A 144,179-nucleotide genomic window follows, 5' to 3' on the forward strand; every position below is an offset into this window, starting at 1 on the left:
CGCGGCCGCATTCCAAAAAAAAACTCCCAACCTAACCTCGTATTCAGGGCTACGCTACAGATCAATGTGTAGGTCCCTTACGTCACGGGTCAAAGCCGACGCGTGAGATCGGATACAGCAATGAGCATTAAATTAACCATTAACTCACTAATAGAAATTCCGCTTCAAATCCAACACCTGAGCAACAGAAAACTGACCCCACCACACGAAACAAACGAAACAAACGAAAACCATGAACACACCACCAGAGAGCACGACAAACAAAAACAAGACATCTACAAACACGCCACAATCGCAAATCAAACTCCGCGCCGTAATGACGTCACACACCACAACACAGACGGGTAAGATCGGACGCTTCTGTTGACCCGGCCCGCATTATACGTAACCAGAAACAACAACTTCAAATCGTGTTTCATTCCGTCGATAAGACTCCTATGATTTAAAAAGTAAATTAATATTCTGACAAAGATACAGCTTAATACACAGCTGTCTACAACGCACTATAAATTCTTAGATGTATTACTTCTTGTGATAAGACAGATGTATTGCTTCTTGTGATAACGCGTATGAAAAACTTGTTTCCAGACGCCATGGTGATGTACTCGACTCTCGAGCATTTTCCGTAGGAACAAATGCTGAGAGCACTTGCCGTGGGAGAATGTACAATTTGTAATATTTCGATTTGCTGCAATTACAAGATTTATGAAATACATGCTTCTCCAACACGAACCGTCTCAGAGAAACCCTCCTAAACAATCTAGATGACTGATTCGCAAATCAAATTATCCTGAATATAAATGCAGTGTTGCAGGTCTCCATATTAATTTAATATAAACGCCCCTCCAGAAAGATGCAGTCTATTAGATGCCAGTGCTTTAGATGTAACGTTTGACATAACTTAGAAGTTTGTTAATGCCTTACCTTCTGGCTGCTATCGCTGCTCCGTGCTCTTACTGCAGTGAGATTTTGCTGAATGCGGACGGAAACATTCATCAGGTTACCTTCCATTCAAAAGGCTGTTGCACTCAGCGACTGTTATATTGTAAATAATAGATTTCAGCTATCAGTCGCCCTTTTTAAATTTTATTGGCAGATCTAATTTCAGCTAGAAACTAGCGATTCTCAATGCACTATCATTTTTTATCAATGCAAGTAATGCCTGTTGGTCGGGCTTCATCCACAGTTCATTGAATGCTACTGTTAAAACAGTGCATGTTACATGCATTGGTCAAAAATGATAGTGCATTGAGAATGGCTGCTCTCTAGCTGAAATCTAGATCTGCCATTAAAATTTAAAAAGGGCGACTGATAGCTGAAATCCATTATTTACTAGGAAGCATTCATGTTATTCGCTACTCGACTCATCTCGAACTAATGCCAAGCAACTGCGTCGGCAGCTATTGGGACTCCTTTATTGTTGGGAACTGCGTTTCGCCGTGATTTGTTGTTTACTCTAAGAGAATATGAGAAAGATAATCACCACACAATCAACGAAAATATTCACCAATGGTAACAGTAACATAACAAGGTTGGACCGACCGGTACAGTTCCTCCGAAGATAAGGTACACCAGACACCAGAAAGAAAGATAGGAGAAAAAAAGGCAAAAAATTAAATGTGAAGAAAAAGTGGAATCAGTAGTAACATTGATTACTCATAAACAATCTTTCACCGTTTTCATGCAAATCATTTTCCGTCTTTACCCAGGTCAAAGATGAATCTGCGTTAATGGATAGACGGTGTTTATAAATTAATTGTACAAAAGTAACCTTTAGTCGTGAAAAGGGCAAAATAAGTTATATAAATGTTTGGTAAGCTCTGAATACAGCATATCTGCAAGTTTTATTCCGGCCTAACACTGTTAGTTCACGACGTTCGCGCTATGCGAATTTGGATAATTCAAACAGCCGTCATGCAGTCAATAATGGTGTAGAACGTGTGCAGAGTTGTTTATGTTTTCATGAATCCAGATCCGCTATTACAGTTCAGAGACAATTCAGGACTAAATATCGCAAGCCACCACCCCAAAGACAAACTGTAGTTAACTGATACAATCATTTCATCAAAACCGGCCGCATATCACATGAGACGCCGAGTCATGGTCGGCCAGCAATCTCTGACGCAGCAGTTGCACAAGTTCAGCAGTCTTACATTTGCAGTCAGTGTAAATCAAGGAGACATGCCATCTGACAACAGAATATGCCTGGTGTTACAATTTGGAAGGTATTTTGGGAGCACATGTCATTCATGCACTAGAAGTTGGAACTGTTACAAGCTTTAAGAGAAAGTGACAAAGAAAAACGAGCTGAGTTTTGCACAGTATGTTAACAAAATGCAGACTGAAGATGATTTATTTAATGGAATTGTGTTCAGTGACGAAGCCACCACCCATACTTCTGGTAAAGTGAATAGGCACGATGCTCGCATATGGTGTGAGCAGGAACCACCTCACCTAATCGAACATGTAAGGGACTCGCCTAAATTAAATGTTTTTTGTACTCTGAGTTATAACATAATTTTCGGTCCTTTCTTTCTTTGCCGAGCCAACCGTAACTGACATATCGTGACTGGACATGCCTGAACATTATTATCTAATGCCTCAATTACAACAGGATATAAGTTTGACTGTCACGAAAAAGTTTTCAGCGACCCAAGAAAATATTTGCTTTATTATAAATTCCAGTCCTGGAGTACAATTTTTAGTTGTAATTAGGTTGTTAATTTCGGTCGGTAATGATCATCTTCAGACCTGAGTAAAACCGCGTTACATGACATATGTCAGGCCATTACGTGCGAAGGTGAGGTCAAAAGCATTAACAATTTCGACTTTGTCAAACAAGTTGGGCTGGCAGATACGACACCATGTATACACTGAAAGAATGATGTTCTTAATCCTCTGATAAACATAATTGCGACGAGAAAGAAGTAATAACGGACGAAGTGCACCAATAGATCTAAAAAAAGTTTTATTTCTTCAGTTTTGTTAGCATTTTAAAATCAGTTTAAGTTCTGCAAATGATCAGTATAGCACCTAAGGCCTTGCAGTTTGAGAATATGGACGCTGCAGCTGCATGTGACCTCTTAGGAATGGCACTGTCAGGAATAAAGGAAGGAAGATTGGAGTGTAACATCCCGTTGACAACGTGGCTGTTAGGGACTGAATGCAAACTCTGGTACGGAGATGATGATGAAGGAAATCGGTCGTGATTTCCTCAGAGGAGCCATTCACTCTTAAGTCACTTGGGCGCCAGGAGATATGAAACGCTGTCCTCCCAGATACAGGGGGTGCACAAAAACATAGAAATACCAATACCACAACACATTGCTATGTCTAATGCGCGTAGGAAATATGATATTATTCGAAACAGCTTCCAGTCATTTCGGAATGTATAAATACAGGCCCTGAATGGTTTTTGCAGGAATTTTACACCAGTCTTCCTACTAAATAGTAGTTAGTTCAGAAAAAGTTGATCATCGATAAAGTAGATGCCAGACTGAGACTCATTGGAAGACTCCTAAGGAAATGCAATCCGAAAACAAAGGAAGTAGGTTACAGTACACTTGTTCGCCCACTGCTTGAATATTGCTCACCAGTGTGGTATCCGTACCAGATAGGGTTGATGGAAGAGATAGAGAAGATCCAATGGAGGGCAGTGTGCTTCGTTACAGGATCATTTAGTAACCGCGAAAGCGTTACGGAGATGATAGATAAACTCCAGTGGAAGACTTTGCAGGAGAGTCGCTCAGTAGCTCGGTACGGGCTTTTGTTGAAGTTTCGAGAACATACCTTCACCGAGGAGTCAAGCAGTATATTGCTCCCTCCTACGTATATCTCGCAAAGAGACCATGAGGACAACATCAGAGAGATTAGAGCTCACACAGAGGCATACCGACAATCTTTCTTTCCACGAACAATACGTGACTGGAATAGAAGGGAGAACTGATAGAGGTACTAAAAGTACCCTCCGCCACACACCATCAGGTGGCTTGCGGAGTATGGATGTAGATGTAGATTTAGAAAAAGATAATGGAGGTGGACAAAGATTGTGCACCGTTCGCTCCATAGCAGACCATATAGGTTCAATACTTTTGACATCTGGTGATTATGGTGGCCAGGGAAGGTGCGACAATTGAGGTACGCGAGCAAGGGCCCTGTTGTCTTTCACCACAGCATCACTGTTGGGAAACAAAGATTGTACCGTGGGATGGGCATAATCAGATAAAATGGTCACTTTGTCCTTAGGAGTAATGCGACGTTGCACGATAACCGTGGGGCCCATGGAATACCGCGGTAAGGCTGTCCAAATCATCACCGAACGCTTGCCATTTTTCATCCGTGGGATGTAAACTTAGCCAGAAGTTGGAAACAGTATGCAGCAAGTCTCATCCAACCAAATGACTCTCCTGCAATGCTCTATAGTCCAGATTTTATTACTTTGGCATCACGTTTTCCTGTTACAAGCATTTGCGTCACTGATGAGTGGTTTTGGAATTCCACTTTGTACTTCCCATCTCATGGCACTCCCTTCATGTTGTTTTGGCGCTGACAGGTTTTGCTAGTGCGACATTCAGTCAGGCAGTCACTTTTGCTGCTGTCGTCCTCTTATTTTTCATCACAGTCCTCTTCAATGACCGTCTGTCACGATCACTTAAGACACGCTTTCGTCCGCGTTGTGACTTAGTGTGTGACGTTCTTCCCTTTTCTCTTTATGCGGTATAAATCTTCGATATGGTGCATCTTGAAACATCAAACATTTCAGCTGCCTTCATTACGAAAGCACCCGCCATACGAGCAACAACAATTTTCCGTCGATCAAATCCACTTAGCTCCGACATGAATCACTCACAAGTAAACTGAATACTGTTCTGAACACAAGGGACACTTGCAACGTATTGAGGACACTGCAAAGGTGCCGTCCGTGGTCAAACACAACAGAGAAAACTGAATGCTTGGCTAGCATCAGCCTTCATGGTCACGTATATATTTTTCGCGTTTTTTCTGCATGTTTGTACAACTCCTGTACGTGTCCACTGTCTTGTCAGTTCGTCACATCGGTAAGCTGCCGCCGTAAATAATAAATTACAGTCATTCGAAGAATTACTTGACGACACTTTCAACAACGGCGAAAGATGGCGGCATCCACTGTAAATCATCTAACGCATTAAGTCAGAGAGGAAGCACTTCGACGAGCTTTGCAAGGACGACAGACCGACAGAAACCGTACGGACATAAAGCGATGTCTCGCATACTCAATAATAATAATAATATATTGTGTGACTCAACGGTGTGGTGCAACTCTTCCAATTGGAAACCACTTCGGTGACTTTTGCGTCCCTGAGCCAATGATACCCGGTGTTCCCAGGCGGTTACCCATCCAAGTACAAACCAGGTCCAACTTTACTTAACTTTTGTGATCGGGCGTCAACCGCTGAATGACATGTGCTACCATCTAAAAGTTTGGTTTTCAGTAATGACGCAAGTTACAGATGCAGAAGTAGCAATATAGTGTTTTTCAAACCTGTCACCTGCGATGAAGCGCTTAAAAATGAAGCATCTAAGTGAATCAATGACATTTAAGTTTTCTTGAGACTTCCAGTTTTTAAACAGCAACTCGTCTGTGGAACAGAAGGAGAAATGGTTTTAGATAAGATATAAAATTTGCTTTACTACCTCTCAGACTTTTACGTTACTGAGCAAGTGATCAAAGATTTTTGTTGCTGCATATTGATCTCCTCTCTGATCCGCTGACAGCTTTTACAATGGACAATAAAGGTCATTTTTTTCACCTAATGTGGTAGGTATGGATTTTAGGTTCTTCCCAAATTTTGATAGATTACTGATGACGAATTACATTTGCGAAATGTGTATTGTGAAGGAACAGGTAAAATGCCTAGCTCCTTGAAGAGGTACCTACATGACGTCCGTCAGTGAACACCTCGTATTATTCATATTATCCGCTTTTCTGCAATCGATACTTTCTTTTTAAGTGGAGAGTTACCGCAGGAAATTATTCCGTATGACATTATTTAGTGGAAATATGCAAAATATGTCAGCAGGTTGATAGTTTGTTCCCTAGATTAGCAATTATACGAAGAACAAATGTACCTGAACTTAGTTGTTTGAAAAGCTCAATAATATCCTTTGCCCAGTTCAAGTTTTCATCAGTACGTACATCCAAAAATTTGGAGCATTGTATTCTCCGAATTTTATCCATAGTGGATATTGTGTTTGGTGACTTCTCCTCTAGTACTAGGACGGGGCGTGAGTCGTGCTTGGGTAGCTCAGTTGGTAGAGCACTTGCCCGCGAAAGGCAAAGGTTCCGAGTTCGAGTCTCGGTCCGGCACACAGTTTTAATCTGCCAGGAAGTTTCATATCAGCGCACACTCCGCTGCAGAGTGAAAATCTCATTCTGGAAACATCCCCCAGGCTGTGGCTAAGCCATGCCTCCGCAATATCCTTTCTTTCAGGAGTGCTAGTTCTGCAAGGTTCGCAGAAGAGTTTCTGTAAAGTTTGGAAGGTAGGAGGCGAGGTACTGGCAGAAGTAAAGCTGCGAGGAGGGGGCGTGAGTCGCGCTTGGGTAGCTCAGTTGGTAGAGCACTTGCCCGCGAAAGGCAAAGGTTCCGAGTTCGAGTCTCGGTCCGGCACACAGTTTTAATCTGCCAGGAAATTTCATATCAACGCACACTCCGCTGCAGAGTGAAAATCTCATTCTGACTACATTAATTGTTGGTATGACTATTTGCCCTAACCCCATGAACCATGGGCCTTGCCGTCAGTGGGGAGGCTTGCGTGTCTCAGCGATACAGATGGCCGTACCGTAGGTGCAACCACAACGGAGGGGTATCTGTTGAGAGGCCAGACAAACGTGTGGTTCCTGAAGAGGGGCAGCAGCCTTTTCGGTAGTTGCAGGGACAACAGTCTGGATGATTGACTGATCTGACCTTGTAACACTAACCAAAACGGCCTTGCTGTGCTGGTACTGCGAAGGGCTGAAAGCAAGGGGAAACTACAGCCGTAATTTTTCCCGAGGGCATGCAGCTTTACTGTATGGTTAAATGATGATGGCGTCCTCTTGGGTAAAATATTCCGGAGGTAAAATAGTCCCCCATTCGGATCTCCGGGCGGAGACTACTCAGGAGGACGTCGTTATCAGGAGAAAGAAAACTGGCGTTCTACGGATCGGAGCGTGCAATGTCAATCCCTTAATCGGGCAGGTGGGTTAGAAAATTTGAAAAGGGAAATGGATAGGTTGAAGTTAGATATAGTGGGAATTAGTGAAGTTCGGTGGCAGGAGGAACAAGACTTTTGATCAGGATAAATACAAAATCAAATAGGGGTAATGCAGGGGTAGGTTTAATAATGAATAAAAAAATAGGAGTGCTGGTAAGCTACTACCAACAGCATAGTGAACGCATTATTGTGGACAAGGTAGACACGAAGCCCATGCCTACTACAGTAGTACAAGTTTATATGCCAACTAGCTCTGCAGATGATGAAGAAATTGATGAAATATGTGATGAGATAAGAGAAATTATTCAGGTAGTGAAGGGAGACGAAAATTTAATAGTCATGGGTGACTGGAATTCGAGAGTAGGAAAAGGGAGAGAAGGAAACAAAGTGGGTGAATATGGATTGGGGGAGAGAAATGAAAGAGGAAGCCGTCTGGTAGAATTTTGCACAGAGCATAACTTAATGATAGCAAACACTTGGTTCAAGAATCATAAAAGAAGGTTGTATACATGGAAGAATCCTGGAGATACTAGAAGGTATCAGATAGATTATATAATGGGAAGACGGAGATTTAGGAACCAGGTTTTAAATTGTAAGACATTTCCAGGGGCAGATATGGACTCTGACCACAATCTATTGGTTATGAACTGTAGATTAAAACTGAAGAAAATGCAAAAAGGTGGAAATTTAAGGAGATGGGAGCTGGATAAACTGATTAAACTAGAGGTTGTACAGAGTTTCAGGGAGAGCATAAGGGAACAATTGACAGGAATGGGGGAAAGAAATACAGTAGAAGAAAAATGGGTAGCTCTGAGGGATGAAGTAGTGAAGGCAGCAGAGGATCAAGTAGGTAAAAATACGAGGGCTAGTAGAAATCATTGGGTAACAGAAGAAATATTGAATTTAATTGATGAAAGGAGAAAATATAAAAACGCACTGAATGAAGCAGGCAAAAGGGAATACAAACGTCTCAAAAATGATATCGACAGGAAGTGCAAAATGGCTAAGCAGGGATGGCTAGAGGACAAATGTAAGGATCTAGAGGCTTATCTCACTAGGGGTAAGATAGATACAGCCTACTGGAAAATTAAAGAGACCTTTGGAGAAAAGAGAGCCACTCGTATGAATATCAAGAGCCCAGATGGAAACCCAGTTCTAAGCAAAGAAGGGAAAGCAGAAAGGTGGAAGGAGTATAGAGAGGGTCTATACAAGGGCGATGTACTTGAGGACAATATTATGGAAATGGAAGAGGATGTAGATGAAGATGAAATGGGAGATACGATACTGCGTCAAGAGTTTGACAGAGCTCTGAAAGACCTGAGTCGAAACAAGGCCCCGGGAGTAGAACTCTACCATCTGGTGAGCAAGATGTATGAGACAGGTGAAATATCCTCAGACTTTAAGAAGAATATAATAATTCCAATCCCAAAGAAAGCAGGTGTTGACAGATGTTAAAATTACCGAACTATCAGTTTAATAAGTCACAGCTACAAAATACTAACGCGAATTCTTTACAGACGAATGGAGAAATTGGTAGAAGCCGACCTCGGCGAAGATCAGTTTGGATTCCGTAGAAATGTTAGAACACGTGAGGCAATACTGACCCTACGACTTATCTTAGAAAATAGATTAAGGAAAGGTAAACCTACATTTCTAGCATTTGTACACTTAGAGAAAGCTTTTGACAATGTTGACTGGAATACTCTCTTTCAAATTCTAAAGTTGGCAGGGGTAAAATACAGGGAACGAAAGGCTATTTACAATTTGTACAGAAACCAGATGGCAGTTATAAGAGTCGAGGGGCATGAAAGGGAAGCAGCGGTTGGGAAGCGAGTGAGACAGGGTTGTAGCCTGTCCCCGATGTTATTCAATCTGTATATTGAGCAAGCAGTGAAGGAAACAAAAGAAAAATTCGGAGTAGGCATTAAAGTCCATGGAGAAGAAATAAAAAAGTTGAGGTTCGCCGATGACATTGTAATTCTGTCAGAGACAGCAAAGGACTTGGAAGAGCAGTTGAACGGAATGCCAGTATCTTGAAACGTGGATACAAGATGATCATCAACAAAAGCAAAACGAGGATAATGGAATGTAATCGAATTAAGTCGGGTGATGCTGAGGGAATTAGAGTAGGAAATGATTTAAGTGTCAGGAAATTGTTTGTGAAAGTATTTGTATGGAGTGTAGCCATGTATGGAAATGAAACATGGACGATGAATAGTTTGGACAAGAAGAGAATAGAAGCTTTCGAAATGTGGTGCTACAGAAGAATGCTGAAGATTAGATGGGTAGGTCACATAACTAATGAGAAGGTACTGAACAGAATTGGGGAGAAGAGGAGTTTGTGGCACAACGTGACAAGAAGGAGGGACCGGTTGGTAGGACATGTTCTGAGGCATCAAGGGATCACAAATTTAGCATTGGAGGGCAGCTTGGAGGGTAAAAATCGTAGAGGGAGACCAAGAGATGAATACACTAAGCAAATTCAGAAGGATGTAGGTTGCACAGGATAGGGTAGCATGGAGAGCTGCATCAAACCAGTCTCAGAACTGAAGACAACAACAACGACAACATGACTATTTGTTGTATAGATCTAAATATAGTGTTCTTTCAAAATTTGCGGACAAACCATTTTTTGAGAGCCACTTAATAAATGTTTGTGAAACATAATTTACAACATTCTCTGCTGTTCCTTTCTCTCTCTTCCGTTTCATTGTAACACTAATATCGTCTGCAAAAAGTTACGTTCATTCGTACCGAGTCATTCTGTACCTAAAATGAAAAGAGCACATATAGTATACCTAAATATCTATACAATAAAAAAATGCCTGTCTAAAAATGCAAAAAAAAAAAAAATATTCACAATACAGTAGTGAACCAGAATATCTAAATGCAAGCGATCATCTAACAGGAAACTGTAATTTAGATAAATCAGAATTGCTTGAAAGGCGAGTCATTAGAAAAATATTAAGCCCACAAAAAGCTACGGAAGCTTAGAAATTGCTAACTAATAATAGTATTGACGGAAACGTATCTGAAGTGATGAGAGAAAGAAGGCTAGCATTTATTGGACATTTATATCGGTCGCAAGACAGCAAATTAGCCAAGAACTTTTTCTGGTATTTTTGGGATTTTTGGTCAGTAACGAAGTAAGAAAGAATTTAGAAGAAAGTAATAAAATAGCTGAAGAAACAACTGACATTGGAGTGTTTGGGGAAAAAGTAGTTATGGGCGGAACCCAAGGCAGAAGAGTGAAAAAACTGCTCTGAAGTGATCAGGATAACGAATAAAGAATAGAAACTGGTATGTGGTCCTTAATTGGCCCATCCGAGAAGAAAAAATAGTTTAGAATAATAGTATTGTAAATTCATCATTGAAAAGGTCAATATTCTCAGAATCAAAGACTACGTTTCACTGGCACAACACTTAGAAAATACAACAGGTGTACCAAAACGATTGCCTACACTATGCTTGTCCGTCCTCTTCTAGGGTATTGCAGCACGATATGGGGTCTTTAACAGACAGAATTGGCGGAGTACACTGAAATAGTTCAAAGAAGGGCAGCTCGTTCTGTATAATCGCGAAATAGAGGAGAGAGTGTCACGGATATGATACGAGCACGGATGTGATACGCGCGTTTGGGTGGCAGTGCTTTTCATTGCGGCAGGATCTTTTCACGAACTTACAATTAGCCACTTCCTCTTCCGAATTTGAAAATATTTTGCTGACAGCCACCTACATAGAGAGAAATGGTCATAGTAAGAAAATGAAAGAAATGAAAGCTCGCACGGAAAGACTTAAATGCTCGTTTTTCACAAGTGCAGTTTGAGAATGGAAGGGTCGAGAAATAGTTTGAAGGTGGCTGGGTCATTCTTCTGGCAGGCACTTAAGTGTGAATTTCCGAGTGGTCATGTAGATCCAGATGCGTATGTAGTTCTGTCCACAAAGCACACTTCCTGACCAAAAGAATGAAGCACCGATAAGGCATGGTCGGATGTGAAAATAACTTCGTTCACGTACTCGCCATGCGCGGGTATTGCGACGATCAGAACTGCAGTTCTCAGTTACAGGTAAAATGGCCGCCAGAGTGGGTGAGTGTCGTTCGTGTTTAGTGTTATTACCATGCCTAATATGGTATATAAGGGGCACGAACGGCGTCAGACGTTGAGTGACCACTCTGAAGGACATGGAGATGCTGTGTACTTGTATCAGACAGCATTATCAACAGCTGAGAGAATTTGAAAGGGTCCTGATTGTGGGTCTCCATTTGGTCGGCTGGTCGAATCGTGCAATATCCGTAGTTTTGAGGCATTCGGATCTGACACTGGCTTAACGCTGGACTGTGTGGGAAATTGCGGGCAAGCGTACTCGCCGTCAAGGTTCTGGTTGATCACATATGACCACACCACAAGTGAGGATCACCATATTGTACACTAAGCACATTGTAATCCCTTCACATCTGTGCCTGCCGTCCGAGAACAAGTAATGAACTCGCACCATTGGTTGGGGACTAGCAGCAACCAGACTAGCGAATTACCGTCACACGTGAAGACTGCCGTTAAAGCCACAACACAAACGGCTTCGTTTGGAGAGGTGCCGTGACCAGGAAGCATGTGCGGCTGAAGAATGGCGTCGCACTGTGTCCAGCGACCAATCACGGATCTGCACTGCCCTGGATGACCATTGACGGTGAGTGTGGCGACCATCTCACATGGGAAACTCCCCATCGAACCATCCTCAGATTTAGTGGTAAGAGGGCCCAGCGGATAGCCCACCAAAAACTGAAAACAGATCAAGCATGAAAACAGGAAGAAAGTGTGTGAAAAAAGCAAAATAGAAACAGTGAACAATCCAAGCGTAAGAAGTGCAACACAGAGCAGTGTGGAAGAGCCTCAGCGTCGTGGTTAACCACTTTAACAGATTGTGAGGCAAAATTTTCAGCCCTTATAATGAAAAATCTCATACGTGCCCTCAAATTACCAGCTAGTCAATCGGACTTACTAAAGGCGGGCTTGCGTATCTTGACAGAAAATAGAGATGATAGAAGGATATATAAATCGCTGCCTTGGAAACTGCAACGTATGTTTTAGAGAAAAGACTCAAAAATGTAAGAATCTATACGACAAAGAAAAGAATCGGAACTATTGGGAAAAAATTCCCCATCCCACAGCAAACCAGATGAAACACAAGGATTTAAACAGGAAGATGGACAAATTCCGCGGGCAAAGTCTTAAGTTCAAGGTTGCGCTCAACAGCTTACAAGTTTATAAATGATTTGTTCCCGACAGCTTTGCGACGCCACAGAATAAAACTATAGTCATCCGTACTACCAGTGCTGTGGAATGATTGACGCTGCCATACACTGAACAGTAGGCTGCTCCAGAATTGCAAAATGGTTCAAATGGCTCTGAGCACTATGGGACTTAACATCCATGGTCATCAGTCCCCTAGAACTTAGAACTACTTAAACCTAACGACCTCACACAACACCCAGTCATCACGAGGCAGAGAAAATCCCTGACCTCGCCGGGAATCGAACCCGGGAACCCGAGCGGAGGAAGCGAGAACGCTACCGCACGAGCACGAGCTGTGGTCCCAGAATTGCAGGTTCATGAAAGAAGATAAAGTTTAAATCAGCAATTTTGCTGTTAACCACTGTTGACGAAATAAACACCAAGAAAATAATGTATACGGGCGTTAAGGTGTTTCCAGCACCCAAGCCAAGAACACTCATATCGTTCGTACATTGCTTTATAAACTTTTATAAACTACATCTTTAGCGAGGGGCCGGCCGGTGTGGCCGTGCGGTTCTAATCGCGTCAGTTTGGAACCGCGTGACCGCTACGGTCACAGGTTCGAATCCTGCCTCGGGCATGGATGTGTGTGATGTCCGTAGGTTAGTTAGGTTTAAGTAGTTCTAAGTTCTAGGGGACTGATGACGTCAGTAGTTAAGTCCCATAGTGCTCAGAGCCATCTGAACCATTTTTTTTTTTTTTAGCGAGGGAGGAGAGCCTATATATGACTTGAAACAACACCTGAAGAACGAAAAAACAAGGAATCATGAATAGTAAATGGAAAAGAGAAAAGTTCTTACCATTTTTTAATTTATTTTGTTTATAATATCTCTTGGCCATTATATATGTCAATTCGTTCCGTACTTCACAATACAGCGGTTCCGAAGTTTTCATTGCGCTTCGTCGACCGGAGGCTACAGATCATCGAAATCCCTAACATGCAGTTTCTTATTCACCAAGATTAGTGCCTTGGCAAATGAGAATAATCTGTAGGTAAGTTGAGTTAGGGAATTTATTGTTGTTTTACCCTCTGCAACAGCGAGTGTGCAATCTTCCATATACAAGAAATAATGCAGAAGGGAAACACGAGGACTCTATTGTAAACAAAATTCTCTAAATGACTCTTGCAAAGAAATGGTTCAAATAGCTCTGAGCACTATGTGACTTAACTTCTGAGGTCATCAGTCCCCTAGAACTTAGAACTACTTAAACCTAACTAACCTAAGGACATCACACAAACCCATGTCCGAGGCAGGATTCGAACCTGCGACCGTAGCGGTCGAGCGGTTCCAGACTGTAGCGCCTAGAACCGCTCGGCCACCACCGCCGGCTGACTTGCAGGCCTCTGTGTTACCCGAATCTAGAAAGATACAGGAAAATAATTTCGTGCACTCTTTCCCAAAGCTGAAATATCCTTTATATAGCTGGCAGTTTATTCAGGCTCCAATGGTTTCAATCGACTTTGTTTCAAATCCATCAGTATACAAAGGTCTTAGGTTGATCCGTTGTCTGTCGAAGGATCTTTTATCTATCACCTTTCACTTCTTTGAGCTCTGGAAATGTTTGTTAATGTGAGAAATACAGAGTTGCTCCGTTGTTCGGGACCAACGTTAAACTGTACGTCCCCCTATAACAAGTTATTTCAGAGGCCGCAGAAGGAAAAGGCATTCCCCCATATTAAGGAACTATGGTTTTCAAAACAATCTACAGGAAGACGGCAGATTTATCCTTCCACTATAAACATGTAGCCATTAGTTTTCTGTGTATCGAGAGGCGATGATTTCCAGGAAATCAATGCATTTAATATCAAATCAATTTATTTAATATAATGAAGAAGGGAGCTGACTGCAAATGCCGGTGAACCTTCTCGTCGTTCGGTTCTGTACAGGCCCCCTTTACTGAGAATTTTGTAGAGGATCGTGTACGAGCGATCCACAGCACTATCTTATAACAGGTTTTCTGTATATATCTAATGCCAGTGATCATTCTCGTCAGTTGGATCTCAACAATCCCACTTTATTGGTATTTTGTAGAGGTTCAAGTACGACCGATACACATCAGTATCTCATGACAGGTTTTATTTATATCTTACACGTGGAGTTTAAACTTGATGCTAGTCCCTATTTTATACTTGATGCTAACAATCCACTTCAGGATATGATGTTTCTCACAAGCTCTTCCGTTAATATCCATGCGTTCTTTCCATGTAAACTGTTTGTTTAGGGTAACTACCAAGCTTTATTGATTTATCATACGGCGCTGACCTAATTAGAATCTGTACCTACTAGATGTTAATAGTGCGAATTTTCACTTTCCGTTCTTGTTGTTCTGCACGCCTCATTAAGTATCATTAACTGCTATTGGTTATTTACAGTTCTTTCTGTGATAACTGATTTCCTGGCGCTTTTATCGTAAACAAATCACGACTTTTTTAATGTTTCGTGTTTTTATCTTTACTTGCAATAATGTGTGCTCATGAGCGTAGGCGGCCGGTGTGGAACCGCGCGACCGCTACGGTCGCAGGTTCGAATCCTGCCTCGGGCATGGATGTGTGTGATGTTCTTAGGTTACTTAGGTGTAAGTAGTTCTAAGTTCTAGGAGACTGATGACCTCAGATGCTAAATCCCATAGTGCTCAGAGCCATTTATGAGCGTAAATTTACAAGCTGTTTTTCCCATGTAGAAAGGAAAAGATGCAAGCACTATCGCAGTGTTCAGAATGAATTTGATTTCTCCGTAGTATTCATGCTAAATTAGCTTCTAGTCGTTTGCTTGCCCTTCGTATTCCTTGGTTAAAAATGTCGCTCAAATGCAGTCTCTGGATATCGGAATGTACAAGAATGGAACCGAATTTTGATTAACATCTTTGGCGTTACTATTTACAGTCTGAAGTTCAGAGATCGGTTTAGCCGCGTAGTCCATAGGTAAGTAAATTACAGATTTTATTCTTATTTGATACGTAGTATGTTTCGAAAATTTTCCACGGAATGCTTTTCCATCTTTTATTTGAATTTTGAAAGGAAACATTAAAAATTCGTGCGAATTGCAGTGTAGCTGCAACATGAACTCGGTGTGCAAGAAAAGAATATTTGAAAGGCACAAAATGTAAATTTTACATACCGGTACATCAGCAATTGCCCTTACGTCTTGAGAGCGTATAAGTTTGATGATTACATCTTTCCAGAAAACTCTTACTTTTCTAACTAATTTCGTATCATTTTCGAGATAAACGTTGAAGAATGCGTAGAATAAATCCAAGAATAAAGACACGTAACAGGGGAAATTTATGGTATTGGTCTGAATATTACCAACAAAGATCAACCAGTGTTATGTAATTAGCTGTTCAGTTGATTATATTGGATCCACAGGAAATGCAGAGCGGAGGTGTCGTACACAATGTGAGATACGAAAGAAGTGATCGAATTAAATTTTAGATACAGCTATAGCTGTTCATATGCCCCGTGTATTACTTGCGTTTATTAGGTTAGTAGTTTGAGGCATATTCATAGCATCCATTGTCACGTCCTGTGTTTGTATTTCCCATAGCAGAGATGACAGTGTAAAAATATTATAGACAAAATATTTATACCCATGTCTGCAACCAGCACGTACTACCTTCCCAAATTTGTTAGCACCATCAAGCCGTTCTGCTAAATCTGAAATAGTGCGTCATCATAAAATATTGTTGTGGTCTTCACCGGAAGACTGCTTTGATGCAGTTCTCCATGTTAGCTTATCCTCTTCATCTCTGCATACCTACCGCAACATACATCCATTTGAATCACCTTACTGTATTATAGTATTGGGATATCTCTACAATTTTTACCCCTCCCTAACCTATACACACACACACTTCTTTAATGACTCAGTATATGTCATAACAATTAATTCCTCCTCCTTTTAGACGAGTTGTGCCGTAAATTTCTATTTTTCACAGTTCGATTGAGTACCTCTTCCTTTGTTATTCGATGTACACACCTTCTATCAACCTTCAGCATTCTTCTATAGCACCGCATTTCAAAAGCATTTATTCTGTTCTTTTGTGAACTGCTTATCGTTCACGGTGCACTTCCGGATAATGTTAAACTTTTAACAAATACCTTGAGGAAAGACCTAAGATTTAAATTTATGTTAGGTGTTAACAAATTCCTCTCTTGCAAAAAGATTTCTTGCTAGACAGCTTTTTATATCGTTTATTTGAAAAAAAAAGTAATTTGGAAACGTCTGTCCGAAGGAGGAACAGCGTTGAGTTTTGTTTGAGGTACTTTATATTTGAAAGTACTAAATCGACATTAAAAATTGCAGAGGCTACAGAAGACAAAATTAACTCGATCGATGTATGTTGAGTCATACAATGGAGGAAGCCAAGGGTATTTGCATATGAATGAAATTATTTATGACGATAAGTTCACAAACAATTCAAAATTTAGTTAGTTTGTCTGTGGTTGTCTTTATTCTTTGTAGAGTGTATTGGTTTGGGGTCATTCCATGCCAAGTGGTCTAAACCTTCCCACCATCATGTCTCCAATTTTCTTCAAATTTTATCTGTAGCACTAGTCAAGTGCTAAATTAAGTTTCTCAAGATTTCAAGCCTCTAGCTGCAATACTTGCTGATCTACACCCCCTTGTCTGAAGGGTAGTAAGTTCGCATGCGCGCGACATCAGACAAAATGCCATTTTTGGGGTCTCATAAAATTGAAACCAATTCATAAGAATGGTTAGTAAGATGAGACCCTGTACAGTTTTTTGTGCTGATTCAAACGAAATTAATTATAAGATTACTGATGCAAAATCCGGTCAAACAAGTCGACTCAAAGTGTACCCCTAATTCTGTCGTGACTTAATGCGACAAATTTTGACCAATATTCAGACTGCAATAATTTCCTTGCAGATAAAGATATGGACTTGAACTTTTTACCAAGTCTTATCTTTGTGCTGGACATAATACAGCTGGATTTCCAACTACCCAGGCTTTATAGTCGCCTTGCAAAATCTCTTCAAATTTGGCAGTGTCAGCGCAAATGGCTTTATTTACCAAAGTTCAAAGCCCATTACTACAAAATAGTCAGCCTGGATTTAATTGTGAATAGTATCATCTGAAAGAGAAACTCTTGCTCTACGAGATGGATATATTTTTCTTTTGCAACGCTTCCATTAAGTGCTTATTTACTCAGGTCAAAGTATCTTATATTTTGTGTGCGCAGTGCCCTGCGTTGGTCCATGATGGCTGAGCCATTACTGGTTATCACAATAAAACCAGCATCCCCATCGCCATAGGGGCCACGCCCGATAGCCATGCAGTAACAGCCACGGGTGGGTATCTTTACTGCAGGTTCCCAAGCCTGATTACAGGGTGTCTTTACCACAGGATCCCAAGCCTGATTGTGGGTTTCTTTATGCAGGTTCCCAAGCCTGTCTTCCTCAGTTACTTCATCATTCTGGAAGCATCGTTGATTTGCAAGAGAATGCTTTCAGGAAAACTGTATTGCCGACCAGATGATGTCACTGATGGAGCTGGAATAACACCAATGATAAGTTGTTCTGGAATCCAGCAAGTATCACGTCTTAAGGGCCAATAAAATGAACTTGCAGGACCATGAGGATGCATAAAGCTTATGAAAGCATCTTTCTGTTCGACTGAGATTTCAACGATGTTTCCAATCCACCATTTCTTTTCATAAATGCAAGCAACATACTGCCCAGGCTGAAGATCCATGACTTGAACTACTACTTCAGCAGCACTAATTTTGGCCAAAAAAGATGTCGCATCATTAGAAACTCTACTGACCTTAATTGTCGTCATATCAATGGGCAAAAAATGGTGGTTTTCTCTTGTGCCAGCTAGAGTGTGCCCTTGCAGGAATCTTTCTTCTTGAGAAGCTTTTTCTTCTTCAACTTCCTCTTTGCTGATGAAAAAGAATTTGATTCCATTGATATTATCATTGCAGAAGTTGAAAAGATCTTTGGGTGTTAGAATCTGGTTTTCATATGGACGTTGCAAACTTGCTCTTGCTGCCAACCGTTTTGTTGTGCCTCCAATGCCATCACAAGGCGACTTTCCATGGCTTGTTCCAAAGAAATTCCATTCTGCTGTTATTTCAAAATCTTCTTTGTGATAGCATAAGTTGAGAAAATTCTTGAAATTCTTATATTGTGCAGCTGAACCATCACTGAAGTAGTGGATGTGGCTTATTTTGGAAAATTGCATCTTCAGGTAATTGATTACTTTTCCAATGTAAACATGGACAGTAATCGTATCGTGTCGAAGGCAGTCACTAATAACACAAAGATTCACACATTGCACCTCTTCGTTTTCACAGTAGTAGACTACAAATGGATGAACTGTTGCTTGACTGTTTTCCCAGTGAAAGCCTTGCACTGCATCTTGAACAATAAATGAATAGTTTTCAGCAAAATCCATTAGTATTATGAATTCGCCTTCTTTCAAATCAGTTTTGAGAGCTTTCAGGTGCTGGCTTTGATGCTTGGCAATGTAGTGATGACAAGACAGGTTCCAAATTTTTGCTGCAATATCTTCAACATACTCTTCTGTTGAAAGCTGCTTTGTTTCTAAAGTATCCCTGTCGGTATGAATCCATTGTTTGTACTCAATCAGTTCTTCAGGGTCATTATCTTCAAAATATGTTGCAATAACTGCTTCTACACCTTCTGGACCAGGGCAGTTTTCACAACGATGAAGCATACAATCCTTGTTTTCCAAGCTGCAAACAGCTTTGCTAAGAATTTCCTTGTAGTCTTCATTGATTGATGCACCAGTGAGCATAAGCTTGACATTTTGGTGTATTGTACAGACACAAACTGAGTGCATTCCAGCAGAGCCAACTGTAACACACCATTTTGGTCTAAGCTCGCAAAACTTTGAGAAGCCAATTTCTGGTCCATTTTGCTTCTGATAAGACACGTACATTTCCTTCAAATTGCAAAGCAACAACCGCTTTTGCTTGTACACCTTTGTTCCTGAAATTCTCACAGGCACACAGTCTTTCTTCCCTGGACAAAGTCTGCTGAATTCGTCATCTTGAAAAAAGTCATGTACTTTCTGAACAACTTCATCTGAAAGCTTCCTTCCTTGCCGATTTGCTGGAAAAGCTAGAACACCTTGCTCATTCTTCAGTTTTCTCGCTTGCTTTACCATTCTTTCTGATACATTAAATGCTGTTGTCGTATCTTTAATTGTCCAGCTTCTTGGAACCAAGGTCAATATTTGAACTTTTGTCCTACGATTTGACACTTTACATTTTTCTTTCAACTCTTCTATAAGATTATCAAGATCTGCACAATTATTGCATGGGCGACTTTTACTCGAACTTGGCTGTTCATCGTAATTGATTCCTACAGCAGCAGCAATTTGATTCCCAATTAAACTTTGTGCATCCAAGATCTTTCTTTTTGCATAGCTTTGCTTATCTCTTTTACTTAGTTGTCTTCTTTTCAATGGTGAAGCACCAATAAATGATAAACTTTTGTTGATGGCTGGTTCAGTTTCATCCGTTGTGAAATCTTGTTCAGATTGGGTTGATAGTGATGATGAATCTTCTAGCTTTTGGTTCAGTGCCGACATGCAGCGAGGGCAAAGCTTCTGACCAGGTTTTATATCAATCACTTCTTTTTTCTTTAACAGGCAAAGTTTGGCAGCTGTTTCATTATCAAGCAGTCTAAGTCCAGCTTTTACATTGTGATTCCTCTTCTTGAATGGATTGCAACATTTCTTTTGCATCGCTTGATATTCATGTAGGAAGAGGGCTTCATGGTGGAAGCAAATGATGGAATTTTCGTCAAGTTTGGCTTCTGAACGCGAAACAAGCAATTTCTGGTCACATTCTGTGAAATCACTAAACGCTTTGAATCCAGTCTTCTTAGCATAGAAGATAACATGGCACTTCGATGCAGCAGCATCTTTTCCAATTGAACAGGGGGCCAACGATTCTTCTTCTTCATTAACTTCTGACATCTCTCACTGGCCAATCACTGAATAAAACACGAATGAAATATCCAATTATATCAGTAATTCTAAGCGACTATTAAGATTCAAATTCCTAGAAATGAAGAAAAATTAGTGCATCGCGCATACAAAATATAACAACTTTGATGTGAGTTAATGAGTACTTAATGGTCGCGTTGCAAAAAAAACAAATGTCAGTCTTGTAGAGCAAGAGTTTCTCTTTTAGGTGATACTATTCACAAGCAGATTCAGGCCAACTATTTTTTAGTAATTGGCTTGAAACTTTGGTAAATTTTACCGTTTGTGCTGACACTGCCTAATTTGAAGAGATACTGCAGGGCGACCATATGGCCTGGATCATTGCAAATCCGGCTGCATTATGTCTAGCACAAGCATGAAGCTTGGCCAAAAGTTCAAGTCCATATCTTCAACTGCAAGGAAATCATTGCAGTCTTAATATTGGTCAAAATTTGTCGCGTTGTGTCACGACAAATTTTGAAGTATACTTTGAGTCGAGTTATTTGACCGGGGTTTGCATGAGTAATGTTATACATAATTTCGTTGGAATCAGCAAAAAAAACTGTACAGGGTCGCATCTTACTAACCATTCTTATGAATTAGTTTCGATTTTATTAGACTCCAAATATGACATTTTTTTTATGTTGCATGCACACGGACTAAGTACACTTCAGACAAGGGGGTCTAGATCAGCAGCTATTGCAGCTAGAGGCCTGAAATCTTGGGAAACTTACTTCAACACTTGACTAAAGCTACAGTTAAAATTTGACGAAAATTGGAGACCATGATGGTGGGAACTTTTTTCAGTTTTAGACCACTTGGTGTGGAATGACCCTTTGGTTATTCTTTTTGAAGATAAAAGTAACAGTTCTTATACAAGCATCTACATCTATATCTACGTGATTACTCTGCTATTCACAATAAAGTATCTGGCAGAGGGCTCTTTTATGAAAACTTCAATATCGTCAACAATGCCGACGAAGAAAGCGAGAACGAAAGAAAAGCTTAGAAACGCAAATATACAATTCCTATAAAAATTAAACGGTTACATTACTGCCTTCATGTTTGATAGAAAACTCAGTCACAATACAATGTAATTTGCTGACACTGATGTCATAAAACAACAGCATCATCAATTAGGCGGTATACAGAGGAAAGTTTTATACGAGTCGTCGACACAAACAATGTGGCGACGATAACGTGATGTTGTTGGCGATATTTTCAGATGGGCTAAGCTACAGGTCAGTCCGTCACCACAACTACTAATTTTTAGTATCACATTCATTGATTTCGCCATATAAGAAGCAAACTGACACCTTCCAACCTAACCTACATCTCGGTGTTAATCATAGATTAATCTTTCACCACAACCAGTTTATTTCACATTCGTTGGCTTCACCAACTTACAACAAAACTGAGAATATATGCACGAAAATCTGGCGTGAGAGCAGCCATTAACATTATGTCACTGGCCAAAGCTGACGACTCGTACCGAAACATCGTCTTCACCCAATTTGGCGTGGGTGCAGTTCAACAGCCATGTTCTAATATTACATTTTCCTTGCGGCCTGCAATCGAACACCGTTTCTGGCTAACCATTATTCTTTATAGGTTGCTATAAGGTCATTAATTTCTGTTTGGTTGTAACGTCATCGTCTCTATTCCTCAGATTTTGTTACCCCACTAACTCCTCTTCGAGGGAGCTCCAGAAATCAATACATAGAGTTTCTACCACAGCAAGAAAATCTGACTGAATGATGATGAGTATAAAATATGTTTTACCATGGACACTATTTGTTTCCCTTCTCCAGGCGAAAGCAAATAACCTTTTACGGTATAGTACTACCATAAGACGTTGGTACTTGTCTGATAGTTATTAGTTATTTGTCATATGATGGAAAAATATAGTCACATATTATATATATATATATATATATATATCAGTCAGATTTTCTTGCTGTGATAGAAACTCTATGTACTGATCACTGGAGCTTCCTCGAAGAGGAGTTAGTGGGGTAACAGAATCTGAGGGATACAGACGATGACGTTAGAACCAAACAGAAATTAATGACCTTATAGCAAGTTATAAAGAGTGGTGGTTAGCCAGTAACGGTTTTCAATTTTTTATATATATATATATATATATATATATATATATATATATATATATATAAAAGGTGGTCCATTGATCGTGACCGATACGGCTAATCCGCACATCAGTAGCAGACAATTTGGGCGAGAATGGGGAATCTCAAAAACGTCGGTGTTGAGAATGCTACATCAACATTGTATGCACCCGTACGATATTTCTATGCACCAGGAATCGCATGGTGATGACTTTGAACGTCGTGTACAGTTCTGCCACCGGGCACAAGAGAAATTACGGGACGATCACAGATTTTTTGCACACGTTCTATTTAGTGACGAAGCGTCATTCACCAACAGCGATAACTAAAACCGGCATAATATGTACTATTGGGCAACGGAAAATCCACGATGGCTGCGACAAGTGAAACATCAGCGACCTTGGCAAGTTAACGTAAGGTGCAGCATTATGGGAGGAAGGATAATTGACCCCTCATTTTAAATGATGCAATGAATGCTGATTTCCTACGTAATGTTCTACCGATGTTACTACAAGATGTTTCACTGCATGACAGAATGGCGATGTACTTCTAACATGATGGATGTCCGGCACATAGCTCGCGTGCGGTTGAAGCGGTATTGAATAGCATATTTCATAACAGGTGGATTGGTCGTCGAAGCACCATGCCATGGCCCGCACGTTCCCCAGATATGAAGTCCCCGGATTTCTTTCTGTGGGGAAAGTTGAAGAACATTTGCTATCGTGATCCACCGACAACGCCTGACAACATGCATCAGCGCATTGTCAATGCATGTGCGAACATTACGGAAAGCGAACTACTCGCTGTTGAGAGGAATGTCGTTACACGTATTGCAAAATGCATTGAGGTTGACGGACATAATTCTGAGCATTTATTGCATTAATGTGTTATTTACAGGTAATCACGCTGTAACAGCATGCGTTCTCAGAAATGATAAGTTCATGTATCACATTGGAACAACCGCAATAAAATTTTCAAACCTACCTACGTTCTGTATTTTAATTTAAAAAACCTGTTACCAACTGTTCGTCTTAAATTGTGAGCCATATGCTTGTGACTATTACAGCGCCATCTATCACAAAGCGAAATAACTGGTCCAACTAAAACATTCATATTTATTTACGTACTACCCGAATACGTAATAAAAATGGGGGTTCCTATTTAAAAAAAACGCAGTTGATATCCGTTTGACCTATGGCAGTGCCATCTAGCGAGCAAACCGTAGCGCCATCTGGTTTCCCCCTTCAAGCTAGACAAATTTCGTTCGTTGTAGTTTTTTCGTCTGACGCTTATTTCGTGAGATATTTGGCCCGGTCACGATCAATGCACCACCCTGTATATATAATTGGCCGTTTATTTCTGAACTGTACACTCTTCTGAGAGTAAGGTTAGGTAAGAGCTTCAAATCAGAAGTTAAATTGCTGGGAGTGTAACGTTTAATAATTATAAATATTATCTTGTATCTGACAATTATTGGCTATTTTTATAAATAACAAGCTTTTTCAGGGCGTGATTAGCCAGAAGCCGAAGTGTTTTGTTAATATGTTCGTGAGTGAAGTGAGTTGTAATGGTACTTATAATTTTGTTTTTTTCGCATGTGACATCATTGAGGAGTTGCGAAAATATTAAATCAGTTGTGTACAGTTGCGGGCCCGATATACCGCTTGCAAGTGATCTTATAAATTACCATTTTTTCGTTTACTGTTCTCTTTTTTGGGGTGCGGGAGCGGGAGAGGTTTCCTATTATCGGTGCCTTTGGTTGCGATATATAGGTTTACCGTACATTGCGAGTATCCTTGTGCGGTTGTTTTTATATTTTCATGTGCTTTTGTTTGGAATAATTCGTGTGTGCTATCATTTGATTTTTTCGTTGCTTTGAGGAAGTGTGTCCAGTATCCCTGTCGTCGTTGGAGCTATATAGGTTAAGCGAAAATGGTTCAAATGGCTCTAAGCACTATGGGACTTAACATCTGAGGTCATCAGTCCCATAGATTTAGAACTACTTAACTAACCTAAGGACACCACACACATTCATGCCCGAGGCAGGATTCGAACCTGCGGTCGTAGCAGCAGCGTAGTTCCGGACTGAAGCGCCTAGACCCGCTCGGCCGCAGCATCCGGCTAAGCGAAATTTTCGATTGTAATTGCTGCATTTTTTGCTTATTCTGGAGGAAATGTGTGTGTATTATTTTTCGGTTATGGGATTCCTTTGCGGTGGAGATGTCGTCTTCGTGTGAGCTACATAGCTTCAGCGTATTTTGAGATCCTATTCATGTCGTTTTCGTAAATTTTTGTTCGGTTTCGTGTGTAGGGATTTGTTTTTCTTGTTTCTCGAATATATGAATCTTATATGGCTCTGTGGTCGGTATCGCTTTCATCGTTTGAGCCAAAGGAAAAAATTCGATTCCAATTGTGCCATTTTTGTGTTTTGTTATTGTCGACAAATTAGTGCATGTAATTTCACGGTCTTCTTGTGAGGGGAGGGTCTGGTATCGGTATCTTCGTTTAAGCTATATAGGTCAAGAGAATTGTTTGATTCCAGTTCTGCATTTTCTGTGTATTATGGTTCTGTTTATTCCAGACTAACTGCGCTCCGCGGTGTTTCCGTGTTAAACTATAAAAGTAACCCGGTTATGTGTTTAAACAAGTCCATGTCCTCCTTCCGCCTCTATGTCTATGTTCTCCTCCCCTGTTCTCTGCTCATTTTCTCCTGTCTCTCTCTCTCTGCCCATCTTCCCTCCCCCCTCTCCCTCCCCCCTTCCCCCCTCCTCCTGTCTTTGCCCACCTCCTCCTCTCCCCTCTCGGTCTGTCCGTCTGCCCCTTTGCCTCTGCACTTTACCACTTCCATCCCAATAGGAGGACTAGTATTTCGGTCCAGATCGTAACTAAAATGTGTACGAAATTTGGTTGAAATCCTTCCAGGAATTTAGGATAAGCTTTTGACCCGAGGTTTTCTCCGCGTAGGCACATGTCCAATACATTTCCCATGTATTTGTACAAATATTTCACCTGAAAATGAAGTAAGCGATAAACTGTTTCCCTGACATCATTTTGTGCGTTTGTCAGCGAGGAAACGTATCGGACAGCTTTGAAATTTTGTGAAAAGTTTGTTACAAGCAGCTAAGTGTACTCATTTTCAAATACTGGAAGAATAAAATATGGGTATTCGCGTGTTGGGACTACACTTCTTTTGAGCCCTAATCTTTTGATAGTTAGATATAGCAAGGTAGCCCGAGTGTTAATTCAGGGTATAACCTATCTTCATTCCTAGATTCAACCAAATGAGGTGCAAGTACTGACAAATAAATGTTAGAATTTCAGAGAAACTGGATGATTTATTGAAGAGAAAGAGCTTCACAAACTGGTCAAGTCAATAATGTTTGAGTCCACCTCTGGCCCTTATACAAACAGTTGTTCGTCTTGGTATTTATTGATGGAGTTTCTGAACTGTGGAAAGATTCGGCGACTTTGCTGGCTAAGGTAACTTTGGCAAGCAGGAGGACAAGCAGTAGAAACTCTCGCTGTGTGCAGGCGCGCATTATCTTGCTTAAATATAAGCCCAGGACGGCTTGCCATAAAGGGCAACAAAACGGGGCGTAGAATATCGTCGACGTTCCGCTGTGCTGTGAGGGTCCCATGGATGACAACCGAAGGGCTTCTTCTAAGTAAAGAATTTGCATCTCAGATCATCACTCCCGGTTGTTGGGCCGTACGGATGGTGATAGCCAGATTGGTATTCTACTGCCGTATGTGGCATCTCCAGAAACATTTTCGCAGGTCGTCGGGGCGCTACTCCAAGCGGGGTTCATCACTGAAGAGAATTCTACTCTTGTCAACGAGATTCCAGACCGCAGACGTGCATGGAGACGCCCCGGACAGCAGGTACCCTTTCGATCATCATCAGCGGCACCTTTAGAACACAGCGTTACGTCGACGACATTATACGTGCCTTTCTGTTGCCCTTCATAGCAAACCATCCTGGCCTTGCATTTCAATAAGCGAACGCCCGCCCACACACGGCGAGAATTTCTACTGCTTGTCTTCGTGCTTGTCAAACCCTACCTTCGCCAGGAAGGTCGCCTGATCTCTCCCCAGTTGAGAACATTTAGAGCATTATGGGCAAGGCTCTTTAACTAGCACGAGATTTTGACGATCTAATGCGCCAACTGGACAGAGTCTGGTACCGACATCCCTCAGGAGAACGTCCAGAAACTCTGGAAATCAATGTCATTCCAAATAGCTACTTGCATGAGGACCAGACGCGTTATTGACTTGCTCAAAAAAATGGCTGTGAACTCTATGGGACTTAACATCGGAGGTCAGCAGTCCCCTCGACTTAGAACTACTTAAACCTAAGGACATCACACACATCCATGCCCGAGGCAGGATTCGAACCTGCGACCGTAGCAGCAGCGCGGTTCCGGACTGAAGCTCTTAGAACTGCTCGGCCACAACGGCCGGCTATTGACTTGTTCAATCTGTGAAGTTCTTTCTCTTGAATATATCGTCAGATTATTCCGAAATTGTAATCATTTGTTTGTGTGTACACGTACATCACATGTATTGATATCCGTCCCATTCCCTCGTGGTGCATCGTTTTTGTGGCGATGTGTATAAGATGTAATGGCGTGTCCTATCTTTCCAAGTCTTAGCTCCTCTAGAATGATCTTATCATTATTAACATCTTATAAATCTGTACCCACCCGACCGCCCCCCCCCCCATCCCTCAATTCCCGCGGTTATCCCGTTAATTTCCTGTTTATTGAAATACTTTGCGTGTTTTACGTTAGTTTATGAAATAATGGTCTATCTTGTCGTCTTCGACTTGAAAATGTAAGCAGCTTGCTATTAAACGTTACCTGAGGTTGTTTTAATAAATAAGGTAAACAATCGTCTTCACGCATATTATGACATCAGTGCTCAAAGCAGGCGGGTAGAATCGAACCTTACTGTGTTCAGAAAATGAGTTTATTTGGTCAGTCGCTAGTAGAATACTCGGTGATTCTGATTTTATAAAAGAATTAGCAGCAGTAGACCGTTACAAATAATAATGACGAAGTTATCTATTGCAGATGAATAGCCTAAAACTTGCACCACAAATATTGCGGAAATGGAAAGGGCTATTGATGTGTGGTTTTTAGAGAATGAATTGTTAGTCAAGGGCTCGTGTTGTTTGCCAATAAACAGATTTTAATAATACTTAGAAAGTGTACTTTTTGTGCAAACATACACTTTTTTAAATGGCACAATACACATGGACATGAATTGACTAAAAGTCCGGTAAATTAGAATGTCAGTGCTGTTCGTTGCAGGATTCTAGAGCCAATCATTCATTAGATATAGTATTCTGAAAAGTTTCGACATCGACACTCGTTTGTGCCATTCAACACCCGCAGCTGCTAGGTGCGATGTAATGTTTGCTTTCGGTTGCTTGTGTATGCCTTGACTCGTTAGCTAGTTGGTGCATGGCAGTCCAAACAGCATGTTGTGAGTGGGCTGTGGGATTTACCAATGCAGACAAAGCCTGTATGCTCATGGCGTGTGGAGAGTGTAGAAAGAATGCAGTCCGTTCTTGTATCGCGCATACGGTAAGATATCTCAACAGAAGTCAATCATCTTGGCAATTCTTTATCTACTTCTTCAACCAGTAACGTGAAAGTGGTAGTGTAACACATAGACAATGCATCAGAAGGAGACAACTCAGGGTAGAAGAGGGGGAAATTAATTGTTCTTGCTGCTATGCAGTTTAAACGCGCGTTAGCTCTCGCGCAATCGCACGAGCTAGTGGCATGAGTCTGACAAGTGTCCTAAACAATCTCCATAGACGTAGGTTTCATCTCCATCACACCTCTCTCAATCAAGAGCTGCATGGAAACGTTGATGAGAATCGTGTTAACTTCCATACGTGGGCACTGAGGCAGGCTATTCCAGATGCATCATGGACCTTGTTTAGAGGTGAAGCCACATTTACCAATCATCGCCTTACTAAACTGCCCAAAAATGCGCTATTGTTCTATTGATAATCGCTGTTGACTGAGTCAGGTGGAACGTCAGTGTCCATGGAGTGTAACCGTGTGGTGTTCGTTAGTTAACCGTCAGCTCATAGGCCCATTTTTCTTAGAACACTGAACGCGCACAAGTATCACAGCCTCCTAACAGACCGTCTTCCAAGGATGCTAGACGTTCCTCTGCAGATTAGGAGGAACCTGTAGTACCAATATTATGGGTGTCCCGCCCATAGTGCGCAATGTACTACAGCAAGTCTTCACTAATTAATTCTAAATCGTTGGCTTGGACGCGGAGGTCCTGTACCGTAGTCGGCCCGTTCCCCGGATTTCACGCCTGTAATTTTCTTTCCGTGGGGAAAGTTGAAACACGCTGTTTACAAGGACATACCAACTGCACTCGATGTTGTGCAACGACGTATTACTGCAGCCTGCTCGGACATCTCCGCTAAAATGCTAGCACATGTGCAGCAGTCGTTCCTTACCGGACTAGAAGCATGTACTGCCGCTGCAAGTGGTAATTTTGAACACGGCGTGTCATGGCCATTTGTTTCGTTACTGGTCAGAATCCACAAAAATAGAGGATGCGCTTGCGTTCTTCTTTAGTGTGTGCTACCACAAGTATTGCACAAGCGTCGATGTGGAAACTTTCCAAAATATATCTCGACCGTAATCGATCTGAACTAGAATCCTTCAACAAACCCCCCTGATGTTATAGTTTATCCTACTTCTAGTCCGTTAACGTCAATAGGCATTGTTGCATTTAAAGAAGTGTATGTCTGCACAAAAAATAGACTTTCTGAGTATTATTGTAATATGTTTATTGACTAACAATACGAGCCCCTGACTACCAGTTCATTTTGTGAAAACCTCATATCAATAGCACTTCCCATTTTCGCAATATTCGCGGTACAAATTGTAGGTGATACACCCTATGCATGCGTTGTCGTGTCGATGTTAGGATGAATTACTGCATCGGTGCTTCTGTGAGTCAGGAATAAGATATTAACGGAGGTCTGACGACCAGCTATAAGTAGTCAGGCGAATGGGATGGGATCAATCGTAGGTGGCGACTTGATGCATATGGTGTGGAGATGGAGCACACGTCAGGACCATGTGTAAGCAGACAACGGTATCTAGGTGGGAGAAGATCAAATGGGATTGGTTTTGGGAGTGTGTGGCTGTGACATTTAGGTGAAATAGAGATGGTTCATCAGTATAAGTTCATGAAAAGACGGATATTTTGGAGGACGTTTGTGACAGTACAGATTATGTTTTCTGTGGTAGAGAAAGGATGTAAGAAAATTTTAGGATAGTTTATTATGTGCATGATGCAAATGGCGAAGTCACTGAGGTTTTATGAGAGGGGATTTTGCTTTGAACTTGTATGAATATGGTGAGTGGGATAAGTTAACAAGCGTTGTATTATGGGGTGTGTTCGAGGTTAGGGGACTGTTTTAGGAGGTGACTTGATTTACAATGGAGATAGGCTGGCGAGATATAGGGTTTTAGAGGTTGGATGGTCATTATACCTAAGGCATTTTTTTACAAAAACATACTTGGTCTTGGGACTGGGGAAGATCTTCGTGATGACTACGGTGGTAAAGGGATATTCTAACTATTCAGAGGCACTTTCACCAGGAAACCCAGTACCAATCGACCGCTGTCTGATGTTTCTGCAGCTGTAATTGTTTACTTTGCTAGCAGTTGTAAAATGTGTACGCGGGCCGCTGTGGCCAAGCGGTTCTAGGCGCTTCAGTCCGGAACCGCGCTGCTGCTGCGGTCGCAGGTTCGAATCCTGCCTCGGCCATGGATGTGTCTGATGTCCTTAGGTTAGTTAGGTTCAAAATAGTTTTAAGTCGGGGCGACTGACGACCCCCGATGAAAAGTCCCATAGTGCTTAGAGCCATTTGAACCATTTTTTATAGAAACTGTAGCACAGAGAAAGAGTAGCCCTAATGAATACATCTTAAGAGAAGTATACCCGGAGTAAGTAATTAAGACTGAAGAGGGATGACGTACGAATAGACTCAGCAGTTTCTTGAGTGGCTGGAGAAATTAGTGAGTGAATACTTGTCAGATGATGTGAATGGATGAAAGCTGGTTCCAGCACGCTTCATCGATAACGAAAGTCGCTTGTTTCGAAGGAGCTGTGTTCGTTAGTAGATTAGGAAAAGAGACACTAAAATTAGTAGATGAGTTTTGCCATTGGACCTGCTAAATAAATGGAGATGGTCGAAGTAGAGATGATATAAAACGCAGGCTGGCAGTAGGAAGAAAAACCTTTCTGGAAAAGAGAAATTTATTAACATCGCATATTAAGTGTTAGGAAGTGTTGTATGAAGCTGTTTGTCTGGAGTGTAGCCTTGTATGGAAATGAAAAAGGACGACAAACAGTTCGGAGAAGAAGAGAACAGAAGCTTTTGAAATTTCCTGCTAGAGAAGAGTGCTGATGAGATTGATAGATGCAATAAATAATTAAGAGGTAGTGAATAGCAATCGCGAAAACAGTAACTTGCGGCACAACTTCACTACAAGATAGGATCGGTTAATATGACTCATCGTGTGGCATCACGAAGTCGTGATGGAAATGGGAGGGGGGTGAGGGGGGTTAAACATTGTAGAGGAACACGAAGCATTGAGTACATTAAGCGGGTTCAAACAGATCAAAATATGTACGTTGTAGTAGTTATGCAGAGATGAAAAGTCTTGCACAGACTAATGAGGAAAGTTACATCAAACCAATATTCAGACTGAAGATCATAACATAAACAATGTGTTTGGTACCGCTGAGCAACATACTTGTTACAGAGGGTTAATATCACGCTAATTTCATACCTGAACTCACATCAGAGACAGTATACAGAAAGGAATGCAGGGAACGGCTCCTTCGACTTGTATGAAGCCAAACGTTGCGTTCTACGCCATATTGAAACCGTGTACACGCGAAACGATTGCTTCTTCCTTCTACGGCTCGAAATGGGTGCTCTTACGAAACAGAACTAATCTAGCGACTAAATGAGAACTTTTACGAAAGGAAATACTAATGCAACTAGTTGTGATAAATCTTTAGCTAAAAAATTTTCTTTTCTGAAAGTTTGAGCTGATAATCAACTTCACTTCCAACAGGAACGTGCTTATATTAGTGCTGGAATTTTTATTCATTTTTCTACCTGAATTAATACACAGGTATCACTTTAAATTAAGACAGTAGGTTGCATTAAAATTTAATTTATGTTCTGAATTAAATCTGTTATGTAGTGTGAGTCATGTTCGTTTAATAAATGACGATTAATAAATGTAGTAAAGAAACTTTTGTCAACCTTTCTGCAAAATATCGGCTTTTCCGCTTGTAAGTGTTGGTATACGATGGATTCTTTTACATCATATTCTTCCATCATTAAGTACAGCAATAACTCGCGATCAGCAGTTTGAGAAACGTGCATCTACTTCCACAAACTATTCATGGGCAGCGAGGTCAAATACTGGAACTTCTATTTTCTCTATACTGTAATGAGATGTTACTTTCCTTCCAACTGTAAAGACAATTTGAATGTGTTAACTCCATTTAGTACATAGCAACGTATCAGCTAAAATGAATCAAACGCAAATTAGCCAGCGACTACGTTTCTCATTGAAAATATCCCGATTTCGAGTCTCGACCCGGCACACAGTTTTAATCTGCTAGGAAGTTTCGTATCCGTATGCCTTTGGCTTTAAACACAGCTGCTTACTCGGTTTAAATATGGCAGACTGGATAGACTAGACTGGCATGCACACTAGATTTCGGCGCGTTGATTGCAGCCGAGTTTCCATTCTGTACACACTATTCTCTGCCTGAACGTCGTTATACGGGATATATCCGTAAGAGCATGCAAAAATTTAACAGGACATGAAGGGTGCTCCATTGAACAATTTGAGAAGCCAGCTTAAGGAGATAATAGGAAGAAAATCTCACTACTGTGAACTTATTTATTTACATTAGTTACAGTTAACTGCAAGAGCCATCACTCACACAATGAACTTACCGTTTGTACTGTAACTGACAAAATGTGCTGAAACTGACGGTCATCCACCTCAATTGAAGCATGACATCGGTGAACAAGATTTTGACGCCCTTGACAAAAATCTCTGTTGTGTTTCGAATCACATTACAGGCAGCTATAATTCTGGCAGCTAATTCCATCTCCGTACCCACCGGAGTATGAAACAAAATTGACTTTAGATATCCTCATCGGAACTAATCAAGGGGATTCACGTCAGGGGATCCCGTAGTACAGGAAATATGACTTCGCCTTCGAATCCAGCGATCGGGTAATACAACATTGAGATGGCTGCGAACATCCACATTGAAGTGAGGCAATTCAGCCTCGTGTAGCGTCCATATCCTCTCACGAACAGCCAAGGGTCCGTTCCCCAGCAACTCAGGTAGAACTGTTTGCACGAATCTCGAGTACAGGGGGTCATTCAGACGGCCAGGCAGAAGATATGGAGGCTCGTCCACCTTGTTTACTTGCACGAACTAAGAATGTGCATGTAGATAAACAGCATCGTACATGGAAACTTATACGTGTGCTAGTTGTAAATAAGCTGGAAAACAATGATGCTAGGCAAAGCGGTAGTAAGGTTTAGTGTATTTAAACCGGGGACTTAGAAACGACGGAGAGGCTTCGTCCTGCTGTAGCCCTCAGTGGTTCACAACAGGCCACATCAGTCCACCCACCCCACCTCCACCCCACACCGAACCCAGGGTTATTGTGCGGTTCGGCCCCCCGCGCCCCCCCCCCCCCTCCCCGTCACATCCCCGGGAACGTCTCATACCAGACGAGTGTAACCTCAAATGTTTACGTGATAGAGTAATGATGGTGTACGCGCGTATGTGGAGACAGTGTTTGCGCAGCAATCGCCGACAGTGTAACTGAGGCGGAATAAGGGGAAACAGCACGCATTCGCCAAGGTATATGGAAAACCGTTTTAAAAACTATCCACAAGCTAGCCGGCACACCGGACCTCGACACTAATCCGCCGGGCGGATTTGTGCCAGGGACCGGCACGCCTTCCCGCTCGGAAAGCAGCGCGTTTTTTTTTTTTTTTTTTTTTGTGCCACGGACAGGACTTGAAACCAGATCCCCCGTCTACTTTTTTTTTTTTATCTCCTGCTTACATGGCAGACGCTCTATCCATTTTTTTTTCAAGGGAACCACTTTTTTTTTTTTTGAACCAATGTCAGGCTTACCACCTTTACTGACATACATTTTGTTGTACTATCGCATAAATAGTGTCTACAAAGACCATATGTTAACAAATAGTGGCTAATTAGAAAATTAATTAATTAAGGAAATGAATAAAACTGAAAATGTCCAAATGAAAGACATGAAGACATTGCGGATAGTACAAATACAAAAGAAACATGCTCCTGTAGCAATGAAATGAGATTCGTGTCGGGGGCGACACCTGCTCACGACCCGACGTTCGATAGAGCAAGACAGCCATCTATCGACTCGTTCTCCAGACGTTGGTGTAAGACTGGGTCGTCTTCTCGAAATTAACTAAGGGGCCGTAAGTGTGATCGATGTCTATCTCGGCTTCTTCGTCTATCTCATCTCTCAACCCGTCACACCCCATCTGGCCGGCGGGTCGGTAAATGTAAGTCGCAAGTAATTAGCGAAGTCTTGCCTATATTTCTTATGTTTCTTATGCTGTTGCAGCTCCGTGTGTCCATCCAGGAGAAAATGCCAAAAATCAATTTTGTCCTTTTCCGATTCGTTATACACGTAGCCCACCACCATTCCCCGCACCCATGTCACTGCATTGGTTTTTTGGACCGGGAAATAAGACTCTTGGGGGAAAAAAGTGTGTCTGATGAAATTGTGTGAGGGGCGGAGCGTAACAGGAACGCCAATATCTGTTGTGCCAAGTGCCACACTGGAGCCGTCCCACTACATGCTAAACGATGTTCATCGCTGTCCACTGTTGCGCAGCCTAAACATAGTGGAGTGTCTGCCAAATGAATCGCGTGCCACCGTTGATTCGTTGCGAACTTCCTATTTATCACCACATACCATGTTGAGCGTACCGATGTTGGGAGGTAAACGTTCCGTATAACGCGCCATATCTGTCGCCAGTTCTTGTCTGGGTACTTCTTTTCCAGGGTATTCCTGGGGCACCGGCGCAGTAAGAGTTGGTACACGTCTCGCGTCGTCGGTAGTCGTGTTGTTGGGAAGGAATCTCTGACATAGCTAAGCTCCAAAAAAAAGACTTGAAATGTGACAGCTTCGGTGAAATATGGCCCACATTGACTGGGGGCAGCATTGAAGTGGGCGCTAGTACATCGGCCAACGCACCCGAGATATTGCGAAATTGACCGCGCCACTGTCGGAAAATCGTACTGACGAATAACGCCCGTGCCTTTTCATATACGTTCACTAGACCAAGTCCACCCTCTCCAGGTGGTAGCGTAAGCGTTGTGTATCGGATCTTAAACAGGTGTCTCACACTCACGTAGGTTCCGAAAGTTGCTTGTATCCGTGATGCCATTGTGCGCGTTAAAGGCAGGACATGCGCTACGTGAGTGAGTCTCGGTGCTAGGTATACGTTAACATAGGTCACCCTCTGAATCATATCCAACGCTCTTAATTTCTGTAACAGCACCATTGTCCGCATCAGCTTCAATATGCGTCGGTAGTTATCCGCTGCTGTCCGCTGCACATCCGTGTGGAACGTAATACCTAGGCATTTTATGGTCTTAACTAAGATGAGCGGGCCTTCCTCCCCGGGTTTTAATCCTCGACCGACATTCATGCAGCGTGATTTTTGTAGGTTAAGCACGCTTCCTGCCGCCATCCCGTATCGCTGTATCCATGCCAACGCCGTACGTACTTCTTCGCCTGTCCGTGCCACCAGCATCACATCGTCAGCATAAGCGCGGCAATGAAAGGTCAGTTGTGGCAACGGCACTCCCTCCAACCGTCTTCGGAGACCATATAGACAGGGTTCCAAAGCCATTGCATACAAAAATATCGAAAGGGGGCAACCCTGACGAACTGACCTTGAAATAACAATGTAGTCAGTGCCCCGCCCATTCACCGAGACCTTTGATCGTACGCCGTGGAACAGTCGCATTAACACTAGGATGAAGGCCTGTGGGATTCCCAATCTGCCCATCACCGCATGCAAAAAGGTATGATCCACTCTTTCGAACGCATGATCGAAGTCAATAGCGACGAGTGCCCCACGCACTCGGCATGCCGCTGCTAATGCGATGATATCTCGGTAGTCACCGAGCGCCGTATGTACGTTACTCTTACCGCCGAGGCAAGTTTGATCTACGAGGAGTCTATCAGAAAGTGAAGACCGTAGGCGAGCCCCAAGGATGCGCGCGAAAATCTTATAGTCGCAGTTCAAGAGAGTGAGTGGTCTATAATCTCCTGGATTTCTGCCACCGCGTGGTTTGGGTATGGGGATGATGATACCCTCCGTGGATTCGGCAGGTACCGCAGTCTGCGGTAACAGGAGTTCGTTGTACATCTGAATCCAGGTCCGTCCCATGAGGTATGCAAAGGCGCGGTAAAATTCAATTGGGAAACCGTCCTGTCCTGGGGACTTGTTCGGAGCCCCCCTGGCAATTGCGTCTGTCAGCTCGTCCTCTGTTACCGCTGTGATGAAAGTCTCTGCATCCAGTGGTGGTCCTCTATCTGGCATTTCCGAGATGACATCGTGTAGTGTCTCGTGGTTCACATGTACAGGTCCATATAACTGGCGGAAATAGTCGGTAAACACATGGGCAATATCACGCTGGTGCACAACTTGCTGGCCAGTTTCAGAGATTAGTTCCCTGATCAGTGTCCTGCGTCGTCGTTGGCGTTCACGTACCACGTGGTGCATGGAGGGGGTTTCGGCAGCAACTGTGTCCGCCAATCTCGCCCGGACCATTATACCTTCCATTCTTAGTCTCGTCAGCTGTAATAACTTGGCTTTTATCCTGCGCATGGCCGTGTACCTTTCCGGCGATGGTTGTAGGGTCATCAGCTCCCTCAGGGCTGTAAAATAAAAATCAGCCGTCGTGCGGTTCCACTGCGATTTGTCCTGCCCGTATCGTATCAACGTTCTCCGTAACGTTGGTTTTGCGCATTTAATCCACCACTGGAGAACCGAGGTGTATGCTCGTTGGCGGCGAACGCAGGTCTCCCAGGCCGCCTCTATCTACCGGTGACATTCAGTGTCACGTAAAAGTGCACAATTCATTTTCCAGTGACCCTTACTCCGCCATATCTTCTGACGCGTTAGTGAAATCGTACAGACGTACGCCATATGATCCGTAAAAGCCGCTGGCCAGATTTCGGCATCCAGTATCGCCGTCCGTAGAGCTCGTGTCACACACACTCTATCAAGTCTACTTGCCGAGTGTCCCGTGACAAACGTATAACCCGGTCTGTCACCATGCTGCAGTTCCCAGGTATCCAGAAGCGCCATTTCGGTAATCAACGCACGCAGTTCCATGCATGGCACATAATGAGGTACTTGGTCCTTTTTGTCGACGACACAATTAAAGTCGCCGCCCACTATATAGTTATCATAGCGTCCAGCGAACAACGATGCTATCTCTTCGGTGTAAAAAGTCGCCCCTTCTCTTCGTTTTGTGGAGCCAGATGGTGCGTATAAATTGATGAAACGAACGCCGTCGACAGTGATCGCTATGCCACGTGCCGAAGGGAGAGACACGACGTCCTCCAGTCCTATTCCTTCCCTGGTGAGAAACGCCACACCGCATCCACTTTCATCGTGCACTGAATAATGTGCCTCGTAACCGTAGAACTCTGGCGGCGATGTGAAACGCACTTCTTGTAGGAGTACAATATCCACGTCCGCAGCGCGTAACATATCTTTCAGCATTTGAATTTTAAGCGGTGTCCGTATTCCATTAATGTTTATCGTGGCAATGCGGTACGCCTGGCTTGTGTTCATCAGGCGTAGGGCGGTGTCATTAAGCGTCTATCTGCACCCCCGGCGCTCCTCAACACACTAAGTTGTTCAACATTTCCCGACCCCTCCCGGCCTCTGGCCAGGACTATCCTCAATCGTCGCGTTCGTATTTTCATCCTGTTCCTGTTGGTCCATTTCTTGCGCCCAGTCCCCCAGCATATTTCCAGAACCGGTCGAAGGATGGGAGGCAACGTTGTCATCGCTCTGGTGTTGGACAGTTGTCATCTCCACTTCCGCCTTCCGGTCACCAGAAGGAGAGTTCAAGTTATCGTCGCTGTGTAGTTCCTGCATCGTCATCTCGGTATCTGTTGAATCCACTGGTCTCAGGTCGATACTGTCGTTGTCGTCCACTGTCCCCTCGGGACTATGGCTATCGTCAGCAGAAGTCAGTCGACGCTTCTTTCTTCTCTTCGGCGAACGCTGTTTCCGTTGCCTTGCTTCCGCATCGGCTGTTTGGGTTGCGTATCCTCCGTCTTGGGCCTGGCCTATCACGCTCTCGGTGGAAGCACTGGCAGCCACCACGGATGAGCCGGGAGCGGCCGTCAGCTGCATCTCTTGTGTGGTATCCTGTGTCTGCTGTGGTGGAACCGGTGGTCGGAGTTCCAGTCCGTTGGTGGCCATGTTCTCTATAGGGGTCAGCTGCTGGTGACCATCGCAAATCTCCCTCACGTCGCCTCTCAGGGCTTCCACAAAGGTCAACGGTAAGACAATCGTCTGTTGTGGCGCCTGAACGTCATCCCGTGGAGTTTGCACTAAACGTCGCTGGAGGCATTCCGAGCGGACGTGACCTTCTTTCCCGCACCCCGAGCAAGTGCGAGGTTTCCCATCATAGATTATAATCGCTCGACAACCTCCTATATACAAATAAGAGGAGACGTGCTTTCGCAGTTCTATCCGTATTTGTCTCACCCCATTTAAAACGGGGTACGTGGTAAAACTCGTCCATTTTTCGGCCACATGGGATAGAACTGTACCGTATGGTCGAAAGGCGTCGGTAACAAGTTCAGACGGGACCTCAAACGGAAGTTCGAAGACTCGTATAGTGCGGATCCCCATTCCCGCGTGATCGACTGTAACCGCACCAACATTCCCGTCGGCATGACAGAAACGATACCCGTTCGGTGATCGTTGTAGAAGTCTTTCGCAAGCAGCCTCGTCAACAAGCTTGACATAGACGACGCTTGAAACGAGCGATAAATTGATTCCCACGATTTCCTGTGGATCGGTTTTTACCTCTTCTCTGAAGAAACGTTCAATCTCGTGTGCCTTAGGTCGTGTATAGTCGTTCGCAAAACTGAACTTCAAAGTCGTTTTTCTGTACGAGTGTGCCATCTCGTTCTAGACTCACAACACCACACACGCGAAGCTGCTCCGGCGTAAACAAACAGGCGCGCGCAACACAGCGCGGCCGGCAGGCAACGCGGTCCGCACTGTGTCACTGCCGAAGGCAGACTGCGCGTTAGCCCGCGCGGCTAGCCGGGGTGGGGGGGGGGGGGGGGGGCTGGTGGACAAGTTTACTTCCATAACTCCTTAAGTTCGCTTCTCCAACGCCAGATCCCTTATCTCTAGTTGTTCAGTTGAGCATTCTCTATGTCCTGTTACACTTTTGCATGCTTTGACGGAAACACACTGTATATCAAACGTCTGAAATGCGGTTGCCGCGGAACAGCAGACCCCGTTCACACGAGAGTCAAAGGCTTGTTTTTTGTTTACTGACGCAGTACCTGCAAGGCGTCAAAATTTCAGTGCCGATTGAGCGAGTATGCGTAATAAACATGCCCAGAAGGAAACAAATTATATCCTTCTGACAGTAGTTTAATGGGAAAATGCCTTGATTAGGTTGTGGTCTATGGCATGTTTCTGTGCTTAACATTTCGTCCCCTACTTCAGGGCTATATCGAGACGTAGTTTATTTCGAAACGTAAACTTGGTTAGCAAGTCGGAACTGCTAGTTTTTCGTAACTGCGCAACGGTCGAGTTGGTGTGATCCGACATCTGCCAAAGATCGTGGGTCGTGCAGGCGTGTACTATGGGGCCTGTACAGCGAAGAATTAGCACTTTTTGCTCTATTTAGTACTATGAGTTCACCAAATTCCATTCTCTCATGCTATGGTCTTGTTATCGTGTAATAAATACTTACCTAACCTAACCCAACGAAAGGACGTTCACAGAGTCAAAAGAAATTAAAAAACGCAAGAAACAACTATAACAGGAAATAAGAATGTCTGAAATTAGACAGATTGTGATACCAGTGTTAAGTGTAGTTAAATAATCTACTGTGAAAGCTCCAAAACACATATGAGCGCAACTCTGCGATCATTCGCAGCTTTCGGGTGACGTCACAGTTCGACCGTCGCGTGGTTGCCAATAAACAGTTTGATAGTTCCAACATGCTAAACAGGTTTACGTTTGAGAAGTAATTATGTCTTTATAGCCTCTGAGGATGTCTCCCGTAAGAGGACGAAACGCTAGTCCAGTGATTCCCAACCCCTGAAAAGTTATCTGAGGGGTAAAAACAAAAGGTTCAATTGTGTTTCAATCAAGGAACTAAATTATGTTTAATAGATCATTACTAGTATCACTTCTTCCTACGATTGTATTAGTAACTACACAAATTACCATTTTCTTAAATTTTTCGAGTACTGGAATAGGCTGTGACACTATATGGTGAAGGTTTCAGCTTGTGAAACAAGTGTATGGACATTTTCCTCACACAGTGTTCGTACTACAACGATGCACCTACGACACTAAAACTGAGACATATGCATCATACCTGCTTAACTATCTCATGGAAACGCCTTCTCTGAGTTGTAAGTAGTTCCCGCAATAGACTAGAAGTTGCTGTCATTATTCATTTCGTAAAAATAAACGAACTAATTGACAGCATAACGCAACAGTAATTGTCTAATTGTCACTGAACTGCTGCAGGTCTCACATTGTATTCAAATCATCATTATTATTATTGTTATTATTATTGGTGGCAATGGCCAGCCACAATGCACTGGTGGCCTGAAGTGTTCAAATTTCCACCAATTCAGAAATAAGGAGTTCAGCAATCAAACGATTTATAAACAACAGGCCTAACTATAGTGCGCACATTGTAATTTGGTTGATTTTAAATGGGAGTAGAGGGCGTGGGTACAGCAAGTGTTGCTTGGGACAGGAGTGCTGCAAAGGAGGCATAATTTGTATCAAGTATCTACCGTCAACGTAGATAGCTTGCTTCTCTGAAGGGTTGTAGGTGACACTCGCGAAGCGCTGACAATCGCTTCTTTTTAAAAAAATTATTAGAAATAAGTAGTACCAGTTGTCTCACTGCTGATGGCCTTGCCGCAATTGCAACATCGGTTCTCGTCAGATCACCGAAGTTTAGCGCTGTCGGCCTTGGATAACTCTGGGATGGGTGACCGTCCGGTCTGCCGCGCGTCATCGGCGAGCGGGATGCGATCCGCTCTTGTGAGGCCAGATGAGGAGCTACTTGACTGACAAGTGGCAGCTCTGGTTGTCATAATTTCTGTCTGACATTTGTCTTAAACTGATAAAAAATGGGCGTGACTTGGGAAGCAGAAAGTAGAACACTTTTCTTAAGTTTAAAAAAGTGGATGAATCAATGGAAATATTTTTCGGCTTTGTGATCACTTTCGTCTGTAGCTATTCCTAAATAATGGACCTTTGAAAAAGCATCACATATTTTTTTGACTGTGTCGCGCACTAAGACTGATTTCACAGTTGATTTTGTTCTGGCCAATATCAGATTTTTTTGCTGCTTCGGTATCATAAAAAAGCTTGGAGCTCAGTTTAGAAGTACAGTCCACTTTTAACAAAGACTTACGTTGTTTAAGGATATGATAGGGCACTGCTAACTTGGCTGCTGTTGGAGCTTAGCTAGAAGTACGGTCCACTGATTTCAAAGACATATGTTGTTTAACGTAGCGCGCTGCTAATTTCGCTGCTGTTGCTCATATTACCCATTTAAATGAATTTGACGCTAAATAACTGTCTTTGCTTTTTTATGCTTGAAAATTACACGATTTATTTATACTTTACGATAGCTAAATGATTCTTAATGCCACGTGGTTGTAATTTAAGTGCAGCTACTCACATAGGTGCGTGTGAGCTGTAATTATCGTACGGGAACGAAACTTAGTACTCTAATGTATCAGTGTGGAACCAATTTACGCTAGAAAATAATTAAGGCACTTTTGGCCACCTGATAAAAATGTGGCGCTGTGAACAACGGCGGGGAGAGCCGTGTGCTGACCATATGGTCCTATATATTCGCATCCAGTGACGCCCTTCGTCCGAGGATGACACGGTGGTCAGTCGATACCGATGGAATTTCCAAGGCCTCTTCGGGTGCAGAAAATTCTCGTTGATTCATTATTAGTTCGTAGTTTGATGAAACACCTACAAAACTAATATTATTTATCTTTCGTCATTTTAAAAATGAACAAAAGAAAATTCTTTTTCATTCTTAAGTTCAAGTAGGCGCTAAAGTTGACGATAGGGGAATGGGGGTACCAGCTAATATTTGATTGCACTCGGCGGTAATGGTCTGAGAAAGGTTGGAAACCACTGGCTCAGCCACATAAACACGCCTTAGACCACCGCGCATACAGCCATTGTCATCAGGGATGTGGTTGTCATAATTTCTGTCTGACATTTGTCTTAAACTGATAAAAAATGGGCGTGACTTGGGAAGCAGAAAGTAGGACACTTTTCTTAAGTTTAAAAAAGTGGATGAATCAATGGAAATATTTTTCGGCTTTGTGATCACTTTCGTCTGTAGCTATTCCTAAATAATGGACCTTTGAAAAAGCATCACATATTTTTTTGACTGTGTCGCGCACTAAGACTGATTTCACAGTTGATTTTGTTCTGGCCAATATCAGATTTTTTTGCTGCTTCGGTATCATAAAAAAGCTTGGAGATCAGTTTAGAAGTACAGTCCACTTTTAACAAAGACTTACGTTGTTTAAGGATATGATAGGGCATTGCTAACTTGGCTGCTGTTGGAGCTTAGCTAGAAGTACGGTCCACTGATTTCAAAGACATATGTTGTTTAACGTAGCGCGCTGCTAATTTCGCTGCTGTTGCTAATATTACCCATTTAAATGAATTTGACGCTAAATAACTGTCTTTGCTTTTTTATGCTTGAAGATTACACGATTTATTTATACTTTACGATAGCTAAATGATTCTTAATGCCACGTGGTTGTAATTTAAGTGCAGCTACTCACATAGGTGCGTGTGAGCTGTAATTATCGTACGGGAACGAAACTTAGTACTCTAATGTATCAGTGTGGAACCAATTTACGCTAGAAAAAAATTAAGGCACTTTTGGCCACCTGATAAAAATGTGGCGCTGTGAACGTAAGAAAGACACATAGAAAAGTCCGAAAGAACAGATACCACATCCATATAAGCATATCGTTCTGGCAACACCGGCCATGACCTTCTTCTCCTGTGTGGATGCACACATATTCTCCGAACTCTTACGGGACTTGGTAAGAATGTCTTCCACGAGTAATGTCTTGGGGTGGGACACTACGAATGTAGTGTATAGACATACAAGGTGAGAACGTGGGTCTCGCGGGAGGAGTGCGCGAGATAGTCCGTGCAGTCGCACTGTCCTCTGTGCCCTCAGTGGCTTAGATGGATAGAGCGTATGCCAGGTAAGCAGGAGATCCCGCGTTCGAGACCCGGTCGCGGTACACATTTCCACCTGTCCCCGTTGATTTATATCAACGCCCGTTGGCAGCTGAAGGTATTAATACAATTCTAATTTCGATATAGAAATGGGTCCATACGTAATGGGTTAGGAACGGGACAGCAAAGGTCAGACAAGTGAGAAAGGCATAATGCCACTTATACTATTTGTTCAATATGAGCAACGGAGACATCCACGAGATGCTTTACAGCGTTAGATTTGTATCTGGTGACCAAAATTGCAACTAATTTTTTTTCCAGTGTAAGTTTTTTCCGCATTAATGCAAGTTTCGCTGCCTCCTCTGTGAGTAGCTGTACTTTAATTATTACCATCCAGTGTTTGCTCTTTCCCCATGTGCAATGGAAACGTAACACAAATTATACAATCTACTTCATGCTCACTTCTCCCTCATTTTCTGTAGAACCGTTTTCCCGAATATTTTTCTTGGAATGAACACTTCCTCTTAGGCACTCTGAGTTCACTTGAAACAATGAAACACTTTAACAACAATTAACCGCGATATGGCTCATGCAGAGAAATGGAGAACCACTTTGGTGCAAAGCTCAAACTGAAGTGAGATAAGGGACGATAATGGAAACTCAGCAGGGCTACCGTGCAATAATATTCTTCAGGCAGTCGGTCCGTTTTATCTTAACAGCTGGAAATACACGCTAGAATTTAGAGAAAAACCAGGTATTATGAGAATATTTCTCTGATATCCGAAGTGTGAGATTCAACACATATAGAACTAGAATAATTAAGAAATCCCAAGTCGTTTTGTTTTTATGTCCATTTATTTACAAAATTCTGTCAAAAAATTGAGTGTTTGAAAAAAAAGATAACATGCCTCACAATACAATTTTAGTAATAATTCTAGTTCAGTGTATCCAAAAAGATGCATTCAATAATTATGGAAAATTGCAAGTTAGTGTCTTAAAAAGTTTCCAAGATAATGGGTCACAAAATTATATAATTTAACATTGGCAGCATAGGACATACAATGTCCCTGTAACTTACAGCTAGCGAGTCTGCAAATAATTCGACAGGATTACGCTGAAATTGGATCAGAGAGAGCGATTCGTTTTCGCCTGTCTTGCACACCTCTTTGTCATGTTAAAATTAGCTCCTTTTCCCAAAACACAGCGGCGTCTACCCAATTTCACCTCACTAACATGCAAATGCAGCTGCAATTGCGACAGAATCCTGAAATAGTCTGCTATTAATCAAAAAACTGAGAACAGGTGAAGTCAGTAGTTTATAAAAAGCTCATGGCTCTGAGCACTATGGGACTCAACATCTGAGGTCATCAGTCCCCTAGAACTTAGAACAACTTAAACCTAACTAACCTAAGGACATCACACACATCCATGCCCGAGGCAGGATTCGAACCTGCGACCATAACAGTCGCGCTGTTCCGGACTGAAGCGCCTAGAACCACTCGGCCACCGCGGCCGGCATAAAAAGCTCATGCTTGGTATAAAAATGAAAGTGTGATTCAATCGTTTTTGGTGTTACAAAATTTATACTAATTCTCAGATCACCAGCTAGAGATCGCCCATGGAAGAATTTTTTATTCAAAAACTCTGTAGTCTCATATTGCGGTAGATAAGAAAGTTACACATGTGCTATGTGGAAGTGCAATAATTGGCCAATAATTCGTTTCGTTGTTTCAAACCTTTGATAAGCTCTGAAGGATGATATCAATATTCACTTCTATCCTTGTTTGCGCAGAAGATCGGAAGTGAGTACAATGCGGTTCGATTCATTTTCACAAGACTGGCGGTAGACACACATCTCGACTCAAGTTCAGAGCAAAATTCAGTACGTTATACTAACACGAATTCTTTACAGACGAATGGGAAAAAAAGCTGGTAGAAGCTGACCTCGAGGAAGATCAGTTTGGATTCCGTAGAAATGTTGGAACACGTGAGGCAATACTGACCCTACGACACATCTTAGAAAATAGATTAAGGGAAGGCAAACCTACGTTTCCAGCATTTGTAGACTTAGAGAAAACATTTGACAATGTTGACTGGAATACTCTCTTTCAAATTCTGAAGGTGGCAGGGGTAAAATGCAGGGAGCGAAAGGCTATTTACAAATTGTACAGAAACCACATGGGAGTTATGAGAGTCCAGGGGTATGAAAGGGAAGCAGTGGTTGGGAAGGGAGTGAGACAGGGTTTTAGCCTATCCCCGATTTATTCAATCTGTATACTGAGGAAGCAGTAAAGGAAAGAAAAGACAAATTTAGAGAAGGAATTAAAATCCATTGAGAAGAAATAAAAACTTTGAGGTTCGCCGATGACGCTATACTTCTGTCACAGACAGCAAAGGACCTGCAAGAGCAGCTGCACGAAATGGACAGCGTCTTGAAAGGAGGATATAAGATGAACATCAACAAAAGCTAAACGAGGATAACGGAATGTAGTCGAATAAAACCGGGTGATGCTGCGGGAATTAGATTAGGAAATGAGACGCTTGAAGTAGTATACGAGTTTTGCTATTTGGGGAGCAAAATAACTGATGATGGTCGAAGTAGAGAGGATATAAAATGTAGACTAGCAATGCCAAGGAAAGCATTTCTGAAGAAGAGAAGTTTGTTAACATGAAGTATAGATTTAAGTGTCAGGAAGTCGTTTCTGAAAGTATTTGTATGGAGCGTAGCTATGTATGGAAGTGAAACATGGACGATAAATAGTTTGGACAAGAAGAGAATAGAAGGTTTGGAAATGTGGTGCTACAGAAGAATGCTGAAGATTAGATGGGTAGATCACATAACTAATGAGGAGGTATTGAATAGAATTGGAGAGAAGAGAAATTTGTGGCACAGCTTGACTAGAAGAAGGGATCGGTTGGTAGGGCATATTCTGGGGCATCAAGGGATCACCAATTTAGTATTGGAGGCCAGCGTGGAGGGTAAAAATCGTAGAGGGAGACCAAGACATGAATATACTAAGCAGATTCAGAAGGATGTAGGTTGCAGTAAGTACTGGGAAATGAAGATGCTTGCACAGGATAGAGTAGCATGGAGAGCTGCTTCAAACCAGTCTCAGGACTGAAGACCACAACAACAAGGTCCATGTCGTACGCAGCAACATGTGGAGTGGTCGACCAACATACACCAAACGAAAACTCATAGCGACCCCAATTTTTCATTCTAAAGTATTCGCATTTAGCACAGTACATCACAGTTACTAAGACCGGTAACGAATGATAGGCAGTTCATCATGAAGCTGACGAATGAGGCTATGAAATGTATGAGAATCAATTATCTTTTACCAAATAGTTTCTTTAAAATCGTTTGAGAAAGGTCGCAGTGCAACCGGCTTGCACACGCCTCCGTTCTCGCAATGTGGCCGAGGCGGGCAGACAATGTTTTACGTTCGAGCGCACGAAGCGCAACAGCTGTGTGGGCGATAGGCAACACATGGCTGAACTGGCCCGGCGGTTAGAGCGAGAATGAGTTTCTGGACACAGGCCAAATAATCCTGCGCGAGCTCTGCTCTTAAGTTCCTGCCTAAGCACATTCTCAGCAAAGAAGAAATGGCCAAATAATTATTACAAGTAAGAATACAAATGACAGGACTGATAGAGGAAATAGAGAAGATCCAAAGAAGAGCAGCACGGTTCATTACACGTTCATAAAGCAAGCGTGAAAGTGTCACAGAGATGCTCAGCAGACTCCGGTGGCAGACGCTGCAAGAGGGGAGTTCTGCATCACGGTGTGGTCTATTGTTAAAGTTCCGAGAGCGTACTTTCTTAGGAGATTCAGCCATTATGTTGCTTCCTCCTAAGTACATATCGTGAAAAGATCATGAAGATCAAATCAGAGAGACTCGTGCCCACACAGAGGCTTATTAGCAATCGTTATCCCGCGAACAGTAGGTGGCTGGAGCAGGAAAAGGATGAAGTGGCAGTGAAATGATAATTAAATGGACACCCTAGCTGCAAATAGGCGTTGATGTGCTTCATTGGGGACATGTTGAAAATGTGTGTCCCGACCGGGACTCGAACCTGGGATCTCCTGCTTACATGACAGACGCTCTATCCATCTTTTTTTTTTCTTTTTTTTTTTAATCTCATTTTGTTCGTTGTATCTGCTCGCGGCGGACGTCGCAAGACACCCGTTTCATTTCGTCGTTGATCCATTAACTCAGTTTTTTTTTATTACAGAGGGCAGCTAACCCTCTGACCGAACATGTTGAGTTACCGTGTCGGCTATCCATCTGAGCCACCGAAGGCACAGAGGATAGTGCGCCTGCAGGGACTTATCCCTTGCACGCTCCCCGTGAGATCCACATTCCCAACATGTCCACACCACTACATTTGTAGTGCGCCTAATAGATGTTTGCCTATCTCACTCATTACTCGTGGCAGATTAATCTACAAAGTCCCATACGAGTTCGGGCATAGCGTGTGCGTTCGCACAAGAAGGTCAACGGCCGGGAAGCCATATTTTTAACTATATATGGCGGTAGTATCTGTTCCCGAAAGAACAGTTACCGTAGATGACCATGCAGCTTTGCTAGAAATGAAATGATAATTAAATGGACACCCTAGCTGCAAACAGGCGTTGATGTATATAGTGAAGTGCCAATGATAAGCATCACTACGATTTGCAAAATCATTGGACAGTTTTCTCCTAAGCTTACAAAATAACTTTTGACGGTTTACCAATTTAACAGTGTGTCCATACGAGGACACTTTCACTTGATGAAAGTCTCGATCAACCGATTCTACAATTTTTTCTCAGTTCTTCTCGTTTTAGGGCAGAGTGAGAGAAATTAGCGTAAATTTTCAAATCTACATTCTGTATGTCACATGAACAAACATCGTGATATGTCTCAGGCAGTAGTGTACTATGTGAGTATAACAATTTCCATTAATCATATCTGTTACAAAATCTCTCGTATTTGTAATTAAGAAACGGCAAACTCCAAAATTAATTATTGTTGTTATTAATCAATTGTGTTCTCAGCACTTAGCACAGACACATTCTTGTTAAATCATCAGTTTGTAAGCAGTAAGTATTGCATTTAGAACAGCATGTGGACCCAAACTTCAGTAAATAGAGCTGCCATTTTGGTGCCATCCAGACGAATAGATGAAGCTGCGCTTGTGTTTATATGAATAATTTTATTCAGTTTTGCAACACTGTTGTAGAGCAGATTATGATTTTCATGCTAGATGAGCTACAGTAACATTTTCTTGAAAACTGCAAAATGAACTTTTATATATGGAAGCAAAAGCATTGTCTAGAAAATTATGAAACAGCCCAGATGTTTCCTTCACTCCTGATTTAGCTCTATGATGTTTTGTTTCCAAGTGTTGCTTAACCTGTAAATGACAAGAATAAACCTTTCACCCCAAACCATCACTAACGACGAATCCTGCCAGCCATCATAATATCAGCAAAACGACCGGCTACATGCGCGAAAGACTTTTCCTTTCTCCTATCGTATTTGAGCCGAAGTGGCTGTAACTTCACAAAACTTGGATTTTCCATCATATTCGCTTCTTAATCACTAGTTAACCACGCACGTTTGATTTTCCATAGGCGTTTATACTTCAGCAATCGTTTTGTCTACTGTACCGTTCCATCAGCTTTTTGGCGAATTTTTTTTGTATAATATATTCACTATCTGTTTCATCCGTTTCACGATTAACATTATGTATTGTAGGTGTACAGGGTGTACTCAATTTACTAAAGTTGCCTTTATCCATGATTCGCTGTTACATAACGCTGTATAACCGAATAATCGAACTTTATGGCACGCAATCCACCTTACACAAAATAAATTAAAACGCTGAACCCAAGGCTTGGATGCGCTATAACAGTTAGTCTGTTCGATTCCTTAGGTTGTCAGCAGTCGTTTGGTAGCACTTCCTGATGTGACGAATGCCGATATGTAACGAGCAGGTCGTCGACTAACATTTCGTGAAATAATTAATCCACAGAAAGACTGTTACTTACTTGACACAGTCTAGTAGACTCACGTTTAGTACTTTTTCAATTTCAGTTAACAGATTCTCGCCCTTCCGCACTTCAGACTTTGATTAGAAAGTTTGACATTTGTACTACTGACATTTACAGTACTGACATTTGAGGTTAGGTTGCGGTAAAAAATGAGTATTCAATGAAGTTATTCAGCCTATCCGTTATAAGGAAAATTACGATCAATTGCTGCGGATTTTTGATGATATACGTGAACTGAATCCTAGAAAATATAAAAGTACGTGAAATAATATATTTTCATTGTTCTCATGAAGTACAGAGAAAAATTGCGCAAAATACATTCTTCAGTCACATTACTGGGACTAGGATCTGCAACGAATTGACGCATGGTGCAGGGAATGGCAACTGAATCTCAATGTAGACAAGTGTAATGTGCTGCGAATACATAGAAAGAAAGATCCTTTATCATTTAGCTACAATATAGCAGGTCAGCAACTGGAAGCAGTTAATTCCATAAATTATCTGGGAGTAGGTATTAGGAGTGATTTAAAATGGAATGATCATAATAAAGTTGATCGTCGGTAAAGCAGATGCCAGACTGAGATTCACTGGAGGAATCCTAAGGAAATGCAATCCGAAAACAAAGGAAGTAGGTTACAGTACACTTGTTCGCCCACTGCTTGAATATTGCTCACCAGTGTGGGATCCGTGCCAGGTAGGATTGATAGAAGAGATAGAGAAGATCCAACGGAGAGCAGCTAGCTTCGTTACAGGATCATTTAGTAATCGCGAAAGCGTAACGGAGATGATACATAAACTCCAGTGGGTGACTCTGCAAGAGATACGCTTAGTAGCTCGGTACGGGCCTTTGTTGAAGTTTCGAGAACATACCTTCACCGACGAGTCAAGCAGTATATTGCTCCCTCCTACGTATATCTCGCGAAGAGACTATGAGGATAAAATCAGAGAGGTTAGAGCCCACACAGAGGCATACCGACAATCTTTCTTTCCACGAACAATGCGAGACTGGAATAGAAGGGAGAACCGATTGAAGTACTCAAAGTACCCTCCGCCACACACCGTCAGGTGGCTTGCGGAGTATGGATGTAGATGTAGATGTAGATGGAGCTGTCAGAACCCTGCGTAATTACCCTCTGCAGCGTGGACCGCCATGGGGCGTGTAGGAAGAAGTTCTGGAAGGTACCGACAGGGATGAGATGCGATGCTGACTCCACTGCCGCTGTCAGCTGCGTTAGTTTTCGCGGTTGAGGATTCATGGCGCGAACAGCCCGATCGAGGTGGTCCCACAGGTCTTCTTCTGGATTTAAATCCGAGGAATACAGCAAACTCATCCTCGTGCTCTTCTAACTACGCACGTGCACTGCTAGTTGTGTGACACGCTGTAGTGTCGTGCTGGTAAAAGCCAACGTGCCGAATAAAAACAAACTGCAAGTAGGGGTGCACATGGTGCCCAAGAATAGATGCATTCTTGTGTTGATCCATTTTGCCTTCTAGTGTGACGATATCACCCAGGAAAGCCAATAAAGTATTCCCCTCACCATAACGTTTCCTCATCTGGCCTGGACCCTTACGACGATTGGTGCTGGTTGCCTGCTTTCAAACATTTCATGCCATTCACGCCAACGACCATCTGTCTGACGAAGCATAACACGTAATTCATCTGAAAAGACCGTTTTCGTCACTCAGGGGCCGTTTCAGTTGCGGTCCTGGTGTGCAAATCCAATTCGGTGCCAATGAACAGTAAAATGGTTCAAATGGCTCTGAGCACTATGGTACTTAACATCTGAGGTCATCAGGCCCCTAGAACTTAGAACTACTTAAACCAAACTAACCTAAGGACATCAAACACATCCAAGCCCGAGGTAGGATTCGAACCTGCGACCGTTGTTGGCGCGCGGTTCCAGACTGAAGCGCCTAGAACAGCTCGGCCACAGCGGCTGGCAGTGAGCATGGGTTCACGAACCAGGCGCTTGCTTCGGAGACCCATACGCAGTAATGGTAGCAGATCGGCCTCAACAGCTGCCCGTCTGTTCGCCCGTACACATTTCTGCAACCGTCGTTCATTCATGCCATCAACGGACCGTGGTGCATCAGTTGCCTCCGGCGCCAGTTGAGGACAGTGCCATTTTACCGTGAACGGTATACTCTATAAGCAAAGCGACACGCAACAGTTTACAAACTTAGCCGCTCCGTAAATGTTTCCACCCTTGGCTTGAAAGTCAGCGATCATGCCCTTTTGGACGATAGATAAATCGCAGCGACAGCGACTTCACTGTTTTCCGCGTCCCTCAGACACGCTTTATATATCGTCAACTTCTACGTCGAACACAATTGGTAGTCACATCAATGTGACTGGATTGTGCAGCTTACAATATTTTATTATAAAGTGCTGATGGCAACGCTATTTAGTATAAAATACGGATAGCAATCCTACTTAGGTTATATAAGACCAACCCGGTTCAGAAGTTTCTCTTCACAATGCAATATGTATGACATCTGTGGCCGCGCGGGGTAGCCGTGCGGTCTGGGGGTTCGCGTCGCTTTCCCCGTCGGAGGTTCGAGTCCACCCTTGGGCTTGGTTGTGTGTGTTGTCCTTAGCGTAAGTTATTTTAAGTTAGATTAAGTAGTGCGTAAGCTTAGGGACTGATGACCTCAGCAGTTTGGTCCCATAAGACCTTACCACAAATTTCCTAATTTATGACATATGTACAATATTTAATTCTTGTACAATAAATAATTGAAAGTGTTCCCGGACTTCATGTATACCTTATATTTTTTTCATGTTATAAAACTACAAATCATCAATTTCCGTAATTTTCCTTTATTTTTAGTGTGAAACCTAGCTTCTTGCCAAGTTTCATGATCCTACGTCTGCGAGAAGTCCCTATATGTTTTGATGAGTGAGTTTTCTAGTATCAAAATACCTGACATAAACGGCGGTATCTTTTGCTTGCATTGACTTAACGGCTTCAGTGTTTTACACCGCTCAGTATGTGACATAAATTTCAATGTTATACTTCTACCTATCCCTGAGAAAAAGGGCTTTTAACAGAGGGACGGACAGAGAGACAGATAGATGGACAAAAACGTGATTCTATAAGGATTCCGTTTTTACCGACTGAGGTACGGAATCTTAAAAATACTGCAAAGTCATGCTATGGAACCCTACATAGTTCTCTACATGATTATCTACTGTGTAAGTTTTTTGCTGTGTATTTGTACACTCGAATGACATACTAATTGTTAAGACAGAGCTTCCTTTATAGGTTGTGCGATAATAAGGGCTATCAGTCACATTAGAATGTGATGTTGTTTAACACACGACCGGTTTCGGGCTTGTACCCATCATCTTGTGGTTTACATTCATGTATACGTTTCCATACTCAGTGTTGGAGATCAATATAGCTGGTGATTATTTCCAACACTGAGTATGGAAACATATACATCAACGTAAACCACTTGAAGATGGGCACGAATCCGAAACCGGTTGTGTGATCAGATGATCAAAACCAACTGCAAAATGATTTTGACATGATATCTGCATGGCGCAGACAGTGGCAATTGACTCCATGAAAAGTGTAAAGCTATCCACAAGAGTACTAAACGAAATCTAAATTTCAGTTATACGATAAATCGCACAAATCTAAAGGCTGTAAATTCAACTCAATACTTAGAGATTACAATTACGAATAACTTCAGTTGGAACGGTCGCATAGATAACGTTGAGGGCAAAGGAAAGCAAAGACTGCGATTTATTGGTAGAACACTTAGAAAATGCAACAGATCGACCCCCCCCCCTCCCCCCCCCCCCCCTATTCTGGAGTTTTGTTGTGCGGTGTGGGATCCGCATCAGATGGGACTGACGGAGGACATCGAAAAAATTCAAAGAAGGGCCACTCGTTTTGTGTTATGGCGAAATAGGGGGGAGAGTGTAACGTACATGATGCGTGAATTAGCGCGGCAGTCAATAAAACAACGTCGTTTTCCGTAGCGTCAGAATCTTCTCGTGAAATTTCAATCATAAACGTTCTCCTCCATAAGCGAAAATACTCTGTTAGCTCCTATCTACACAGCGTGAAATGATCATTATGATAAAATAAGAGACACTAGAGATCGCACAGAAAGATTTTGGTGCTCGTTTTACCGCACGCTGTTAGACGGTGCAACCGTAGAGAAATAGCTTGAAAGTAGTTCAAAATGGTTCAAATGGCTCTGAGCACTATGCGACTTAACTTCTAAGGTCATCAGTCGCCTAGAACTTAGAACTAATTAAACCTAACTAACCTAAGGACATCACCCATACCCATGCTCGAGGCAGGATTCGAACCTGTGACCGTAGCGGTCGCTCGGCTCCAGACTGTAGCGCCTAGAACCGCATAGCCACTCCGGCCGGCCGAAAGTAGTTCGATGAAGCCTCTACCACGCACTTAATTGTGAATTGCAGAGTAATCATGTGCATGTAGATGCAGAGCGTTAAATAAAAGCGCCCACTATTGTGACTGGTAGGGATTATTATTCACCACCTTAGAAAGGAACAGTCACGGAATTCAATTGTATCCATTATGGATAAAATAATTTAGAGCTTCTTTTGTTTTAATTGTTGTTATCAGCCCATTTGCTGGTGTCAAGAAAGAAAATTAACACAGATATGTAATACACTACTGGCCATTAAAGTTGCTACACCACGAAGATGACCTGCTACAGACGCGAAATTTCACCGACAGGAAGAAGATGCTGTGATATGCAAATGATTAGCTTTTCAGAGCATTCATACAAGGCTGGCGCCGGTGACGAAACCTACAACGTGCTCACATGAGGAAAGTTTACAACCAATTTCCCATACACAAACAGCAGTTGACTGGCGTTGCCTGGTGAAATGTTGTTGTGATACCTCGTGTCAGGAGGAGAAATGCGTACCATCACGTTTCCGACTTTGATAAAGATCGGATTGTAGCCTATCGCGATTGCGGTTTATCGTATCGCGATATTGTTACTCGCGTTGGTCGAGATCCAATGACTGTTAGCAGAATATGGAATCGGTGGGTGCAGGAGGGTAATACGGTACGCCGTGCTGGGTCCCAACGGCCTCGTATCACTAGCAGTCGAGATGACAGGGATCTTATCCGCATGGCTGTAACGGATCGTGCAGCAACGTCTCGATCCCTGAGTCCAGAGATGCGGACGTTTGCAAGACAACAACCATCTGCACGGATAGTTCGACGACGTTTACAGCAGTAGGGACTTTCAGCTCGGAGATAATGGCTGCGGTTACCCTTGAAGCTGCATCACAGACAGGAGCACCTGCGATGGTGTACTCGACGACGAACCTGGGTGCACGAATGGCAAAACGTCATTTTTTCGGATGAACCCAGGTTCTGTTTACAGCATCGTGACGGTCGCATCCGTGTTTGGTGACATCGCGTGTATTCGTCATCGCCATACTGACGTATCACCCGGCGTGATGATGTGGGGTGCCATTGGTTACACGTCTCGGTCACCTCTTGTTCGCATTGACGGCACTTTGCACAGTGGACGTTACATTTCAGATGTGTTACGACCCGTGGTTCTGTCCTTCATTCGATCCCTGCGAAACCCTACATTCCAGCAGGATAATGCACGACCGCATGTTCCAGGTCCTGTACGGTCCTTTCTGGATACAGAAAATGTTCGACTGCTGCCCTGGCCAGCACATTCTCCAGTCCTCCCACCAACTGAAAACAACTGGCTCGTCACAATACGTCAGTCTACTCTTAATGAACTGTGGTATCGTGTTGAAGCTGCATGGGCAGCTGTACCCGTACACGCCATTCAAGCTCTGTTTGGCTCAATGTCCAGGCGTATCAAGGCCGTTATTACGGCCAGAGGTGGTTGTTCTGGGTACTGATTTCCTAGGATCTATGCACCCAAACTGCGTGAAAATGTAATCACATGTCAGTTCTAGTCTGTTCAATGAATACCCGTTTATCATCTGCATTTCTTCTTGGTGCAGCAATTTTAATGGCCAGTAGTGTACTATTTTGCAGTGAAGTCAAAAGGAGCGCGAGCCTTACCCACTCGACATGACATTTGTCTGTCCTCCCGTAAGCGTACAAGGGAGAAACGATGTGTGCAGGTTGTGATCAGACCCTGCCGGCTGGCGAGATGCCGTCGAGGCGCAGAGAAGCCTCCCGCAAGCGACGGCGAGAGAGCAGCCCCAGCGGCGACCGCCGCAGGGTCAAGAAGCGCCGCGCCTCCACCGTCGCCTATACAGGTGAGGTCGCCACGTAGCCTACAGCGGAACAGTACGCGCCGCTCTAAAAAGCGTCAACACCGAGTGAGTGGCTTGTTTGTAGTCTTTCATGTATTTGATTCTATGTCGTATCCACCAGTTCACCAACTACATTTTGTTTATATGAAGGAGGATTGGAAAGTAACGCACAGTAATTTTTTCTTCCCTGGTATTGCAGCTGCAGTGTTGAAATTTCATGCCGATATATATTGAAGGGCCAAATAAACTGGCATAGGCACGCGTATTCAAATACAGAAACGTAAGCAGGCAGAATACGGCGTGGCGGTCGGCAACGCCAATATAAGACAAGTGTCTGGCGCAGTTGTTAGACCGGTTATTGCCGCTACTATGGCAGGCTGTCAAGATTTAAGTAAGTTCGAGCGTCGGCGCACGAGCGATAGGGCACAGCATCTCTGAAGTAGCGATGAAGTGGGGAATTTCCCGTACGACCACTTCACGAGTGTACTGTGAATATCAGGAATACGGTAGAACATTAAACCTCCGACACCGCTGCGGCCAGAAAAAGATCCTGCAAGAACGGAACCAACGATGGCTGAAGAGAATCGTTCAACATGACAGAAGTGCAACCCTTCCTCAAATTGCTGCATATTTCAATGCTGAGTCGTCAACAAGTGTCAGCGTGCGAAACATTCGGCGAAACATCATCGACATGGGTTTTCGGAACCGAAGGTCCACTCGTGTACCCTTGATGACAAAGCTATACATCTCGCCTGGGCCCGTCAACACCGACATTGGACTGTTGATGACTGGAAACTTTTTGCCTGGTCAGAAGAGTCCATTTCAAATTGTATCGAGCGGATGGACGTTGTACGGGTATGGAGGCAACGTCATGGATCCATGGACCCTGTATGTCGGCAAGGGACTGTTAAAGCTGGTGGAGGGTCTGCAGTGGTGTGGGGCGTGTTCAGCGGGAGCTATATGGGACCTCTGATACTTCTAGATATGACTCTGACAGGTGGCACGTGCATAAAAATCCTGTCTGATCACCTGCACCCATTCACGTATATTGTGCATTCCGACGGACCTGCGGAATTCCAGCAGGACAATGCGACACCCCACACGTCAATAACGGCTACAGAGTGGCTCCAGGAACACACTTCTCAGACTCCCCAGACATGAAACATTATTGAGCATATGTGGGTAGCCTTGCAACTTGCTGTTCAGACGAAATCTCTTCCCCCCTCGTACTCTTACAGATTTATGGACAGCTCTGCACGATTCATGGTGTCAGTTCCCTCCAGCACTACTTCATACATTAGTTGAGTCCATGCCACGTCCTGTTGCGGCACTTCTTCGTGCTTGCGGGCTCCCTACATGATATTAGGCAGATGAACGAAATTCTTTGGCTGTTCAGTGTTGTGCTACAGAAGGTGTCTTATTTTCATGTGCAAGTCTAGAGAGGGAACCCTGAACTATTAAACAAACATTGCGCGCATTGCTACAGTCGTCAACTTCTGAAGATCAGCGAAGTGTAGTTCGACATTTGTGGGCCAAAGATCATAAATCGAATGAAATGCACAGGGACGTGCGTGGCTTTTATGAGAAAGACTATTTGGACCCTAGCAATGCTTCAAGGTGTCGTGCATTCTTCCAAGAGGGCCGTGTGAACCTTAGTGATTCGCCAAGCTCCGGGCGACTGGTAACAGCTGCAACCCCACAGAAAGTCAGAGCCACTGTGGCAGCAATTTTGAACGACCGGCGTGTGCAACTGCGAACCTTATCGCAGCAGTTCAACATTTCATGTGCTGCTGTGTACTATACTGTTCATGACACGTTGAAATTTCGTAAAATTAGTGCTTTCCGGGTGCCTGACAGACAACCTCAAGGGTCAGCGAATTATGACAGGCTTGGATTCCTTAACGCCTTACGCCGCACAAGTGCATCACTTTCTGAAAGGAATCGTCACTGGTGATGAGTCGTGGGCATACCACTACACGCCGAAAACCAAGCAGGCCTCTATAGAATGAAAAATTATGCTTCCTCAAAACGTAAAAACTTTAAAGTGACTCAGTCTGCTAGGAAAGTGCGACAGTGTTGTGGGATATGCGTGGTATGTTACCGGTGGCCTTTTCTGAACACGGGACCACTGTGAATGTTGCAGGCAACGCTAAATCTTTGGTTAAGTTGCGTCGTGCTCTTCGTGCCAACGCCATAACATTAACACTGATGGTGTCAAGCTTCTTCATGACATTGCTTGCCCCAATGTTGCTGTGTGGGAGGTGCTCCAGCAGCCACCGTACAGTGCGGACCTTGCACCGTCGGACTTTCATCAGTTTGATCTCGTGAAGAAATCCATGGCTGACCGATGCTTTTTGACAGGTGTGGATGTGAAGTAAGGTGTCCACAGAGGGCTATACTCCAACCACACGGACTTCTATGAACAGGGCATACTGAACCTGGTACCACGGTGGGAGAAATGTGTCGAGAACATTAGTGACAATGTAAAAAACTAGATATAAGTTCATATGTGATTTTTTCTTTTGTTGCCTATTAAGCTTTTGGCAATAAAATTACTTTCCGATCTTCCCTTGCAGTTTTAGGCTGCACTCCCAGTTTCAAAGCTCATAATATTTCAAAGCCAGTATTACTAGGGCTGTTCCGTTCGAGAAGATTTCAAGAAAGAATTAAACCATTTACAAAGTTTACTTACTATTTCATCAATTTCTTTTAGCCACTGGGCTTCTCCATTAGTTATTATTCATAAGCCTAATTAGGAGTACGTGGTAATTCTGGAGCAACAATAAATGCACAAGCAGAAGCTGTTCATCTATCCTATTCCCAGGAATAAAGAAATAATCGCACCCCTCTCAGGCGGTTGTCATTTTCCTAAAATCACTTGCATATTTGCAAATTTCCCTTAGTGAAGAATCAAGAACAAAAATGGTGATCAACATGCCAATTGGACTGTACTAATATAACCGCCTACCTTTGGGATTGTCAGTGTTCCAGTAATATTTGGAACAATAATACAGAAGATTCCTCAGTGCATAAATTAACCAGACAATAATATCATAAGAAGATCATCTCATGCATATTATCACATGGCTAACATACAGACATTATTCAGTATACTATAGCAGAACCGTCTTTAATGTAATCCAGAAAAACGTGTACCTTTTTCAGCCAACGTGTACCTTTTTCTGCATCCACTGCCTCCAGCAGTATTACAAGAGCAGCATCTGTACCACACTGTCACCGAAGTTTGGGTCCATATATTTAGGCATACACCCACTTGATGCCGAGCACAGTCACAAATAATGAAGGACACCAGATGTTCTCCGGTGTGGCTCATGGTGCACACCTGACGCAGTTGAGGCTGTGACTTCTGAAGGACTTCACATCGTCATCACTGATGCCCTAGCAAGATCATAGGGGTGCATAAAACAATACAGACCACCTCCACCACGCCCGCAGCAGAGATACGAGCTTTACCCATGAGTCAACACACCATGACTATGGAACGTTCCACATCCCTGGCCAAGCCAGATGACTCAGCGACACAGGTCTAGACACAAATGAAAATGGAGCTGGCCCCTCCCTGCTAGCGTCTTCTGGAACCTTCATTAACTCCGATAGCTTCAGTGCAGAGTCGAATCAACAGGCAGCAGAACCATGCTTGGAGCCACTAGCATCAATGGGCATGCCACAGTATTCTCTGACAGGGACTTGCACAGTTCCTCTCCCTCATCACAGGTCTAGTTCCATTCAGGATATTACAGTCCCTATGGGCTGGTTAAATGGAGGAGGGAGCTTGTATTGTTGCTGAACAATGATGAGAAGACGGCACAAATCAATCCAACATTTAGAGTCTCAACACAGAGAGCAGCACTGGTGTTTTAACTCCAACAGCTGCCACCAGCATTACCAGTGACAAGTACAGTGGACAAAACCTGTGGTGGAATCTAATTATCAAGTCTAAGACTTTATGCCAGGAACCTGCAGAACAGAATATGTGACCTAGTCCTGATACGAGGATTAGGAATGCCTTTCATCCATTTAGCATGACTGCCCTTACCAAAAAAGTTTATTGTTATTCTGATTGGTATCACTGTCATGCTCACTTTCTTCACTTTCTGCATCGTCTTTTTTCTATATAGTATGGAGACCGAGTCTACAGCTTCTTCACATGATTCTTCACTAACCATATTATTTAGCAGTGTATAGTTACACAGATCTTCTCTCTCATCCATTTTAGCTCTATAATAAACAAGGTGATTAAGCGTACTGAATGTGGGCTAAAATCCTATTTATGTTACAAACAGTACGTACCTGCTTGCTACCGGCGGTTCTGGCAGACCCAGATACGTCAAATTCACTCCTAGACAGTGGACTTCAAACGACATTCAACAATCAAATTTCATAACTAACAGTGAAAGATAAGCTACACGAAATACGGCACGAGTATAGTGTTCGAAACCTAACAAAAACTAATCACCAACTTATCTCTAGGTCTGGGAGACCTGGCAGTACAATGGAAGTTTGATGTCTCCCGTCCTTCCCCATATGCAATGTAAACACGCCACTATTTACACATTCTACTTCATAGTCACTTCTCTCTCGTTTTATGAAGAACCATTCTTTTGAATATTTTTCTTGGCATAAACACTTCCTCTTTGGTATTTTGAGTTCACTGGAAACAATCAAACACTTTAATAACAAATTAACCGGTATACGACTCAGACAGAGAAACGCAGAACCACATTGCTGCAAAACTTAAACTGAACTGTGATAAGGGTCAGTAATGGGAGCTCAGAAGCGTTACCGCGCAATAATACTCCTTCAGGAACTGAGTCAACTATGACAATAAAAACTTTCGTTATTTAGCTTAACAGCGGGAGTTGAAATATAAATCCACCCGAGAATTAGGAGAAAAAGTAGTCAGTATGGAATAATTTCCATGAAATCCGAAATACGGGGCAAACTGCCGTCCCAAAAGTATTTTTCGGGACACTGAATTCTGCAGTCTGGAGCCGGGACTGTCACGAAAAACCCGGGCATCTGGCAACCCTAGTTTTATGTGTATACAGATTTAGACGTTGGTTAGCGCGTAACTAAGTGTTGTTACAGCCGGATGTCCAAATTACTTAGTAATTTGTGATAATTTGGCCAGACTGACACGTATTTCACAGACGACCAGCTACTGTATAAATACAACGAACTGTTCCAAGTGGAAACAGTTATTCGCACCTGCAATATGGGAAGCTACAGTAATTTAATTCCACTGGTTAAAGCTTTATTTTTGTATTTCAAATGAAACCAATGTCGCAGAGTATCATTCGTAACTGTTTTAAAATTCTATTCAAAGAATTTCGTCTGAGGAAATAGTTTTTTTTCTTTTTTATCCTAACGTGGTAGATAAGAGTTTCGTTTCAGAAAATTGCCGATGAGAAACTAGTATAAATATATTTCAAGTTAAACAAAGATAAAAAAAAACACTACACAACCATGTAAACGATTTTATGGTCATCGAGAAATATGATAAATAAACCTTTAAAAGAGTGGGTAAAGGATAGACCACTTCAAGGATGTATTTAAGGTAAACAGGAATCAAATACAATTTCTGTATGTTGTTACACTGTTAGGTAATTACTGGTATCAGTGACGAAACAGTCACTTCCGTTATACATAGGCTTCATCATTTTATACTAGAACTACAATACACTTTATTTATTAATATAACTTAAAAATCAATACTAATAATGTTTTTTCAGTATACTTAATAGTTTTAACCATATACACTCCTGGAAATTGAAATAAGAACACCGTGAATTCATTGTCCCAGGAAGGGGAAACTTTATTGACACATTCCTGGGGTCAGATACATCACACTGACAGAACCACAGGCACATAGACACAGGCAACAGAGCATGCACAATGTCGGCACTAGTACAATGTATATCCACCTTTCGCAGCAATGCAGGCTGCTATTCTCCCATGGAGACGATCGTAGACATGCTGGATGTAGTCCTGTGGAACGGCTTACCATGCCATTTCCACCTGGCGCCTCAGTTGGACCAGCGTTCGTGCTGGACGTGCAGACCGCGTGAGACGACGCTTCATCCAGTCCCAAACATGCTCAATGGGGGACAGATCCGGAGATCTTGCTGGCCAGGGTAGTTGACTTACACCTTCTAGAGCACGTTGGGTGGCACGGGATACATGCGGACGTGCATTGTCCTGTTGGAACAGCAAGTTCCCTTGCCGGTCTAGGAATGGTAGAACGATGGGTTCGATGACGGTTTAGATGTACCGTGCACTATTCAGTGTCCCCTCGACGATCACCAGTGGTGTACGGCCAGTGTAGGAGATCGCTCCCCACACCATAATGCCGGGTGTTGGCCCTGTGTGCCTCGGTCGTATGCAGTCCTGATTGTGGCGCTCACCTGCACGGCGCCAAACACGCATACGACCATCATTGGCACCAAGGCAGAAGCGACTCTCATCGCTGAAGACGACACGTCTCCATTCGTCCCTCCATTCACGCCTGTCTCGACACCACTGGAGGCGGGCTGCACGATGTTGGGGCGTGAGCGGAAGACGGCCTAACGGTGTGCGGGACCGTAGCCCAGCTTGATGGAGACGGTTGCGAATGGTCCTCGCCGATACCCCAGGAGCAACAGTGTCCCTAATTTGCTGGGAAGTGGCGGTGCGGTCCCCTACGGCACTGCGTAGGATCCTACGGTCTTGGCGTGCATCCGTGCGTCGCTGCGGTCCGGTCCCAGGTCGACGGGCACGTGCACCTTCCGCCGACCACTGGCGAGAACATCGATGTACTGTGGAGACCTCACGCCCCACGTGTTGAGCTATTCGGCGGTACGTCCACCCGGCCTCCCGCATGCCCACTATACGCCCTCGCTCAAAGTCCGTCAACTGCACATACGGTTCACGTCCACGCTGTCGCGGCATGCTACCAGTGTTAAAGACTGCGATGGAGCTCCGTATGCCACGGCAAACTGGCTGACACTGACGGCGGCGGTGCACAAATGCTGCGCAGCTAGCGCCATTCGACGGCCAACACCGCGGTTCCTGGTGTGTCCGCTGTGCCGTGCGTGTGATCATTGCTTGTACAGCCCCCTCGCAGTGTCCGGAGCAAGTATGGTAGGTCTGACACACCGGTGTCAATGTGTTCTTTTTTCCATTTCCAGGAGTGTAATTTGCGAGGAGCCTTTTAATATATAACTGAGTAGATGATAGTGCGGTTTCTGAATATGGAAAATGGCTGTCAAACAGAACCTAATGTAGCCAATCTCTTCACAATTTTTTACAATCTACTTTATTCTGTCATCCAACTTCAGGTATATCTTCTCCCTCTTCCCAGCTTCCTTCTTCAAGCAGTCCACCAAGTCGTTGACTCTAGGCGATGGTTTCAAGTAACATTTATTTCGCTGTGCTACCCTTCGACAGCATTCGTCGTTCGGTGCCCTTTTCCGTAGCAGTTCCACATTGCGATAGGGATATCATCATTCTGTACCCATGTATCCATAAAGCGGTTAAAAATTGAGAGAGTCTTTCGTTATTAGGGGCTTCCGCATGAATCTCAAGCATTCCTTACTTACGTCCGCTAGTTTTGCCTATGCTGCACACATGTCGACATGAAGTCTTAAATCTTCGTTCTGACGGTACTCGTCAGTTAGACCGGAATCTTGAACTTTTCTCCATAAACTCTTCTTCTTATGGAAATAACGTCCACTTATTTCACTTGAGGGGAAAACTTGGCATAGGGCCGACATCGCAGCTGTCATAAAATAAACATTCACTCTTTTTTAACGCTACTGAGGAATTGCTTGTTAATCAGACAAAACAGGTACACGTAAGTGCCATTCTTCTTGTGAGGGAGCAGGGCAAACACAGTAGGAATGATGTCTGTTTTGTCCCTCTGGCCTCCTAAGTCTGCATGTTTGGTGTAGATTTGTGCAAATTGATTGCTGCGGCTCTTTAAATGTTCCATTCATAAAAAATGGGAAGACGTTTTTAAGCTCTCTTTTCCTTTGCTTTCACTAATAATGATTATCCTCTCCTCTAATTTATCGTATTCTAGAAGAAAACTACTGCCATCATCCACCTTTAAGAGATCTTCATGAAGAACTATTTCAGAACAGTTGATGGGCTCTTGTTGGTTTCCCTTCACTTGACTCCGTAGATAACAGCAAAGCCTTCTCCATATTTACCGTAACAAAATCATAACTTTTATTATAAAGATTCCCCATTTTATCCACGTGTATTTCGGCTAACTGGGTAATTTCTTCTCTAGCCCTCTTCTTCGCCCTCTCCATTTGCTTCTTCGCCTCTAGCCCTACGTCGTTAAGTGATAAAGAGACATGATCCAACACATAGAACATTTCTCCATTCTTCGAACTCTTATTCCCCCTACTATGATCGGATTTTTCGCGCAAGCAGCCTCTCGTAACAACATGATATTTACATCAATAAACTTGTGGTACGTGTAACCTCTATAATGAGTAGAAGGCCTGGCTTGGTCGTTGTAACGACTTCCATGATGAGGGTCACACCTCAAACTTCGAAAGCAAAGCAAGCACAGAACTTGGTATCTTTCGACCAGCGATGTTCACACAGTGCTTCAGAGGCGTGGGATGGGTGTAATAATAAGTAACAAAATGCAGCGCGGTAGCAACTGAAAAAAGTATTCTTTCAACTATACAAAGCAGTGACTTGCAAGTCAGCTCCTGCGTGATTAATACGAGTATGAAAGTGTGAGCTGTTCAGGAGTATCAACGGTTAAAAAAAAAAGGGAAAACGCAGCACAGTAAGTGTTAGTCCATATGATAGACTACTATCTAATTTTTGTTTGCTTTAACTATCTGTGGAAGTTTGTGACGCTACGTAAAAAGTAAATAAAGATGGTTACTAACCAAGGTATTAATATATGTCAGTGGTAACCATCTCAGATTGTAACTGGGGACCGTCTTGAAACCTGATGACAAAGTTCCTTTCAGAACTGCAACATATTAATTATTACACGTGCAACCGTGCCACTCTTGACCATCGCACACATACGTATCCGTGTTAATCACGCAGGAGTGAGCCCACAAATCACTATTGTGTGTAACTTAAACAATTCTATTTGTAGTTGCTACCATGCTACATGTTGCTGCATAACATTACGTGTTGCAAAACTCAGGTATCCCAAGTCTCCATGTCCTCATATCTGCAAACATTGCTCGTCACAAGTAATACCGTAAAAGTGTTTGACGTTATTAGCTCCGTCTCTGTTTGTCGGATGTAAACACGGCGATGTTGCCGCTCTGGTAAGGATTTAAGTTCGCCTTGTAGAGTAACACTTGTTACTCAAGCCACAGAATACGACAAACCATGTTCACAACTTATTTAATGGAAAGAAAATCAGAATAATAAGAACAAGGAAGGGTGAAATTCCAGAATGATGCTCATAATAACAATAAACATTCATTGTAGACATCATGTTTATCTGATACATCTTAATAACGGACATGGAGATGTGAAGGCGCTGGGTGTGACCTTACTAACCCAACCTAACCTAACGTAACCTCTCCTCATCTCATCTCACCTAGCTTACCCCAACTGAATCCAAGCCAAGTGAACCCCGCCCGCGTCTCGTGGTCGTGCGGTAGCGTTCTCGCTTCCCACGCCCGGGTTCCCGGGTTCGATTCCCGGCGGGGTCAGGGATTTTCTCTGCCTCGTGATGGCTGGGTGTTGTGTGCTGTCCTTAGGTTAGTTAGGTTTAAGTAGTTCTAAGTTCTAGGGGACTGATGACCATAGATGTTAAGTCCCATAGTGCTCAGAGCCATTTGAACCATTTTTGAACCCTGCACAACCCAATCCAACCAAATCCAGCAATACCCAAACCAACCCTACACATCCTAACCCAATCCAGCGTAATGTAACTAGCCTAACGAAGCCAATTCCAGCCTAGCTTAGTTAGACTAACCTAAGTTAACATAACACAATGAGCCCTAACGCATATTAACCAAACCCAGACACAGACCTTGACCCTGACCTTCCCTTCATCCTACAGTTGATTCTAACCTATCCGAACATATTCTAACGCTTAACTAACCCTAACAGAGGCCGCAACCTAGCCAAAAAATTAACATTAACGTTAACTTTAGACAACCTAATCCAACCAAACCCAATCCAAGCCAATCTCACCCAGCCTAATTCAAACCCATCCTAAACTCACCTCACCTAACCTAACATAATCCCATGTCAGCTCATATCACCTCACCTCTTCAACACCTCCCCTCATCTCACTTCACTTAACCTAATCTAAACTAACCTAATCCAAATACAAATCCAAACTGTGATCTCAACCAAAACTTTAACCCAAGCCTTAACCAAAACCTTAACTCTAACCTTAACCTTCAACATTACTGAACCTAACCCCAGCATAGCATACACCTTATCTTTAACCCAACTGTACCTAATCCATCTACAGCTAATTTAACCTAACCTAACACAGCCCCACTTAATCCTACCCAAACCCTAACCTAACCCAGTCCACCCAAATCCAACCTAACTTAACCCTACCTCATTGCACCTAACTCAACTAACCTTGCCTAAGATTATTAACAGTATAAGCCGTTCTGGAAGTCGAATAAGATTCAATAAAGATAGATCGTTATAGCAGCAAGGCTTCATTTTACAGGAACAATTTTAATAACTCCAAGTTACGATGATACAATCATGCAGAATAGGTGTCCCATAAACATCGTTGTTTACAGTTCCACTCATTACCCTAAATTACATTCTCATCACTAATTTAAGTCTACTTAAAATACTCCTGCAGAAAACAGAGGGAGTTTTCCAGAGAAAAGTCTTGAACTTCGGTTTGAAAGACTATTGCTTGATTGCTGAAGCTAGTTGAAAATACATGATGCCAAGTACTTCACACGTTTTTAACAATAGTGAGGTGTTGCTGCAACACGAAGTTAGTTTCCGTATCTTGTGTACGCTGATAGGATGCAGCTGTTCAGTCACATGGCAAGCAGTGTAAGAAGTCCCAGCTGTTCCTTCAAAAGCCTACATGAGCTTCGTGGTTTAACACCACATATGGCATGAACTGCTTGGTTTTGAGCTGTAAACTCATTTTTTGCCTTACTTCTGCAGCAGGATTTTAGTTAGTTATGCTGCGACCTTGATGTTATTAGTTTGCGTTACACCCACTACAGCGTGAGGCAGCTAAGACAGGCCACCCAAATGTAGCAAGGAAAAAAAAAAGTATCGAACTGCTGTTTTTGCTACATTATAGTGGACAATAGGATGAATTTTCTGCCGCTCAGTTCCTGCATGTCGTTGAGTAAGGCTCTCCTGAACCCATGGATTTCATATTCACATAACAGTAGTGAGAATCTGGACAATGAGAGGAGCAATATCGTGGAACGAAAAAACCGCAGTCTCGATAGGCCCTGGTGTTGCTGCTGTAAAATTCCGGTAGAAGTTTCTCCGCCTGACATAAGGCATAACATGATCTTCTCGCAGACATTCAACATTCAAATGCGGTTTATGCATGCGAAACCCCTGCGTAATCGTTGCTCGTACTCAGAACGTAGAATCTGCTATCTACCTACAGGGTGACCCAAAAGCCCGTTATCATTTGAAAATACACTTGGAGCTTTACTGTCAGAACGGAAAATCCGCTACTGTAACTTTAAGATCGTTTCGCCATAAGAAGGGTATTCGAACGGGTATAGGTCCCATGACAAGTGTCGCTATGAAGTAAATGATTACGAAGGTCGAGGCCACGGGTTGTTCAGACGATCGCCCCCGTAGTGGGCTGCCACGGAGAGCACTAAAGCGCAACTTGCAATTCTATCTGTACAAAATCAAGCATGATAACGAACAGTTAGCCACCGTTTTTGTGACGCAGTGAGATTTGCGGTGTAGGTACTTAAAAAATAGGGGAAGGTGACGGTTGGTCATCTAGCGTGTTGTGCTCACACTTAGAGAATCCGTCAACAACGCACAACTGCAGAATTTTGGCTACCGAAAATCCTAGAACGGTCGTGGAAACATGTTACAGAATCGCATCATCCCTAGCGTGGCTGTTAAATACCTGCTGAATGGTACTACTTTTGTGCAGGACGCTGTCCATCCCGTATTGCTGCACTTGCGAAAGGTCTCTTGCGCACATCGTTGATGAGGGCCGCGTGCTGAGCCGCCACTTCCGTCGTGTTTGGCTTCCCTGATACCCAGACATCAATCCGTGTGATTTTTGGTTCTGCGGTTACCTGAAGTTGCAGGTCTACCGTGACAGTTCAGCCTCACTACTGCAGTTTGTCACCGTATGTACTGATATGCTGTGCAGTGCTGTTCACAACACTTTCCTTCACCTACATGTGTTGTTGATGAATGACGGCCGACATGATGAGCATTTGTTATGAAAAACGCCGTCGTTGCTAAAGATCAATTGTTGCACTAATTATTGCTTTTGTACCATATGAAGCGCCATCTGATGGTCAATTCGTGTTTTTTCGGTTTCAATAACCCTTCACGTCATTTCAGATGTGTGTCAGTTTTTAGCACTGTACCTACATTATTCATGAAGTGAAGTGCTGAATTTTCAGATGTTAAAGGACTTTTGGGTCACCTTTTATTTTGTGCAGTTGTTCTGAAATGCTGTATCCAAGCATGTTAGTTTGACATCTGTTTGCCGACTTCATGGCACTACAGTTTTATTGGCAATCAGTGTACACCATGCCTGCATAAGACCACCAATGGGAGCGTTGTGCACAAACCCCTTTAATAATTTGCTAACAGAGGCAGGTATCCCAGTAATAACTTTGTCATGCCAGCAGCTACGTCTCAGATAACGCAGGAACAATCCGCCAAATGATTGATTATCCATGCTGATCAATTGCATTCAGCGATGAGCAACATGTACACTCTATGAATGAGTGTAGTGGTAGCAAACCGGCGTAAGTGAAACTACAAAATTTTAACAAATTGTCATTAACTCCCATCACTGTACTGTATAACCGTGTAAAATTATCAGAAATCTTCTGGTAGATAGACCATCCTTCAATAGGGTCCAGCCGTATCCAAGAATACAAAGAAAGATCGGACACTACAAGCTACAGACGGCTGCCCTATAGCAATTATTATCAATAATCGACCTACAACAAGGAAAGAGTTGAAATGCTGAATAATCGCGTCTTCTGCCAGTTGTTCCCGTCGTTCTCGCACGATATTTCGACGGCGTGACTGGCTGTTTTCTTCAGGTGCTTCCCGTGCCTGGTCCTGGGGTTGATCGGATCCAATACTTATGCATGGATGGTGTTAGGCGCTCCGAAAACGGAGCGCCTAGCGACATCCAGGCATAAATATTGAACTCCATTCGCCCAAGGGTCGTTACAGGGAATGCGTGAAGTAGACAGTGAGTCTCGCTGACAACCGGCAAAAGACACTATTATTCAATATATCAACATATCAGCGGGAAACCTGAAAGATTACCAGGAAAGAGCCCAGTTGCATACAATAACCAAACCGAAAAACAATTAAGTAAATTATGCAGCTAAGGCTTGGATTTCGTTCTGTGCTGCAGTTAGGTGAAGGTGGTTCACCTGTAATACTCTCGTAATATTCTGCTCTCAAAAGTCCATGACCTACTGTAAGAATTTCACGGTACCAATACAGAGGTAACTTTCTTTGGGAACTAAATCATGTTGGTATCGCGGGAAATGAACCAGATGGTGGTTACGCCAAGGAATTAGTAGATTATACACTCGAGGAAAAAAATCTCAGCCCTAAAAAATTATTGATGTACAGTAATGAAAATTCTATGATAAATTCGTATAGGTGATATATTTAAGTGCTTAACATTGTAAGATCACAAGTTAATGTAAGCGAGAGGTAAATCATTGTAAATGTGAAATGCTGGTACCTCAATAACCAGTGTAACAGCCACAATGTTGAATGCCAGTACACAAATCTGCGTGCATTGTGTTATACGGGTGAGGGATGCCAGTTTATGTGGAGGAGTTCCATGCCTGTTGCACATGGTCGGTCAATACAGGAACAGTCAACGCTGTTCGTGAATAACGATGGAGTAGTCCAATTGTGTCCCTATGTGCTCGACTGGAGACAGATCTGGTGATCTAGCAGGGCAAGGCAACATGGCGACACTCCGCAGAGCATGTTGTCTTCCAGCAGCGATGCGAGCGAGCGTTATCCTGTTGGACGGCAGCACAGTGGCAGCAGAACAGGTCGAATCACCAGACTGACGTACAGATTTTCAGTCAAGGTGCGTGGGATAACCAAGGGAGTACTCCTTCTGTCATACGAAATCGCACCCCAGACGACGGCTCCAAGTGTAGGGTCCAGTGTGACTACCACACACAGGTTGATTACAGGCCTTCAACTGGTCTCATGGTTCGAATCCTGCCTCGGGCATGGATGTATGTGATGTCCTTAGGTTAGTTAGGTTTAAGTAGTTCTAAGTTCTAGGGGACTGATGACCTCAGATGTTAAGTCCCATAGTGCTCAGAGCCAACTGGTCTCCTTTTAGCCAACATACGACCATCACTGGCACCGGAGCAAAACCGGACTTCATCAGAAAACAAAACAGACTTCCACCCTGCCCTCCAATGAAGTGTCGCTTGACACCACTGAAATCGCAAATGGTGGTGGTTTGGGGTTGTGTTGCGTTGTATGTTAACCGGGTACCTAGAAACGACGGAGAGGCTCCGTCCACGCAGCAACCACAGTGGTCCACAACCCCACGACGACTACCGCAGTCCACTTCACCCCTCCGCCGCTCCACACCGAACCCAGGGTTACTGTGCGGTTCGACCCCCGGTGGACCCCCTCGCCCAGGGAACGTCTCACACCAGACGAGTGTAACCCCTATGTTTGCGTGGTAGAGTAATGGTGGTGTACGCGTACTTGGAGAACTTGTTTGCGCAGCAATCGCCGACATAGTGTAGCTGAGGCGGAATAAGGGGAACAAGCCCGCATTCGCCGAGGCAGATGGAAAACCGCCTAAAACCATCCACAGACTGGCCGGCTCACCGGACCTCGACACAAGTCCCCTCGGCGGATTCGTCCCTGGGACCAGGCGCTCCTACCCGCTCCGGAAGGTTTGGGGTTAGTGGAATGCAAGCTCGAGGGTGTCTGGTTCGGAGCTCTCCTTGGCTTGGAGCTCTCCTTGAAGTAATCGATTTGTAACCGTGCGTTGTATCACTGTGGTGCTAACTGCTGCTCAAATTGCTGCTGCTGCTGCTGCTACGATGCGCCAGAATAATACGCCGAACACGATGGTCTACCCTCTCGAAAATGCCACGTTGTCGCCTGGAGCCCGGTCTTCTTACCTCCGTACTTTCTCATGACTGCCGCTGCTAGCATCATGCACAGTGACTACATACCAGCGAAGTCTTTTTACAGTATCCCAGAATGAACATCGGGCTTCTCTTAGCTCTCTTGCAGAATCATGTTCAAACTCAGTGAGGTGTTAATAATGTCGTCTTTGTCGCCTTAAAGGCATTATTGACTAACATCATCGCGCCACGTCCAATCCAAAAGGCATTAAGCTCAGGACCGTTACAGAGAGTATTTAAATCAAACCTGATTTGCAACCACGCAGTGGCGCTACTAGCGCCACTCTTATACGGCTGGAGCGAAATCTGGATAGGCAACAGCTGTCAGATGTTGAGACACGCCTGCCAACTTTCGTTTACGTCGCACAAATCTTTCTTGGTGTTGCCATTTTCTTCCGTCGTTACAGATATGTGAGCTAATGCGTGTAATCGCAAGAAGACGCCACAATCTGAATTCTAACTTATAGATTGGAAAACTGATATCAGTCATAACAAAGAACTATTTAGAAGACCCTATTTTATGGTAGACATAGTTATGGGCGTCCCAGAAGTGAATAAGTTCCAAAACGCGTTATTTGAGGAATTAAGTTATTCCTTACTTGAGGTTCGACTTTTTCTATTGCGAACCAGTAGGCTGAAAGCAGAACTACAAATTGTTATAGTAATGGTCGCTTGTCTCCTGCATGATTCTGTATTACGAGAAGTGTTTATGCTGTATAGCATACAAACTGTACATACAGTGTTCACCCATAACTACCTTTTGTGTCACGACGTCCCTACCCAGTATGAGTATTGCGCCCAACTACAAGTGGTTCTTATTTTCACGGCTAGTAAACCCTATTATGTGCCCGCCTCCGGTATCTGAGTGGTCAGCGGGACAGACTGTCAATTCTAAGTGCCCGGGTTCGATTTCCGGCTGGGTCGCAGATTTCCTCCGCTCAGGGACTTGCTGTTGTGTTGTCCTAATTATCATCATTTCATCCCCATCGACGCGCAAGTCGCCGAAGTGGCGTCATATGGAAAGACTTCCACCAGGCGAGCGGTCTCCCCGACTGGAGGCCCTCGTCACACGCCATTATTATTATTATTAGCCCTATTATACACACATCAAAAAAAGTTTTGCATCAACCCAGTTCCAAAAATGTTCAAATGTGTGTGAAATCTTATGGGACTTAACTGCTAAGGTCATCAGCCCCTAAGCTTACACACTACTTAACCTAAATTATCCTAAGGACAAACACACACACCAATGCCCAAGGGAGGATTCGAACCTCCGCCGGGACCAGCCGCAACCCAGTTCCCAGAACCCCTAAAGATAGACGTTGACTATGGATATTGTATCACAGACAGAGTCCCTTTGACTGTAAATAACCATGCATGAGCAGCGCCTATTACACAGCCAGGGTCCGACAGTCTATCAGTTCCAGTCATTCCACTAGGAAGGGGGTACACGGTCGGCCAGTGTTTTCTGTAATTCAACCGTGCCTAGACGGTCAATACTGCTGTTCGATCGTGTCCGTATTGTTACTTTGTGCCAGGGAGGGCTCCTAACAAGGGAAGTTCCCAGGCGTCAAGGAGTGAACAGAAGCGATGTTGTTCGGACATGGAGGAGATACAGAGGGACAGGAACTGTCGACGACATGCCTTGCTCAGTCCGCCCAAGTGCTACTACTGCAATGGATGACCACTACCTACGGATTTTGGCTCGGAGGAACCCTGACAGCAACGCCACCATGTTGAATAATGCTTTTCGTGCAGCCACAGGACGTCGTGTTACGACTCAGAACTGTGTACCGTTGGCTGCATGATGCGCTACTTCATTCTCGATGTCCATGGCAAGGGCCATCTTTGCAACAACGATACCATGCAGCGCGGTACAGATGAGCCCAACAATACGCCGAATGGACTACTCAGGATTGGTATCACGTTCTCTTCACCGATGAGTGTCGTATATGCCTTCAACCAGACAATTGTCAGTGACGTGTTTGGAGGCAACCGGGTCAGGCTGAACGCATTAGACACACTGTCCAGCGAGTGCAGCAAGATGGAGATTCCCTGCTGTTTTGGGATGGCATTATACGGGGCCGACGTACGCCGCTGGTGGTCATGGAAGGTGCCCACGGCTGCACGATACGTGAACGCCATTTTCCGACCTGTAGTGCAACCATATCGGTAGCTTAGCGGCTGGGCATTGGCCTTCATGTACGGGAATTTGCGCCCCCATCGTACACATCTTGTGAATGACTTCCTTCAAGATAACGATATCGCACGACTAGAGTGGCCAGCATGTGCTCCAGACTTGAACCCTATCTAACATACCTGGGATAGATTGAAAAGGGCTGTTTATGGACGACGTGACCCACCACCCACTCTGAGGGATTTACGCCGAATCGCCGTTGAGGAGTGGGACAAAATGGTTCAAATGGCTCTGAGCACTAGGGGACTTAGCATCTGAGGTCATCAGTCGCCTTGAACTTTGAACTACTTAAACCTAACTAACCTAAGGACATCACACACATCCATGCCCGAGGCAGGATTCGAACCTGTGTCCGTAGCGGCTGCGCGGTTCCAGACTGAAGCGCCTAGAATCGCTCGGCCACAGTGGCCGGCCAGAGTGGGACAATCTGGACCGACAGTGACTTGATGAAGTTGTGAATAGTATTCCACGACGAATATAGTCATGCATCAATGCAAGAGGACATGCTATTGGCAATTAGAGTTACCGGTGTGTACAGCAATCTGGCCCACCTCCTCTGAAGGATTCGCTCTATGGTGGTACGACATGCAGTATGTGGTTTTCATGAGCGATAAAAAGGGCGAAAATAATGTTTATTTTGATCTCTATTCCAATTTTCTGTACAGGTTCCTGAAATCTCGGAACCAGGGTGATGCAAGACGTTTCCTTTTTTATGTGTGTATTTGCCGGTTTGAGATGAAACTGAACACCTTCCTGTCTCTCATAATAGTGGGTGATAAAACAGTCATCTAAAGAATTCTGCGGTTTATGGTAATAAACAAGCTCTACCGAGAAACTGAAATTGTGTATGATTTGCCATGCTACATGCTGGCCTGAAACTGAAACGAATGTTTGCCCCTGAAGAGAAACCATGAATGGTCAGTTGTCACTGTTAAGTCTCGATTTATCAGTGGGTGCTACTTTTGCATGCTTTAGAATAGTATAGTAGTCCCTTGCCTGGTCGATCTTCATGATAGTCGTATACAGTGTGCGCAAGACATAGATTTAGAAAAAAGCCAGACATAGAAAGACTTTAATAAGGTAGGCTTCCTATGCGGACAATTCATTTCAGTTCAGGTTCTTGAAATAGACAGATTGCTGTAAACCATTTTAAATATCACGCATATGTGTGTCTAGAAGGTGGGTGCACTTGTAGGATGGAAGACAAGTGATACATAGTATTCCGCAGTCAACTGTTGATAAACTGCAAAAAATGGTTCAAATGGCTCTGAGCACTATGGGACTTGACATCTATGGTCATCAGTCCCCTAGAACTTAGAACTACTTAAACCTAACTAACCTAAGGACATAACACAACACCCAGTCATCACGAGGCAGAGAAAGTCCCTGACCTCGCCGGGAATCGAACCCGGGAACCCGGGCGCGGGAAGCGAGAACACTACCGCACGACCACGAGCTGCGGACGATAAACTGCATGTAGTGCGAATTGAGAGGTATACTACAGTAGTATACCCGACTAGAACGGCGTGAGTTTGTGTGATTTTATATGAGCCAACGGACTGTTAACAGAAAACCCCCATCGTGAGATCGGTCCCGTTTATGGGAGCAACGGTATCACGGAAATTTGTTTTCAGTTGGATGCGGAAATTTAGCAAGAACTAGAAAGAATAATAAACAGGGAGCATCGTGATTCGTGAAGATGGTCACGTGACAATCGATGACGTGAGTGAGCCTTAGGTCGTTTTTTACAAACCGCGTATGACAGCATGTCTAAGCGATTGAATTGTCGTAATGTCTTTGACAGTGTGTGCCCCACCGGTTGATTCCACAGCACGTATGTGGCATCCAGAAACGCCTCATGAGCTACAGTGAAGAAGGAAATGATTTTATAACAAATATTGTTACAGGGATCCAAAAAAAATGAAAATGGTTCAAATGGCTCTGAGCACTATGGGACTTAACATCTGTGGTCATCAGTCCCCTAGAACTTAGAACTACTTAAACCTAACTAACCTAAGGACATCACACACATCCATGCCCGAGGCAGGATTCGAACCTGCGACCGTAGCAGTCCCGCGGTTTTACAGGGATCGAGCCATATATTCACCGCTACCAACTCTCGTTAAAGTCATCCTTTATGTAATGGCAGTATTCTTCTTCTCCAGAAAAAAATCGAGATAGTTCCATCAGCACTCACAGTTATGGTGACTTTGACACATGACACAAGTAGGATATTACATTGCTGAAGTTAAAATTTCATCCCGTCGCATCCTGCTTGCTACCTTGCATAAAGTGCAGCGGTTCATACGCCGAAATTGTAGTGGTTCTTCTGGTTTGAAATAGCACCCTCTCCACCCTCATGCACACACACGCGCTGCAGAAAAACACAGAGGTTATAGCAAACATTTCATTGTGAGCACATGAAACAGCAATAATTTGTTTTGAAAAAGTACCTTCTAGATGGGCAGCACTCTGAAGATGATGAGAGGTCAGTCGTAAGATGCGAATATTCCGAAAGAAGTGATACAGGCTTTTAGGGTCTTGCAAACGATGGAATAATTTCAGGGGGATTACTTTGAACAAAATGTGTTTTGTAAGCTTCACTTTTTGGACAATGTGGGTAAGGTGTAGCTCAGAGACATCATATGACGAAATGAATATGGGAAACCTGCCAAAACAACACTCTAATTCGTAAGTACAACAGGAACCGGCGGAGTTTGATAAATTCATCGAGGACAGCTTCTTGACGGTTTGATGCTCTTATAAGTATTGGTGTGAAGTATGGACCGACATGATGATAGAACAGACGCTTATGAAACACGTGAAGAATGTTGGAGGTGTTTCACACGGAAGAGGTTTCACCGGTAGTGTGTTGAACTAATGGATTTCCGTATGCCAATAGCCCATCACATTTTTGAAGCTAAAGAACAGTTTTGCAATTTACATTCGGTTTCGAGTGATCAACATGTTGAACTGAGGAGTGAGAGGATAGAAACTGACGACAAAATTATCAGAAGATTTCAGATATGGCTGCAACAACACACTCAATTTGCTTATAAGGAGCAATTGTATTTATTAGGATCTGGATTAGTAGCTTCTCAGGAAGTAAACTGCTACGAAGCTGTGTCTCTTGGTGAAGAAGCTCTTCAAACATCAGTGACTGTCTCGCCAAAATTTGGTTCTCTGATCCAGCATAGTAAAGACAATGTGCATGTCAACTGTTAGGCTTGAAAAAAATTAACTGAAGTAGATACAATTCAGTTATTTCAGAGAATACTGTGCACGTGTCATTCACCTGATGATTTAAAGGATTGCTTCAGTTACGAATTCTCGAGTGTACCAATGTCTCTATTTGACATCAGTGGATTGATGAGGAAAACAAAAATGTCGTCACTGTACAAAACAGTCAAGTACCTGAAAGGAATATTGACAATAATGAATCGAAGTTCTGCGTTATATGTGGAGGGTTTCTTATCCACCTCGTCGTGTGGCCCGAGAATGAAAGCTTTGGTGACATTTATAAAACCTTAATAGCGTATATTCAGAGACATTATAAAGATGATGTTTCTATTGTATTTGACGGATATTCAGAAAGCTCTCTGATCATAAAAACCGTTGAACCGCAAAGGCGAACGGAAAGGCGGACCTCACGAGAAATTTTCTTTAATGATAAGACGTTGTGCGTTGAGTCACAGTCTGACTTTCTTAGTAACTTTAGAAATAAGGAAATGTTTATTACAGAACATGTGCAAAAACTAGACAATTTCGGTATTAAAACTAGGATTGCAGATGGCGATGCAGACGTTGAAATGGTTGCAAAAGCAATAAGTGCCTCATACTTTTACCAGCAAGTGATTATAGTGGACCAAGATATAGATCTTCTTGTGTTACTTATCGCTGTTGCTCCAGACGACACAGACATAATCCTGATGAAGGAAGGTAAAGGTAGCATCAGAACAAGGTGTTACAGTTATAAAGATATTCGTAACTCCTCGTTCATGACTGCAAGAATTCAATACTGTTTCTTCATGCAGTAAGTGGTTGCGACAGCACTTCAGCCTTGTTTGGGAAAGGAAAGCCCAACTTCAGATTATTCCACTTTTAATTCAACGATCCTGCTTCCTCTCCTGATACCATTGCAAAAGTAGGAGAGAAATTAATGCTATCTCTCTACACAAAAGCAGTAGAGAGTCCTGATGATAACTTAAATGCCATTCGATTTAAATGTTTTAATGTACTTTTGTGTCAGGCAAACAGTGCTGTCATACTCTCGTTTGCCACCCACTAGTGATGCAGGACACCTCCACTCTTTCAGTCCAGCTATGGCTGGGGAACAACTTGGATCCCAGAAACTGGAGCTGGAGGGAATCAAATCATCCCTCTCCCCGATTCACTTGAAATGACTACCTGCTCCAGAGAAAATAGTGCTACTGATTCCATGCGGCTGCACTCAAGGCTGCGGAATAAAGTGCGGATGTGTGTAGACTGACCTACGTTGCACAACAATACGCAAAAACTGTCGTGGACATAGCTGCACTAACGTGCCTCGCAGTGATTTGAAAGAAGACTTAGTTGATGTTTTATGTAAAAAAAATATTTCCAAAAATTTATTTGTTTGATAAATATTGTGGTATTTTGCTTAGTTTTACAGTAATTCTTAATTTTCGTGAAAAATGATTTTCATTCCAATAATTGCATAAATCTAAAGTAAAAGACTATACAGCAAAATTGTTCCATACAAATAAAAGTCTGTTTTAAAAGGAATTTCACTCTTTTTATCTGGAGATTTTAGCACTTATAAGCTAATTACCTTGCTTAAAAATGCATTTGACCTTCTCTGAATAGAATTTCACCAGAAATATTTTCTGTCATATAGATAATTTCGTTAAATGAACCGATTTTTGTAAAATTTGGAAAAAGGAAAATAAATTACATTAAGGGATGGTAGAGGGGGAAGCTCCCCCGATAGGGAAGGGAACTTCTCTGTTTTTTACTTGTTCGTACCCTATGAGTGTTTTCCCAAGGTTTCAAAACTTTATAAATTTTTTCCGCCACTTTTCCTAATTTGCCTGGACTACTAGTTTCACATGTTGTTACGTAGCCATGGCAACTCAACTGCAGTGTAACTCAGTGATTTCATGTTTACAGGGTGATTCAGTTGCCCATACCTACGGGTTTCATGCAACCCACAACATCTTCAAGTACCACGTGCAAGAATTTCGTATTCACTAGCTTGCTATGCACCAACTATTAGTCACACACTAGAAAAAGTGAACAGGACCGTTTTGAATGAAAATTAATGTAGTAAATTTTGTACTCGGATACTTTGTCGCTAGAGGCCGTAGTTTTAGAATTATTCAAGAAAAACGTATAAAAGTGACCTTCAAACGTGGTTTTCTTGATTAACTCGAAAGCTGTGCCCACCAGCGAAAACTTATCCCAGTATGAAATTTAACTGCATTAAATTTCCTACAGTAGCTCTGTTCATTTTTTCTGTAGGGCAAATAATTTGTGCGTAACAGGCGAGAGAATAAGACATGTGGCTTTACATGATGTTGCAGGTTGCATAAAACCCGTAGGTAGGGGCTGCTGGATTTTGCACCTTACGCAATCTGAGAAAGACCCAACTCGTGAATGGAACATCTAGAAATTTCACAATTTTTCCTTCTAATCTAGAGCTCAAAACGGTATTCCTTTTTTATTACTAAGACTTCTGGGTCCGTAGATGAATTATAGAACAACACAACTAAATATAGCATGACCGTCTTGGCTCTGAGCACTATGGGACTCAACTTCTGAGGTCATTAGTCCCCTAGAAAGAACGAGTTAAACCTAACTAACCTAAGGACATCACAAACATCCATGCCCGAGGCAGGATTCGAACCTGCGACCGTAGCGGTCTTGCGGTCCCAGACTGCAGCGCCTTTAACCGCATGGCCACTTCGGCCGGCCATGACCGTCTTCTTCAGGGTCCGCTATTGTAGTTTTGTGACATAAAACTAACAAGTGGTGGAACCGTGTTTTCGAAACCATCTGTTTTGTGATGTAGGTTATGGTCTTGGGTATTACACCCTGCTGCCATTCACCTGGTGGGCTCTTGTTTGGTAGTAACTGTCGAAAACAGCTGTCGGAATTTTGCTTGACGCTCAATAACAATAAAAAAGTAGCTTCATATTAAGGAGTGGTGTAATGGATGGGGTAAGTGCAGACACCCATTCAAGTTCATCATTGATCATCTATTGAGGTTTCTTGTCACAGACAGCAGTCAGCCCTCTTGAGTGCACATGCAGAGATACTTTGACAGCTGCGTCACCATACAACTACTCTGTAAAATAGACAACGTCTTTAACGTTATGAAGCATTACGCATAATTGGGAGATTTTGTCGTCGATTTCATGCTGACGATGGCCCACTAAGGTGAATGGTTGCAGGGTTTGATAGAGTCCGCACAGCATAAGGTGGCTGGTCCGCTGTGACCACTTCTCGTCCAAAGCACTGGGTGAGTTCATTCATTAGTTCGGATGAGGAAGCCGACAGAGTTTTCCACATTTCGGCCGGTCGGCGATGACAGAATCGAGGTGCACGCCCTGAAAACTTTCTCAGTGGAATTTACAGGAACTGTTTGGCAAAAAGATATTATTTCTGCGTTACTTACAGTTTTATGTCAGGCTCATGATGATGTACCCATCATTTCGTTAACGGTCATAGTGATTATGATATTTACAAGAATATAGGACACTGCGCGAAATTCGAAAAAGTTTTTAGTGAGAGTAGGGGTCGCTATGATTTTGGGTTTGGTGCATACTGCAAAATATGTTGCTGCATACGAAATTTAGGTAAGATACTGAATCTTTCATTAGACTTGGGTGGTGGCCTCTGTCACCAATCTCGGGAAGCCGGCCGGAGTGGCCGTGCGTTTCTAGGCGCTACAGTCTGGAGCCGAGCGACCGCTACGGTCGCAGGTTCGAATCCTGCCTCGGGCCTGGATGTGTGTGATGTCCTTAGGTTAGTTAGGTTTAATTAGTTCTAAGTTCTAGGCGACTGATGACCTCAGAAGTTAAGTAGCATAGTGATCAGAGCCATTTGAACCATTTGCGCCAATCTCGGGAAAATTGGTCTGATATAGCACACTCATTTGCGATCGCGCCCCGCCAGCAATAAGGCCAGAGTGAAGTATCCACAACATTCTTTATATTCCATAAATTGTTTGAGATAACGAAATGAGAGTTTGCAAAGGATTGCACACAAAGAGGAGAGTATTTTACCATATCGTCGTTATGCAAAACCTCATTATTTACCGTTTTACAAAGGTACAGACGGTGTTTAGAAAGGATAGATTGCATGCAACCGGTGGTGGAGTGTTCGTCGCTGTTAGTAGTAGTTTATCCTGTAGTGAAGTAGAAGTGGATAGTTCCTGTGAATTATTATGGGTGGAGGTTACACTAAACAACCGAACTAGGTTAATAATTGGCTCCTTTTACCGACCTCCCGACTCAGCAGCATTAGTGGCAGAACAACTGAGAGAAAATTTGGAATACATTTCACATAAATTTTCTCACTATGTTATAGTCTTAGGTGGAGATTTCAATTTACCAGATATAGACTGGGACACTCAGATGTTTAGGACGGGTGGTAGGGACAGAGCATCGAGTGACATTATAGTGAGTGCACTATCCGAAAATTACCTCGAGCAATTAAACAGAGAACCGACTCGTGGAAATAACATCTTGGACCTACTGATAACAAACAGACCCGAACTTTTCGACTCTGTATGTACAGAACAGGGAATCAGTGATCATAAGGCCGTTGCAGCATCCCTGAATATGGAAGTTAATAGGAATATAAAAAAAGGGAGGAAGGTTTATCTGTTTAGCAAGAGTAATAGAAGGCAGATTTCAGACTACCTAACAGATCAAAACGAAAATTTCTGTTCCGACACTGACAATGTTGAGTGTTTATAGAAAAAGTTCAAGGCAATCGTAAAATGCGTTTTAGACAGGTACGTGCCGAGTAAAACTTTGAGGGACGGGAAAAACCCACCGTGGTACAACAACAAAGTTAGGAAACTACTGCGAAAGCAAAGAGAGTTCCACTCCAAGTTTAAACGCAGCCAAAACCTCTCAGACAAACAGAAGCTAAACGATTTCAAAGTTAGCGTAAGGAGGGCTATGCGTGAAGCGTTCATTGAATTCGAAAGTAAAATTCTATGTACCGACTTGACAGAAAATCCTAGGAAGTTCTGGTCTTACGTTAAATCAGTAAGTGGCTCGAAACAGCATATCCAGACACTACGGGATGATGATGGCATTGAAACAGAGGATGACTCGCGTAAAGCTGAAATACTAAACACCTTTTTCCAAAGCTGTTTCACAGAGGAAGACCGCACTGCAGTTCCTTCTCTAAATCCTCGCACAAACGAAAAAATGGCTGACATCGAAATAAGTGTCCAAGGAATAGAAAAGCAACTGGAATCACTCAATAGAGGAAAGTCCACTGGACCTGACGGGATACCAATTCGATTCTACACAGAGTAGCGAAAGAACTTGCCCCCCTTCTAACAGCCGTGTACCGCAAGTCTCTAGAGGAACGGAGGGTTCCAAATGATTGGAAAAGAGCACAGATAGTCCCAGTCTTCAAGAAGGGTCGTCGAGCAGATGCGCAAAACTATAGACCTATATCTCTTACGTCGATCTCTTGTAGAATTTTAGAACATGTTTTTTGCTCGCGTATCATGTCATTTCTGGAAACCCAGAATCTGCTATGTAGGAATCAACATGGATTCCGGAAACAGCGATCGTGTGAGACCCAACTCGCCTTATTTGTTCATGAGACCCAGAAAATATTAGATACAGGCTCCCAGGTAGATGCTATTTTTCTTGACTTCCGGAAGGCGTTCGATACAGTTCCGCACTGTCGCCTGATAAACAAAGTAAGAGCCTACGGAATATCAGACCAGCTGTGTGGCTGGGTTGAAGAGTTTTTAGCAAACAGAACACAGCATGTTGTTATCAATGGAGAGACGTCTACAGACGTTAAAGTAACCTCTGGCGTGCCACAGGGGAGTGTTATGGGACCATTGCTTTTCACAATATATGTAAATGACTTAGTAGATAGTGTCGGAAGTTCCATGCGGCTTTTCGCGGATGATGCTGTAGTATACAGAGAAGTTGCAGCATTAGAAAATTGTAGCGAAATGCAGGAAGATCTGCAGCGGATAGGCACTTGGTGCAGGGAGTGGCAACTGACCCTTAACATAGACAAATGTAATGTATTGCGAATACATAGAAAGAAGGATCCTTTATTGTATGATTATATGATAGCGGAACAAACACTGGTAGCAGTTAGTTCTGTAAAATATCTGGGAGTATGCGTGCGGAACGATTTGAAGTGGAATGATCATATAAAATTAATTGTTGGTAAGGCGGGTACCAGGTTGAGATTCATTGCGAGAGTGCTTAGAAAATGTAGTCCATCAACAAAGGAGGTGGCTTACAAAACACTCGTTCGACCTATACTTGAGTATTGCTCATCAGTGTGGGATCCGTACCAGATCGGTCTGACGGAGGAGATAGAGAAGATCCAAAGAAGAGCGGCGCGTTTCGTCACAGGGTTATTTGGTAACCGTGATAGCGTTACGGAGATGTTTAATAAACTCAAGTGGCAGACTCTGCAAGAGAGGCGCTCTGCATCGCGGTGTAGCTTGCTCGCCAGGTTTCGAAAGGGTGCGTTTCTGGATGAGGTATCGAATATATTGCTTCCCCCTACTTATACCTCCCGAGGAGATCACGAATGTAAAATTAGAGAGATTAGAGCACGCACGGAGGCTTTCAGACAGTCGTTTTTCCCGCGAACCATACGCGACTGGAACAGGAAAGGGAGGTAATGACAGTGGCACGTAAAGTGCCCTCCGCCACACACCGTTGGGTGGCTTGCGGAGTATCAATGTAGATGTAGATGTAGATGTTATTCCACTAGCTACAGACGTTTTTGATAGCTGGTGAAACGAGAAATGCTATGGGTTATGGAACAACATGAGTGAAGACGTTCAAGTATTTTTTACTGACGATGTACTTTTTCATAAGGTACTCTCCGCTGTGTTTTGGCAAAAGAAGCAAATCTTAAGACGGTGACGAGAGAAATGTACAGGTTTTATTCAAAATTCGCCATTCATGACGGTTCGCTGAAAGTTACAAATGGTTAACAAGCCAAGCGAAAATTAATCGCTTTTTAGACACTAACCAAAACGCAGGTAACAATATACCTTTCTGCATGGTCACCAACGGCCACCAGGCAAATGTCGCTTGGAAGGGCTTCATTTGACATTTACAAAAAACATGAGTATAGGCTTCAGTTTGGTTCCTTTCAGGCGCTCGGCAATTCCCCTAAAACGTTTGCCCATAACCGCCACCACTACCAATCTCCTCACGAGTACCCTGCCTACTGTGCATTTACCGGGAACGGTGTTTTGCGCGGTCTCAACCTGGGATCGTAACCTACAGCAGCGTACACAAGTTTTAGAAAGTCTGTCCCACCGCTGGGGACCCCTCCTTCTGATGGTGGTCTCTGTCGAACTCATTTCAGCAACGTTTTTTAAAAGTTTACATCAGCCGTGAGTACATAACAACACTAAAACCGCATTCGCACCAGGGAAACGGTACAGTATACCATGAACAGCAGACCAAACAAACCAATGATATATACAGGGTGGCGACTTGCCTGGGAAACACGGAAAACCGGGAATTCTCAGGGAAAGTGAATTTACTGGAAAAATAGGGGAAATTTCAGCGATTTGTTAAACGCTAACGGGAGACAGGGAGAATTTAGGGGGAGATGAACTGTTCGTAGAAGGACAGAGGTATTCTGTTCATTTTCATACAATTTGCTGTAAGGTTCTGCTTTATAAAGAACGGGTTATAGAGTCGCGTACGGAAAGGTGAAGGTGAAGGAGGGCGTTGAATTGTTATAAAGTTTGTTGATTGATCGCACGCATGACGACCTTGGAGACCTTCGTTATTGTTCACGGACTCTTGATCTCCAACTTCGTTTACCAGTCCATGACTGAGTGCAACGCTTTTTCTACGGAGTTTGAGTGTGACAGAGTGCAACGTGCACGAGAGGATGTATTACGTAGCTGTGAATTCGTCATTCACGCAAAAGCCATGGCGGTTTTTTTTTTTTAATTTTATAGAAAAACTGGCTGAAAAACCTGGAGTCGCCTGGGTACTTACTTCTTCCAGTCTTCCGTTAATCCATCTCCTCTTTCCTCTTCTCTTTGTCCATCTCCTCCTTCCTCTTTTCTCTACCCATCCCCTTTCTCTTTATCCACCTCTCCTTCCTCCTCTCTCTATGCTTTCACACTGTTCCTGTCCATCACCTCCATCTCTTTCTCTCTCCGTATATCTCCAGCACCCCCTCTCTCTGTTTACCTCCTAGAACCGCCACTCTGTCTGTCTCCTCCTGTCCCTCCCTCTCTCCATCTCCTCCTTCTCCCTCTGTCAATATACTCCCCCCCCTCTCTCTCCATCTCCTCCTCTCTCATCTCTCTGGCCATCTCTTCCTCAACCCTACTAACATCTCCTCTTCCTCCTCTATTTCAATCTCCTCCTGCCACCGCTCTGTTCATCTACTCTTCCCTCCTCTCTGTCTATCTCCTCCCCCCCGTTCCCCGTTCATCTCCTCCTCCATATCGCTGCCTGCCTCTTCCTCCCCTGTCTTTGTCCATCTCTCTGTCCATTTCTCCATTCCCTATCTCTATCCATTTGTTCTTCTCCTCCTCATCGTCCTGTCTGGGCCTGTTGCCTCTTCCCCCCCCCCCCCCACCAGTTGCCTGTCCATGTCCTGTGTTCCCATCTCTCTCCTCGTTATCACACTCACATCAATAGGCTAGTGGCTCTTTCACCTATGTGTTTCTTCACACATTGTAATCAGTATGTATACCAAATCTGGCATTTGTAATTCTTCATTGATATCTTTCACTACTTTGTCAGACCTCGTTTCCCTTCTGACTGTGACAGAGCAAGGTGGCGCAGTGGTTAGCACACTGAACTCGCATTGGGGATGACCACGGTTCAATCTCGCTTCCGGCCATCCTGATTTAGATTTTCCGTGATTTCCCTAAATCGCTCCAGGCAAATGCCGGGATGGTTCCTCTGAAAGGGCACGGCCGACTTCCTTCCCCGTCCTTCCCTAATCGAATGAGACCGACGACCTCGCTGTTTGGTCTCTTCCCTCAACCAACCCAACCTTGTGGCTGTTGGTTGATTGCCGAAAGTTTCTGTCTAGGTTCCCACAGTTCCTTTTAGTTATTCAGACTACCGAAAATTCAACCAGACGGTTTTATGGGTGGCTGACATAGAGCTTTGGTAGTCGGTGCAATGAATGATATTTGACAGTTTTACATCAGTGTTGTTTGCGGTTTTAATTAAATTTTTGGCACAGCTTAAAAAATGGTTCAAATGGCTCTGAGCACTATGGGACTTAACATCTATGGTCATCAGTCCCCTAGAACTTAGAACTACTTAAACCTAACTAACCTAAGGACATCACACAACATCCAGCCATCACGAGGCAGAGAAAATCCCTGACCCCGCCAGGAATCGAACCCGGGCGTGGGAAGCGAGAACGCTACTGCACGACCACGAGATGCGGGCTGGCACAGCTTAGAACCATGCCTTATGATGTTATAGGATAGCTATTTAGTTGACCTCTTTTTCCTTTTAGATAATTTGATGATGGCTAAACACAGCGAAACGCGTCATTTTTGTATAAAAATAACTTGACAACCGTGACTGTTCTATTTTTATTGTAATCCTTTGTCATATTGTTGTGTACATAGTTCTGCGTAGTCAGCACGTACACAACTTTCTCACTAGAGCGATCCCAGCTAAGCACAACAGCGCAGGCACAGCGCTCGTCCATCTCCGCACTACGAGATGGCGCTGCCATAGATAGGGACCAAATTCTGCTTCCACCGATCCGCATATTAATATGTAACGCAGCCAATGAGATTGCTGCTAACATAGAACCTTTTCTCCTCCCGGATCACACTCGCGCAGTGATATATCAGCGCGCGAGGTACAGACCTCCGATTAGTCAGTCTACATTTGTCTGCACCAGTCTGTACGAGTTCTACATTTGTCTGTACCAGTCTATAGTCAAGTTTCAATCTGCGCCCTAATAAGATTACCATATTCCTGTACATAGCCATGAAGGTAAATGTATAGACACTTTGTCAAGTATCAGAGATATGTGAGAATAAGATTAACGTACCAAGACCAAAGGAACTTCAGATTGCCAATTGTAAATAGCATGCAGAACCAAGTTAAGTAATTTTTATGCTTGTTATTATTTTAATAAATGTGTGTGAAAATGAATCAATTTCTGTTTAAAGTTGGTCACCGTCAATCTGCTACTCTAAGTGTGCAAGTGGTATTTCTATCGTCTGACCTAATGGCAGAAGGTAAACACGCCACGATAAGACCACGAGACATATTGCTGACACTCGCCTACTTCGTTAGAGCGACAAGTCAAATAATCTGATGGTGTATGTACTGAAGGTCTTACAGCACGCTCGCCACACATATGTTATCCGATTTCGGACACTCTCGACAGTTTTGGAATCTCTGGGAACGATATCTTTCCAATATCAATGTCGATAAGAGACAAAAATTGCCAATACCGTCGATTTTAGGAATGTATAAACTGTTTATGTACTAACTGTTTATGTACTAACCTGCTCACACCTGGAAAATTTTTTAGACATCTTTTTTTGATGAGTTTGAATTTAATGTGACAAACTGATTTGCTCACGTGTTAATGTCGTGTGCTATTAGCCCAAGTAGCAAGATTAACGTACATTTGAATGCAAACTTTTGGTAAATGCGCAGGGTCGCGAACGAGTAGGAGGAGGAGGGCTGCTCGAGCGACCACCACCCGACGTCGCGGCGAGCGTCGGCACTCGGGCTCTAGGAGGCGCAGGTACGAAGGCCACAGCGAGGAGACGTCGCGACGCCGGGGCCACCGGAGCAGCAGCCGGGCGAGGTCCCGCCACAGCAGGTCCAGGGAGTACAGGGAGGACAGGCACTTCTCTCGCGAGGGCAGGCGCAGGTCCAGGGAGAGGGCCAGTCCCCGGGAGAGCAGGTCCAGGGAGCCGCGAGGCGAGCGGCCCGGCGAGGGCCGGCCATCCAGCCAGCAGCAGCCGCAGCAACAGCAGCAGCCGCCCCCGCAGCAGCAGCAGCAGCAGCAGCAACAGCAGCCCAGCAGCGGCCGTCAGAGGTCCTCAGGGGCCTACGGCTACACCGACTCTGACTGACTTGTCTTGTCGCTCTAAATTATTCGCTTCGTGCTGCTGAAGCGAAACAAAATTCTAGAAGTGTTTTGCTACTGCGTTTTGGATGTATTTTAAACGTGGAAATGTCCTGTTTAGTGCCAATTATTACTCTCGTGCCTTTTCACCATTTTAAAGCGACCCTCTTCCTTAGCTCTACTTGTTAATAAATTTTTTTAAATATTTAAGAATATTATTGCGCATAATACGGTGACACCCCTCACCGTTATCATAACCAGCTATGTTACCGACAAAAGTGGATAAATGTAACGTAATGTACACTACTGGCCATTAAAATTGCTACACCACGAAGTTGACGAGCTACAGACGCGAAATTTAACCGACAGGAAGAAGATGCTGTGATATGCCAATGATTAGCTTTTGCCGGCCGGAGTGACCGTGCGTTTCTAGGTGCTGCAGTCTGGAGCCGAGCGACCGCTACGGTCGCCGGTTCTAATCCTGCCTCGGGCATGGATGTGTGTGCTGTCCTTAGGTTAGTGAGGTTTAATTAGTTCTAAGTTCTAGGCGACTGATGACCTTAGAAGTTCAGTCGCATAGTGCTCAGAGCCATTTGAACCATTTGATTAGCTTTTCAGAGCATTCACACAAGGTTGGCGCCGGTGGCGACACCTACAACGTGCTGACATGAGGAAAGTTTCCAATCGATTTCTAATACACGAACAGCAGTTGACAGGCGTTGCCTGGTGAAACGTTGTTGTGATGCCTCGTGTAAGGAGGAGAAATGCGCACCATCACGTTTCCAACTTTGATAAAGGTCGGATTGTAGCCTATCGCGATTGCGGTTTATTGTATCGCGACATTGTTGCTCGCGTTGATCGAGATACAATGACTGTTAGCAGAATATGGAATCAGTGGGTTCAGGAGGGTAATACGGAACACCGTGCTGGATCCCAACGGCCTCGTATCACTAGCAGTCGAGATGACAGGCATCTTATCTGCATGCCCACGTCTCGATCCCTGAGTCAACAGATGGGGACGTTTGGAAGTTAACAACCATCTGCACGAACAGTTCGACGACGTTTGCAGCAGCATGGACTATCAGCTCGGAGACCATGGCTGCAGTTACCCTTGACGCTGCATCACAGACAGGAGCGCCTGCGATGGTGTACTCAACGACGAACCTGGGTGCACGAATGGCAAAACGTCTTTTTTTCGGATGAACCCAGGTTCTGTTTACAGCATCATGATGGTCGCCTCCGTCTTTGGCGACATCGCGGTGAACGCACATTGGGACCGTGTATTCGTCATCGCCACACTGGCGCATCACCCGGCGTGATGGTATGGGGTGTCATTGATTACACGACTCGGTCTCCTCCAATTCGCATTGACGGCACTTTGAACAGTAGACGTTGCATTTCAGATGTGTTACGACCCGTGGCTCTACCTTCATTCGATCCCTGCGAAACCCTACATTTCAGCAGGATAATACACCACCACATGTTGCAGGTCCCTACAGGCCTTTCTGTATACAGAATATGTTCGACTGTTGCCTTGACCAGCAGATTCTCCAGATCTCTTACCAATTGAAAACGTCTGGTCAATGGTGGCCGAGCATCTGGCTCGTCACAATACGCCAGTCACTATTCTTGATGAACTGTGGTATCGTGTTGAAGCTGAATAGGCAGCTGTACCTGTCAACGTCATCCAAGCTCTGTTTGACTCAATGCCGAGGCGTATCAAGGCCGTTATTACGGCCTGAGGTGGTTCTTCTGGGTACTGATTTCTCGGGATCTATGCACCCAAATTGCGTGAAAATGTAATCACATGTCAGTTCTAGTATAATATATTTGTCCAATGAATATCCGTTTATCATCTGCATTTCTTCTTGGTGTAGCAATTTTAATGGCGTGTATAAAAAAGAGAGAAAGAACCCGATAGTACGTAATTATACTATTAGCGTTAAACCTATTGAGAACGTGACACTGTGTAAGAGTTTTGGCGTATCATTAAGAATCTATATGATACGGGATATCCACGGAAAGTGAAGAAGGCGAGTGGAAGATTTAGACTGGCAGGAAGATTTCTGAAAAAATGAAATACATCTGCAAAGGAAATCACATACAAGACCCTAATGTGACCAGTTCTACAGCATCGTTTCAATGTTTACATTTCTTGTGAAACAGGAACGACAATAGACTTCTGGTGTACGCTGGCACCATTACATATATCACATACGACTGCTGAGAATAAGATAAGGGAGATTAGTGTGTGTTCAGAGGCGTCTAGACAACCATTCTTGCCTCAATCTTTACAGAAATGGAACAGAAAAGAGAATCGACAATGTTTGGAATGATGCACCCACTCCATGCAGTGTATAGTAACTTACGGAGTTTATGTGTGGATGTAGAAGTATCACAGTAGTTCACGCAATACGCAGGTACTTCACTGTGGTTGACAATAACGCTCTACGATCTGTTGGGAGGGCGTTCCGAATGTAAGCTTCGTTACTGAATTTGAAAGAGAAGGTAGTACACCAGGTGCCATAAAATAACACCTTATGTATCCACACCTTCCACACCTGTTGCTGGTACGACGAGTAAGGGACACCAGCAGATGAATGACGTACAGGTTAAGCGCCGAAGAAAATAGAGCAATAGTAGACGGGGTGCCCGAGGTTATACGAGTATATCAATCACGATGACAGACGGACCTGCAGACAGCGTGGTCGCCAATGAAATTGCATGCGCTATCATCTACTACGAATGGGCATGTGAGACTAGGGTGTTCCCCATCAATGAAAGCCTACAGACTGTGTATGGTGAAGAGGTCATGTCTCGTCAAATGGTTGCTCTGTGATATCGTGTGTTCAGAGAAGGGAAGGTAGAGTGTGGAGGATGAAGGTTGAAGTGAGTGTAAGTCCACGTCCACTAATGAAAGAACTTTGCTAGAGTACAGGTCCTGGTATTAGCAGACAGCGCGTAACGGTGTCAGGCGTGGTGTCTACATTGCGTAGTGGCCGTCCTCAGGCCCATCACATGCTCCATAGTGTTGGGTTACCGAAACTTGTTCGCAAGATGGGTGCCCAGAAACCTGACTCTGTATCAGCGGAGTGCCAGAATGGCAGTCAATCACTTGATGCGGTTTAGGTGAGAAGGAACTGAGTTCCTGTGCAGAAACATCACGGGCGATGAGACATAGGGGTACCACTTTACCTCAGAATCCAAGGTCACCTCATTAACGTGGAAGCATTCCACTCCACCAGTAGCAGGATTTGCGACAGTTTCTTGTATCGCAGGGCACCGAGTTTTAGCAGAGTGGTTTCTTCAGACTGATAGCACGTTATGACAAATGTCTCAGTGGCTTTGGCGACTATGTTGAGAAATAGTTCGGGGTGTTTAGTCCATGATGCTATGACGTACTTGTTTGAGGCAATGAAGTTTCCGTGCGAAGAACAATGAGGAAACGTACTTTCGGAACGTCCCTCGTACAAGGGGCCGGGAGAACAATCAGTTCTAACTCATATGAGGTTGAAACTGATTCTAGTGTTCGTTTACTAATGGCGGCAGTTGTTAATCAAAGTAACTGCACATTCTTTGCACAAAGTATTTCGATGCGCAAAACACCAATGAAGCGAGCTTGTTGTGACTGGAAGCTCTATCCTTCACTTTCAGGAGTTGTGAGTGGTCCATACCTGCCTGCTTTAGATTAAAACTGGAAGCTGAGGTGATAATGCTAGGGACAAATGTATTGGACTTGGCTACTCGAGAATATCGGGAGGTTATAATTAAACTTTACCTATTTAACACGTTATAACACAGGAACTAATTACTGTACAAGACCAAACTTGATAGTATTAATGTTTGGAGTATGATTTCCCATGCGTCCCAGAGCCACCGTCCAGATCCAAATATGGCAGCCAGGAGCCATGATCAGTCATCGTGATTCATAGTCTCACTTACCTCACCAGTCGCAGTGCACTTGTTGACATGTCAAAATGAGCTTGGACAAAAGGAGCAGGAGGTGAAGCTGTATTATCAAAACGACAGTGATGGGGCAGATACACTTCGAGTACAGCGCCGGCTGAAAAATTAGGAAGGGTGTAACCTCCCCACAAAAATTTAAAAAGGACAGAGATAATAAATGGGAGCCAAGTGTAACCTCCCCACAAAAATTTAAAAAGATGACAACATTTAATAGAAATGGGAGCCAAGCGTAACCTCCCTAGCAATTAAATGTACTGACAAAGGCAATAAAAACGTGAAATTCGCAATCTGACTCGGGTGTAAGCTCCCACAAAAAAAATAATAAAAGATAATTCAATGCTAATGAGACTTCAGTGACAATATAAACTCAATTAAACCGAAATATCGGTCTTTGGCCCTGTGCAAAAAATCATAATTAATTTCTTACCTCATTGAAACTGCATGTCAAATTTCTGCTCTTATTGTTGGCCACGGCTTGGAGGAAATGCATTGCAAATAATATATATATATATTTTTTTTTTGAAATTTAACTGAAACTTTCTTTAAAGGAAATGGAAGGAGATCGTTGGTTCAATTAAAAGGTTCTTTTGTAGAAAATTGCTTTGAAATCAAAATTATTATTGGGGCGATTATTGCACAAATTAGTTACAGTTAATTTACATTATTAGCTGAGCGCATTTAAAAATAATATACCTCATCCTGAATCTTGACCAGAATGCCATGTCGACGCTCGCCGACTCCTCACACACAACTGCACTGCGCTGCTACTACCGACATACTGCACTGCTCACAGACTGCCCACTGACAGACTGCTCGCCACTGTACTGCACGACTACTACCGACCGACTACTAGACGCAACTGAACTGAGCTACTGCTACCGACAGAGTGCACTGCACGACGACTCCTAGAGTACTGCTCGTAACACTCGCGCGGTCAAGCGCAGACTAACCACGATAAAAGGCTCTCTGGTCAAAGATTTTATCATGCCTCACCATCGCTGCTACGTTACATACGTGTTTCATAACCCTCCACTGGGGGGGCAAAAATTTGGCAGCGATGGTGAGTCATTTGGACTTGCCATCGCAAGAAATTTTTACAATGTACAGAATATTCAAAAGTAGTACATAAATTAAATGTGGTGCACACGCACCAAGTACAAAACACATCTGACAAAGACAAAATGTCATTACAAAACATAGTAGCAAATCAGAAAAATGTATATACAAATTATTTGACAGATAACAGAGTGCATACGCACTGAAAAAATTCTGTAGTATTTTCAGAACAAATAAACAGAATGGCAGAAAATCATGTTGACAAGTGACATGAGTGCACATGCACTGCAGTTGAGGACATATCAGCAAATGACGAAATGTATATAAAATGAATAACAAATGACATAAGTGCATAATGAACATATCAGGAAATCATAAAAGGTATACAGAATGAGTACAAATCATATTGAAAAATGAGAAAAGTGCACAGGCACTGAAGTTCAGTAGAAAACATATTAACACATGATATAAGTGCACATGCACTGTAGTTCAGAACATATCATCAAAATAAAAATGTATATACAATATAAAAGACAAGAGTGCACATATACTGTACTTCAGAACAAATCGAAAAAATGTCTTTAGCATTTTCACAACAAATAAACATAAGGGCAAAAAATCATGTCGACAAGTGACATAAGTGTACTCGCACTGGAGTTCAGCGAATCGAAAAAATGTATAACCCATGAACATAAATGATGTTAGCAAAAAAAAAATGATTTTCACTATTAGGATAGGAAAGGGAAGGATTGCATCATGGTTGTAGCACTTTAGATTGCACACAGCTGTTCTGAAAGTCCACATCTTTCCACAGAAGTACAACACCAAGTGACACAATTTGAAGTTCTTTTCCCATCAGAATTTATCAGCGTACCCAAGACACTGAACTGTCGTAGTAATGTTCCATGTTTTCATTTTGGCAGTACACTAGGTACACCAAACAGTGGGACCATAATAACGTCTTCATCACTCACGGTGGTGGACAGCATATCGTGTCAACACCACGCTCTTACAAGGCACACCAACTTAGAATTAGTGCAAAAACCAAATATAGTGCTCCATGATCATGAGGATGGACAGGACAAATGGACATTGCAGTAATTCAGGGTAGTTAGCTCATAAGGTGAAGGACATTAAGTCACATAATATTGAGAATTACAGTAGTAGTTTGCGGCATTCATAGCCTAGTTATTGAACATTTCTGTACCATGTATTTAGTATTACAGAATAATGTTCATAAAATTAAATTATTGGCATCATGGGTAATCGTATTACAATAAACAGTGGCAGTCCTTGGCCAGTTACAAAGCATATTTAGTATGACAGAATAATGTTCATCAGAAGTCTTAATTGAAAAGGTGAGTCAATTATTGGCCTAGCATTAACATAATACATTGAGTGATACAAATTATTGGCACTCATTGGCCAGTGACCAAAACATGAAATGTCATAATTGAAAACAAGAGCTAATTCGTTTAGTTACATTAATTATCGGCCCTCAGTGGCCAGTTATTAAAAACATGAAAAGTAATAATTGAAAACAGGAACTAATTGATGACATAATTAATATATAATTCATTAAGTGACGCTAATTATTGGCACTCAGTGGCCAGTTATTATAACATGAAAAGTCATAATCGAAAACAGGAGTTAATTAATGTCATAATTAATAACATAATTCATTTAGTGACATTAATTATTGGCACTCAGTGGCCAGTTGTAGAACATGAAAAATCATCATTAAAAACAGAAGCTAATTAATGGCATAATTAATAACATAATTTATTTAGTGACATTAATTATTGGCACTCAGTGGCCAGTTATAGAACATGAAAAATCATCATTGAAAACAGGAGCTAATTAATGGCATAATTAATAACGTAATTCATTTAGTGACATTAATTATTGGCACTCAGTGGCCAGCAAGTATTGAATAGTATAAGACATTGTTCATCGTTCAGTGTTATTCAGATCATTAAAAAGTCATTATTAAAAATCAGTTAATTACAGTCATAGCATTAATAATCATGGGCATTATAAGTAGTCTCATTACAATAAAACATTGTTTCTCATTCAGTATTATTCAGAATTATCATAAACTAGTGACATTATGTGGGACTGGTAACACATTTTTTTTTTTTTTGTTAGCAATGCATTGCGTTGGGACCGATAATTAATTGCTGAGGCATAACACTATTTGCTTTTGACCTATTGCTGCAAATGAGGATAGGTAACGTCATTCGTCATGAGTCAGCTGTAGCAATGTTATGTAACAAGGCAGTATATGTGATCACATTTATAAATGATAGACACAAATGGGTAAAAAAAATAAAAATGCAAGTACTAGAACAGGTATAATAAGTAACAGGTTTAGTAAGTATCATGAAAGGCTTCTCCTGGAAAAAAATACAAAATGGATTATTGACCTGAAAGAAGAAACACATACTATGCTGAAAAGTAGTGAACTTCGAACTAACAGGTAGTGAAATGTGTATAAAAATGTGTTCCATAGCTGTCCTTTCCAAAACTTTCCGTCATCCTACTATGCAATATAACACCTGCTGTCAAAGCAAACTGCAACAAATACTTAAATAACTACATAGCATAAATACATAACTTCAACATTATCCTCATCTGTAAAGAAAAAAACTTAATTATCAATCACTTCATTATCCATATTATTATAACTTCATTATTATCATCACCTATAAAGAAAAACTTCATTATTCATAACAGCATATCCTTCATCATTATTCATCAGTATTCATTATCATCTGCAAAAAAAATCACTTCATTACTCATTATACAACTATTCCTTATCTCTAGCATATTTCATCACTAAAACTAAGATGTGTAGTTCTGTCTGACAGCCTGCATCAATCGCCATGTATTCTGAATGAAAAATTAGTTAAGACTGCTATTCTACGATGAGTATAGTATAATCTTGTTAATGCTTGTTAATCCTGATCCATTTACTCTTCCTAATAAAGTTATTGCATCTTCTTTCGTTTATTCCGTAGGTGAAATTCCATTTCTGTTGAATTTATTTCTTACACGCATCATTTCTTTCTGAAATTGATTAACAAAAATTAATGTCTTGCATTTAAATCATATACCCACTAAATAATGACTGGTTTATGGTGACATAATTAACCATGCAGCATAACATGACAGAAAACTTAATATGTCAAAGACATTGACAGTGTGCAGAGGCAAAATGTACAGAGAATATCACAATGCAGCGGCAAAAAATGTAAAACAGTCACGATGTTGAGATATCATAGGGCAAAAAAAAAATGTCAAAGTCAACTGGTGTGTGTTATATCTTAACTATTTCACAGTGCATATAAACAAAACTGGAATACAATCATATACACAAAAAAAATGGAAAATGTGCACGGTCTGATGTGTAACGACAAGAAAAGCGACCTGCTAACCTTACCTTGCCGGGCACTTGCCAAGAAAAAATACGATAATCATCAGTAATTAGTCATGTGAATATAATTGCATTAGTAAATGGCATCATAGTGTGTTGAATCATACAGTGTCTTCATTCAATAAAGGGTTTAATATTTCACCAATGGTGGTTACCTTTCGATTTTCTGGTTCTCAAAGTTTCGACGTGTACAACATTGGGGTGAGGGATGCTGCGAATCCGATATGGACCTGCGTATAGAAGTTCAAATTTACTGCACTTACCTTTTAATTTGCTGGATAAATAGTGTGTACGTACTAATATCTTCTGTCCAACGTGAAAGTCGCGGCGTGTACAAACCTGTTTTTGCTGTCTTCTCCGGCGCTCTGCGGCACGTTTGATGTTGTTCAGCGCAATCTCAATTATTTCGTGGTGTCTTAGTCGACGACATTTAGGGAAGTTTACTAATTCTTTAATTTTGTTTGGTGGTTCAACGTTTTTCAGTATAACGGACGGAGTTAGCATAGTGGATTCATTTGGAATGGAATTAATTACATCTTGGAATGAGAGTATGTGTGTATCCCAATCAATATGTCTTTTGTGGCAGTATATTCGACACAGCTTACCAATTTCTTTCATTAATCTTTCACAAGGGTTCGAAGAAGCATGGTACTTGGATATATAAATCGGAGAAATGTTTCTAGCTCGTAACATGCGTGTCCATATGGCACAACGAAATTGTGATCCATTGTCAGAAATTACTTTCATCACATGCCCTACATGAAATAGAAAATGTTTTACAAATGCTTTCGAAACAGTTTTAGCAGTAGCTTTGCGCAACGGAGTGAAAGTAACAAATTTTGAAGTGAGCTCAACAGCGACAAAGATCTAGCAAAAACCTCTGTTAGTTCTCGGAATAGGACCAAAAATGTCTACTGCGGCCATATGTCTTAATTTAACAGGTACAATGGGATATAATGGAGGAATATGTGAAGCGGTGTCTGATTTAGCTTTCTGGCAAATTTTACAAGACACTAAAACTCGTCGTATACGTTTCTCCATGTTGGTAAAATAACAGTTCTGTCTCAGTATAAGAAAACATTTTCGTGCTCCGTAATGTGCGTAACTTAAATGAGTGTACCAGATTAATTTGTTAACCAGTTCGTCAGGAATGCACAATAACCAATTGTTGCTGTCAGGATGAGAGTGGCGAAACAGAATGTCATTGCGTACAGTGTAATGGTTTCTAATCGTAACATTATTCCTATCTTGCCAAAGGTGTTTAATTTCTTTCCACACATTGTCTTTATTTTGTTCTTGCGCTATGTCCTGTAATGACGATGAAATAAAGTTTTCAAATGCAACTTGCTGAATGTACATGACACTGAAATTTGCTTTGCATAAGTTGGTTGCGACGTCTTGCTGATTGTTGCTGAGAGAACGCGACAGTGCGTCTGCTATAACATTTTGTGTGCCGGGAATGTGAACTATTGTAAAATTAAATTCCTGTAAATAAAGTTTCCATCTGCTTAATCTGTCGTGAGTGAATTTAGCCGAAAGTAAAAATTGTATTGCTCTGTGGTCTGTGTAAACGGTGGTATGTCTGCCATAAAGAAAATGCCGAAATCTTGTGAAAGCCCATACAACACATAATGTTTCAAGTTCTGTAACAGAATAATTTCGTTCAGCAGGTGACAAAATGCGACTTGCAAATGCGATGTTTTTAATTACTGTAGAGCCATCTTCTTCAATTTCCTGGAAAATGTGTACGCCTAAAGCCGTGTTAGAACTGTCGGTGGCAATGGAAAAATTTCTAGTAAGATCTGGGTGCGATAAAAGTGGTGCATTCAACAAAGCATGTTTCAAATAACATTCTCGTGAACAAGATTCTGCGTGTGAAAATTATTGCTTACGTTACTGGAATATGCAACCTGTACTGTGTCTGGTCAAATTCTGTCGTACGTGCTATTATTTACGGGAGGATGCTGTGGCATTTCGACTATTTGAACTGCTCTGTTATTTTTTTACTGACGTGTTACGCTATAGATGACACCTATTGTCTGGTTCATTCATCATAATATGTTGTTGCTGATGTTGTTGCTGCTCATAAGATCGACTGTTATTAAATATACGCTGAAAATTGTCCTCATCATTTTTACGTCTGTCATGATAGTAATTTCTATACGGCGTATTGCGATACGAGTTGAAATATTGTGTTGTCTGTACGTAGTTATTTCTTTGCTCCCATGCGTTGCTATTTGTTAGACCTGGGACAATACGTGCACGCGGCGAAACATTAAAGTTAGGTTGACCTTGTAGACTGCATTGTTGGTTAGGTATGCTAAGCGGTTGACTTTCATGCTATTGTAGTGAAAAACATCTATTGTTACAAAAATATGGTTCCTGTTACTAATAATTTTACACATACTAATGATTACAATTTTATCTGTTATTAAAATTCCCGTGATTCTGGAGTGCCTAATGAAAATTGTCACATTCGGTAAAAATTTGTCATAGCGTGTTTTCATTACAACGTTTCTTAATTCTACATAGAGCAATAGTTAAAGAGCAGTTTTGATAGATATAAAGGATAGTAGAAGAGAAAGCAGCAGTGCAGAAAACTAAAGATGAAACAGCACTGCTACAGCTCGGGGCCCTATGCTCGCTACGGCACATATTCATTAAAGCGTAATGAATCCCCTGAGGTCATTTACACACTGCAAATAAATTTTAACCTTTGCGTTGCAGGCAATGGCGGTAAAATTCCAAAGGCAAATTGTTGTATTCTTGCTAATTCAAGTTTCTGCATTACAGGCGATACTGATGAAAGTACAATAGCAAATTGTCGTAACAGGTTCAAAGCTCGTTTCCGCATTACAGGCAATAGCGGTGAAGGTACAAAAATAAATTGTCGTATACAGCTCAAAGCGTGTACCTGTGTTCTGTCATTATTAAATTCTTTACATTTTCTTGCGGATAAAAATTGCTCGTAATCTACGTTCTCGTCATTCAATTTGAAAACACGTTCGGGTTTGTGAGTGAATCTGTTCGTCTGCGTCATTTCGTACTTCAAGTCGCGTAGCTTTTCAGATTTTAAGTCGCGTAGCTTTTCGGATTTTAATTCGCGTAGTCTCTGTAAATTGTTCACATTATACACGCTGCGTGACTCTGACAAATGTTCGCAACGTGGTGGATTCTGTGACGTGTTGGTGACTGAAATAGTTTTTAATTCTGTTACTTTAAAACTTTCGACATTTTGGTTGTTCTGTCGTTCACTTTTATTATTGACTTCCGTATTCGGAGTGTGTGAAACTTCCACTGACTTTAAATTAATTTCGTCGCGAATCTGTACTGCGTTTTTAGGGCATTGTTCTGTGACTGCATTAATTTTGTGTATCTGTGTTTCGTTCGTTGAACATTGTTCAGTGACTGCATTAATCTTGTCTTTATGTGATTCTGTTGTGCCTACACGTGTTCTACTTAATTCTTGTGCAACAGTGCCAACTTTTTCATTACTGTTATTAGCACAAGTCCTAGTATTCACACGTAATTGTTCTTTAGTGTCCTGACATTGAACGGTAACAGCTGTAATCTCTTCCCTAACTTGTTTGTTCTGTTCACTAAGTTGTTGTTTGAGATATTCTTTAAATTGTTTGTTATCTTCGCTATTTTGTAGCAATATTGCCATAATTTGATCAAATCGAAAATGAATATCTCTATTCTCTTTACTGTGTGATGGAGTGTCTGCAATTGTCATATTTTGTGTATCCATTTGGACATTCTGTAATCTACCAGAGGGTTTGCCCGTCGGATGTACACTGTCAGTCACTATTTCGGAATTAAATGAATCCGTCGTACTTTGTGTATCCTGTTCATTTTCATTAGACAAATTTGTCTGTACGTTACTTGAATTTTCCAAACCGGGTGTGTTACGCTGGGCAGCGCTCATTACAATAGTGCACCCCGCGTCATCAATTGTCGTCAAATCAACACAAGACACAATATAGTTCGCTTGTTCATCATTAAGGTCTACATCATTATTAATGATTGGAACGCACTGATTGTCAGTGAACGCAGGATTGTCATCATTATACTGCGTGTCACAATTACTATCGGTCACGTTGTTTAAGTCGGTAATTTCCTCATAATACCTCGCGATGCACTATTCACAGTCTTTCGCGGCATTTTTTTACAATAGTCAAAATTATTCACAAAACAATAATAAGCACAATGCAAAAGCAACACACAAATACAACAGAGCAACGCATTGCCGTTGACCTGTAGAAAGAAAGTCACAATATTAGTAAAAGCGTTGCGCCAAATCCTAATCATATCTAAGCAAATAAGAGCAGATATCTGACTGTTTTTCGAAAGACTCTCAACGAAATTCGATCCTGGACTGGGTGTCGCCAAGTGTAACCTCCCCACAAAAATTTAAAAAGGACAGAAATAATAAATGGGAGCCAAGTGTAACCTCCCCACAAAAATTTAAAAAGATGACAACATTTAATAGAAATGGGAGCCAAGCGTAACCTCCCTAGCAATTAAATGTACTGACAAAGGCAATAAAAACGTGAAATTCGCAATCTGACTCGGGTGTAAGCTCCCACAAAAAAAAATAATAAAAGATAATTCAATGCTAATGAGACTTCAGTGACAATATAAACTCAATTAAACCGAAATATCGGTCTTTGGCCCTGTGCAAAAAATCATAATTAATTTCTTACCTCATTGAAACTGCATGTCAAATTTCTGCTCTTATTGTTGGCCACGGCTTGGGGGAAATGCATTGCAAATAATATTTTCTTTTTTTTTTTTTTTGAAATTTAACTGAAACTTTTCTTTAAAGGAAATGGAAGGAGATCGTTGGTTCAATTAAAAGGTTCTTTTGTTGAAAATTGCTTTGAAATCAAAATTATTATTGGGGCGATTATTGCACAAATTAGTTACAGTTAATTTACTTTATTAGCTGAGCGCATTTAAAAATAATATACCTCATCCTGAATCTTGACCAGAATTCCATGTCGACGCTCGCCGACTCCTCACACACAACTGCACTGCGCTGCTACTACCGACATACTGCACTGCTCACAGACTGCCCACTGACAGACTGCTCGCCACTGTACTGCACGACTACTACCAGCACCTCCTATAGAGGAAAGCCTGCGCGCCCGCTCAGTGACGTCACGCACGTAGTCTGGTGCCGGTGCTCGCAGTCCGTTTGGCCACAGCAATAGACTGTTACGGGAACCGTACAAGGAAAATTCGTAAAGAAATCTGACATACCTCTCTCATGAATTACAAGATTTCCTTTCTCAAATGACCCAGTTCTTTTGTCTGTAACTTATTTCTGCATACCTTTTAGCCCCGACGTAAAAAGTGGCTGTAATAACTTTCATTATCTGAGGCATCAAAACTCCCAAATGAATGGACCCATTTCATTGTAGTTCATTTTAAAGGTACTTTAATGGGGATTGTCACGACTTGTTTGATGGCAGTCTGGTTAGCCGTTCAAAGATCGTCAGCTACACAAAGTGCAAGTATTTGCCACCAGTGTGCTCTTTCCCAATACCATTCCTAAACTGTAAGTGCTGTAGTATAAATTGTAAATCTCGAAAAGGCCAATCTAAACGTCTGCAACGGTATACATTTATCTTTTATGGCTGACCACCATTCACCATTCTTCCGTTTTGCAGTTCCTGTGTAAGACGATTTTTAATGACAAAATTTTTGATTGAAAGCCATCCGCGAAAGATTCTCGTATGCTCTCGCGGACTTTCTTTTAGGGGTTTTGTTCTGTTTTTTAAGTTAAATATTGCATCACTTTGACGCAGGTCTAATAATGTGGACGGCACTTTGCAAAGTAGCACACTGGCAGCTAACATTTTACGGACACTGTTATTGCCGCTGTTTATTCCTTATGTAGCAAAATCCATTTTAAAACCTGATTGGATGATATACCTGTTAATTAAAAAAAGAAACACGAAAATTGGGCAAATAGTGTTCAAATTATAACGCCCCCTATAGAGAGGCACTGGTAATAAGCAATAGTATGAGTCGTTTCAAAAACTAACACTGCCCTGAAAGACATGTTCTACATATGTTTTAGTCCACCATTTCAGCAACCTTGTATTCATGCTTTTTTTTAAAAAATTTAAAGAAATTTCTCCTGTTAATATTTTTTAAGTGAAATGCAGTTCTAATGAATGATATGATATCTCTTCTCAGTTTGTGCACCTTTCCCTAAGAAAGTTTCTTTCCATTAAGAAAATCTCACTGACCTGAGATGAGTATGTAATGGTATTGCCATAAAGTTTTGGTATGCCAATACAAATTTCAATGAATTCTCTTTTCCCAGCAAGTTAACTAAATTTCCATTATGTATTGAAATTACAAGAGGTCTCAAAATACAGATTACCAGGTTAGAATTTCGCTGCTCTAAACTGAATACCTTTGAAGAAAGAATGTTTCTGTACTAAGAAGTATATACTTTGAAACAAACTATTTGCATGAATTGCACATAAATAAATTTCAACTACAAAGTAAACTTTCATTTCATCTGTTGAGAAGTTTTATGACGTGATGTGACCTGTGATGAAATAATTGTGAAAAATGAACACTTACCTTCATTTGGCATCACATTTGGGCTGCACTCACCAGTGGCTTAGATACTTCATCCTTCCGTAAGTTTGGGGAAAGGGGTGGGGGTGGTGGTTCAGCTCTATTTAGTTGCAATACATTAACAGATCATCATTCCAAAATATATATACTGGTAATTGTTTAAAAGTGGAAAACAAGTTTCATCTACTGACCATGCTGATATGAATGAATGCAAATTAAGTAAAAAAATTCTGTGTATGAATGAATTTATTTATTTCTTTTGTTCATCTTCCATACACTCTTGTCAATAATCACTAACACATGGAATGAGAAAAATTTTAGATTATAGTGGTTCACAATAGAAAATTATAGATGTACAGCATGAATACTATGTAGTGACAAAATAATTAAGACTTATGGACACCAAGGCCAAACATTAACAATAACCACATTCTTGAGACTTAAGTTTCATAATTTTAGGAATAATAATGATAAATTTTGAACAACATTAATGATTAAATTGCTATTTTATAATCTCCAGGGTAGTAATGGAAGGTCTTTAAGTGGGACACTAAAAGAATGCAAATAAAACACTGCACCATAAAGTTTTGTGTAGGAAGAATGCATATGAAAGCACTGTAGTAGAAAAATGGCGATGCATATAGACATTATATTAGGTCACCCTGTAAATTACAAGTAATTACCAACTGTAAGTGTATGTTATGTGGCAAAAATGTGTCAAGTGGTGTTGGAATATGATCTGGTTACATTAATTAGATTAGGTGAGTGAAAAGCAATTGTGACAGGCTTAAGCTTTTTTAATATTCTTTTATAAACAAATATATTCAAAAAGCCAACAGAAGGGCATACCTGAGAGTCCACCTCAGATATTTTTCTCCTCGGCAAAGATGAGCTAACAAGAAGGCACTTTATGGCACAGAGCAAGCATCTATTTAAAGAGCTCAGTAATTAGTCAACCTGAGAATTAGTGGCATTCAATAGTGCTTGTAACAGAAGTGAGAGCTGTTCCACAATTACATTACTATTAGATGAGGAGACCTGCCAATCATTATACACAAAGAAGGCCATGAAAGTACTGCAAAGCCCTCCCCTAACGGCTTCTCCATTTGTATTAGTAGTAAAATATATGCGAACATGATCTACATGAGAAAATGTTGAGAAAACAACAGTTATAACAACTGCAGAGAAAGTAGTAAACTCAGAAAAAGAGAGGCAATTGTCACAGCATGCACATCTGCACTCATAACAGTGACAGTAGTAGAAGACAGAGGAACACCACAAACACTACGTGAAATCGAAATTTATCTACCTAAAGAATCCATAAATACTATAGTAGCTTTTTCAACAGTAACAATTAATGAATCATTACAAATTGGCAGATTTCTCACATGTATCACAAGCTAAAGTAATAACTTCAGTATACAAAGAAAAGTGTTGCAGAGAATGTAGAGAACTATAGAGCAATTTTGCTCTTGTCTCCCATTTATCACCAAAACAAAGTAACCTTGTTTGCAAAAAAAGTGGAGTCTGCTATAGCACAGTTTGTGTAAGTTTTTCTCAAAATAATAAAGGAAGGTGATCAAAATGGCATTGTTTTGTCATTGTCAAAGGCATGTGCCATGTTGGGCCACATAACTTTATTACACAAATTAGAAATACTATGAATAAGGCATGCAGCAAAGAAGTGGTTTAAGTCATACTCGGAAAAGCAAGCGAATTGATTTTTAGGTTTCACATACTATAAAAAGATTACTATTGGTCCTCTCTGCCTGCCACACCCCCTCCCCTCCCTCCTGTATGTATCATTCACCACCCAACTTCAACTGAGAAAAAATTAGTGTAAGATTCTTTATATTAAAGATTAATTTCTTTGATAAAAATTTCACGTTAGGCTATTAGTGTTGATAGCTGTTAGCAGCTGTATATTAAAATATTTATACAAACTCTCAGCCATAAGTTACAATTTGGTAAGTTTGACTAGTTTCAGATTAACCTGACTAGTTCAGCTTAAGAGGCATTTGTTGATGTGGCAATATTACTGATGACAGGTTTTGTATTAATGATTTAAAAAGAATCTAAGATAAAGATTTCAAAGTTATGTTGTAAGAGTTTGCAGTTTTCGCTGAGTGTTTTTTGAAATTTTTTTTCCATTAACCTTTTTACAGTAGTTGTTTAAAAATATATTGACACCAACCCAAACAACACTTTTCATTATTGCCTGGGATGAATGTCCATTGCAGCATACCCCATCAAATAATAAAAAGTCATTTTCGTGAAGAGTAGCAAGTGCTACTGCACAGGCAATAGCACGTTGATTCGTACAGGCAAGAAAATCTCTTTCATGTTCTTTGAGAAGTTTGCTGATGACAATATAAGTGTAGACAATCATATTTAAAATAGTGTCTGATGGGTATTTTAGTCCTCCATGATCAAGTCTCTGTATCAAACTAAAATGTTCGTTTATTGGCAACTCCTTTTCAATCACAATTTCATTAAGGCAACTCCCACATTTCAGCTTCTTAATCACTGCATGAGCACAGTAGCCTGCAATGAAAGTTAAAGACGTTGCAATATCTTTCACTGAAAGAACATCGTCTTGAGTTACACTGACTTCTATGTCTAATGTGTCTGTTTCTTCAACTTCAGAAAACATAAAATTTTTTATGGCCCCTACTGTGATATTGCCATAGGAAGGAGAACATAAAACTAAAGGCATTACACTTTGAATTCGAAGCTTCTTTTCTGCTTCATAGACTTGTGTCACTGAAACATTGTATTGGGAACCTGCAAGCTGTCTATACTTTCGAAAACGCTGCTCAAGCACATCTGTTTGTAGCTTGGCTGTCAGTAAATAGCTCATACCTAGCACTTCAGTACAGTATCGAGCAATCTCTACAACGGCATATGTTGTATGCTGAATAGCAAAAAATGTTTCTTTTGTGTGAAACCCACTTGACAAACCTTTTGCTTTCCACACATCAAGCCAGTCTAGAAAATCTAGCAAAAATTGCATAGAAACGCTATCAGTTGTCAATGGATCCATATAAGGATTCTGTTTGTGTTTCCCTTTAAACACTGATTTCACATTCATGACACCAAACCATTTTGTTATTATTCGAATGTATTCTGCTGTTGATGGTGCATGTCTCAAATCAAATTTATCACTAGCTACCTCAAGGCCCTCTGACACATGTCGATTGAATATCTGCAGCACTAATTTCATGCTCTGTTTTTCTAATGATGTAGGGCAAAGTGATTTGAGAGACAATGTGTGACAATATTTTACTAAAGAACTGGAATCTATGTCATAAATCTGTTTCAGTGTTTTAAAAGAAGCTACAGAAAACTTATTTTCTTCCACTTCTTTTCTAACTGGAAACTGAGGATAAAACATATCTTTACCATCATTTTTTTGGTTCAGCCACACATTTCTTATGCATTTAACAATGTGTATGGCATCAATTAAAAAGAAAAGTGGGCGATTAGGATCAGATGGATGTTTAAAAACTATATTAACAGCTTTATCCAGAGAAAACATTGACATGGTTTTGCTATTGATTTTGTTGTTGTCAGTTACCACACAAAAAACCCTATAGCCTATTAGTTCAAGGCCATTTATTATGGCCAGTAGCACATCGTATAATGCATTAGATGAAATGGTTTTCACCGGTAAAATGTGAACAACATCCCTGTACAAAGACTTGACACTCTGCAACATAAATACAAATGCTGAATTTGCAGCACATTCAGAGTTATATGACATGCCCAAAACACTACCTCCTTTATATTCCAAATAAGAATTTAGATGAATTTCATCTACACTCAAAACAACATTGACATCATCGCTGTTCAAGTATTGAAATTTCTGTCTTGCATAGGACAGGAAATTACTTCCCCCAAGCCTTTCGTGAGATGGATTCACATTAAATTTGCTGCAGATCCTACGCAGAGTGCTTGGATGTGGCATTTTCATTAATGAGCTGCTACGTAAAAAATTGTAAGCATGAGAAGAAATTGAAAATAGCAAACAACACAGTATCATAAATGTAGAACTAAACCTATGATTAAATTTCTTTACATTTATGAGACTAACTTGTTCATATATAAAGTCTACCATCTCCTTTTCACTCTCCTGTAAACTGTCTTTCAGCACTCCTAGACTGTCTTTCACTATCTCTACAATACTATCTATAGAAGTTTCTGAGTGCCCACAATCTGTGTCTGAAAACTCCTGCAGTACACTGACAATTTCATGGATATTGGTTACAATTACAGGAAAAGATCTTTTTCCTAATGTCTTAATTTGTACATCTTTCTTAAACAATGAAACATTTAAATTACTATCTATAACGACAGAATGTGTGATTAATGGTGCTGGATTTCTTATTATCTTTAAAAAACAAACAAAATCACTGTGTTTTTCGATCACACTCCACTCGTTGGGCAAATCCACTTCCTTCGTACGCAACATTAACTCTTCTAAAGAACTGAAGCTGAAAGTGTTTTCATAGTCCTTCTGTGATGCTAAACTATATTGTAACGCTGCAGCTAACTGCTCATTTTCAAGCCTTTGCTTTTTCTCCTCTGGCCCTTCACGTCTACTTTCTTCCTTTGAAAGGTAGGAAGGACAGTTTGGGAGTAGTGATGGAACTGCATCTGGTCTCAAACGTGGTTTGAGAAGGGGGGCTCTTAATAACTGACCAGTCCTTTCATCCACAATTTGTGTTTCCCAAATAACATCATCCTTGTGGAAGTGAACATGACATACCTGTAATTAAAAATGAATAAAAAATGAAAAAGGTGCTTACAACTGAATGTGATGACAATATTAATAGTGTGAAAACAATTTATGAATATAAAGTTAGTTTCTAGTTCTAAAATACAAATAGACTCCCAACTAAAATGCAGAAGAATGCTCAAGTGATAAATGTGGCCATGGCATAGTAACTCTATAAAACAATAACACTACCATATGAAAACACATGCAGTTACATGTCATGGCAACAAGCTCTTAAAGAGATGGTGAAATGAAGAAAGTACTTTCCCCATCAAAAATTACAAACATTGACTAATGTTTGTAGCATAATTCAATAACAGTGACAATTTTTTTTATAAGTTAGCCTTGAAGCTCATATTTACAAGAGGGGTGGGATTTTTGCTTAATGTCTTGCTCTATTCCCCCCCACCCCCCACCCCACACACACACCTCGGACACAAGAAAGCATGATGACACCAAACTCACACAGGTGTAATCCAAGAAGCAACTGTGACACAGTAACAGAATAATACAAAGTAATTGTCAACACCGTGTAACCTTTAGAACTATGAAATACTTAAAGGTAGTGCTTTTTATCAGATAGACACTGTTTTGCTTTTGATATCAGTTCATAACTTACATAAAAACTGACAGTATGATGAACTAATACATTGCCACTTATGTGCTACCTATTAGGCTAAACATGAGCACACAATTGCTTTCAAGTACTTTAGCTGTGTATCTATAAGACAGCTGTGTAGGCCACTGGCATGTATCTGAAATTCCAGATGGCCTGTTAATCCATTCATGTACTCATTCATTTTTCCTGTCTATGGTTCACTGTTAAGTCTAAAGCCTACTATATTCCCTAATAGTAACATTCCTTGCAATGACTTCAAATTCCCACCAATAATTTATTAAAAACAAGCGACTGAGACACTGTTTTTACTTCATTTTCAATTTCTGGGTACACCACATTACTTGTTTTTGAACAGGCAACTTCCTAAAGACTTTTACAGCAAAAAGAAACACAAATACAGAAGCAGAATACATCGAAAATCGTCTGTATCTTAAGTGCACGTACTTAATTATAAACCGACTTTTATTCCTAACAACAGGCAGCATAAACAGTAAGTATAAAGATATACTGAGATATTTAACTACGTAAGTATGACTGTGCTTAGGCTATACTGGTTGAACTTGCAGAATACAGAATTCATATAACCTATACCAGCTAAACTGTAGAATTGCCAGGGAAGAAAACGAAACGCTATTTTCTTCGGCACTTATTCAGTTAAGATCTGATATATTAGTCAAAATGTCGCTGACCTTCCTTACTGCATAAGTGCCTATTCTTTGTTAGCACACTTAACCTCTTTTAAGAAATAAACAAAACAAATACTTACTCTTGAACTTGAAGAAGGAGTGAAGTTATCTCTGCGAATACTTGACAACCATTTCTTTCTCATTGCTTCATCCTCCGGAAATTTAAACACGGTTACTTTTGATCCACCGTCGTAATTTCCTCTACAATTCGGCACACAACAACGATACGGCATTTTGCAGGCAACGAAATTTTCACAGGCAAGAAAAACAGATCACCAGTTTAGTGCACAGAAACTAAACAACCAAATCACGTACACTATAATAGTAAACTGACGCGAAACTCGCCGAACGACTATTCACAAGCACTGTTCCGTGAAACTGTTGAAGAAAGGACTATGTGTGTAGCCATCTTGTGACGTCACGCACTACGTAGACAGGCTTTCTTTTACAGGGGGTGCTGCTACTACCGACCGACTGCTAGACGCAACTGAACTGAGCTACTGCTACCGACAGAGTGCACTGCACGACGACTACTAGAGTACTGCTCGTAACACTCGCGCGGTCAAGCGCAGACTAACCACGATAAAAGGCTCTCTGGTCAAAGATTTTATCATGCCTCACCATCGCTGCTACGTTACATACGTGTTTCAAGGGTCATCTTTCTACACCTGCTGTGCCGAGCATGATGAAGTTCGAATCAACAGCAGAACTGGGTATCGTTCCGGAAAGAGGTCGACGACCGGCTGCACCACATTTGGTTGACGAAATCGCTGGTGCTCCTCCCAATTCCAGATCGTCAGGCAGAGCACATGCTGTGTCACGACAGTTGAACGTCCCGTGGTCGGCACGGTGCTTCGAACCATTCTCAAATGGTATCCCTTCAAGATCCGTATCGTACAGCAGCTTGCACCAAAGGACGCAGAACGACGTGTTGATTTCCCTCCTCACGTTCTCGCAAGGGTTGAATTTGACCATCCTATGGACAGACGTAGTTCATTTTTCCCTGACGGGTGAGGCGAACACACAGAATCGACTAGAGTGGGGATCTTCACCTCCAGTCACTGTGCAGTAAGTTCCTCTGTATGGTGAACGTGTCACCGTATGATGTGGCTTCACGCCTACATTCATCATCGGTCCATTCTTTTTTGAACAGGACCAAATATGTGCAGTGTGACTAGCCAGCATTAAAGCGATATGCTTCGCCAGCTTGTCATACCCACCCTACACTAGAGTAACGCACTGAACTAAACAGCTTAAGAGTTTCCATGCAAGATGAGACCCCACTGAACATCACTCATTTGGAAATGATCGAATTATCAGCTGATCGTTTCCACATGCTTGGCCGGTACGATCAGTTGATCTCACTCCCTGTGATTTCTGGTCTACCGGAAGGACAGGGATTACCAGGGGTACATTCAGAAATGTGCTGATCTGAAGCACAACATATCAAGAGAGGTAGGCAGCATACCTATGGACATGTTTCGTCCGCTGTGCAGAACGCAATCCTGTGTTTTCAGACCCTGGACGCTAATGGGCGCCATACTGAGCCCCTTTTGTAACAGTAATAGTACTAGCATGTATTGGTCTGATGTACCGCAGCAGAACATTAAAAGTGTTCGAACTGAATCGATTCTGCATTGTTTCTCTTCCCCATGCCGTTGACATTAATGCTACCAAGTTTAGTACTCGTATGGTAATACTGGAACATGTAAAATAGGGATTTTAGAAAGGAAATCCTAAGGAACCAGACTGAAGTCAAGCAATTAGCTATTTACTATCATTGGCGAGAGGCAACTACACAAGATGTGTGCAGCCCATGGAATAGGGCTGCACAGATTTCAAGTCCAACGGAAGTAGAGCTGGTACAACGTAACTTGGCCCATGTGCAGAAAAGCATTGTCGTTCTCAGCTCTCGATGAGTTCACCTCTTTGTTCTGAAGGGGCAGCCGCCGCAGTTTGGTGTCGCCTGCTCAGCTGCGTGCTTTGTCCTCTAATCCGTATTTTCGAACGTCAACGTCAACGTTGAGCGCGTCGAGTTCAGTGTGCTTCTGAATGCTCACAAACGATACGACTTGTGGCGACAGAACAAATGTCTCAACATGGTATACGCGATCGCAGAGAGCTCTAGCGGCAGTTGTCGGCTGTAAATGGCTCTTAAATCATACTGTTTTACGGAATGGGCGGGCCTGAAATTCCTACGCTCTCTCTATTATTAAAACGCACATTTCCTCCCTAGTGCATATACCAGTCATGTTGAGTCTGTAGCATATACAAATAAAAATTTCAATATCCATGAACATGGTACAGGGGACAAAGGAAAGTACCATGTCCTGTCACTAAGGAAATCAACTTATAAAAGTTCCATTATAAACTACGTGAAGCAAATTTACAACAGTCCTCTACATAAGATAAAAATTATTCATCAGTTTAACTTTTTAGTAAAATCGTAACGTTATTCTTACTTTATCATTGTTGTTATTCAGAAGCAGAATCTCTACAAAATGTGAAATATCCATAACTTCAAACAAGAAAGTGATAATATCTCACTGTAAGTAGTAGAAACTGTCTTGTAGATAAAGCCAATCGAACAAACTCAACTTTCAGAAAGAGCGCACTTATATTTGCATAACAACGAATATTGGTTCAAATGGCTCTGAGCACTATGGGACTCAACTGCTGAGGTCATTAGTCCCCTAGAACTTAGAACTAGTTAAACCTAACTAACCTAAGGACATCACAAACATCCATGCCCGAGGCAGGATTCGAACCTGCGACCGTAGCGGTCTTGCGGTTCCAGACTGCAGCGCCTTTAACCGCACGGCCACTTAGGCCGGTAATAACGAATATTACAGAATATTCTTCTATAATAAGAAAGTATCAGAAACTATTAGAAAACGCGAAGTTTAGTAAAAAAAAAAAAATTGGATCCGGTGAGACACGAACGAAAAACACATCAGTGGCTACAATACCAATCCACATCTACTCACTATACTGGACGTACCAGCCACAGTTTGCAGCTTACCATCTGCTGAAAGCTTTATTCGTATATGTGTCATTAACCGACGTTTAATTATAACCAATCGTTTCAAGAACAATGCGTTTTTAATGGACCCTTAATATTCCGTTGCCTTGAAATGATATGCTTCATAATATGCTAGCTACAATTATTGTTCAACCACAAAATTATGTTTCCATCATTACAACAAATCGTACTGGTTTTCGAGAGATCCGCGAATTTCTGTCCTTAAAAACGGGATATATACATATGGGCTTCGACTGATGCCAAAATGGCGTCTCACGACTCTGTACTGAAGAGAAATGGCATCATTTGACGTATGTGGCGTTCTTCCATCTCACTGGTCTACGTTCAAACGCTTGTTCCGAATATCTAAAATGCTAGATATAGTCCTGCACGTTCGGAAAGACTCGTCAACTTGCTTTCTCCGGGCTTTGACGTCAGCAATTCGGCACGTTCAAAGTTCAGCGTTCGAATGCACGGTCTGTGTGCCGACGGTTTTAGGAGCAGCTGTCTCAGCTGATTGCGCGCTGATTTTCGTATTCGGTACTGCAGTCAGAGACTACTGTCTTATCCAGTTACTGGACTTTACTAACTAACCTGTTAATATGATCGTTTGCAGGCTCGCTAGCTGTAGTTCAAAAGCTCCACTTCTGAACAGGCTTTAGCTGCTGAACTGCATTTCCACTCCAATTCCGTGTCCGCACACAACAGAACCCCCAACACTGTCTTTGTCCTCTGCCCTATTACACCGTCTGCGCCAGTGCGGGCCAAGTTATTCTGTCTGCGTTCTACAATACTGAGGAGACGCGAAGTGCAAAGTCATGCATAGTGTAATCAATAGTGAGCACTGCAGTCTGCTGTCGAATTCGCGGCAGATCACTTGCCTTACAGCATGAAGTATGGCACTATGATGTGTTTTGTGAATGTGTGCAAACCTTGGATCCAGTGGTATATCAGAGAAGTAAGGAACTTCGACAGCAAGACTTGTGCTCATCGAAACTTTGTATAATGAAGCTATTTTAAACCAGAGAGCTGATTCGCAATTTTCGCACATTATGTCGAGGTTTGCTACAACACTAATGGAAAACTGTGCGCAGCTGCTTTGTCAAACAACAGTTGCAACTCCTGGTTTAATGCCGCGATACGTATAGGGTGATTGAGCTGTCCCTATTGCTGTCGTTTAATGCAACTCGCAATGTTACACCTGGTCTTCAAAATCCACGCGAGAAATTTTCATATTCTATAACTGGCTAAGTGCAGACTATTAGCCCAAAAGAAAAAAAGAACAGGACTTTCCTGTGGGAAATGTAATTTAGTTAAAATTTATACCAAGATACGTTTTTGCTAGAGGTCGCAGATTTCGAGCTATTCAAGAAAAACGTACAAAAGTAGCTTCAAACGCACCCCTGGTCACAACCTCAGGATTGCTAGTACGTTGTTCGTGGCACTCTTTCCTACCACTGTATGAAAATATGCGACTGCAGCAATTATTCCAAACATTCGACCGTTTTTGCTCTTCATTAACTGGCCTTATTACGTCACCGGCTCAGATGAGTACTTACAAATTGTAAAATTGACGTTTGTGTAAATATTAAGGAACACTTTTGTGAATTTTTACAGCACAAAATAAGCAATAACTTCGTTGTATTCGTCAGGCCTTCTGACTACGAAAATACTATGCTTCTAAGGGTTAAGTTGGGATCGAATTATCAACATTTTCAAAACTTGTATTCTTTTATTTCATTCCTCTCACGGGCACGTTTAAATTAACAATGTTAACGAAATAGCCGACTATGCTCGTAGGGTAATAGTCTAGTCAATACAGACCACAAAAAGCGTGGAATATCGGGAGTAGTTCGTGTAGTTGGAAATTTTTGTAGAGTGGTAGGACGGAGTTCCATGAACAACGTATGGGGAATACTGTCTGGTACGGGATGAGTGTAGGGGTCGAGGTGCATTTCGAAGTCACTTTTGTACATTTTTCTTGAATAACTCGAAAACCGTGGCCTCCAGTGAAAATATATTTCAGTACAAAATGTAAATGCATTAAATTCCCTACAGTAACAGTTCTGTTCATTTTTTCTGTGTGGCTAATACATTACGCGTAGCGAGCTAGAGTATTTCAAAATCCAGCGCGTGAATTTTGAGGACCGGATATAACACTGCAAGTGGTTAAAATGACAAGTGTCTTGTCAGGTGAATCACCTTGTACAAAAGACCTTTTTGAAGGTCTTTCCAGCTCGTCAACAACCTATACACTATATCGTTAAAGACCCTAGCATGAATGTGAGTTACGACAACTGGTTTCCTGACATGCTGTCGATCTTGATCAAGAAACAAACGTTGAAGGGATCTACTGTAAACTCCATGCCTTTCTTCACAATGAGGAACCGAACCTTTACCTTCAGTCCGTAAATGACTGACAAGAAGTCCTGGAATCCGGCCTTATTAATAAGCGAAAAAACCAAACGTGTAGAGAACCATGAACTCAACAATCTCCAAAATTGACCAGTGGTTCCCCAACCGAATATGTTTAATTACTTAAATTCAACTGTGATCTTTCCATCGTTCGATTTTCTTTAGAATAGTAGATTTCATCGAGATGGACGAGGAAGTGTAATGGCGTTTAATTCTACGGCGGATAGCGTATTTAATAAATTATCTGTTTGTTAAGTGTGTGTTAGTGTATTCCCTTGAGTCAAACATGCTAGTATATTCCTACAGACAAGTAAAAATTATCTGAAGCGATCGCAGAATGTAAGCGAGTTGATGGCCTAAAATTGGGCAGGCAGCAGACCAAAAGGCTGTTATAAAAATAGGGTCGTTAAATAATCATCAATTATGAGGCGTTATAGTCATCCAAATGATGAAATATGCCAGTTTCGTACTGAAAATAAGCCGTTGGATGCGTGGAGATGTATGACTGTGGCTAGAGTGGGGTTACGTTATGTTAACCGGGTCCTATAAACGACGGAGAGGCTCTGTCCCCGCCGCAGCCGCAGTGGTCCATAACCCCACGACGACTACCGCAGTCCACTTCACCCCTCCGCCGCCCCAAACCGAACCCAGGTTTATTGTGCGGTTCAGCCCCCGGTGGACCCCCCAGAAAACGTCTCACACCAGACGAGTGTAACCCTTATGTTTACGTGGTAGAGTAATGGTGGTTTACGCGTACGTGGAGAACTTGTTTGCACAGCAATCGCCGACGTAGTGTAACTGAGGCGGAATAAGGGGAACCAGCCCGCATTTGCCGAGGCAGATGGAAAACCGCCTAAAACCCATCCACAGACTGGCCGGCTCACCGGACCTCTACACAAATCCGCCGGGCGGATTCGTGCCGGGGACCGGCGCTCCTTCCCGCCCGGAATAGAGTGGTAGAACGTTCATCCAGAATTTACTTGAAATCACAAGCTCCTGTTTTAAAAGAATGCATGCTGTCAACCGTTCGATCTCTTCATCTTGTACATAAAATGCCCGTCTCCCACTTCGTGCACGATAATAGAGGAGAGCACATATCAGACACAATCTTCAAATGGCTCAACAGACACCTGAAGTACCGGTGTTGTAATGGCCCACAGAGCCTTCGGACTTAAATCCAGCAAAATTGGGCGTTGTAGTTCCAGACCAGGAGCTACGTACCCAATAGACTCTTCGGAATAAGGTGTTTGCCATGCAAGAGAGCATGAGGCGTTGTCAACATATTTGTAGCTCTATCGTCTCCTCCATTCTCCGAGGCATCAACCAAGTACTGGACAATGAGAGACAGTGGTGTTCGTGTTAAATTTTGTCGTTTATATATTATCTTAATTTTTTGTTTACGAAATAAGCAAAGTTTTCAACAACCCCGAGAGACAGCAGTTTTGGACAATGAGAGGATTCGTGATCCTTATACGTATGGGAAGGAGGATGTAACTTTTTAGCTGTTCTCATAATGACAGTCCTTTGAATAACATTACTCCTACGACTATATTTAGATACAGTTTTCAACACTAAAGGAAAAATTACTCAATGGAGACTCATTTTCATTTTACAACTACATATTTCATCTCAATATAAACAAGCCAAGCGTTGGAAAGATCCTTGATCCGATCGCATGATCCAAACTTACAGATACGTAAGACGGGAATCTGATTTCTGGAGAAAAAAGCAGCAGCCGCTTTTACAAATACAAATCTTTATCTAGCAGAAATTTTATGTGAATGTTTCGACATCTTATTTTCTCACAAAACTCTACGACAGTAGATGAACAGTATATTAAACTCCATGTGTGTAGTCACCCACATATCATATAAAAATATAATTGCTTTGCCTCTCCTCTGCGAAGGAAGCACAGCATGTAGACTGTGACTGCGCTTGCGTCTCTTCAGGTAGACGCACTTTAAACTTCCACAGATACAGATTTTTATCTTTAAAACACTTCTGAATATTTAAGGAAGTGTTCCATGGCCATGAGTCATAGGCACAAGAGTTCACTGGAACACGAGTAAACAGGTAAACAGAGTTACTGATGTGAGGCAATATGATGGGCGACCTTGTTTCTTTTTTCAAATTGCCGATAAGTAAACACATAATGTCACTATTTTTGTTTTTGATGAAAGAACAACACGAAAACAATCGCAGGTTTCTAGAAAACAGCAAAAGAATTTTCAAGGATTCAACTATTTATTTCTGAAATAACATGATATTCAGAGCTCAAACTTTCGTGATGTTATATAACATTAATAACCAAAATGAAGTGAACACGAGTGTTACACAGCACGTCTTCACTGAATCAGAGTTTTAACTTTCCCGTATTGCTAATATCATTTTTAAAAACAGGTGGGGCTAAATCACCTATTACTCAGCTGTTCCCGATATGCCAATCTGCAGGCCAAATTCTTAAGGCAATGGTTAATGTTGTAATTTCATTATCCACAAGTGTCGCGAACCTAGTCCAACTGAAAATCCATGTGCACATTGTAAGATTTTTTCAAAAAACATGCGTTTATCCCTAAATTACAAGACGGCAAGACACCGAACCCTAACAACTGCATTACGTGATTGACTTCATAGGTGCAAGAAACGGACGTTCAATGACAAGACGTTCAATGACAAGACGGCAAGACACCGAATCACAGCAATTGCGTTGTATGGTTGCGTTTATAGGGGAAAACCGGTCACTTAATGCCAGAAAAAAGCCTGGTACATTTGTTTATTAACTGGTTATTTACCCACAGTTAATCTCTTAATGATGAATCCCGTAAAAATCACGACGACTGCCACACGATTATACTAGACTGTGGTTACACCACCCATTAAAGAAGAATGTGGATGTTTGTATGTTTACGTTATTTGGAGTGACAATCTGCATTTAAAAAACGGTGAGAGTATTGAATTCAAGTCTCAGTGCAAACATATCAGATACGTAGTTTGTAACCATATCATACACAGCTCGCTAAATACCTGGGAACCAAGAGGCCATGGAAACAAAAATAGGAGAAGAGCACTAAGGTGGTAGTTCGCTCTCTCAAATTTGATATACGAGAAAATTTATGTCGACAATGTAGGAAGTAGAGATGTGGAGAAGCTTGCGTTTATAACTTACTGGAATGGGGCTGTCTAATTGCTGAGGGACGTTCACAACATAATGCAACATTTTCCTCTGAAATCAGGCTGAATTTCTTCAGAACTCTAGTACTCAGTATTATTCCCCACTCTTTTGGCTACAAAACCCTATTTTTCAACATAATCTCCGTTCAATGTGACAGCCTTACACCACCCTACTAAGAGGGTCTGTATGCCCGCGTGGTACCATTCTACTGGTCGGTCGGTGTTGGAGACAATGTCTTGCTGCATCAATAACCTCCCCACATCCACGCACTGTTCCCTACAGAGTGCATCTTTCATTGGGCCGAATAGAAGTTGGAAGAAGGGAGATACCAGTTGTAGCGTGGATGAAGAAAAAGACTGCCTCTCGTGTGGCAGATTTGTGAGAGACTTTGCGCTGTCATGGAGAAGGACAAGCTCGTTTGCATTTTCGCTGCGAAGAATATGTTGATGTCACTTCTTCAATTTGCTGAGGCTTTCTGCGACCCACCAGCATGCAGGAATTCGGGCAGGGTTGTGCGACCTTGTTGCGATGATGACAGACGCCTCACCCAACGACTCACTTTACTTTTGTTCACTGCCAAGTCTCCTCAGACATCCTGCAAGCGCCAATGATCATCTGCGATGCCCTGGTTTTCCGGCAAAAGAAACTCAGTGCCAGCTCTCTGTTTGTAATACACCTCCCTTACAGACGGTATTTTGTAGGCTACGTATAGTGCTGCCACATGTCGGAACTATAGGGGCTGAAGTGGGAATATTCCACGACGCACCAAAACCAACACCATGTTTTCAATCAAAATCGTCCGAGAAAAGAGAAGTGTTGTATTACTTACTGAACGCCCCTCTTACCTTTATACTGCATAACCACGGTCTCACGTCTGCGTAAAATATGGGACCACAACCTACTATATCAACACAGCACATAAAACATCTAGTTACTGTATAATAGTCCGGAACACAAGCATATGTAAAAATTACAACTAAACATCACGTGACAAAAAATGCAAAAATAACAACAATACTGTAAATACTTACCGTATGTGTAAAAATGCTACGCAATAATTTCATGCTGTCTCTTTGACTTGTGCAGTACAATAAACTTCACTCTTGACACTGTGAATCTTGGAATACCGAATTTCCTAACAACTTTGGAACTATTTTGTCCCTTGCGTCCAGCTCCAACTACCACTCCGCGTTCAAAATCTGTTAATTCCCGTCGTGCAGCCATAATCACATCGAAAACCTTTTCATATGAATCACGTAAATAACCAATGACGGGACCGTCAATGAAAAGTCCTCCTATACATTGTGTACGCAGTACACCGCCATAAGTATATGTGCATTCGCTGCCCATGCTTTTGCCGCCTCATTGTTATGACTGTTTCGTCCTCTTTTAGAATACTGCTGCGCGGTGTGGGATTCTTACCAGATAGGACTGACGGAGTGCATCGAAAAAGTTCAAAGAAAGGCAGCACGTTTTGTATTATTGCGAAACATGGGAGAGAGTGTCACAGAAATGATACAGGCTTTGGGCTGGAAATCATTAAAAGAAAGGCGTTTTTCGTTGCTACGGAAGCTTATCACGGAATTTCAGTCACCAACTTTCTCCTCCGAATGCGAAAATATTTGTTGACACCGACCTACTTAGGGAGGGACGATCATCACGACAAAATAAGGGAAATCAGAGCTCGTACGGAAAGTTATAGGCGTTCATTCTTTCCGCGCGCTACACGAGATTGGAATAATAGAGAATTGTAAAGGTGGTTCAATGAACCCTCTGCCAGACACTTAAATGTGATTTGCAGAGTATCTATGTAGATGTAGATTTAGATGTAGATGCACACTAATTATTGATAGCATTGTAATGGTTAAAATCAAAGAGAACACTTAGATGTGACGTACCACCACCGGGACAAAATGACGCCACTTGCGAAGTCGATCAGTGATGGCTAGTGGACTGCATTATAAACAGCTTTGCAACGCCTCTGCAACGACATGCCGCAGGTGCACACTCTTCCAAAAAGATGTTTTTTTCTGTAATTATTTGTTTCGGGCAACCTGTTCCAGATAACTAGGGGTAAAAGAAGGTAAAATCACATGACCTGGGAATGGCATTTACCTGTTTTCAAGATCTGGCCGCCAGCATCTAGCCAGTCTCATTTTTTGTTGCACTTTTGAAGGACTAATTCCGTAGTATGGCACAACTGTCTCTGTAGTGGTGCAAAAGCTGATGCTCCCCTGTTTATCACCGTACCTTCTCTAGTTATTAATCATGCATTGTAATTTGCCAAACGTCTCCTCTAACCGCCGAATTTTGTTCTCCAGTGCCTAAATAATCTTGAGGATCATTGATGATTTGACATTATGGCGTCCGGTTTTCGTCTAAACAAGACACCACCTGTTTTGGAACATACTGTATCTTGAGGGATTACGTCACTATTAAACAAGACTGAAGGCTTATTATGACGAAGTGTCTCGTCTTCCTTTCCCCTTCCAACCAGAGCTCGATGTTCGGCACTGCAGTTGCTTCTTCTCGTCCTGTGGTAGAGCCAAGTGTCCTAAAGATTAAGCAAATCCTGTTCTTAGTTTACTATCCTCCCTCATGATGTAAGTGTTTAGTGACGTGTCAGGGTAACTACAGAACTGCATTGCTTTTCTTTTCTAACCTCTCGCATCTTCCCCTTTTTCTCAGATTCTTTCTTATCCTCCCTTAGAACGACGAATACGACTGAAGCGAACAACAGTAAGGCCATTTGTAATCTGATCTTAGCAGATGACGTAATTTCTGCCAGATGAAAAGGCCCTGCTAATGTGTCATAAACGTTTTTGTCTTTCGATATCAGTTGGTCATCACAACCCATTGGCCTACGTCATACTTAGGCAACACCGCTTTCGAATTATGGGATTTGTCTTGCCCTTCCAAAGGTTTTATGTTTATATTTTCCATCCGTGGCCAAAGAGTTTTTAAACTTTTAGAGAAATTCTCCGCTTCCGAAACTTAACCTCAAAAGAGGAAGGCATCGTGTGACCAAAAACTGTTTCGTAAGAGGATAGCCCTGTGCTATCTCTGATTTTCGAATTATATGCTCCTGTGACGCATGGAAGTAGAGTCACAGTCATTGTGATGAGAGTTAATGTGGTAGCTTAGCATTTTTACAGTCGTATGACGGACCCTCCTCGTTCGATCGTTTGGCTATGCATAAAAACCACTGGTCCAAAGTTACTTAACGTGCCATAACTGCTTCATTAAATCTGACATAAGATTTATTTCCCGGTCAGTTATTATTGTTTCAGGCATTCCGAATTTTAGTGTTTACTGGTTCACCTCTGGAAAGAAAACATAAAATAATTTTAGGAGCCTAACTATATTATTTGTCTATGACGCAAAGTGCTGCTGTAGGTACACAATGTACAAACTGACTACGTCATGGGAGTACAACGTTAGGGCCCAGTCATCCCTGTCCTCTCCAGCGTATCAACAGAAGACGCCTGCACTATGGCCACTGGAGCGTGACGCAACCTGACGTCACAGCAACCCCAGTGGGACAGAATCCGGCGTCGCAGCTGTAGCAGCGGCGGCAGGGGTGCACAGTCAGAAGCCATGATATTTACATTGTCCACAGTCGTTATTTGCAGTTCCAAGTCAACGATTATAAACAAACTGCAATAAAGAAGATCGAACCTTCCTCCGATGCGTACCTCATCCTCCTCCAGCAGAGAACCACAGCACACACCAAGCCATCCTAGACAGTGCGTTATACCGGGTGATCAAAAAGTCAGTATAAATTTGAAAACTTTATAAACCAAGGAATAATGTAGATAGAGAGGTAAAAATTGACACACATGCTTGGAATCACATGGGGTTTTATTAGAAGCAAAAAAAAAAAAAAAAAAAAAAAAATCAAAGTTCACAAAATGTCCGACAGATGGCGCTGGACAGCAAAACGTCAGCGATTGCTACCGTGACGGGTGAGAGGTACGCCGATATGTTACGGAATTGCATCATCCCCAGCCTGGCTGGTGAACACCTGCTGGAACGTACGATGTTTTATGCAGGATGGCGCTCCATCTCATATTGTTAGACGCATGAAAGGTCTCTTGCGCGCGTCGTTTAGTGATGATCGTGTGCTCAGCCGCCACTTTCGTCATGGTTGGCCTCCCAGGTCCACAGACCTCAATCCGTGCGATTATTGGCTTTAGGGTTACCTGAAGTCGCAAGTGTATCATGATCGACCGACATCTCTAGGAATGCTGAAAGACAACATCCGACGTGTATGCCTCACCATAACTCCGGACATGCTTTACAGTGCTGTTCACAACATTATTCCTCGACTACAGCTATTGTTGAGGAATGATGGTGGACATATTGAGCATTTCCTGTAAAGAACATCATCTTTGCTTTGTCTTACTTTGTTATGCTAATCATTGCTATTCTGATCAGATGGAGCGCAATCTGTCGGATATTTTTTGAACTTTTGTATTTTTTTGGTTCTAATAAAAAAAAACCATGTCATTCCAAGCATGTGCGTCAATTTGTACCTCTCTAACTACATTATTCCGTGATTTATTCAGTTTTCAAATTTATACTGACTTTTAGATCACCCGGTATTTTAGATACGTAGAAAACACAATTATCTTATACCATGACGAAGACGACATATTTGATATAGTTCTCTGGCATTTTACCAGCGTGCACGAGAGTATACACTTCAATTTTGAGAAGGAGAATAGAAAATGGTAAATTTTCTAGACATTACAATGTATAAGGATGGTGGGAAACACAGGTTCATCATACAGGTGATCAGATTTGGTATAATTTTCTTGTCAGATAGAATCATGAATGATCAAGATCCATATTCTGTTTGGAGCTATTTTCTTCTCCTTTTATGTTTCGTCTCATAACGCTGTAGCTTCATGTTACTGGCTTTTCCAATAACACGTGTCAGTCACACATTACAAACGAAGTTCGAATTGTTACATTCTTTAGCAATAAAGCAAAAATCGATACGAAATTGCGCCACATTATGTATCTAAAGTTCGCTGGAAAAGGAGATTTTCTCGGTAAGGTAAGAAGGAGGACCCGCCTTACTGTTATCGACATCATGCATTAAATTATTTCTTTAGTGAAATAAAGGAATCCGGAATGCCGGAGAATGAAGGCGAACATTCCAGTTACGTGCAGTATACGAGGACCAACAAAAATGAAGAATGTTTAAGCGTATTTCTGATTCTTCAAAAAGATTAGGGGCCGCGAGTCACGTTGCAGGTGTCAATGTAATAGGTGCTTACGACTGAGATGTTCTCAGAATACTCCATTTATAGAAAGGAGTAGATTAACGAAGGAAATCAATCAAATGACTTCCTATGATACACAAAACTCACCTGACTGTACTCATCGTGTAAATCCTGTGAAGTGGAAAAGGCTAAAGAAAAGCCCAGATGAAGCCGTACGTCATGATTTTTCCTATATCTGTAAGGTACATATTTTACAGAGATGGAAGAATACAGGATTTTCGGGTATGACAACCAGCATTATTGGCATTGCCTTACACCGCCAAGAGACTTTCTATTACTCTTGAAAAGGCATTTGCTACTACAGGAAAAGCACGTGAGGAGCTCAGAGGTAAACATAACACTAGACCGAACATACAGGAGAAACCGTACCTAAAGTGCATCATCATGTACAGTCATCGAGAGACCGCGGATAATGTAGCATTCATGACATCAAACGGTTAGATTTACCAAATGAACTTAATATTTGAAAGTTAAAGCTGTTACACATATATAGGGAAAATTCCTCTAAGCTCTATGTCATACGAACAATATCGAATGATTTTTATGACTAATTATAACACAAATTTTGGGTACCCCAGAACTGATACTTGTTCAGTGTGTGCCAGATTTAGACCTGACTTTTCACAACTTGATTTGCAGATAAACAACGAGAAATATGCAACTCAGATACAAACTCTGAATGAGCAAAACCAACATCCAATGACTTAAAATGAAGTAGGACCTACATAAGAGGAAAGCAGAAGAAGTTTTACGATATTACACATTCTGAACGTTTGAAGCCGAGAAAATCTGGGATTAAGAAAGAAGTCTGTTCGGATTACCCGAAGAATCTTCCACATCCTAATAGTTCAACCAATGAAGGATATTACCGCATGCAGCTATCATTTTACGTTTTTAGTATTCATTTGATTTCTTGTGGGTAATTTGTATTTATACATGTGACGAAACACTTTTCCACAAAGGACCTGATGAAATGTAATTCGTTTACACTTTAGACTACGATCAGAATCAATAGATCACCTGTAAACAACGCAAGGTGGTATTTTTGTTCAAACAGCTTTAACGACTCGAAACGATCTAAACACTGGATGGTAATGTTTCGGGGCAACTAAGATGGCGCTGGTTGATTTCAAGTTTCTTACGTCATGACAACCCCTTACTTTTACCTCCATGTGCACATCGTTTTCGCCTGCAGCCGTTTGCGCTTCGCAGTTGAAAGCTGTCAAAAGCGCTACCATGTGTCAGGGATTTCCTTGCACTGACTTGACTGTATGTGTGTCATAGTGCTAAAGAATAAATGTATTAAAACTTCATGCATATTGCAGAATTTGTTCACACATCTCAGTGTTAATGATGTCTTATCTCTTGAATTATGTGTCGTACAATGACAATAAGGTACATCTAGCGGCATATGTGGATATTGTGTGCGAAATATTTTGCGAATATGGTTAGTACGTAGCAAAGAAGTAACAAATTTAAAGACCATACATGATGTGGCAGTTTTTCACGTATCTCAATATTTATGACGTCATATCTCTTGAACTATGTGTGGTACCATGACATATTTTTGCTGGTGCATCCAGTTCTGTATACGGATACTGTCTGCGAATTACGAATAGAGTTTGTATCGTAGAAGTAATAAATCATTGTTTATGACGTCATATCCCCGGAACTATTACAGGAAGGTGGTTCTAACTCTTGTAGAGATTGTTGCCTGACAGTAAGGGGCCAATGTACCGAGTTTGGCTAAATTTGTCGAATGGTGAAATGTGGAATAGCACACACATCCATGTTTATAATATGTATGGATTATTGGCGGTAAAACTTTGCCAAGAAATTAAACTCGAGCTTTATCGGACCTTTCCTATTTGTAGGTAGCATCAATCAACTTATTACAGATAGTCCTGAAGGCGCAATTATTAACTTGAAAAAATAAATGTTTGCAAAAACAGCAGGTGTATGCCTGCAAACAAATAAAAAATTGATTATATAAATCAATATTATGGAGGTAATAATTAATATTTCATCACTACTCCTCTTAATTTCGCTAACATGCCTCGGGCACGGTTCAAAGAATCAGTCAATTCGTACTTTTTCCCTATAATGTGATACTCCTGCTTACAACATATTAATATTAGGAAAAATGTACGAACAGATTAAATCTTGCTTGGGAAAAAACACATGTCGAAAAAAGGCATGGTTTGGCGGATACAGTTTTAATTTCTAGCGGAATGTGATCAATAAATTTAAAGTAACAGAACAAAAACATAACTGGGAAGTTAACCAAAGATTGTATCAGGGAAGCATGTAGGTACGTGTAGAAATGTGAAGTTTCAAATGAAAGTTCGATGGATGACAAAGGGAACAGAATGAATGAAGGACGCATATTGAATTACGAAAGACGCATTGTTGAATACTGCGTAATTTTATGAGAATTAAGGCAGGCGTAGTTTACAGGTGAGTTGCATGTATCTACACAAATAGCTGCTTGAGATTCTGAAGCTATCAGCGATAAAATAAAGGAAGCAAAGGTTTATCTCAGTCCCACAAACTGCTGTCGGCTCTTCAGCGTTTTCCACAGAGTTCTGTCCTTGACATCTTCTTCCCTTCTGCCCATGGCCATCTTATTTTCGGTTTACCAAAGGTCAGTACCATTCGGGTTTCTTCTCTGACACTTTTCTTAAGCCTGGTCCCTCCTCTCTTCTATAGAAGTGCCTGGCCCACCTAAGAATCCTTTTCTTGGCTTCCGCAACAGTATCTGGATCGTTATATTTTCACACTGCGGTGACAAAATTCATCGGTTGACGATATGCACGTGTACAGATGGCGGTAGTACCGTGTTTACAGGGTATAAAAGGGCAGTGCATTGAAGGAGCCGTCACTTGTACTCAGGTGATTCATGTTAAAACGGTTTTCAACGCGATTATGATCTCACGACGGGAATTAACAGACTTTGGAAGCGGAATGGTAGTTGGAGACAGATATACTGGACATTCCATTTTGGAAATCATTGGGGAATTCACTATTACGAGATCCACAATGTCAAGAATTTGACAAGAGTACTAAATTTCACACATTACTCCTAGCCACTGACAACGTAGTGGCCGACGGCCAAGTTTCAACGGCGGAAAGCAACGGCATTTACGTAGAATTGTCAGTACAGACAAGCAACACTGATGTAAATAGCCGCAGAAATCAATGTGGGACGTACGACGAACGTATCCGTTCGGTGAATGTGGCAAATCTGGCGTTATGGGCTATGGCAGCAGGCGACCAACGCGATTGCCTTTGCTAACAGCACGACGTCGCCTGCAGCGCCTCTCCTGGGCTCGTGACCATATCGGTTGGACACCAGACGGCTGGGAAACGGTGGCCTGATCAGATGAGACCCGATTTCAATTGGTAAAAGCTGATGGTAGGGTTCGAGAACCCTAGTAGTCAACAAGACACTGTGAATGCTGCTGGTGGCTCCATAATGGTGTGGCGTGGTTTACATGGGATGGACTGGGTCCTGGTTATGTTTGGTTGAGGCCATTTTCAGCCATTAACGCCTTCACGTTCCCAAACAACGATGGAATTTGTGCGGATGAGAATGCGCCATGTCACTGAGCCACAATTGTTTGCTATTGGTTTGAAGAACATTCTGGACAACTGGAGACAATGATTTGGCCACTCAGATCACCCGACATGAATCCAACCGAACATTTATGAGACATACTCGAGAGGTCAGTCTGTGCACAAAATCCTGCACCGCCAACACTGTGGGAATTATAAACGGCTATAGAGGCAGCGTGGCTCAATATTTCTACGAGGGACTTGCAACAACTTGTGTCCACACCACGTCGAGTTACTGCACTACGCTGAGCAAAGGACGTCGGACACGATATTAGGAGGATTCCGTGACTTTTATCACATCAGTGCACAACTCCCAGAGCTCCCCGTTCTTTCTTCTGGCTTTCTCTTCCCTCTCAAATTTTTTCCAATACCTTTCTCAGGATTTAATTTTCGAAAACCTTTATCCTTCTTTTTGCAGCCTTATACAGGGTTATTACAAATGATTGAAGCCATTTCACAGCTCTACAATAACTTTATTATTTGAGATATTTTCACAATGTTTTGCACACACATACAAAAACTCAAAAAGTTTTTTTAGGCATTCACAAATGTTCGATATGTGCCCATTTAGCGATTTGGCATCTAGCCGCTAATCAAGTTCCTCCCACACTCGGCGCAGCATGTCCCCATCAATGAGGTCGAAAGCATTGTTGATGCGAGCTCGCAGTTCTGGCACGTTTCTTGGTAGAGGAGGTTTAAACACTGAATCTTTCGCATAACCCCACAGAAAGAAATCGCATGGGGTTAAGTCGGGAGAGCGTGGAGACCATGACATGAATTGCTGATCATGATCTCCACCACGACCGATCCATCGGTTTTCCAATCTCCTGTTTAAGAAATGCCGAACATCATGATGGAAGTGCGGTGGAGCACCATCCTGTTGAAAGATGAACTCGGCGCTGTCGGTCTCCAGTTGTGGCATGAGCCAATTTTCCAGCATGTAGAGATACACGTGTCCTGTAACGTATTTTTCACAGAAGAAAAAGGGGCCGTAAACTTTAAACCGTGAGATTGCACAAAACACGTTAACTTTTGGTGAATTGCGAATTTGCTGCACGAATGCGTGAGGATTCTCTACCGCCCAGATACGCACATTGTGTCTGTTCACTTCACCATGAAGAAAAAATGTTGCTTCATCACTGAAAACAAGTTTCGCACTGAACGCATCCTCTTCCTGAGCTGTTGCAACCGCGCCGAAAATTCAAAGCGTTTGACTTTGTCATCGGGTGTCAGGGCTTGTAGCAGTTGTAAACGGTAAGGCTTCTGCTTTAGCCTTTTCCGTAAGATTTTCCAAACCGTCGGCTGTGGTACGTTTAGCTCCCCGCTTGCTTTATTTGTTGACTTCCGCGGGCTACGCGTGAAACTTGCCCGCACGCGTTCAACCGTTTCTTCGCTCACTGCAGGCCGACCCGTTGATTTCCCCTTACAGAGGCATCCAGAAGCTTTAAACTGCGCATACCATCGCCGAATGGAGTTAGCAGTTGGTGGATCTTCGTTGAACTTCGTCCTGAAGTGTCGTTGCACTGTTATGACTGGCTGATGTGAGTGCATTTCAAGCACGACATACGCTTTCTCGGCTCCTGTCGCCATTTTGTCTCACTGCGCTCTCGAGCGCTCTGGCGGCAGAAACCTGAAGTGCGGCTTCAGCCAAACAAAACTTTATGAGTTTTTCTACGTATCTGTAGTGTGTCGTGACCATATGTCAATGAATGGAGCTACAGTGAATTTATGAAATCGCTTCAATCATTTGTAATAGCCCTGTATATATTGTCCATATTTCTGACCCATTTAGTGATATTGATGTTTCTACAGTTTTATATACGGTTATTTTGGTTCCTATTGATGAAATTTTGGATGACAGTAATTTGTTGGGTGAATATGATACTGTGGATGCCGCTTTTATACTCTGTTTCCTATCGTTTGACTCTTATAACTGCGTGTGATTTTTCTATGAGTCACAGGTCAGCGTTCTTTACATATAAAAACACATCTTTCCTAAAACTTGTACAAAAACCAGACTGCAGTTGTGTCAAAAGGCGGGAAAAATAGGCAATAATTGCCTATCAACCATTTTATTCGATTTGTGAACAGAGCAAGCAACAAACAAGCAGAATTTTAGAGAAGGAATTAAAGTTAAACGAGAAGAAATAAAACTTTATAGTTTACCTAGGACGCTGTATTTGTCTCAGAGACGGTAATGGACCTGCACGATTCATAGTGCACTGCAAACAGGCTATAAAATGAACATCAAAAAATGAAAAATAATGGTACTGGAGTACAGCTAAATCGAGCCAGATAATATTGAGCGAATTACTTTAGGATATGAGTCTCCAAAAGGAGCAACACGTGTTGCATTCACCGAAGAATGTGTGGCGCTCAACATTCAAGGTAGCAGAAAGAGAGCCCAATACAAGAAAACAGCAGTTGCTGCGGCATATAAGTTGGCAACTGATATGGTAACACGGCAAAATGAAACAAGTAATGAGCATTTATTAAAATTAGTTACACTTAAATAACTAGCTTTGAGTGACGAATGGTGCCCGGCACTGTAGCTGAAGCCCTACACACGAATATAACTCAACACAGTTAAGCAGAAATATCTAATCTAAAGAAGTTAGATCTGGACTGCTGTAATTAATTATTTATTTCCGGCTCAAGTTTGAATAATACTTTGACATTAGACGTTTACTGTCCGACGATCACTCTTTAATAGCTGATCATCCGCAACTGCTGCCGGCGATGAACTGGCCAACTGTGACAGTGTCGTCAGCATTAATCCACGAAGGTTGGAAGGATGTCTACCTGCGATGTATTTTGTGGAGGCAGGATGTAGTTGCTGGTGTTAGTGGCCTGTGCGACGACTGACCTACCTACTGACGAATGGAGCGCACTTTCTATAAGTCTTATGGCGGAAGCATAAATAGGTTCCTGTTTACCAACGACCTCAATGTAGCGACGTGCAGGATATGGTGCCACAACTGGAGACTACCTGGCCGGTGGCGTCTCCCTGTTGATCTTTTTTAAAATATCGCGAATCCTATATATCGATATTTGAAAAGTAACGCTATCGTCCCTCGATACATCGAGCAAAAGTATCTATAAACCGACGGAAAAATATCGACGTACCGGCTCCACATTGTAAAAATAGTGCCAGTTTTAGAACTATATATTTAAGTATTGATTTACTATTAGACTTTTGTGCATCAACAAACTCGTAGCCCGCTTTTCCCCTTAGAGCAAGAACTGAAAGGAAAATGAGGCATGTTCACGCTTGGCGACAACCACTTTGCTAACAATGATAACTGCCTGTAAGTCTACATATACATTTATACTCCGCAAGCAAACCAACCGTGTGTGGCGGAGGGCACTTTACGTGCCACTGTCATTACCTCCCTTTCCTGTTCCAGTGGTGTATGGTTCGCGGGAAGAACGACTGCCGGAAAGCCTCCGTGCGCGCTCGAATCTCTCTAATTTTACATTCGTGATCTCCTCGGGAGGTATAAGTTGGGGGAAGCAATATATTCGATAACTCATCCAGAAACGCACCCTCTCGAAACCTGGACAGCAAGCTACACCGCGATGCAGAGCGCCTCTCTTGCAGAGTCTGTCACTTGCGTTTGCTAAACATTTCCGTAACGCTATCACGCTTACCAAATAACCCTGTGCCTGTATACAAAAGGCTTGTGTGTGAACGTACTGACAGACTTTTCTCCTTGACCACCTATTGCCCCCCCCCCGCCCCCCTCCCCCCCCCCCCTTCCCCAAATCGATGTTGTGGTGCTAAACAGTTACAATTTAGTAAGGGAGTTTGGCAGTAGATGAGTGTAGCGACCAAAAATGTCCAAAATACGGACCAACAAATACTCTTAGGAAAATCTATATATTCTGTGAGTTACAAACTTTACGGATAATGCTCGTTTCACAACAGTTCCCGCAAACGTGGCGTTATTTTGACGTCACGCGCAATATCTGTGACCACGAGGTCAGCTATAGACTTTGTGACAAGGAAGAATACTAAAATTATTGCTCCTCCACTCACTCGCAGCATTTTACGCCGTCCTGTAGGCTCCTGACTACCTACACACTTGGAAGTCGCTGTATACTCGGAAATGAAGAGACAAATATTTGTGAGAAGAAAAAATAAAAATTTTATTGCAGCTCGTATTAGGCGCAGCAGTTAAAGCTGTGCTCTTAGGTCTTAGGTTCCTGTGTAATCACGCCCTCGGAAAACGCCACACAATCGAAATAAACAGCGAAATATTTGTGGCAAGGAAGAATCCGAATGTTATTGCTCCTCGTTTCACTCGCAGGAATTTAAACTGTCCTCTCAGGTTCCTGCTTAAGCACACTCGAAAGGCAGCACGTATTCGGAAATAAAGAGCCAAATATTTGAGAGAAGGAAGAATATGAATTTTATTGTTGTTCGTTTCAGTCGTAGCAATTTATGCTGTCCTCTTAGGTTGCTGCTTAACCACATCCTCGGACATCGTTAAATATTTATTTCATCCTTCCTTCTCAGGTCACACTGAATGTAAATAACCTCCAGTATTGCAGAACATACTTCATAAGTGATGTGTTGGTAAATGTGCCAACACCTTGTAGATAGAGGAGGCCTTTATGCACGCTATCTAACGCAGACGGGCGTGACTTCTGGAACAGGATAAGTAATGAAAGCTAATAAGAAAAGTATGCAGCTCCTCGGATACTTAACTTTTATTTATCCTTGTTGTATACATCGTTCTTCTTGTTGAGGCATTTCATACGATAACTTTCAAACTATGTAAGGCTAATGGCGCCTTGCTAGGTCGTAGCCATGGACTTAGCTGAAGGCTATTCTAACTGTCTCGCGGCAAATGAGAGAAAGGCTTCGTCAGTGTAGTCGCTAGCAAAGTCGTCGTACAACTGGGGTCGAGTGCTATATCGTATCTCGAGACCTGCCTTGTGGTGGCGCTCGGTCTGCGATCACACAGTGGCGACACGCGGGTCCGACATGTACTAAATGGACTGCGGCCGATTTAAGCTACCACCTAGCAAGTGTGGTGTCTGGCGGTGACACCACAATAAGAAAGTAACAGAACGTGTTAACAACGCTAACTTGAAAAACTAAAATTGCAGGTAATGGGATGCGAACCAACAACTTGACTCCAAAAACCACGACGTTCTTCATTACGGTAGCACTTAGCCATGCTATGTTTAGCTCCGGCCCTGGTTATCATATTGAGTCTTGGAGGCTTCTATCGTCGGTGCGTTATTAAATGACATTTGGTGATAATGGTGAATTGTTTGTGACAAATTTTCAATGCTCCGTTACAGTAAAACAGCATACTGCAAATTAGAAAACAAGTGTTTTCAATTATTAATTTGTAAATTATTGATCGTAATAACTCACTCTTAAGAGAGCACCCCTATATATATGGGCATTAACCTAACATTTTATTACAGCAATAATTATAACAAATCGTTCCAAGAATGACGTGTCTTTGTAAATCTCCGGTATGCGCGCATGAAATCTTATGAGAGGCCCGTATCTAATGCTAACGAAAGTCGATAGCCAATCATGCGGTCGTCGATATTGTGTGTGACGTCAAAGTGACGTCAAGTTTGCGGGAACTGTTGTGAAACGAGAGTTACCGTACTTTACCGTACATGTGAAAATGCGTTTATTGTTTCCTTCGTCCGATATAATAAATGTTTGCGCGGTTTCAACATTTAGACTTTAATAACAACTTGTAACACCAAATAGACATGTTTTTAATCTCTCAGCGCTCTTTCATCAATCGCACTTTGCCGACGATGAAAGACACAAAGGAAAACATCCTGATATATTCAAAGATAAAAAACTTGTAAGTAACAAATGAATAATCGAAGGGAGCACTACAGTGAAACAATAAAAACTAAGCTTCACCTAAGAGTATTTATTGCTCCACATTCTACTGCTTTTTGCCCATCGCAGTCACTCACTGCCACGCACCAGACTGGGTGTCTAACACGCTACTGCAATCATGATATCCTTGACGAGATACACCCTGCATGCATCTCATATCCAAAAAAAAAAGAAAATGGTTCAAATGGCTCTGAGCACTATGGGACTTTTCTGAGGTCATCAGTCCCCTAGAACTTAGACCTACTTAAACCTAACTAACCTAAGGACATCACACACATCCATGTCCGAGGCAGGATTCGAACCTGCGACCGTAGCGGTCGCGCGGTTCCAGACTGTAGCGCCTAGAACCGCTCGGCCACTCCGACCGGCATCTCATATCCAAAATTGTACTAATGCCATATATTCTGACCTGGGCAACAACGTGTTTCTCAGCTGTTCTTTGGTAATACTGGATGCTTTGGCACAAGCGTTGCAATAAAATTAGAATTCTATGGGAAATTATCCAAATGTCTTAACTGATTAAATCTGCAAAACATACGTGAGCAAAGTAAGTAAAATTTCTATCCTGCTGTATCGACAATCGTGATGGTAAATCACTGGTTCGTGATGGTAAATCACCGGTCGCATTTTCATCTATGGACCTGACACTTATTTCATTGGCGTACTTCGATAAAAGTAGTGCTCAACACTGAAGTCGTCCAGCTGCTTATTTGGTCCAAATATAGCCATTAAATTTTTGTGGTTTGTAGCGAAATTTTTCGACAGCGGAGATAATTTCAGGAGCTCCCTTCTCAGTGTGAGTGTCAGTGTTTTTATGCGAACACTACTGTCCATTCAAAACCATGATGTCTCTGTGGCAAAGCAACGCCAATTCTATATTCGGAGGTAACAATGCTGCAACCGTTAAAATTTTATTTAGGTCATATGCCGTGAGACATTTAGTGTCCAGAAAACTTTGTTTTAATTTGTCGAATGCATCTTGACATTCACTACCCTAAATCTACATTGTGCCATTGTGTTACCGTTCGCTAACCGGTGCACTTATGGGTGCGGCATAATGAATAAACTTTCAGTAAAAATTAAGTTCGTCTAATGCATCATGGAATTGCTTGAGGTCTTAAGGATTCGGAAGGTTTTACAAGTTCATGACAGAATGCGTCTTAAGTACTTGTACTTCACGGTGGCAGAGCATGCACCTTTTCTGCTAGATTTTAAATTTGCTGCTTCTAAAATTTTAAAAACAGATTGCACATTATATAACAGTTTTTCAGGAGTCACCAGGTTGTTCACAACGTGCACAGTTTTCGTAATTAATTGTTCTAAGTACTGCTGGAAGGAACTTGCTGTACAGGAACGTAGTATTCAGGACAAAAATGTCTTTGTGGGCCTCCCTGAAATTAAGCTTTACAAAATATACAGCCAGTTAATTTATACGTTACTTCTTCCGGTTTCGGAACTGGATAAGAATCATTATGGACTGTACACTGACTGTCACCTTAAAGTGTCCACATGCCTGTAACGCACTAAACCGTTTTTGTTCTACCGCGATTGGCGTTGCCCATTGACTACGGGTTACAATGTATTCTGTGACGTCTTTTTGTTCAAGGCTGTCTAGTCAATGTTTGACTTTATCCTTTAAGACAAAAGGAATATTTAATACTTTGCAGAATTGTGGCACAGCGTTTGGCTTCATTACGATGCTTGTCTTGTAGTGTTTAATATTGATTGTTGCTTTTGCAAAAATACTATCTTTTTATGCAAAACGCCTCGTGTGTTTAGAGTTGTTGACCTGACTCACAAAATTAATTAGGAGACAGACACACTTTTAAGACCCAAGATGAATTATCGTGAGCAAACGGATTAAGGGACACGTTGAAAAGGCAAGGTCCTAGCTGTGGATCCTAAAGTGCAGAACTGTACAACACTCAAAATGCGATTACCTGAAGAAGTAAACAGAAACAAGTTTTAAATGAACACGTTAATTTGCGCAGTTAAAACACAAACATGGAACGCATCTGCCTATCTGATAATACTAAGCTAAAATTACAAAACTGCATTATATGGTTTACATTAAGTGAACTTACTGGTTCCCAAAGTTACTTGGAAGGTCTGAGAACGTGGCCTATAAAAGCAAATAACGTTCTGAAATGACACGCGCGTTTCTAGGCACACGATCAAAGTGAATCCTTGGGTGGCTCTGTGTAGTACAAGGCAAGATCCTGCATCTACAGACACGAGCTCTGGTGGCCAATCCACCTGTCACAGAGAATAATTTACATACCCATCATAGTGTCTTCGTGTAAAGCGCTACATTCACAGCCGCCCAAGTCATCCGGGTGCTTCATTTTTTTATTAGGCAGTGTGTACAAGGAGAATCACCTAAAACTTGCACTGCATCGTAAATAGTGGGGAAATGGGAAGTGCTATTAATGTTTGGTTTTCACAAAATGTACTGGTAATCAGGGGCTCATATTGTTAGCCAATAAACAGACTGCAATAATTCTTGGAACGTGTATTTTTGTGCAATCATACACTTTTTATATGGAACAGTACCTACTGACGTTAACAAACTGAAAGTTGGTGTGTGTATGAAATCCTAAGGAACCCAACTGATGAGGCCATAGGTCCCTAAAACTGAAAGTAGAGTAAATGAGAATGTCACTGAGTGTTTGTTTCAGGATTCTAACGCGAGTCGTTTACAAGATACTGTGCTCTGAAGAGTTCCCATACCGACACTTGTTTCTGCCATTAAACTTGCCTACTTGTTAGGTACGATGTTGTTATGTTTGCTTACAGTGAGCTTACGTGTTCCTTGAGAGCATTGCCACTTGCTAGCCATTGTATGACAGTCCAAGCTGTACGTCGTGAGTTGACGTGGGGTTTTAGCAATGTACACTACTGGCCACTAAAACTGTTACACCAAGAAGAAATGCAGATGATAAACGGGTATTCACTGACAAATATATTATACTAGAACTGACATGTGATTACATTTTTGCGCAGTTTGGGTTCATAGATCCTAAGAAATCAGTACCCAGGACAACCACCTCTGGCCGTAATAACGGACTTGATACGCCTCGGCATTGAGTCAAACAGAACTTGGATGGTGTACACAGGTACAGCTGCCCATGCAGCTTCAACACGATACCACAGTTCATCAAGAGTAGTGACTGGCGTATGTCACGAGCCAGTTGCTCGGCCACCATTGACCAGACGTTTTCAATTGGTGAGATATCTGGAGAAGGTGCTGGCCAGGGCAGCAGCCGATCATTTTCTGTATCCAGAAAGGCCCGTACAGGACCTGCAACATGCGGTCGTGTATTATCCTGCTGAAATGTAGGGTTTCGCAGGGATCGAATGAAGGGTAGAGCCACGGGTCGTAACACATCTAAAATATAACATCCACTGTTCAATTTTTTTTTTTTTTTTTTTTTTTTTTTGGTCATCAGTCTACTGACTGGTTTGATGCGGCCCGCCACGAATTCCTTTCCTGTGCTAACCTCTTCATCGCAGAGTAGCACTTGCAACATACGTCCTCAATTATTTGCTTGTCGTATTCCAATCTCTGTCTTCCTCTACAGTTTTTGACCTCTACAGCTCCCTCTAGTACCATGGAAGTCATTCCCTCATGTCTTAGCAGATGTCCTATCATCCTGTCCCTTCTTTTTATCAGTGTTTTCCACATATTCCTTTCCTCTCCGATTCTGCGTAGAACCTCCTCATTCCTTACCTTATCAGTCCACCTAATTTTCAACATTTGTCTATAGCACCAAATCTCAAATGCTTCGATTCTCTTCTGTTCCGGTTTTCCCACAGTCCATGTTTCACTACCATACAATGCTGTACTCCAGACGTACATCCTCAGAAATTTCTTCCTCAAATTAAGGCCGGTATTTGATACTAGTAGACTTCTCTTGGCCAGAAATGCCTTTTTTGCCATAGCGAGTCTGCTTTTGATGTCCTCCTTGCTCCGTCCGTCATTGGTTATTTTACTGCCAAGGCAGCAGAATTCCTTAACTTCATTGACTTTGTGACCATCAATCCTGATGTTAAGTTTCTCGCTGTTCTCATTTCTACTACTTCTCATTACCTTCGTCTTTCTCCGATTTACTCTCAAACCATACTGTGTACTCATTAGACTGTTCATTCCGCTCAGCAGATCATTTAATTCTTCTTCACTTTCACTCAGGATAGCAATGTCATCAGCGAATCGTATCATAGATATCCTTTCACCTTGTATTTTAATTCCACTCCTGAACCTTTCTTTTATTTCCATCATTGCTTCCTCGATGTACAGATTGAAGAGTAGGGGCGAAAGGCTACAGCCTTGTCTTACACCCTTCTTACTACGAGCACATCGTTCTTGATCGTCCACTCTTATTATTCCCTCTTGGTTGTTGGGCATATTGTATATGACCCGTCTCTCCCTATAGCTTACCCCTGCTTTTTTCAGAATCTCGAACAGCTTGCACCATTTTATATTGTCGAACGCTTTTTCCAGGTCGACAAATCCTATGACAGTGTCCTGATTTTTTTTTAGCCTTGCTTCCATTATTAGCCGTAACGTCAGAATTGCCTCTCTCGTCCCTTTAATTTTCCTAAAGCCAAACTGATCGTCACCTAGCGTATTCTCAATTTTCTTTTCCGTTCTTCTATATATTATTCTTGTAAGCAGCTTCGATGCATGAGCTGTTAAGCTGATTGTGCGATAATTCTCGCACTTGTCAGCTCTTGCCGTCTTCGGAATTGTGTGGATGATGCTTTTCCGAAAGTCAGATGGTATGTCGCCAGACTCAAATATTCTACACACCAACGTGAATAGTCGTTTTGTTCCCACTTCCCCCAATGATTTTAGAAATTCTGATGGAATGTTATCTATCCCTTCTGCCTTATTTGACCGTAAGTCCTCCAAAGCTCTTTTAAATTCCGATTCTAATACTGGATCCCCTATCTCTTCTAAATCGACTCCTGTTTCTTCTTCTATTACGTCAGACAAATCTTCACCCACATAGAGGCTTTCAATGTATTCTTTCCACCTATCTGCTCTCTCCTCTGCATTTAACAGTGGAATTCCCGTTGCACTCTTAATGTTACGACCGTTGCTTTTAAGTCACCAAAGGTTGTTTTGACTTTCCTGTATGCTGAGTCTGTCCTTCCGACAATCATATCTTTTTCGATGTCTTCACATTTTTCCTGCAGCCATTTCGTCTTAGCTTCCCTGCACTTCCTATTTATTTCATTCCTCAGCGACTTGTATTTCTGTATTCCTGATTTTTCCGGAACATGTTTGTACTTCCTCCTTTCATCAATCAACTGAAGTATTTCTTCTGTTACCCATGGTTTCTTCGCAGCTACCTTCTTTGTACCTATGTTTTCCTTCTCAACTTCTGTGATGGCCCTTTTTAAAGATGTCCATTTCTCTTCAACTGTACTGCCTACTGCGCTATTCCTTATTGTTGTATCTATAGCGTTAGAGAACTTCAAACGTATCTCGTCATTCCTTAATACTTCCGTATCCCACTTCTTTGCGTATTGATTCTTCCTGACAAATGTCTTGAACTTCAGCCTACTCTTCATCACTTCTATATTGTGATCTGAGTCTATATGTGCTCCTGGGTACGCCTTACAGTCCAGTATCTGATTTCGGAATCTCTGTCTGACCATGATGTAATCTAATTGAAATCTTCCCGTATCTCCCGGCCTTTTCCAAGTATACCTCTTCCTCTTGTGATTCTTGAACAGGGTATTCGCTATTACTAGCTGAAACTTGTTACAGAACTCAATTAGTCTTCCTCCTCTTTCATTCCTAGTCCCAAGCCCATATTCTCCTGTAACCTTTTCTTCTACTCCTTCCCCTACAACTGCATTCCAGTCGCCCATGACTATTAGATTTTCGTCCCCCTTTACATACTGCACTACCCTTTCAATATCCTCATACACTTTCTCTATCTGTTCATCTTCAGCTTGCGACGTCGGCATGTATACCTGAACTATCGTTGCCGGTGTTGGTCTGCTGTCGATTCTGATTAGAACAACCCGGTCACTGAACTGTTCACAGTAACACACCCTCTGCCCTACCTACCTATTCACAACGAATCCTACACCTGTTATACCATTTTCTGCTGCCGTTGATATTAACCGATACTCATCTGACCAGAAATCCTTGTCTTCCTTCCACTTCACTTCACTGACCCCTACTATATCTAGATTGAGCCTTTGCATTTCCCTTTTCAGATTTTCTAGTTTCCCTACCACGTTCAAGCTTCTGACATTCCACGCCCCGACTCGTAGAACGTTATCCTTTCGTTGATTATTCAATCTTTTTCTCATGGTAACCTCCCCCTTGGCAGTCCCCTCCCGGAGATCCTAATGGTGGACTATTCCGGGATCTTTTGCCAATGGATTGATCATCATGACACTTCTTCAATTACAGGCCACATGTCCTATGGATACACGTTACGTGTCTTTAATGCAGTGGTTTCCAATGCCTTCTGCATCCTCATGTCGTTGATCATTGCTGATTCTTCCGCCTTTAGGGGCAATTTCCCACCCCTAAGACAAGAGAGTGCCCTAAACCTCTATCCGCTCCTCCACCCTCTTTGACAAGGCCGTTGGCAGAATGAGGCTGACTTCTTATGCCGGAAGTCTTCGGCCGCCAATGCTGATTATTTATCAAAATTTTTTACAGTGGCGGGGATCGAACCCGGGACCAAAAACGTTTTGATTATGAATCAAACACGTTCCTCTGCATACTAGGAGGAACCTGTATTACCAACATGGTATCTGCTCAACCCATAGTATAGGAAGTACTGCAGCTTGTCTTCACGAATTGTTCCCAAATCGTTGGTTTGGCCGCACAGGACCTGTATCTTCGCCGGCCTATTCCCAGGATTTGACGCCTGTAGACTATTTTTCTGTGGGGAAAGCTAAAGGACGCTGTCTAAGGGCGTACCAACTAAGCCCAATGATATGTAACGACCTATTACTGCAGCCTCCTCTGACATCTCTGCTGAAATGCAGAACACATCTGCAGCAATCGTTTAATATCGGACTGGAAGCGTGTATTGCAGCTGCAGGTAGTCATTTTGCACATAAGCTGTGATGGTCAGTTGTCTCGTTACTGGTGAGAATCCACACAACTAGTGTATGCACTTATGGTGCTATTTAGTGCGTGCTGCCACAGGTATTGCACTAGCGTCGGTGTGGGAACTTTTCAAAACACGGTAACTCGTGTACAACTCGTACTATAATCCTGCAATAAACACCAGTGACATCCTAATTTCCCCTATTTTTAGTTTGTTAATGTCCATAGGCATTGTTCCATTTGAAAAGTGTATATTTTCACAAAAATACACTTTGTAAGTATTGTTACAACTCGTTTATTGGCTAACGATATGTGCCCCTGACTACCAATCATTCTATGAAAACCGCAAACCAGTAGCACTTTCCATTTCCGCAGTACTTTTGGTGTGGTGCAACTTTTAGGTGATTCACCCTGTGTAGGGCAGGAGATCGCACTGTGTAGATTCACCTGACTTCTTAGAAAATTTATTTGCGGAATGACGTTTCACTCTGCAGCAGAATGTGCACTAATCTGAAACATCTTAGTTCTGTGTCAGACAGGGACTCGAACCCAGCAACTTTCTCTCTCGTGGGTAATTGCTCACTGACTGAGCTATCTTTTTTCATTTATTAGCTGAAATAAAATAACTTACGACTGCTACAGAAATGTTAATCCGGAGCTTAACTTTTAAATTAGTTACGTTATGCAAGGAAGTAATAAAAACGAATAAGAACGAAACAATGCAATTGTACAGTTTGCATTCACAAGAATGTAGTTTATCCAGATACGACTCATGACTAGTCCTCACAGCTTTACTTCCGCCAGTGCCTCATCTCCTATGTCACAAACTTCACAGACGCTCTCCTGCAAAACTTTCAGGACAGGCACTCCTAGAGAAAAGGATATTGCGGATAAATGACTTAGCCATTACGTAGAGGTTTGTTTCCAAAGTGAATTTTCGCGCTGCTGTGGAGTATACACTGACTGAAATTTCCTGGCAAATTAAAGCTGCCTTTTGGGCGGGGAATCGAGCCCACAACCTTTGCCTTTTGCGGAAGTGCAGCTGTAAGGGTAGATCGTGCAAATCATGCTTGGATAGCTCAACTGATAGAGCAATTGCCTGTAAGACGCAAAGGTTCTGGGTTCGAGTCCTGGTATGGTACCACACCTATAATTGGCAATGAAGTTTCAAACTTTTACTTACATGTGTAGTTACCTTTTCTTCACAAAATGTGAGTGTTGTGTTCGATGTGGAACTATGTGGTGTAAATTTAGTGATGATGGTCAGAGAAAGGTTGAAATGAAACTCAGTACCAGAACACAGCCTACTGGTATAGAATAGAACCAAGTGGCAGCCGTGTTAAACGGCTCCTAACAACGGATGGATAACAGTGTCACGTGGTTTCACTCCATGAGAAACTGCCTCGAGTTTCGGTTTTTAACCAAAAACGTTGACGCATAGCCTCTATATCAATAACTTCCGCCACAACGGGTCGTCTTGAAAATGTCTAATGATGAACATTAACTCCGACACTATGTTTTGAACCCCTTCCCCTGCTTCCGCGTATGAACTAGTATTTCCTCTATAAGTTAGGGGTGTACTAAGGATTGTAACAAAGAACAAAGACTGCCTTAATTATTACATAAAGAAGGTCAACTGATGAAATGAATGTACAGAATGAGAAAACCCTATAATCAAATCCCGCTCACGCTGAATACAAAAATTGGAGCATATACAGCTATAACAACAACTGAAATGCAGTAGGAAGTGACGGTGTAAGAAGTGGAGTGATGAAATAATATTTAGTAGGATTTATATGTAAAACAAAGGCCCATAGATTTCTCAGACTTTACTGGATCAGGAAGTGAATGCCAGAGGAATGAAAGATATCGCTTATAAAACCAATATTCAAAAAGGGCAAGTGACCAAGTCCTCAAAATTATGGAGGGATAGCACACTGAATTCGGCATGCGAGGTATACTCTGGAATAATAACCGAAAGACTGAACCCATTAATGGGGTGCTTTTTATCAGAGGAACATAGAAGATTCAGGAAAGGAAGAAGTTGTACCCCGAAATACATTTATACTACAACAAATTCAAGAAAACACGAGGAAAACAATAAAGAAACACCCACTCCTTTCATGAGTCATATAAAAGCCTTCAATAAAGTAAATATGCAATTATTTCGGGATATATTAAGGAGAAGTGGATACCAATAGTTCTTGTACAGGTGTTTCAGAACTATTATAATACAAGAATCTAGATAATTGAGGATAATGAGAAAGATTAGATTAGATTAGACTAGATTAATTATTCATTCCATAGACCCATAAAAGAGGGGATCCTCCAGGGTGTGAAACATGTCAGATAAACACATTACAAAAATGTAATTAGAGAAACTTGAGTGTCATTAATTTTAATGATCCTCAGTAAATTAACAGTAAAATTAAGTACATGAATTAAAATTAAACTTCTAATATTTACAGTTTTAATACTTACACCTGCTTTCATTAAACCCATCATTCATACAGTAGTTAGTTACTTGGCTATTACAACCAAGTATTGCCAAAAATAAAAGTAAATTATTCATTTCAATGATCCTCAGTTAAGAACATTCAAATTATATACAAGATTTAAAATTAAACTTCCACCATTTACAAACTAAAGACTTACATCTGCTTTCCATACGTACATTATTCACACAGTAGGTAGTTACCTGGCTGTTACAACCAAGTATTGTCAAAAATTAAAGTATAATAAATTTTCATTAAAGTGGTCTACTACACACTACACTTGTTGATAAGTTCATGGATGGAGCAGAAGGATTCGGCCACCAAAAATTCTTTTAGATTATATTTAAATTGTGCCTTGTCTGAAACTAAACTCTTAATGGTTGCTGGTAACTTATTGAAAATATGCATTACTGAATACTGGACTCCTTTCCAGGCAACAATGAATGATTTTAAATCTTCATGTATATTGTTCTACTCCTAGTATTGATACTGTGTACTGAGCAGCTAGTTGGAAAAAGAGATGCATTATTTACAGCAAACTTCATTAAGGAATATATATACTGAGAAGCTGTGGTTAGTATGCTGAATTCTTTGAATATATTTCGGCATGATGTTCTTGGATTTACACTACATGTTGCCGTGCAGTTAAAGGCGCTGCAGTCTGGAACCGCAAGACCACTACGGTCGCAGGTTCGAATCCTGCCTCGGGCATGGATGTTTGTGATGTCCTTAGGTTAGTTAGGTTTAACTAGTTCTAAGTGACTAATGACCTCAGCAGCTGAGTACCATAGTGCTCAGAGCCATTTGAACCATTTTTGAACACTACATGTTACTCTTATCATACACTTATGTACTCTAAAAAAATTTTCACGGTTTGTGGAGTTACCCAAAAATATGATGCCATATGACATAATGGAGTGAAAATAAGCAAAATATCCCAGTTTTTTATATTTATGTCTCCTATGTCTAACATCATTCGCATTGCAAACACAGACTTCTTTAGGCACTTAAGTAGTTCGTTAGAATGTTGCTCCGAACTGAATTTATTACCAAGTTGTAATCCCAAGACGTTTACGTTACGCTCTCTATTTCCATGTCATCATGTTTTATACACACACTAGAAGGAAATCTCTTGGAAGTTCTGAACTGCATATAGTGGGACTTTTCAAAGTTTAATGACAGTGAATTGGCTATGAATCACTTATTAATGTCAGTAAAAATTTGATTAACTGCCCTTTCTAAATTTATATTTGATTTACAATTTATTGCAATGTTTGTATCATCTGCAATTAAGACATATTTGGCATCTGGTAATGTAATAAATTACAGGTCATTTATACAGGGTGGGCCATTGATCATGACCGGGCCAAATATCTCACGAAATAAGGGTCAAACGGAAAAACTACAAAGTACGAAACTTGTCTAGCTCGAAGAAGGAAACTAGATGGCGCTATTGTGGGCCCGCTAGATGGCGTTGCCACAGGCCAAACGGATATCAACAGCGTTTTTTTTAAAAATAGGAACCCTCATTTTCTCTATATATTCGTGTATTATGTAAAGAAATATGAATGTTTTTTTAGACCACTTATTTCGCTTTGTGATAGATGGCGCTGTAATAGAAACATAAGGCTCAAAATTTTAGACGAACAGTTGGTAACAGGTAGGTTTTTTAAATTAAAATACAGAACGTTGGTACGTTTGAACATTTTATTTCGGTTGTTCCAATATGATACATGTACCTTTGTGAACTTACCATTTCTGAGAACGCATGCTGTTACAGCGTGATTACTTGTAAATACCACATTAATGCAATAAATGCTCAAAATGATGTCCGTCAACCTCAATGCATTTGGCACTACGTGTAACGACATTTCCTCTCAACAGCGAGTAGTTCGCCTTCCGTAATGTTCGCACATGCATTGACAATGCGCTGATGCATGTTGTCAGGCGTTGTCGGTGGATCACGATAGCAAATATCCTTCAACTTTCCCCGCGAAAAGAAATGCAGGGACGTCAGATCCAGTGAACCTTCGGGCCATGGTATGGTGCCCTGACGACCAGTTCACCTGTCATGAAATATGCTAATCAATACCGCTTCAACTGCATGCTAGCTATGTGCCCGATATCCATCATGTTGGAAGTACATCGCCATTCTGTCATGCAGTGAAAAATCTTGTAGTAACATCAGTAGAACATTACATAGGAAATCATCATACATTGTACCATTTAGATTGCCATCGATAAAATAGGGGCCAATTATCCTTCCTCCCATAATGCCGCACCATACATTAACCCGCCAAGGTCGCTGATGTTCCACTTGTCGTAGCCATCGTGGATTTTCCGTTGCCCGATAGTGCATATTATGCCGTTTTATTTTACCACTGCTGGTGAATGACGCTTCGTCGCTAAATAGAACGTGTGCAAAAAATCTGTCATCGTCCCATAATTTCTCTTGTGCCCAGTGGCAGAATTGTACACGACGTTCAAAGTCGTCGCCATGTAATTCCTGGTGCATAGAAATACGGCACGGGTGCAATCGATGTTGATGTAGCATTCTCAACACCGGCGTTTTTGTAATTCCCGATTCTCGCCTAATTTGTCTGCTACTGATGTGCGGATTAGCTGTGACAGCAGCTAAAACACCTACTTGGGCATCA

At 42.0% G+C, this 144,179-nt stretch overlaps 1 protein-coding gene across 1 annotated transcript; it reads right to left on the bottom strand.

The window, feature by feature from the left end:
* Positions 1 to 55,425: 55,425 nt before the first annotated feature.
* LOC124790154 (THAP domain-containing protein 5-like) lies at positions 55,426 to 108,816 on the bottom strand. The gene is made up of 3 exons (XM_047257766.1): positions 108,625 to 108,816; positions 106,556 to 107,230; positions 55,426 to 55,548 (listed from the first exon to the last, which is right to left on the bottom strand). Exons 1-3 carry the CDS (start codon positions 108,775 to 108,777, stop codon positions 55,426 to 55,428), a joined length of 951 nt encoding a protein of 316 aa, XP_047113722.1. The 5' UTR covers positions 108,778 to 108,816.
* Positions 108,817 to 144,179: the final 35,363 nt, after the last annotated feature.

This window comes from Schistocerca piceifrons, chromosome 1 (genome assembly GCF_021461385.2).
Source record: "Schistocerca piceifrons isolate TAMUIC-IGC-003096 chromosome 1, iqSchPice1.1, whole genome shotgun sequence".
NCBI classification, from domain to species: domain Eukaryota; kingdom Metazoa; phylum Arthropoda; class Insecta; order Orthoptera; family Acrididae; genus Schistocerca; species Schistocerca piceifrons.

Coding starts and splice junctions, on each gene's coding strand:
- LOC124790154 (XM_047257766.1), bottom strand. CDS start 108,777: ATGCCGTATCGTTGTTGTGTGCCGAATTGTAGAGGAAATTACGACGGT. Junction 107,231..108,624: donor CTCCTTCTTCAAGTTCAAGA/GTAAGTATTTGT, acceptor TTTTAATTACAG/GTATGTCATGTTCACTTCCA. Junction 55,549..106,555: donor TAGACTTTATATATGAACAA/GTTAGTCTCATA, acceptor TCACCTGTATAG/GCGACGGTGGAGGCGCGGCG.